Raw genomic sequence first — 133,183 nt, forward strand, 5'->3', positions numbered from 1 at the left:
CGAACCCGTGTCCCCTGCATCGGCAGGCGGACTCTCAACCACTGCGCCACCAGGGAAGCCCTGAGAGAGGGATTTTTAAGAATGGGAAGATATCAACATGTTTGTGTGCTGTTGTAAACAATCCGTGTGGGAGAAAATAAGATGATGCAGGAAAGAGAGGGGAGAATCGCTGGCGAGATGCCCTTGAGTAGGGAAGGGGGTTGGGGATGTAGAGCAGGAAGAGAGGGTTGGCCTCAGGATCACAGACAATTCATCTGCGACAGGAGGGAAAGCACAGTGTGTGTACGGGCACCGATGCACATGGTGGGTCGATGTGGCAGTGGGAATTGTGGAAGTTCTCTCCTGGTTGCTACATTTTTTTTTTTTTTCCAGAGAATTGGAAAGCAAAATCATGAGCCAAGAGTGAGGATGGGGGAGGAGGAGGTATCAGAGGTTTGAAGAGAGAAGAGCATGAATTAACCATCTAGGAGAGAGGAAGAGCAGACGGACCAGGGAAATGTAGGATTACGAGGTGGCAATCCTGGTTTCTGGTCATGGATCTAAGATGAGAGCAGCCACATGGGTATGTTCTTCTCCAGCCACGCTGAGCTACACTCGTGCAGGCACAGAGTGAGTGGAGAGTCAGATTTAACCAAGGCAGAGGTTTTGCTGGGTGAATGCTATGAAGGGAGGGTGAGGCAAGAGAGTTGGGGATATAAGTAAGTGAATGCTAAGCTGCTTTAAGAAGCTAAGCGGAGATACGGAGGATATTAATGATAGTGAACGGATGGTAGGATCAGTGCATCATAGGTCTCCGTGGATTGGGAGGGTACTGAAGGGAGTGAGCTGGAAATCAAGGAAGTGGTGGCTGGGATGCTTGAAATGGATGAGAGAGGTAGTGGGGTTTGGGCAGTGACACGGTCTAGAGCATGACTGTGGGGAAGCTGAGGTAGGGTGGAGGACAAGATATTGGCTGAAAAAGTGGTCAAGGAACCTAGAGGCGGGGGTACTGGGAGGCTCCCCTGTGGATCTGGAAATCACGAAGTAGTTTATAACATGAGTAATGTTGGCAAAGGTAACAGTGAGTCAGGGGCTAAAATCTTTAAGGAATGAGAGGCGATGGGGAGTTCCCTGGCAGTCCGGTTATTAGGACTCCACGCTCTCACTGCCAAGGGCCCGGGTTCAACCCCAGGTTGGGGAACTAGGATCCCCCAAGCCCGTGCAGCATGGCCAAAAAGAAAAAAGAAAAAAAAAAAGAATAAGAGGAGAGTGATAAGGGGTGGCTTTCTCTTGGTAACTGCAGCAAGGAGAAGCAGGCTGTGGTCGAGTCTAATGACAACTCTTAAAAGGTGGTGAGTATAGGGCTTCCCTGGTGGTGAGGGAGAGGCCACAACAGTGAGAGGCCCGCGTACCGCAAAAAAAAAAAAAATGGTGGTGAGTATAGAGAGGAAGGAAGATGTTTGACAGAGGAGCAAGGAGGCCAACTTTGGAGGTGGACTCAGGGCCATCGCACAATGAGAGTGGAGGCGAAAACAGCAGAGGAAGCAGTGACTGTAGGTTTCAGTTAGAATAAGAAAGTGAAGAAAATGTTCAAGGTTTGAGGATAGAGAGGAATTTGCTGATGAAGTACTAGGGTTCTGAGGACAGAGTGGAGAGGTTTGGGGTACTGGGCTGTCAGAACTGTATGGGGGTGACAGCCTGGTGATGATGCTTATTTGCCTGCATCCCTGGGAATCCTGGGCTTGTATTAACCACCTTAGCTGAGGTGATGGGATGGGTCTTGTTGGTTTTGAAGGCTGAGAATATATGTGCTGGGAGGAAAGATAGTTCGGTAAAGGCAGGTCTCGCCAGGACATCTTGGAGCTTTTTCTCCTCTCAGTTGCAAGTGTATACAGTGACTACTTAGGAGAAAAGTAAACAAAAATGCATCAAAGCCCTCATAATAGTTGTATCAGGCTGGTGGAATTATGGACGATTTTTCCTTTCTTTTTCACTATTTTCCCCTTGAAGCCCATACAAAGATCTCACCACTGAACTCCGTGTAAAAATTCTACTACTTCTTGCTTGTAACTTAAATAAAACATCTAGTACTCTTTTACAGGGTTCAACTAATTTTATCTAGAGTCACAGAGGAAAAAGCATGCATTAAAAACAACGATGACTAAGACAGGAATAAAGACACAGACCTACTAGAGAATGGACTTGAGGACACGGGGAGGGGGAAGGGTAAGCTGTGACAAAGTGAGAGAGAGGCATGGACATATATACACTACCAAACGTAAGGTAGACAGATAGTGGGAAGCAGCCGCATAGCACAGGGAGATCAGCTCCGTGCTTTGTGACCACCTAGATGGGTGGTATAGGGAGGGTGGGAGGGAGGGAGACGCAAGAGGGAAGAGATATGGGAACATATATATATATGTATAACTGATTCACTTTGTTATAAAGCAGAAACTAACGCACCATTGTAAAGCAATTATACTCCAATAAAGATGTTAAAAAAAAAACAACGATGACCACAAGTAATACCCCTGCTGATGATATTTCCCTGGGTGTTTTTTTTTTGTTTTTTTTTTGCGGTACGCGGGCCTCTCACTGTTGTGGCCTCTCCCGTTGCAGAGCACAGGCTCCGGACGCGCAGGCTCAGCGGCCATGGCTCACGGGCCCAGCCGCTCCGCGGCATGTGGGATCTTCCCGGACCGGGGCACGAACCCGTGTCCCCTGCATCGGCAGGCGGACTCTCAACCACTGCGCCACCAGGGAAGCCCATTCCCTGGGTGTTCTTAATGTGTTTTCACAGGATATCCCAGATAAAGCAAATGCCTTTCTGTCCTTGAATATGGCTAAGTACGATGCATGCTGCCCCAGACTGGGTTACATTTTGTTGGCCAGATCCAAACTCTCAGGTTCTTCCAGGAAGTGTGTTTCTAAAAATTTTGAAAGCCTGCATAGAGAGTTCTTTTGTGCCCAGATGGACAGATTTGTAACTATTAACAACTAAAGGGTTCTTTATGGCTTTGCTAACTCATCTGAAGGCCCTCGGGCTGTTAGAGGTGAAATTATTCTAAATTTTCAGTTTGGCTATCAGGTCTCTTACTTTTTATTAGATGAAGAGTGCAGTTATTCCCTTAACCATCATCCATCCTTTTCCCCAGCAGGACTTTTTTTGTAATTAAACCTCCTGGTCCTGCAAACCAAGATTATTGCACAAACGTGTGTAGAAACTCGCCAGCCCATGATCTACTTAACATACTAAACACCATAGAATAGTTTTACCATTAACTATCATATCCTGCTTTAAAGAAAGTATATTAATTTTCCTCTTGGTTATAGGTAGAACACTATCTTATCTAAAGAGAGGTACACTGAAATTGAACCTAAGTTTGGGGAATACCCTTAATCACAGTGTATTACTAGAATGAATGAATAAATATTTGATTAGTATTTCAAAGACTCTCTTAACCTCCAAGCATTTCAAGGGATTGACCTGGATCTTGAGTATGAAATCCTGCGGAAAAAGTAAGAACTTCTTGAAACTAGCAACAGAGAAAACTGAACTGTATTCTTGAATGTGTCTAACAGTAAATCCCTCTGTCAACTTGGGCAGTTGGCTTAACCTGTCTGGTCCTCAGTTTTATCATGAAAAATGACAGGATTTGACTAAAAGTATAAAATTATGTGGAGTATGAAGGGATCATAGGGATTTGATAATTTGCTTCAAAAGAAAGTAGGGGTTCTAATTTCCAGTTCACTTCTTTTCCATTATACTGTGCTGAGCTGTAAGCCACTTCCAAATCAAAAAGTTGGTTGATTCCAACTTTAAAAGTAGTTTCAAAATTGTGGCGACTTTGAAAGCAGATTTGTACATGTCCGTCTCCACCACCGTTCATACCTCATGCCTACTGAGCCATCTCTGAGGAGTTTTGGATCAAAACTCCTACATCATAGTGATGGTTGCACAACTCTGTGAACGTACTAAAAACCATTGAATTGTGTACTTTAAATGGGGGAATTGTATAGCATGAGGATTATGTCTCAATAAAGCTAGGTCAGAATTCTTTTGTTTGCAGGTAATTGGAACCAACTCAAACCAACTTAAAAAAAGGGGGAGTTAATAGCCCATGGCATTGAAAAGTCCCCCACTAGATGTCCAGGCATGACTAGGTTCTGGTCTCAAACAATAACATTAAACCCCAGATGCCTGCTCTCTCAGCTCTCCTCTGTGGGAGCTTCAGTCTCAGGAAGACTTTCTCCACAGGTGGCCCCTGGCAGTTCTCAGCTTATATTTTCACCAATTTAGCAACTTAGCAGAAGTATCTCCAGCAAAAGTCCTCGGACTGAATGTCATTGGCTTGGTTTGGGTCACATGACCAGCCAATAATAGCATCTAATAATAATAACACTTACTATGAACCAACTCTATTCTTACAACATCCCATTTTATAGATGAAGAAATCAAGGCACAGAGAGGTTATATAACTTGCCCAGGATCACACAGTAGTGAGTATAGGAGCTGGATTTGAAACTCAGGCAGTCTGCCCCTAGAGTTTGTGGTCTTATTGGTCTTAAGTACTATGCTGCCCCCAGTCATTGGAGTCAAGGGAAAGGAGTGAATGCTCTGATTGGTTGGTCCTGGAGCAGATCTAGCATTTGCAACTGCATTCTCTCCTGATGTCCTCTGTTCCCGATCTCTGGGGATTGATTTTATATATATATATACATATATATGTGTATATATATATATATATACACATATATATGTATATATATATGTATGTATATGTGTCAGATGGTTGTATATCAGATGTTCCTGAAGTTTAGGTTTGTGAGCACTCTGCTTCAGAGACTGCAGCCGTCTCTTCATCATGTTCTCTGTAATCACCATCACCACCACCCTGACTGTAGCCATTTGGAAGGGAAGCCACAGAGTTTGTCAGTCATAGTAAACTCAGGCCTCCTTGTCCCAGAATCAGAAGAACCATGTTAAGATCTTGGCCTGTCTTAAAATAATACACCAGTCTACAACCTTGGGAAGGAACAATAGAGAAACTGTTCAGTGTTTCATCAGCAACAAGAAGTTAAGGGAGACTTTAAAAATTACTCACAGAATAAGTCATAGCCAATAGACACACCCACTTATTTATTTATTTTTGGCTGCGTTGGGTCTTCATTGCTGCATGTGGGCTTTCTCTAGTTGCAGTGCGTGGGCTTCTTATTGCGGTGGCTTCTCTTGTTGCGGAGCACGGGCTCTAGGTGCGTGGGCTCAGTAGTTGTGGCTCGTGGGCGCTAGAGCACAGGCTTAATAGTTGTGGCGCACCGGCTTTGTTGCTCCGCGGCATGTGGGATCTTCCTGGACCAGGGATCGAACCCATGTCCCCTGCATTGGCAAGAGGATTATTAACCACTGTGCCACCAGGGAAGCCCCAACATTCGTTTTTTTAAAAATGTAGATCGTTAGAAAATTAAAAGAAGTTTTTCCATCTTTTTCTGATGCAGGAAATAAACCTACCCATGTTAAGTATTTCTAAGGTGTCAGTTACTTCGCACCACTGTTATTGGAATCACCTGGGATGCTCTTTATTAAATCATAATCGTTTGTGGTGGGCCTGGGAATATGCATTTGTTAAACACCCTAAGTGATTCTTATGGCCTCTGAAGTTTGAGAATCATCATTGTAAGTAGCTGGGGAAAAGTGGCTAGGCTCATTAAAAGTAGGACCTTAGGGGGCTGAAGTTGAACCAAAGGCAACATCCATATGAGGCATCTTCCCTTGGGTAGAGAAAGGGGGGGCTGCTGACAGTCTCAGATTTCAAGCAGCTTTAATTGTTAGATGGTCCTGCTACAGTTTATCTCTCCTCATTCTTTATGTTCAGAGGTGTGGGTGTCTATATTCACTGTTAGCTCTGTAGAGCAGAAAAAAATAACACTAACCAGTAAACTTCAGTGAGGAATTTTTCAGATGAAAAAAGTGTTCCTGTGAGCTATGAACCATGACTTCCAACAGTAGCCATTTAATATTAATAATATAATTGCTAAATAATAAGAGCTAACGTTTCCTGACTGTACAGTGCTGGGTGCTTTATAGGCATTATCCCCTTCTGTCCGCCAGTCACCTTATGGATGAACAGGTGCTGATGTTACCTCCATTATCAGACAGGGAGACCCAGGCACAAATGTTAAGTCGCAGAAGTGGGGCAGAGTTGGGACTGACGGGGTTCAGGACACGCTACCCCAAAATGTGGCACTTGGCATATTGAATATTTTTAGCTGAAGGAATTTGACAAAACAGCACAAGCAGGAGGGTCACCCTGACCTTTCCTCTGTCTTCTCCCCTGACACAGGTCATAAAACCCTCGGGGGAGAGGTGTCTTCCCTACACCCGGAGGAAAGAGCATCCTTATCTCCAAAGACAAAGGGACCTCGGAGAGAACCTGAACAAACAGGATTTGCCAGGTTTCCCCCAGTTTATTGCAGTTACCTCACACTCCTTAACCTATCATATTCCTCCACCACTGTACAATCTCCATCAAACCTGGCTTAAGCATACTCAGGCTTAATTGTTTTGTGGGGTCTTCATTTCCATATGAAGGCTCTCATGTCATGTAAAACTTATGTTAAGTAAACGTGTATGCTTTTCTCCTGTCAGTTTACTTTTCAGGCCCAGCCAGGGACCCTAAGAGGGTCAAGGAAGACTTTTTCCTTCTCCACAGAACATTCAGACCAAGTTCACTTAACATGAAAACCCATCTGCTGTTTGAGCCATATCGGCTTGTGCTCTCAACAAGAATTTATTTTTCTCCACGAGACTGAAAACAAAGAATATGAAGAAACATTGACTGCAACACACATACATTTATAATAAACTTACCTGAAAAGAAAGACCCTCCTAGGACTCGCCATTCTAAGAGTTCTTATATGTCTCAGATACCTGGTCACTAAAATTAGGAAACAGTGGTACCCATGTCCTGTGGGCCCCTTTGAGCTGCTTGAAAGTTTCAAGGGTCATATTTCTCCTCCTTCCCTGGGTCTTGGATTCTTGACTTTGGATGACCAGTTATAATTTCTCCTCTTGACTTGTCCTAAAGCCTTTATGCTGGATGCAGCCGAGAGAGATCATATGCCTGGGAAAATCAGGCACAGTGATCTATCTAGAGATGTATAAAACCACACCAAATTACTTTTGCTCAAATTCAGGCACCCACTTTGAGCCAGGCCCTGAGTTAATATAATGGGATATCCAAAGCTATATGACCTCAGAAATTCATAGAGCAGGTGGGACACGTGCACAAATCATTACGATACAAGGCAAGATGCAGTAGAACATGTGAGCTCTGGAGTCAAACCGGCCCCAGTCCAGTGCCCCCACTGCCCTTTTAAAGTACCTAACCTTTCTCTGCCTCAGTTTTCTCATCCACAAAAGGGAACAATAATAATAACGGTGTGTCCTCATGGAGGTCATTGTGAGGATTAAAGGAAATAAAATGTATGAAGTGCGTTGCATGATTCCTGTCCCATAGTGTGTACTCAGTAAGTAATCTTATTACCAGCTTTACTTACTGATGTAGACAAAATGTTATTTGGGGTGAGAGGAAGAAGTTATTGCTTCTAATAACTGAGGAAGACTTCTTTTGGGAGGAGCATTCGATCTGGGCCCAGAGGGTGGGGTTTCTGTGAGAGAGGAGGGGTTATCCCATCAGCAGGAATGCAAAGCATGGAGATGGGTCAGGTTAGCACAGGTAGGGAATGGTGAGCGATGCAGGATGGCTGAGGCACGGAGGGTGGGCCAGCTGCAGAAAGGGAGGAGGGAAAGTCTGGTCAGAGGTAGTTTGTGGAAGTTCACCAATGGTGATCATGTGACCGAGCAAAGGGCTTGTGTGCCCGCAGCGCAGAAAGCCAAACTGACAGCGGGAGTTTGCAGCAAACTAAGGACTTCTTGCAGAGCGCCAAGCAGGGGAGTGGGAGACAAGCCTCAGATACACTCCAACTTGGTCTTTGAGTTAGGGGTCATTTTAAGGAGAAGAACAAAGAACCTGGTCATCATCGTCTTCTGACATTTCTTTTTTTTTTTTTTTGCGGTACGCGGGCCTCTCACTGTTGTGAGAAGCCCCTTGTGACATTTCTTGATGGTGCTTTCGGAAGTCAGTATGTCTCTGGTTTACCATTCTCTGTCCGGGTGGTGCATGGCTTGGGGGTCTGTGAGCTCTTCTTGCCCTAGAGAAACAACCTGAGTTTGTACGTTAAAGATGACATCTAGGGCTTCCCTGGTGGCGCAGTGGTTGGGAGTCCGCCTGCCGATGCAGGGGACACGGGTTCGTGCCCCGGTCCGGGAAGATCCCACATACCGCGGAGCGGCTGGGCCCGTGAGCCATGGCCGTTGGGCCTGTGTGTCCGGAGCCTGTGCTCCGCAACGGGAGAGGCCACAACAGTGAGAGGCCTACATACCACAAACAAACAAACAAACAAACAAAAAAAAAGACATCTAAAATAGCAATTTTAGTACATTAACAGTGTTATTGACAACAGCAATCTTAGTCATCTGACTGGTTGATTAGTGTTCAGTTAGCACAGAATTGAGGTCAGAGGGGACAAGAATGGGAATACAGTTTTGGAGAGAGTGATTTATCATCAACTTGGTAAGGGAACTCAGTTTTAGGGGGATTTGGTTTCAGTTATATTTATTTCCTAGTCCACCTTCAGTCTCGGGTGCCAAACACCCAGTAAAGCAGAATTGCACTGCCTTCTTCTTCCTTTTCCTCTCCCACCCCACCCCTCCCCCTTCCAAGCCTCCTCCTCCTCCTCTCCTTCCTCCTCCTTCTCCCTTTTTTTCCATTGAAAATACTCCAGATCCTAGTCAGGGCCGATTTGGAGGCAAGGAGAATTCCCTGGCAGCCTTAGAAGGCAACTCTTTTAGAAGTCACGAGTGCATCACCGAAGTTCTCCTCTCCCCAGCCCCACCTTGGCTGCTGCTAGCTACAGCCGCAGGAGCCCAGATGGTGCAATTTGAGTGTTACTGTCGTTGGGCAGCAGAGGACCCCAGGCCCTGGGGGTCAGGGGAAGGAAGGAGAACCAATCTTGTTTTGCAGAGAGAGAGGAGGATGCCGGGAAGAATTGTGTGGAAAGGGTGACTTAGCTGGTATCTGCTTGAATATGGGATTGATTCACTCCTACTCAGAGGTTCTTGGAGCCCAGAATGTTACATAAGTGAAACGCCTGATGCATTTGGTCCCTGTAACACTTAATCCACTATCTCCGCCCCGTTGAACGTTTTCAATATTTGTAACATACAGTGATAGCTAAAGGGCAGGACTTGAAGTTTTACATTTTAAAAATTAAAAGTAAAGCCCTAACCGTTCTCTTCTTTGTCCCTCTAATTGGAGATGGCCATGTCCATGTCTCCGTAAGAAATGAATGCATTCGGGGAGTTGGTACAGGGCTGGAGTCATGTGTGATCTTGCCCTAAGTAAGGCCTCAATTTGGAAGTGTTTAGGAGAGAGGCTGGAAGCTTGTTCGGTCTATAATTAGACTGGCTGTACTGGTTTTTCTTTGGTTAGTAAATGCACAAGCATTTAGACGTGCCAGGATTTGGGTACAGAATTGTTACATTGTCAGATTCAGAGCAAACTGAAAGTAAGTGTGTCCCAGTCAGCATTTTCAGAGAGCAGACAGCGCTTCAAGCTTAGGCCTGGTTTACCCGGATTCACAGTCAGTCAGCTTCCACAACACCAGTTGTACGGATGAAAGGTAAATATGCAGGTCTAAATAAATGACCTTGTGGAATTGTTCAGAAATCGCTGATTTTTTTTTTTCTTTTTTGCGGTACGCGGGCCTCTCACTGTCGCGGCCTCTCCCGTCGCGGAGCACAGGCTCCGGACGCGCAGGCTCAGTGGCCATGGCTCACGGGCCCAGCTGCTCCGCGGCATGTGGGATCTTCCCGGCCCGGGGCACGAACCCGTGTCCCCTGCATCGGCAGGCGGACTCCCAACCACTGCGCCACCAGGGAAGCCCCTCGCTGAATTTTTTTTTTGTTCCCTTCAGTCAGTTGGTGAATGTTTGTACACATATCCAAACAGGTTGCTTCCAGGCTGCATACATTATAGTAAGCATCATTTAATGCTTACTTACCTTCAATCACAGGAAATACTGGCAATACCTTGCATTTGTATAAAGCCCTTTTACTGGCTCCACCTCATCTGATTCTGCCCAGAGCCAAGAGAGCCATAATAAACATTGTCCTGACACTGAAGTTGGGCAGATTGCACAAGGTGACAAAGTTCAACAGTGGCTAGCCCAGAAGGACCAGCCAGCTGGGTTTTCTGCCTCGAGGTCCAGTGTGTGGGCCTCTCCTGCGCGTTGTCACAGAATAGTATGGCTCCATTGATTTTTCTAAAGCCCTGATTTTTCAGCTTCCCAAGAGAACTGGAGCAGGTCTTTTTGTTTCTTTTTTATGTTGACCCAGTTACACATCTTTTCTATAGATTTCTCCATCCTGTAGGATGTGGCAAACAATTTTTGTGCATAGCCAAGGATTTTTAAAAACCCACTTTGTAAGCAAAAATTTGAATTTCTTTGGAGCAGGAAACAGGGAAAACAAATACCTTATCTATGTTGATTGCTCCCACAGAGTTGCTAAGCAAAACTCTAAAAGGGGTTGTGTTTTAGAAATTCAAATTATCTTGTTGTCACCTAAAATAAAACCCACCTTGATTCTAAATTAGTGTAGCTACCGTGGAAAACAGTATGGAGGTTTTGCAAAACACTAAAAATAGAACTCCCATATACCCACTCCTGGGTACATCTCTGGAAAAAAAACAAAACACTAATTCAAAAAGATACATGCACCCAATGTTCATAGCAGCATTATTTACAATAGCCAAGATATGGAAACAACCTAAATATCCATCAACAGACAAATGGATAAAGAAAAGTGGTATATATATATAGATAGATAGATATCTCTACACACACACACACACACACACACACACACACACAGTGGAATACTACTCAGCCATAAAAAAGAATGAAATTTTCCCATTTGCAGCAACATGGAAGGACTTGGAGGGTGTTACGCTCTGTGAAATAAATCAGAGAAGGACAAATGCCGTACGATACCACTATATGTGGAATCTAAAAAATACAACAAACTAGTGAATGTAACAAAACAGAAGCAGACTCTCAGATACAGAGAACAAACTAGTGGTTACAAGTGGGGAGATGGAAGGGAGGAGGGGCAAGATAGGGGTGGGTGAGTAAGAAGTACAAAGTCTTCTGTACAAAATAAGCTACAAGGGGCTTCCCTGGTGGCGCAGTGGTTGAGAGTCCGCCTGCCGATGCAGGGGACACGGGTTCATGCCCCGGTCCGGGAAGATCCCACATGCCGCGGAGCAGCTGGGCCCGTGAGCCATGGCCGCTGAGCCTGCGTGTCCAGAGCCTGTGCTCCGCAACGGGAGAGGCCGCAACAGTGAGAGGCCTGCGTACCACAAAAAAAAATAAATAAATAAAATTAAATTAAATAAGCTACAAGGATATATTGTACAGCACAGGGAATATAGCCATTATTTTATAATTATAAATGGAGTATAATCTTTTAAATTGTGAATCACTATATTGTACACCTGTAACTTACATAATATTGTATATTAACTATACTTCAATTAAAAAAAGAACAGAAAAAAACCCACCTTCCCTTTAACTGTAGCCCTAGCTCTCTCTCCATCCTCTCCTTCACAGGCCAACTTTGGGGAGACCTGGCTGCTTCCCTGTCCTCATTTCCTCCTCTCCCTCTCACCTCTCACTCTTCTCCACTCTGGACACTGCCAGGTTTTTCTTAAGCTCACCAGTGGTCTCCATGTGAGTCAATTCAGTGGGCAGTTTTTAGGACACAATTTAATTCCTCTCTCAGCAGGATTTAGTATACATAGTGACCTTGGGAAATTTACTTAACTTCCTCATAGGATTGTAGCGGGGTCTAAAGGAGATAGTTCACGAGAAGTAGTGAGCACAGTGTCTGCTACAGCGATAAGCAATAATAAATGTTAACCATTGCTTTTAGCAGCACACTCTTCCTTGGTTTCAGTGACACTGTTTTCTTGTTTTCCTCTTACCTTCAATCCCTTCTACTTTTCTATGGTATCATGAAATGTTGGAATTTATTCCACAGATAATTTAGCAAGTGCACATCTCTTGCCAGGAAATTTTCTTGGCTCGAGGAATCCAGCGGTGAATAAAATTAAGTTGCTGGCTTCATGGAGTTACCTTTGGAGCTGGGAAATTATAAAAATTAATATATACTATACCAGATGGTGATTGACATATAGTAAATATAAATATAGTATATAGCATATACTACTATGTTATATAATACTATATTAGATATAATGAACTATATGTCAAGTGGTTATATATCAGATATTGGTAAGTTTTAGAAAGCAGGGAAAGGGGAATGGATGAATGCTTCAATTTAGGATAGGCTGCTCAGGGAAGTCCTCACTGGTTGGCTTATATTTAACTAGAGATCTCAGGAAGTGGGAAGTAATACACGTAGAATATCTAGAAGACCATTCAGGCAAAGGGAACAGCAAGTGCAAAGGCCCTGAGGTGGGGAGTACTTGGTAAGTTTGAGGATCAGCAAGAAATCAGTGAGGCTGGAGCAGAGTGAGCCCAGCAGGAGAGGGGTAGACATGGAGATGAAGTCAGAGAAGCACCCTGGGGTGAAGAGAGGGGCAGGGCAGATCATGACGCATTTTTCAGGCATTGTAAGGACTTTGCTTTACTTCGAGTGAACTTAGAGGCCATTGGAGGGTTTTGAGCAAAAGAATGACTTTAGTTTTAAAATAATCACCCTGGATTCTGTTTGGAGAATAGACTATTGGGGGCAAGGGTGGAGGCAGGGAGCTGGTTAGGAGGCTATTGGGATAGTCCAGCATCTCTCTGGGTCTGTTGCAGACCCTTCCCCTCTCATCTTGCTCTCTCTTCTAGACCACACTTGGCTTCAAAGAGCATCGAAGTGCCTACAACTCCCACGCTCAACTCTCTTGTTCCTCCCTCTCTTCTGACCTCCAGTCTTACTTATCCATCTGTTTACTTCCATCTGCACTCGATGGCCACTCAGTGTGTCCAAATGTACCCACGCTCCTCCACGTCCCCTCTGGCTCCTCTGGGGTCGCAGCTGTCACCCAACCAATTGCTCAGGAGCCCTCCTCCGACCCTTTAGAACACCATATCTGGGGAATCAGCAAGTCCTATTCTTTTTACTCCACAGGATTTCTCAGCTGAATTCTCCACGCTATTCCAAGCCTAGTAGAGAGCAGTAGCCTCCTAGCTGGTAACTGAATCTAGTCAGCCCCTCCAGCTACCACTGGCTTGTTAAATGATATTTTCCACAAAAATGTAGAACTCTATGAGAAGCAGTAGAATTTTTTTTTTTCTGTAAAGATGTGCCTTTCTCACAGTGGAACAGCCTTTTCAGTTAGTAAAGGGGACACAATAACATCTGAAACGTTTGCTTTTGGATTATGTTTCTGGCTTGGAGAGCTACCCAAGGACAGTAGGTATCCCACTAACATTTGCATGACTAGAATGCTACTTCTCAGAATAAAGAATGCTGTTCTTTATTATCATACCTGGGCAAACCCCAGATATGAATTGTAATATTTTCCCTTGACCACAGGAAGCTTATTAACATCTGGTTTTGAATAATAGTTTTGTACCTACATCCTGCTACTCAGAGGACCCTGCTACATAATTACAGATTTTTTTAATTAAAAAAAGGAGGTGGAGTGGGTGTGGTACATGCGCGTGTTCTCTTCTTTATTTAGTTTTATCAGAAGAAAGAAACTAGATTCTCTACTTCCACCCCAACTGTAGCAGGAGTGACCTAAAATGACCACAAACAACAATAACAATCAGATCATATGACTTCTCTGCTTAGAATGGATCAGTGGTTTCTAATTGCCCTGGCAATCAGTTCTAGATTCCCTCCTCTGGCCCACCAGGCTCTGTATGATCTGGTACTTGCCTTCTCTCCAGCTTTATCCCTTACTTTTTCCAGCTGCGATAGATTTACCTCCATTTCTCACATATACACCACTCTCCCCTCAGCTGTCTTTCTCTATTCCTTGTGCACCCCCTTGAAAGCTGGTCTTTCTTTAAGCTTCGACTTCAATGTCTCTTTATCAGGGAATCCGTCACAGCTCTGTTTCTCGCCTGGAGCCCACAGCGTACTGCACCTGCTTGCTTAGTGTCTTTCTGCCCCATCAGTGCTTTGCTCCTCTCGTCCAGGTGCTGCTGGTCTCATTCTGTTGCTGTCTCCCTACAGCCAGGCCAAAGCCTGACACACAGTGGGCCCGCAAGAAATATCAGCTGGCTGGTTTGCTTGGCATGTCAGGGTGTTGCATAAAACAAAGTGTTTTCCAAGTGAGGACTGCAATGGCTACTCTCATTAATTTGGTGATTCATTTTATTCACGGGAGAAAGGTGCCGTAGTTGTTTCAAGTGTACCTCTTAAAAAAACGGAAACAGATTTTCCAAGGGGGATGGTGAACTAAGAGAGCAGGAAAGCTGGGATAATCCTGTGGCCGTTTATCCGCCTTGTTTGGGGCTTCATTTCACTTGGTTCTGTTTCATAAACTGTAATGACTTTCTATGCCTAATCCAGTAAAATAAGATTCCTCACACTCTCGATTTGAATTGATAAATGGAATATTTATAAATGGAATATTTCCTGCCATATCAATAAACAAAGGATTTCATAGTCACCAAAGATTGCAGCCCTCCAACATGAGCTGGTGAGCTCTGAGGAAACTCAGGGCTGAAAAGAATACCTGCCATCTAGCAGCCATCAGACTGCAGTCACTCCGGGTGGTGAGCCCTGAGGAAACTCAGGATGCGTCAGGATACTGGCTCCGGATAGCTGCGGTGCATATCAAAGGAAGGATTTCAGTGAGCCCAGACTCCTGCATCTTCCCATACATAGAAAGGCGCTAAATTCCTTAACTTGAGATATCTGGTTTTCTTTGATTAACAGTAATCCTTTGACATTCCCGACTACCTGTCCTTTGTTGCAAAACTCCTATATATCCGGGCTTCTCCCTTCCCCTCCTGGGAGCAGTCTCTCAGAGTTATCTGAAACGCTGTCTCCTGGGTCCGCGTTTTGCCCCAAATAAAACTTAACTCGCAACTCTCGTGTTGTGCATTTTTTTAAGTCAACTGAATGAATATGCATAATGTGCTCTCCCTGAGTGGGAGGTCTAGGGACGTCTGGGAGGGTGAAGATAGAAAGTATCCTCACAAACCCCCAAATCCAAAATTGTTACTTTTGGAGTGGGAAGGGGGGAGGGGCAGTTTAGGGGTAGGGAAATAAGAGGTACAAACTATTATGTATGAAATAAGCTACAAGGGTATATTGTACAACACAGGGAATATAGCCAATATTGTACAATAACATAAATGGAATATAACCTTTAACAGTTGTGAATCACTCTATTGTATACCTGTAACTTATATAATATCCTACATCAACTATACTTTCATTGAAAAAACAAGTTACTTTTCCCTCCCCCTGCCCAGGTTGCTATCAGAAGCTGCAGATAACATTCTGTGGAGTTCGTTGCTATGGTACCAGTATGTTTTATAATTTGTATAGTAATGTCCATGAAATAAGGGATGCTTTTCCCATTTCCATTGGTGTAGGAGGCGCTCAAATCCTGCCTGGATTTTTGGAAAAGTTTTTTCCATTTTGAAAAGAGTTAACCCAAGCTTAAAGACTTCAGCTTCCTTTTTAAAAACGTTGGCCCTTTTCTTCAGGAAATGTGTGTTTCTACCGGGATGCAAATGGGATTTCAAATACTGAAGGAAGTAGATTTGATTTACTGAATATACTCTTGGCAACTGAGAGAAGGCTATCTGAGATTTAAAAAGAATAATTACCAGGTTTGTCAGTGTACCACTTTGGGTTACAAAACTGCACAAGGTTACAAGGGTATCGTGCCTGGAACTTACTGATTCTTTTCTTTTTAAAAATACCACCTAATTATGGACGTGGTGACATAAAAACAAAAGCAATCATTCCCTTCCCAATTTCCATTCTAGTGAGGCTGACCCAAGGGCAGACTTAGATTTTCAAAGTGTTCTGAAAGAAAATTGAGTATTTTAAGGAAAAACAGCTTTAACCTTAGGCTGTAACTTCATGCATTAAATGTGAGCAGAAGGACACAAAAAGTCTGCTAATGAATATTACTCGCCATCTGTTGAAAAATAATATTACGCCACGGGGCTCCTACAGTAGTAAAAGTACATGCTCTTTGAGTCGTTTTTTTATTACAGTAATAGGTAATGGGTCACACTTTTACCTAATTACTCATGCAATTCAGATTTACCAAATGGAGATTTAAGGATGACCTTTGTGCTCACAGCACTTTGAGTCAACAGGTGTGAAGCATCAGGTCTCATTAGCCCTGGGGTCCAACAGTGTTGAGTTGTAGGTATGTAGTTACCAGCTATTTTAAATAAATATAAGTTATTTATTCTGTCTGCCAAATAAAACTATTTCCAATTAACAGGACCACAGAAATTGAGCACCAGTACTCAGTTTGATGAAACATTTCCCAACAAAACTATAAGTTCTGTGAAATAAATACAAAGTTCTAAGAAGCTTTCACATTTAAATATGCTTGGTATATTTTAAATGTACATTCTGCCTTCCTTGGCTTGGTTCCAGGTGCCAGGTAGTCTTGAGTTTGCATCAGTTACTAGCTAATTCTTGTACCTTTTTGTGTCTCTCACCATGAACATCAGGTGATGGGTATGTAAGATGTACTCAGTAAATTTCCCATTCAGGTAAGACATGCTGAAGTGTCTGCATTGCACTTCTTTCGAATAATTCAAGTAATACTTCAAAAGATTATGGAATTTTTCATCACTGACTAATTAAGGTCAGACAGCCAGGATTTCACTTGATTTATACCTAGAGATTTTTTGTTTTTATTTTTGTCTTTTTGGCTGCGTTGGGTCTTCGTTGCTGTGTGCGGGCTTTCTCTAGTTGTGACGAGCGGGGCTACTCTTCTTCGTTGCGGTGCGTGGGCTTCTCATTGTGGTGGCTTCTCTTGTTGCAGAGCACAGGCTCTAGGCACGCGGGCTTCAGTTGTTGTCGCACGCAGGCTCAGTAATTTTGGCTCGCAGGCTTTAGAGCGGAGGCTCAGTTGTTGTGGCGTATGGGCTTAGTGGCTCCGCGGCATGTGGGATCTTCCCGGATGAGGTTTCGAACCCGTGTCCGCTGCATTGGCAGGCGGATTCTTTTTTTTTTTTGCGGTACGCGGGCCTCTCACTGTTGTGGCCTCTCCCGTTGCGGAGCACAGGCTCCAGATGCGCAGGCTCAGCGGCCATGGCTCACGGGCCCAGCCACTCTGCGGCACGTGGGATCTTCCCGGACCAGGACACGAACCCATGTCCCCTTCATCAGCAGGCGGACTCTTAACCACTGCGCCACCAGGGAAGCCCAGCAGGCGGATTCTTAACCACTACACTACCAGGGAAGTCCTATACCTAGAGATGTATTAATTCGTACTTTCTTAAGTAAATGTCAATTATGCTGCCAAAACAGAAACCAGTAACAATCCAGAGATTGAATAGTAGGAAATAAACCCAAGGTTTTGAGAAGCTCTTGAATCTAATTTTATATAATGCCATTATAAGTATCAGTTTTGAACTAAATATAACTTGGTCTGTTTATTTTCTTTGAAAGTGTAGGGAAATGGGGAAGCTTTGGTGTATGGTATCAGACAGACTTGGGTTTAAATCAGTCATTTCACGTGACAGTGGGCGTCTCTCAGTCTCAAGCCCCGTGTCCCAGGACTGTGACAAGGATGCTGTGAGGTATGGGTGTAAAAGTGTGTGGACATGGACCTGACCAGTGCCCACAGTAACTGCAGTCTCTCTTCTCTCTCTTCTCCCACTTCTTCCTCCAGCCCCCTCACTGATTTAGCGAGTCATTTTACACATCTGTGCCTCAGTTTCCTCATCAAAAAAAAAAAAAAGGCTAGACCATACACTCTTGAAGATTCTGAAAAGTTCTACAATTCTAGGCTTTAAAAGTATAAATACTTAAAAAAAGGGTTCCTACCTGGAAAAAAATATTGGTACCGTACTGAGAATTATGACTGATCTATAAATGAAAGAATCTACAGACCATGAACTGTATTTACGCTAAAAGTAAATTCTTCTGAGAGCAAGTTAATTGGAAAATCCAGAAAGCATCAATAATTTCTTGCATTCACCTTAAAAGAGCAATGAAATTCCATATTCTGCAGTCTTGAAATGAGTAAAATGGAACGATATAAATATTTATTGGAATGAGAGTGGAGCAAGAAAAGATCTGCTTTGTCTACTGGTGGGTGGTAACACATCTATGGATCATTGTTTGCACTAAGTATTTAATAATCCCATCTGTTGAAAATGTATATTCGGAGGTACTTTGAAATTGCTATAAGCTACCTAGAAATTGGCAAGGAAGTACTCCTGGAGAGATTCCAAACTCTGCAGCAGACCAAGAAGTCCAATATAAATCAATATGTAATTATAAAATCCCATCTTTGGCCACAGCTCTTTAAATATATATAGTTAGGCATGGTATAGACTTTCAACACCAGAATCTGGGACTGTGGAGTCCTTTGCTAACCTCAGATTCAATTCTGTTTATTTGACCTGAAAAACCCACTCCTCATTTGACCCAGCAATGGCAGAACTTCCTCCTGCCCCACCCCCCAGCGGTTGCTATGGCATCATCCCCTCTGATACCTCCATGCTCTCCTTATCTCCCAGGTCCTTTTAAGTAGATCACATCTCATTTCAAAAGTGAATTCCTGAGTTTTATAACAACTTTATATTTCTTTTTCCTTCCCGTTACCTCTTTTTCACACCTGAAATTCACTTGGTCCATCCTGCCCTAGCTTTTCATTCAGAGAAGCGCCATTACTGTACGTTCTTACCTCTCAATAGTGAATTTTATTTTTCTTACTGTACTTCTTTCTTTAAAAATCTCAATTCACCGGTTTCCCTTTTCTCCCATCTCTTCTGTTTCTCACCTCACACTCTTGCTTTCTGCCTATATATCACTAGGCCCTACACATATGTCTTACAGAGAGGGATGGCATATTGAGAATTGGACTGGCTCAGAAGGAGAAAAGGCTGGATATTTTGCAGGAGCTGTTAAAGGCATTTAATGGGCTGTTACCTCTTTCGTTATCTCTTTGGATGAAATCCTTTATGTAACTCTGTCTCTATGTGAAGTAGGAGTTTAAGAGAGTACCTAATGAGAATGAGCAGTTTTCTACAAAAGAAATCAGGGTTTTATTTCCCAGGCTGTGGAGTTTCTCTGTGGGTTTAGAAATCCCTTCTCTTTCACTTCCCAGCTGCTGTTCCTCCTGGTCTCACAGCACAGCTGCTTACATATATTTACCAAATTAATCATACCATAAGTGGTGTTTGGGGCTGCATTGTTTCCCCCTAAAATTCACGTGTTGAAGCCCTAACCTTTTGTGCTTCAGGATGTGACTGTGTTGGGGAATTCCCTGGTGGTCCAGTGGTTAGGACTCCGCGCTCTCACTGCCAAAGGTCTGAGTTCGATCCCTGGTCAGGGAACTAAAATCCCACAAGCTGCGCAGCCAAAAAAAAAAAAAAAAAAAGAATGTGACTGTGTTGGAATATAGGGTCTTCAATGAGGTGATTAAGTTGAGGCCATTAAGTTGGGCCCTATTCCAATCTGGCTGGTGTCCTTCTAAGAAGAGGAAGTTTGAACACACTGAGACACCAGGGGTGCAAGTGCACAGGGGAATGACCATGGGGAAAGGCAAAGCAGCAAAGGGGCTGCCATCTGGAGGCCAAGGAGATTGGCCGCAGAGGAAACCAGCCCTGTTGGTCCCTTGATCTTGGGCTTCCAGCCTCCAGAACTGGGAGAAAATAAGTTTCTATTATTGAAGCCACTCTATTATTGAAGGTATTGTGTCATGACAGCCCCACAAACTACTATAAATGGTTATAGCATTACCACATCTGTGTTAGGAGGTCGCTGCAGGATCAAACAGGAGAATCCAAGATATGAGATCTAGAAAACAGGGTGAAACAACTCTCAAGCAGGAAATAAACTCACTGGAGAGGTGATCTGGAACATATGTGATACTGATATGTAACGTGTTTGGAAGATTCTTTTTCTTTCCAAGCCCAGTTTTGGGGTTTTGGCCTCCCTGGAAGTCAGGGAAGAAATTCCACGCCAGACTCAGAACTACAGAAGTGTAAGCAAACCTAGCAGCATCCAGAGAGTGCTGCCTCCACACTGATGCTCTGAATGTCTGCTGCGTGGAGTTACTCTAAGAGTAACCAGCTTAGATCTGGGTGAGAGTGAGGGTCACACTGAGCTTGCCTCAGTGAACCAACCCAGATGGGGGTGAGTCAAGAGGTGCTGTTCAATAGCATGGCACACTGTCACTGTACAGCTGGATTTTGCTTCCAGCTTTATGGAGTTAGCTTCAAAGAAGTCTTTAGAAGTACTTTATACAGTACCTGAGTCCCTCCATGGATTTACTGGCCTCCACCTCAGTTCTGCAGTTTTGACTTTCATAAAGCCACAGGGACTGCTGGCTTGATTCAGTATATTAAAGAAGAAAAAAATGTGTTTTACATACCCTGTTTTGTGGGCATCTTTAAAATAAGTCCTTAAAAAAACCTTCATTTTTGTTCCTTTTTATTTCCAATGGGTAGGAACAGTGTATTAATATAATTCATATGTTGCCTAGTCCACTTGGAATTGTCAGTGAATCATCATAGAAAATATGACATAATTTTCAGAGATGAATTGCACCTGAATTTTTTATTTTGGTGCTAGATAGGGATCTACTGCTGTTTTACTTTTCTCCATGTGAACTGCCAATATTTTCCTTTCCCTATTGATTTATAATGCTGCCTCTGCCATGGATTATGCTTCCAAATATGCTTGGGTCTCTATTTTTGAGCTCTCTCTCTGTTGGTCTTTTTCCTGGTCATGGTAACTGAATATTACTGCTTATAAAATGAATTGATACCTAGAAAGGAGAATTCACCCTGTGTGTCCCCACTCACCATATTTTTTCCCCAAAGTTAGATGTTTTCTTCCACTGAATTTTAAAGTAACCTTGTCAAGTTTAGGAAAAACCCTTTTTGATCAGGTTCTGTTTCATTTATCAATTGATTTAGGGGAAATTGACATCTAATTGATACTGCATCTTTCCCTCCATGAGCATGGAATACCTTAATATTAGTTTTAGGCTTTCTTTTATAGAAGAATGATTTTTTTTAAAACCCACTCGTGTATACTATATTCAAGTTCCCAAACGTTTATGAAAGGATTTCCATTGTAAGAACCATATTGGGTACTGATGGGGATTTTTATAATGAGCAAGTTAGCCCTCCTATTTCAAAAAGATCACAGTCTAGTAGAGAGGGGTGTGGTGGACATATAGACAATTTATTTAATACAAATTAGATTGTCAGAAATTCCCTGGCGGTCCAGTGGTTAAGGCTCCATGCTTTCACTGCCGAGGGCCCAGGTTCAATCCCTGGTCCAGGAACTAAGATCCCACAAGCCACATGGTGTGCCGCCCCACCCCCCAAAAAAAGGAGGCTGTCATAAATACTATAGTAAAATTATACATAACATATTAGCAGGGAAGGAAGATTAATTTTGACCTAAGAGATCATTTGGGGGGAAAGAGCTATGCATAATAAAAGTATTAGTATGTTTATTATTTGTCTCATATTTTCTGTAATGAGATATAGAGAATACATGTCAGCCTCTATGTTTTCATATTTTGGCAACTAAATAAAAGTGGCCTTTGTTGTTTATGTTGGCATGTAGTCAGTATAAAAAGTATTAATGAATATTTTGCATTTTGGGGGTCCTAAGTTTTCAAAATGTAATTTAATTAAAGTTAAATAAAATTAAAAATTCATTTCCTCAGTCCCAGTAGGCACATTTCAAGTGCTCACTGGCCACATGTGGCTAGTGTCTGCTGTATTAGACAGTCATTTGTTATACAATTAATCTTTATCTAAATAAGGGAAAATATTTAAAGCACAGTAATTTAAATAGGTGTTTCTGGGCTGGAATTTTATGAATAATATACATTCTAATTGATAACCTGTATTCTAATGGGTTTTATCTAAAACATTCTGCTATTTTTGGATTGAAGAAAATGCAATTCTGTTTGTAAAAGGATCAGATGGAGCTAATCAATAATGGGAAAAGCCTCATCTCAGTAGGGCTTTGTCTAGAGAATAGTTTTGCAATTAGGAGTGTCAGGAGGCTACAGTGAAATTTATGGATTTTCTCCTTCTTTGGGTGGAGCAGAAATTCTAAATCAACCTTTATAAGCTTCTTGGTCTCTTCTCATGTTTTCTTTGTTTGTTTTTCCTCTTATTACCTTCAAGAGTCCCTTTCTGCAGTTGAAAGGATTATTGTTTTTAACTCCAAATGACCAAACCCTGAAAAACCGACATGTTGCATTTTTGGTAACTTCTGATAGTTCCTATATATATGTGTGTTAAGAGCATGCTCATGCTTGTAAGCGGGGGTGCCTGCCTGCTGGGTACCCTGCATGATGTTATTATATATTAGATATTTTAAATCTTATGCCTGGGGTAGCAGTTTCTTCCTTTAGTGAAAGACATTCCTTCAATGGAATGTCAGAAATATTAACTAGAAGTACATCAGCCCCAGCTGATCTGGCAAGGAACAATGAGAAATAATAGAACTATAGGATACCTTTCAAAACTGTCAGCTAGGATGGTGAGTACTTCAAAATACTGGTAGGAAATTTAACCTTCATTCCACAGTGATATGAGAATTGAGTTCTCATTTTGTGAAACTTGAAATGCAAAACTGGAAATCTAGAAGTGCTTGGAAATGATTAAAAAAAAAAAAAGAGGAAGATTTACAGGAGCCTTCAGATAAAGTCCTAATGATGTAATTTTGAATCTCAAAAGCCCTGTTCATTTTCTTTCATCAAGGAAAGAACAGGAAACATGAAGAATATAGAAATCATCTTCATGGGGCTCTTAGGAATGCTGCTGTTCATTAAACTGTTTGGGAGAAGCAGGAAAAGGTCAAGCAGGAGGTGGGGGCAGGTCAAGTTCATATGAGCTAAGTGTTAAGTGAGGGGCCATGCAACAGTGGAGTTTCCAGATGCTCTGAGGTTCTTCCCTGTTCCTAGTCTCAGTGATGCCAGCATAAGCCTTTGGTTAAGAGACAGTTATTGTTTAATGGGTGCAATTATCCCCATTCTACAGGTGAGGAAACTGAGGCCTATAAAGATTAAATTGTTCAAGGACATATACCTAGTAAGTGAGCTTTGGCATCAAATGGGCCTGGAATTTGGACTCCACTTTTGCCATTTACTAGCTGAGTACCCTTGGTCAAATAACTTAATGTATTCAGAGACCCTATTGCTACTCAGTAAAATGAAAAAAATAATAGCACCTACTATCACAGAGGTGGGGGTTTGGCATAACTCAGAGTTGATGTACTTAAAGTTCCGGTGCAGATGGAGTAGGCTAAATAAATAACTGTTGTCTTTTGCTGACTTGGTACAGAGTACGAGAGAGATGCTGCAGGAAGACACAAAAGAAATGGAGGACGATTTTTTTCTTACTCTTCAGTAGCAAAATATTTGGGGGCTTCTGCTGACCATTTTGCTCTGAACATTTGAGGGGTGGAGTGCGGGTAGTGGGTCAGGGAGTGTTAGCATTTGTGATACTTTATACCAGGCATTTTGTTAGGCTCTGGGTCAGTCAGTATTAGGTTCGGCTGCATATAACAGAAAAACCTAACATTGTAAAATGAGTTAAGACAATGGGAAATAGGCTCTAGTTAGCATGTTCATGCATTTGATTTTCAGAAACAGATGACTGACATTAACTGGAAAATAAATACAATTTCCAAATACAAGTACCACAGTTTATTTATCCATTTGTTGATGACAGCTGGGTTGTTTCCCCATGGGGACTCTTACCACCATGAACATCCTTGTCTTGTGTGTCCTGGTTGACTTGTGTCCTCTAGGACAGTGGTCCCCTACCTTTTGGGCACCAGGGACCGGTTTTGTGGAAGACTATTTTTCCCCCAAACGGGGGTGGGGGTGGGTGAGCAGGGATGGTTTAGGCCGCAATGCGAGTGATGGGAGGGACGGTTCAGGTCTTCGGACCGGGGGTTGGGGACCTCTGCTCTAGGATATATACCGAGGAGTGGAGAGTTTGGGTGATAGGGTAGGCATGGCTTCAGCTTTATGAGATGATGCCCGATCGTGCTTCAGAGCGGTTGTACCTGTTTATGTTCCCACCTCCAGTGTGTGAGAGTTCCTGCTGCTTCAGATCTTTGCCAGCACTAAATACTATAATACTTCATAATTTCTGTCATTCTGGTAGGGTTATCCTGATTTTTTTGGTATAGCATTATTAAGTAAACATTTCCCCATGTGATTACACATTCTTCCTAAGTATAATTTGCAATAGGTATACTGTATTTTTGTATGACTATCATAATTTACATAATTAATCCTTTATTTTTATTTATTTATTTATTTATTTATTTATTTATTTTTCCGGTACGCGGGCCTCTCACTGTTGTGGCCTCTCCCGTTGCGGAGCACAGGCTCCGGACACGCAGGCCCAGAGGCCATGGCTCACGGGCCCAGCCGCTCCGCGGCACGTGGGATCCTCCCGTACCGGGGCACGAACTCGTGTCCCCTGCATCGGCAGGCAGACTCTCAACCACTGCGCCACCAGGGACGCCCCAAATCCTTTATTTTTTATAAACAATAAACAACTGTTTCATAAACAATCCTTTAGATTGCTTCAAACTTTTCAGAATGATAAAACACTGTGATGGGCAATCTTCATCTGTAAAACATTTCCTGTATTGTATCATTTTTTTAGGATAGAGTCCTAGAAGTGGAATTATTTAGTCAAAGTGTACAAGCAAAAAGAAACTGTTTTAAGTGGGCGTAGGTGCCTTGAGGACAAAGGGAATCAAAGATTAGTGTAAAGGGAAGAAGTTTGCCTTTCTTGGTCCAGAGCTTAGCCAGAGGCTCCTAGTTTCTTCTTAGTTCTGTTACTGAAATTTGTGAAGGTGAGGTGTGACATTGGAATGCACCCTCTTCCTTAATAGGACACTTTCCAGGAAAACAGCCATCTTTGAAGTCTTACTGATAAGGAGAAAAATATATCACGTGAAGACAGATTTTAGGTTTTATTTTGTTTTCTGTAGGCATGTATTGAGCTGTTATTTGGAAATGCTTTACATATATTATCTGTTAATCCTCAACAACGATGAGGTGGATTTTCTTATTATTCTCAGCTTACGAATGAGAGGACCAAAGATTTATAGCTAAGTAGGTAGCAACATCAAGATTTGAATCCAGGCAATGTGTCTCCAGTGTACCGTAGTGTCTCCCTGCAACAGTATAAGAGCATTTCTACTTAATGTTTATGTGACTAATAGAAGCAATAGATACTGTCAGAATTTAGAGAAGGGATGGATGAGTGTGGACCGGAGTGCACGAGGAAGGCTTCAGCAAGCAGCATCTTCCCTTTTGGTTGGACTGTGTGTGACTTGGAGTGTTTTTTAGACATCACATCAGATTTCTCTGGCAGTATCATCTCTCAGCATCCTTATCTTGCAAAGTGAATTGATAAAATGAAAGTGAATTCACAGACACTGTGTTCCTTCTGAAGTGTAGCTATAGCTCATCCTTCAGGCTCGGTACGTGTCTGATGAGAAAGAAGTCTCCTTGGCTGGTCATGCATAGGGTGGAATCAGCTAGAGGTCTCCAGAACACTGCTTCCTCTGTGGTGGAGGACAGTAGGAACCTTCAGCATCACAACTCCAGTTAAAGACTTAACCGAACGGGACACTCTGTGCCGAGTACAAAGTAAGGCATTTTCCTCTATGTTTGTTTTCTGTCGTTGTTGTGACTTCTGGGAAACGCAGGAGTAGGCAGCCAAGAGTCATACACAATGATCACACAGTGCAACCCTTTCCTAGTAAATGGTAGGGTCAAGAGGTTAGAAATAACATAGCACTCGTGTTATCATCTGTGTGTTACGTGATGTAATACAAAGACTCAAGCCAATATGGGAACCCCACTGCAGAACAAGGAATTTCTGGAATTCTCTATTCAATGTAGAGAATGCAAATTTTTGCATTTTACTAACAATGTACATTTTTACTAAACAACTCAGTATGTAATGAGTCTTTTTGAACGTGAACCAAATCTATGAACTTTGATATACTCTTCCAACCAAATCAGGACTTGTCAGTCATTTATTCAACAAAAACCTTATAGAATGACAGCTCTGTGCCAGGTGTGATGCTCAGCACTGGCCGGCCCAGGATAAAGGACTCTGCCCTTGGCCTCAAAGTCTTCACGGTTGACTAGAGCTTTCAGACACAGTATCGCTGCAGCCAGGTGCTGATATTGGTGGTCGCATAATGAGCACCACCCACAGTCTTGCCCTTGCCCCTCGATTTCTACAGCTGGTCCCCTCTTCTGGTGCAGCGAGGGGTCAGAACCTGAAAGAACTCTGCTCTGTGGACCATTTCTCCAGAGAAAAAATTCCCTGTACCACCCACTCCGACTTGCTGTGTTTTCCCCCCCTCCCCAAACCCAAAGATTTTCCTGTGAAAATTATCCCAATTGCACCTACATTTAAAACTAAATTTTTAGTTAAATTTTAATTTCAATTTAAAATTTTTTTTAATTTTTAATTGTACAGCCACATGCAGTTGTGGGAATAATACAGAGAGATCCCATGTATCTTTTACCTAGTTTCCCCAAAGGTAACATCTTGCAAAACTAGTAGTACAGATAACATGTTAACATTGACACAATTCACAGTCTTATTCAGATTTTTTCAGAGTTGCTTGTATAGTTGATCATTGAACAACACGGGTTTGAACTGCATGGGTCCACTTATATGCAGATTTTTTTCAATGAACACATTCAGTACTACACAACCTGCAGTTGGTTGAATCCGAGGATGTGGAACTGCAGATACTAGGGGCTGACTATAGGACTTGAGCATCTCTGGATTTTGGTATCTGCAGCGGGTCCTGGAAGCAATGCCCTGTGGATACGGAGGAGTGAGTGAGTGAGTGAGTGAGTGAGTGTGTGTGTGTGTGTGTGTGTGTGTGTGTGTGTGTGTGTGTGTGTGTGTGTGTGTTTAGTTCCCTGCAGTTTTATCATATGGGTGAGTACTGTCCACCACTGCACTCAAGATACAGAAGACTTCCATCACCACAGGATCCCTGGTGGCGTTGCCCTTTTACCACCATATCCACCTCCTCCTGCAACCCCCTCCCTCCAGGCCCAGTTCCTAATCCTTGGCAATCACCAATCTCGTCTCCATTTCTATCATTTTGTCATTTCAAGAATGCTACATGAATGAAATCACATGGTATATAACCTTTGGAGCATAGCTTTTCTCACACAGCATAATTCCCTCAGCACTCACCCAAGTTGTTGTATATCAGTAGTGTGTACCTTTTTATGGCTGAGTAGTATTCCATAGCATGGACGTCCAACAGTTTGTTGAACTGTTCACCTGCTGAAGGCCATCTGGGCCATTTCTAGTTTTTGGCTTTTATGAATAAAGCTACTATGAACATTTTTGTGCAGGTTTTTATGTGAATATAAGTTTCCTTTTCTCTGGGACAAATGCCCACGAGTACAATTGCTGAGTCAAATGGTATTTGCGTGTTTAGTTTTATAAGAAAATGCCAAAGTATTTTCCAAAGAGGCTGTACCATTTTGCAATGCTGCCAGAACTGTATGAATTATCTAGTTTCTCCATATCCTTGCCAGCGTTTAGTGCTATCACTATTTTTTATTTTAACCATTCTGATAGGTTCTGACAAGTATGTAGTGATGTCTCATTGAGGTTTTAATTTGCATTTCCGTAATGGTTAATGACATTGAACATCTTTTCATGTGTTACTTGCCATCTGTTATCTTCTTTGATGAAATGTGTCTTCATGTCTTTTGCCCATTTTTCAGTTGGATTGTTTATTTTTTTACTACTGAGTTTTGAGAGTTCTTTATATATTCTGGATACTAATTGAACTAATTTGTTGGATTGTGGTTTTGCAAATATTTCTCCCCATCTGTATCTTGTCTTTTCATCCTCTTAACAAGGTCTTCACAAAGTAAAAGTTTTTCATTTTGATGAGATAAAATACATTTTTGTACTTCTTGTTTTTTTCTTTTTGCAGTATGCGGGCCTCTCACTGTTGTGGCCTCTCCCGTTGCGGAGCCCAGACTCCGGACGTGCAGGTCCAGAGGCCATGGCTCGTGGGCCCAGCCGCTCCACGGCATGTGGGATCTTCCCAGACCAGGGCATGAACCCGTGTCCCCTGCATTGGCAGGCGGACTCTCAACCACTGCGCCACCAGGGAAGCCCATTTTTGTACTTCTTAATGTAGTTTCATGTCTACAGGGAAGATAAACGTTAGAGACCAGTTTCCTGAACACTTGAAGTCTCCCTGTAGAATCCTCTTTAAGATTCATTGCTCTTGAGAAATCAATTGCATGGAATTGTTGCATTTGCTAAAAGAGGAATTTTAGGAGGCAAGTTCACTAGCCTGCAGAGTTTGAGTCTTTCTGCTTTCCTGTTTTCATCAAAATCTTGCCAAGTGGAAGTTTTGAGCTTCTGTGCCAGATGATTGCTAATGCTAAATAAATAACAGTGATTGTTTTCTTACAGTCATATAGAACATGTTATCTTAAAATTAAATATAAACATCAGGAGTGCTCATTTCCAGTTGGCTGTAAATCAGGCAGTTAAAATTAGAAATTCATATTCACCTCAGCCCTGGAAGCTTCTGACCTGCAGTATAAACAAATTATATATATATATGTATATATATATAATTTATATATATGTATATATCAGTATGCGTTCACCTTAAGCTAGCTGAATAAATTTTTAATTAATTAATTAATTAACTTTTGGCTGTGTTGGGTCTTTGTTGCTGTGCACAGGCTTTCTCTAGTTGCTGCGAGCAGGGGCTACTCTTTGTTACGGTGCCCGACCTTCTCATTGCAGTGGCTTTTCTTGTTGAGGAGCGTGGGCTCTAGGCGTGTGAGCTTCAGTAGTTGTGGCACGCAGGCTCAGCACTTGTTGCACACGGGCTTAGTTGCTCCGCGGCATGTGGGATCTTCCCAGACCCGGGCTTGAACCCGTGTCCTCTGTGTTGGCAGGCGGATTCTTAACCACTACGCCACCAGGGAAGTCCCTGAATAAATGTTTAAAATCTGATTTATTCTTCTCTTTCCACGCTCTGTCCTTAAATCCTTCGGAAAAAAAAAAAAGCTTGCTGTATTTTTTGTCCTATAAATTTTCCCTGCAGAAGGAACACTTTTCCTATATTATTAAATAAAAATGGAATATGAAAGGAAATACACTATCCTTTACTTTATAAGAGGCTTACATTTTCATCTTTAAAGTCAGACATTCCTTTATGTTTATTTCCTTCTCCCTGCTATAATGATATGAAGCCTAACCTACCTAAGGAGCTGACTTTCACCAGGAGACCACTTTCTTCCTTTGCCCTACCACTGTACCAAGGATGTAACTATCTTTGCATCTTTGCATCTCTAGCAACTTTCTTTTGGCAGTCTGTCTCCCTGTCTAAATGGGATGGCCTTTCAGGGTCGGACCATGTCTTATTTGTTTTTATATCCCCAGCACCAAGAACAGAGCCCATCACATCAAAGGTGCTCAATAAGTAATTTCAGAGTTCACAAACTTCAGTAACCAGTCAGTATCTGAAAAATGGCAACATTCATGGTTCAGCAAATTTTCATCCTAACATATTGTTTGCTCCAACCCCTTGAGGGCAAAAGCTATCTTTTGCTTACATCTTACTCGTTTCTTAAAACCCTATTGCTTGGAAAATAACTCAGCATTTCGTAAATGTCGTATCTATCCATTCACTCAGCAAGTATGTACTGAATACATGATACTATGTTAGGAACCAGGAATATACACACTTACCTAGAACGTATCGTCTTTTCCTTCAGGTAACCTACAGCCTAGTTGGGGGGAGGGCACATATAAATTACCACATAAAATATTTAAACAGCATGATAAGATATTATAACTTTTGTGTTAAAATGAGAGGTACAGGGGCCTTCCTGGTGGTGCAGTGGTTGAGAGTCCGTCTGCCGATGCAGGGGACACGGGTTCGTGCCCCAGTCCGGGAAGATCCCACATGCCGCGGAGTGGTTGGGCCCGTGAGCCATGGCCGCTGAGCCTGCGCGTCGGAGCCTGTGCTCCGCAACGGGAGGGAGAGAGGTACAGACTATAATTAGCTAAAGAGTCTGCAGGAGGTCGTCTGGCATGGACTGGCCAAGGAAGGCTCTCTACCTAGTGGCCTGAGAAAACCCTCTGTCCCCACTAGAATTTTCTGCTCACTCTCCCTCCATTCATGCTTTCCACGGTTCCTGCTTTCTCTTGAAATGCCACCCTTTTCATTGTTTTCTTTCTACCCAGACCCAGCATTGAATGTTGTGTTAGGATTTTAAAACTGGTTTAAGTAAAAAGAGGAATGCCTTGCCTCATATAACCAGAAAGGGGGACCTAGCCACATCTGATGTGGTGGATGGTCTGCCACGATGGCAGCCAACAATTCTCCCATCCCTGTATGTGCACACTACTCCCTACTTCTTCCATCAAGAGGTGGATACTGTTTCTCTTCCCCTTGAGTCTGGGCTGGACTTTTGACTCATTTTGACCAATAGCATGTGACAGAAGTGGTATTCTGGCAGCTCTAGGCTAGGCCTTAAAAAGGTTTGGCACCTTTTATTTTTAATCTCTCAGAAACCAGTCACCATGCAACGAAGTCCAACTACCCTGGTAGGGAGGGGGGAGCCCTGGAAGAAGAGAGACTATAAAATATAAAATACTTTGTTTAAATGTATAAACATATACAAATAGAGACAGAGGCCTGGCCAGCCCCATGCATTCCAGCCACCCCCATTCCTATAGGTGCTGACATACGAGGGAAGCCATCTTGGATACTCCAGCCCCAGACAGTGTTAGAAGAGCAGAGAAAAGCCATCCCCCTTGGAGGCTTGCTCAAAATGCAGAACCATGAGCAAATGAATGGTAGTTCTTGTAAGTCAATATGTTTTAGGGTGATTTGTCATGCAGCAATAGATAGTGGAAAAAGCTGGATCTAGTGCTCTCACAATTCAGTAATAAGTCTTTCTCCTTCCATGGCTCTGTTTTTCTCTTGGAGGAGGCTGTCTTTGTATGTCTACAACATACAGCAGGGACGCCCACCATAGCATCAGGCTTGTAGTCTACCAGCTTAACCATGCCTACTGGAAGGGCACAGTTCTTTCCCAGTAGTTACAGCAAAAAGTCTCAGGGGAAACTCTGATTGGCTCTGACTGGGTCACATGTCTATTTCTGCACAACTTACAGTGACTCTGATTGGCCAAGGCTGAATCACATGCCTCTTCTTGGAGCCAGGGGTGGTGCATGGTCAGCCTCACCTAAACCGCTTGGACTGAGGGTGGGGGTGGGATGGGTCCCAAAAGAAAAATCCGGGCAGTATTTTGAGAATAATGGGCTAGATGCTAGGCAGACAAAAACAACAAATATGTACTATAAGAGTCAAGTATAATCCTACCTCTTTTTTTTTTTTAACATCTTTACGGGAATATAATTGCTTTACAATGTTGTGTTAGCTTCTGCTGTATAGCAAAGTGAATCAGCTATACGTTTACATATATCCCCATATCCACTCCCTCTTGCGTCTCCCTCCCATCCTCCCTATCTCACCCCTCTAGGTGGTCACAAAGCACTGAGCTGATCTCCCTGTGCTATGTGGCTGCTTCGCACTAGCTATCTATTTTACATTTGGTAGTGTATATATGTCCATGCCACTCTCTCACTTTGTCCCAGCTTACCCTTCCCCCTCCCCACGTCCTCAAGTCCATTCTCTACATCTGTGTCTTTATTCCTGTCCTGCCCGTAGGTTCTTCAGAACCATTTTCTTTTTTTAGATTCCATATATATGTGTTAGCATACGGTATTTGTTTTTCTCTTTCTGACTTACTTCACTCTGTATGACAGGCTCTAGGTCCATCCACCTCACTACAAATAACTCAATTTCGTTTCTTTCTATGGCTGAGTAATATTCCATTGTATATATGTGCCACATCTCCTTTATCCATTCATCTGTTCATGGACACTTAGGTTGCTTCCATGTCCAGGCTATTGTAAATAGTGCTGCAATGGGCATTGTGGTACATGACTCTTTTTGAATTATGGTTTTCTCAGGGTATATGCCCAGTAGTGGGATTGCTGGGTCATATGGTAGTTCTACTTTTAGTTTTTTAAGGAATCTCCATACTGTTTTCCATAGTGGCTGTATCAATTTACATTCCCACCAACAGTGCAGGAGGGTTCCCTTTTCTCCACACCCTCTCCAGCATTTATTGTTTGTAGATTTTTTGATGATGGCCATTCTGACTGGTGTGAGGTGATATCTCATTGTAGTTTTGATTTGCATTTCTCTAATGATTAGTGATGTTGAGCATCCTTTCATGTGTTTGTTGGCAATCTGTATATCTTCTTTGGAGAAATGTCTATTTAGGTCTTCTGCCCATTTTTGGATTGGCTTGTTTGTTTTTTTGATATTGAGCTGCATGAGCTGCTTGTATATTTTGGAGATTAATCCTTTGTCAGTTGCTTCATTTGCAAATATTTTCTCCCATTCTGAGGGTCGTCTTTTCGTCTTGCTTATGGTGTCCTTTGCTGTGCAAAAGCTTTTAAGTTTCACTAGGTCCCATTTGTTTATTTTTATTTCCATTTCTCTAGGAGGTGGGTCAGAAAGGATCTTGCTGTGATTTATATCATAGAGTGTTCTGACAAAGTGTTTTCCTCTAAGAGTTTTATAGTGTCTGGTCTTACATTTAGGTCTTTAATCCACTGTGAGTTTATTTTTGTGTATGGTGTCAGGGAGTGTTCTAATTTCATTCTTTTACATGTAGCTGTTCAGTTTTCCCAGCACCACTTATTGGAGAGGCTGCCTTTTCTCCATTGTATATTCTTGCCTCCTTTATCAAAGATAATGTGACCATATGTGCATGGGTTTATCTCTGGGCTTTCTATCCCATTGATGTATATTTCTGTTTCTTTGCCAGTACCATACTGTCTTGATTACTGTAGCTTTGTAGTATAGTCTGAAGTCTGGGAGCCTGATTCCTCCAGCTCCGTTTTTCTTTCTCAAGATTGCTTTGGCTATTCCAGGTCTTTGTGTTTCCATACAAAGTGTGAACCTTTTTGTTCTAGTTCTCTGAAAAATGCCATTGGTAGTTTGATAGGGATTTCAGTGAATCTGAAGATTGCTTGGGGTAGTATAGTCATTTTCACAGTATTGCTTCTTCCAATCCAAGAACATGGTGTATCTCTCCACCTGTTTGTATCATCTTTAATTTCTTTCATCAGTGTCTTATAGTTTTCTGCATACAGGTCTTTTGTCTCCTTAGGTAGGTTTATTCCTAGGTATTTAATCTTTTTGTTGCAATGGTAAATGGGAGTGTTTCCTTCATTCCTCTTTCAGAATGAAAGATATTTCTGTGCATTAATTTTGTATCCTGCAACTTTACCAAATTCATTGATTAGTTCTAGTAGTTTTCTGGTGGCATCTTTAGGATTCTATATGTATAGAATCATGTCATCTGCAAACAGTGACAGTTTTACTTCTTCTTTTCCAGTTTGGATTCCTTTTATTTCTTTTTCTTCTCTGATTGCTGTGGCTAAAACTTCCAAAACTATTTTGAAGAATAGTGGTGAGAGTGGGCACCCTTGTCTTGTTCCTGATCTTAGAGGAAATGCTTTCAGTTTTTCACCATTGAGAACAATGTTGGCTGTGGGTTTGTCATATATGGCCTTTATTATGTTGAGGGAGTTTCCCTCTGTGCCTACTTTCTGGAGGGTTTTTATAAATGGGTGTTGAATTTTGTCAAAAGCTTTTTCTGCATCTATTGAGATTATCATATGGTTTTTATCCTTCAATTTGTGAATATGGTGCATCACATTGATTGATTTATGTATATTGAAGAATCCTTGCATTACTGGGATAAATCCCGCTTGATCATGGTGTATGATCCTTTTTTTTTTTTTTTTTGCGGTATGCAGGCCTCTCACTGTTGTGGCCTCTCCCGTTGTGGAGCACAGGCTCTGGACGCGCAGGCTCAGCGGCCATGGCTCACGAGCCCAGCCGCTCTGCGACATGTGGGATCTTCCCGGACCGGGGCACGTACCCGTGTCCCCTGCATCGGCAGGCGGACTCTCAACCACTGCACCACCAGGGAAGCCCCCTGTATGATCCTTTTAATGTGCTGTTGGATTCTGTTTGCCAGTATTTTGTTGAGGATTTTTGCATCTATGTTCATCAGTGATATTAGCCTGTAGTTTTCTTTTTTTGTGACATCTTTCTCTGGTTTTGGTATCAGGGTGATGGTGGCCTCGTAGAATGAGTTTGGGAGTGTTCCCCCCTGTGCTACATTTTGGAAGAGTTTGAGAAGGATAGGTGTTAGCTCTTCTCTAAATGTTTGATAGAATTCGCCTGTGAAGCCATCTGGTCCTGGCCTTTTGTTTGTTAGAAGATTTTAAATCACAGTTTCAATTTCATTGCTTGTGATTGTTATGTTTATATTTTCTATTTCTTCCTTGTTCAGTCTCAGAAGGTTGTGCTTTTCTAAGAATTTGTCCATTTCTTCCAGGTTTTCCATTTTATTGGTATATGGTTGCTTGTAGTAATCTCTCATGATCTTTTGTATTTCTGCAGTGTCAGTTGTTACTTCTCCTTTTTCATTTCTAATTCTATTGATTTGAGTCTTCTCCCTTTTTTTCTTGATGAGTCTGGCGAATGGTTTATTGACTTTGTTTATCTTCTCAAAGAACCAGCTTTTAGTTTTATTGATCTTTGCTATTGTTTCCTTCATTTTCATTTCTGATCTTTATGATGATTTCTTTCCTTCTGCTAACTTTGGGTTTTTTTTGGTTCTTCTTTCCTAATTGCTTTATGTGTAAGGTTAGGTTGTTTATTTGAGATATTTCTTGTTTCTTGAGGTAGGATTGTATTGCTCTAAACTTCCCTCTTAGAACTGCTTTTGCTGCCTCCCATAGGTTTTGTGTTGTCGTGTTTTCATTGTCATTTGTTTCTAGGTATTCTTTTATTTCCTCTTTGATTTATTCAGTGATCTCTTCGTTATTTAGTAGTGTATTATTTAGCCTCCATGTGTTTGTAATTTTTACGGTTTTTTTTCCTGTAATTGATGTCTAGTCTCATAGTGTTTTGGTCGGAAAAGATACTTGATACGATTTCAATTTTCTTAAATTTACCAAGGCTTGATTTGTGACCCAAGATATGATCTGTCCTGGAGAATGTTCTGTGAGCAGTTGAGAAGAAAGTGTATTCTGTTGTTTTTGGATGGAATGTTCTATAAATATCAGTTAAGTCCATCTTGTTCAATGTGTCATTTAAAGCTTGTGTTTCTGTATTTATTTTCATTTTGGATGATCTGTCCATTGGTGAAAGTGGGGTGTTAAAGTCTCCTACTATGATTGTGTTACTGTCGATTTCCCCTTTTATGGTTGTTAGCATTTGCCTTGTGTATTGAGGTGCTTCTATGTTGGGTGCATAAATATTTACAATTGTTTTATCTTCTTCTTGGATTGATCCCTTCATCATCCAAGATCATCCATCATCCCTTCATCATTATGTAGTGTCCTTCTTTGTCTCTTGTAATAGTCTTTATTTTAAAGTCTATTTTGTCTGAAATGAGAATTGCTCCTGCAGCTTTCTTTTGATTTCCATTTGCATGGAATATCTTTTTCCATCCCCTTACTTTCAATCTGTATGTGTCCCTAGGTCTGAAGTGGGTCTCTTGTAGATAGCATATATATGGGTCTTGTTTTTGAATCCATTCAGCCAGTCTGTGTCTTTTGGTTGGAGCATTTAATACATTTACATTTAAGGTAATTATCGATATGTATGTTCCTATTACCATTTTCTTAATTGTTTTGGGTTTGTTTTTGTAAGTCGTTTCCTTCTCTTGTGTTTCATGCCTAGAGAAGTTCCTTTAGCATTTGTAGTAAAGCTGGTTTGGTGGTACTCAATTCTCTTAGCTTTTGCTTGTCTGTAAACATCTTAATTTCTCCATCGAATCTGAATGAGATCCTTGCTGGGTAGAGTAATCTTGGTTTTAGGTTTTTCCCTTTCAGCACTTTAAATATGTCCTGCCACTCCCTTATGGCTTGCAGAGTTTCTGCTGAAAGATTAGCTGTTAACCTTATGGGGATTCCCTTGTATGTTATTTGTTGCTTTTTCCTTGCTACTTTTAAGATTTTTTTTTTGTATTTAATTTTTGATAGTTTGATTTTATGTGTCTCAGCGTGTTTCTCCTTGGATTTATCCTGTATGGGATTCTCTTTGCTTCCTGGACTTGATTGACTCTCTCCTTTCCCATTTTAAGGAAGTTTTCAACTATGATCTCTCTTTTTTTTTTTTTTTTTTTTTTGCGGTACGCGGACCTCTCACCATTGTGGCCTCTCCCGTTGCGCAGCACAGGCTCCGGACGCGCAGGCCCAGCGGCCATGGCTCACGGGCCTAGCCACTCCGCAGCATGTGGGATCTTCCCGGACCGGGGCATGAACCCGTGTCCCCTGCATCGGCAGGCGGACTCTCAACCACTGCGCCACCAGGGAAGCCCTCAACTATGATCTCTTAAAATATTTTTTCAGCCCCTTTCTTTTTCTCTTCTTCTTCTGGGACCCCTATAATTCGAATGCTGGTGCGTTTAATGTTGCTCCAGAAGTCTCTGAGACCGTCCTCAATTCTTTTCATTCTTTTTTCTTCGTTCTGTTCTGCAGTAGTTATTTCCACTCTTATCTTCCAGATCACTTATCTGTTCTTCTGCCTCAGTTATTCTGCTACTGATTCTTTCTAGAGAATTTTTAATTTCATTTATTGTGTTGTTCATCATTCTTTGTTTGGTCTATAGTTCTAGGTCCTTGTTAAACATTTCTTGTATCTTCTCCATTCTATTTCCAAGATTTTGGAATCATCTTTACTAACATTACTCTGAATTCTTTTTCAGGTAGACTGCCTATTTCCTCTTCATTTGTTTGGTCTGGCGGATTTTTACCTTGCTCCTTCATCTGCTGCGTATTTCTCTGTCTTCTCATTTTGCTTAACTTACTGTGTTTGGGGTCTCCTTTTTGCAGGCTGCAGGTTCATAGTTCCCATTGTTTTTGGTGTCTGCCCCCAGCGGGTAAGGTTGGTTCAGTGGGTTGTGTAGGCTTCCTGGTAGAGGAGACTGGTGCCTGTGTTCTGGTGGATGAGGCTGGATCTTGTCTTTCTGGTGGGCAGGACTGCATCCGGTGGTGTGTTTTGGGGTGTCTGTGACCTTATTATGATTTTAGGCAGGCTCTCTGCTAATGGGTGGGGTTGTTTTCCTGTCTTGTTAGTTGTTTGGCATGGGGTGTCCAGCACTGGAGCTTGCTGGTTGTTGAGTGGAGCTGGTCTTAACGTTGAGACGGAGATCTCTGACCGATTGATATTATGTGGGGCCAGGAGGTCTCTGGTGGTCCAGTGTCCTGAACTCGGCTCTCCCACCTCAGAGGCTCAGGCCTGACACCTGGCCGGAGCCCCAAGACCTTGTCAGCCACACAGCCAGGTATGTGGGGAGTTTCTTGGCTTTTGGGAAGTCTGAGGTCTTCTGCCAGCATTCAGTAGGTGTTCTGTAGGAGTTGTTCCACCTGTAGATGTATTTTTGATGTATTTATGGGGAGGAGGGTGATCTCTACATCTTACTCCTCCACCATCTTGAAGGTCGTCTCTGAGCCTCAGGGCCCTGGGCCGCCTGTGGCCCGTTCCCGGCTCCCGCCCACCCAGCCCTGTGCTGCTGGCAGCATTGCAGCCACTGAAGCCCGGGCACCTGGACAGATGCCTGCCAAGCCTGGCCTCTCCGGGTCTGAGGTTGTCTGCAAGCTGGTCTCCAGGCCCCCGGCCATCCTCAGCCCACTTCCCACCGTGGTGGCTGCAGCCAAGATCCCAGAAACGCCATACCTCTTTTATGAAGCCTTTTCTCATCATTCCAAACTTTAAACTATTACAGCTCAAAAGGTCTTTTCCAATTCTTTCATGCTTAGCATGTGCTGCCTTATTGTGCCACTTACACTTTGGAAGTAAATTCTTATTTCACACCCTAGATTTTGTACTTTTGTCTTCCTTATTGTTCTGACTGCATTCGCCACTTTAAAAATTGTGATTTTTAAAAAAATTACTTTTTTCAGAGAGGCTTTTGGAGGTTATTATCAGAGGCACAGACAATTTCTTACACTGAGGAAGAATTTAAGTGTTCTGTCTGTCTCTGTCTCTCTGTCTCTCTGTCTCTCTGTCTCTCTATGGGTCTGACAAAATCCTGGGCATTGCCTCCAAAAGAAGGTGCATGGTCTGGTTTCCCCATGGGTCCTAATTCCAAATAGGAGGGCCAAATGGTGATCAGCACTGGTTGTTTTCTTTCTTTTCTGGGGAGCTTGCTCTTGTGCTATTTAATTTGGGCTTTTAAAAACATTATTTTGTATGAGTGCCCAGTAGAGCAGCTTTTGGGCAACTAGCTTATAAAATAGATCTAAATGATCTAAAAAAGAACGTCCTCTGTTAATTAAAATTGAACTGAGCCTAATAAAATTTTAATTCATCCTTTTTATGGAGGGTCAGCATTTCCAGAATGGAGTTCTTCTGAGCAATACCAAGACAGTAATAGAAATGGGAAGTAGATGACTGTTGTCACAGCAACCAGTGCCCAACCTTGATTTGTCAGGGACCTTGCTTAGGTCTGCCCTCTCTAAAGTTACACACAGACACAGGGACACACACACACTTGAGCAATATAATTTCTATAGTCCTAAGTATCTGGAATAAATGAGGTATCAGGCAGATGGGGGAGGGGAACCCAGAGATAGACTCTTATAGATCTCAGAATGGATCTTTATAAGATTAAATTGACATAAAGACTTAATAATAACAGACTGTCTTGCCTTTGTATCAAAATTTATACCTGTAAAAGTGCTATTACATTTGTGTATTTGAGATGATACCACCGCTGGTGACTTAAATCCAGGATTAAGAATACCATCATTGCATGTGTCCTTTGAGTCTTTGCTGTCTTTAAAATTTTAAATTATTATGAAATATTGTGTATGTGTGTAGGAATGAATACATAGCCAGTATACCAATAGTCTTTCATTAGGGAATTCCCTAGTGGTCCAGTGGTTAAGACTCCACACTTCCAATGCAGGGGGCCCGGGTTCTATCCCTGGTCGGGGAACTAAGATCCCATGTGCTGCGCAGTGTGGCCGAAAAATAAAAAATAAATAAATAAAATAAAATAATATTCCACAAAATGGCCATTCATTAAATATGGCATTATTTATAATCTTGTATTTCTCTCCTACTGTATCCTTCTTTTTTTTTTTTTTTTTTTGCGGTACGCGGGCCTCACTGTTGTGGCCTCTCCCGCTGCGGAGCACAGGCTCTGGACGCGCAGGCTCAGCGGCCACGGCTCACGGGCCCAGCCGCTCCGCGGCATGTGGGATCTTCCCGGACCGGGGTACGAACCCGTGTTCCCTGCATCGGCAGGCAGACTCTCAACCAGTGCGCCACCAGGGAAGCCCCTGTATCCTTCTTTATCCCCCCACCAGAGGTAAATACTGTCCTGAAATTTGTGTATATGATGCTCTTATGTTTCTTAATAGTTTATATATCTTTGGTCTCCTAAAAAATGTCATTTATTCTTCATATTTTAACTTTATCTGAATAGAATCTCACAACAGGTAATTTTATGTGGCTTGCTTTTTTTGTTTCTCAGTATTGTTGGTGAAATTCATCCATATTGATTTTCTTAGCTCAAGTTTTGCTTGTGGCTTATCTTTTCACTTTATTATTATTTCTTTTCATAAGCAGAAGTTTTAAAACTGTAATGTTGTTGAATCCTTATGGTTTATGCTTTTTTGTGAACTGCTTTTTATGCCTTGAGATCATAATGATATTCTTCCATTTTCCTCTGGCAGTTTTTTTTTTTTTTTTTTTTTTCTTTCTGCGGTATGCGGGCCTCTCACTCTTGTGGCCTCTCCCGTTGCGGAGCACAGGCTCCGGATGCGCAGGCCCAGCGGCCATAGCTCACGGGCCCAGCCGCTCCGCGGCATATGGGATCCTCCCAGACCGGGGCACGAACCCGTATCCCCTGCATCGGCAGGCGGACTCTCAACCACTGCGCCACCAGGGAGGCCCTGGCAGTTTTAAAAATTGTGTTTTCTCCTTTAGGTCTTTAATCTATCTGGCATTGATTTTTGTCTACGCCTTGAGGTAGGGATCAATTTTTCTTTTTTCCCCAAGTGAAAAGGCAGAGCACGTCACTCCATTCCTTTGCTTAAAAATTTCCAGGCGGGGGGCTTCCCTGGTGGCGCAGTGGTTGAGAGTCCGCCTGCCGATGCAGAGGACATGGGTTCGTGCCCTGGTCCGGGAGGATCCCACATGCCGCAGAGCGGTTGGGCCCGTGAGCCATGGCCGCTGGGCCTGTGCGTCCGGGACCTGTGCTCCGCAACGGGAGAGGCCACAACAGTGAGAGGCCTGCATACCGCAAAAAAAAAAAAAAAAAAAAAAAAAAAAAAAAAATTTCCAGGGGGCTTCCCTGGTGGCGCAGTGGTTGAGAGTCCACCTGCCGATACAGGGGACACGGGTTTGTGCCCCGGTCCGGGAAGATCCCACATGCCATGGAGCGGCTGGGCCCGTGAGCCATGGCCGCTGGGCCTGTGCATCCAGAGCCTGTGCTCCGCAAGGGGAGAGGCCACAATGGTGAGAGGACCGCATAACAACAACAACAACAACAACAAAATTTCCAAATCTTCCCATTTTCCTCAGAGTTCTTAAAATGGCCTAAATGGCCCTATGTGATCTAGTCCTTTGAAATGTCTCTGATTTCATCTACTGTTGTTCCAGAGAACACTAGCCTCCTTGCTCTTTCTTGAACACTCCCAAATGTTCCTGCTTCAGGGCCTTTGTACTTGCTGTTCCTTCTTTCTGCAGTGTTCAGATATCTACATGGCTGGCTGTCTTTTTCCCAAGTCTCTGCTCAGATGTCACCTTATCATGGAGGCCTTCCCTGGCCACCCTAGCTAAAATCACACACACGCACTCACATTTCATATCTCTCTTCTCTGCTTTGGAGTAACTTACCTGAAACACTCCCTGGGCCTGGTGCAGTTGTATCATATACAGTGGGGGGGGGGTGGGGGGAGTATTTTAAAGTGTTGATTTAATTTTTTGAACGTTTTAGAACTGTATGGGCTTTTCTATTTCTTCTTAAGTTAGTTTTAATAAGTTTATCCTTTTTATTTAAAAATATATTTTTTATTTTCTTTTTGAACGGTTAATATATGCACACAGTTCAATCATTCAAATTTAAAAAACATACACAGAGAGAAATAAATCCCCAGCCCTCCTTTTAGCTACCTAGTTCCTCTCTCCTTCCATCAGTGTCTTGTCTATTTCCCTAGTTTTATGTTAATCCTCCCAGAAATATACTATGCATGTTTAAGCATAAACATATATTGTTTTTATATAAATGGTGGAATACCACATATATTATTCTGCACATTGCTTTTTTCACTTAACTGTATATGTTAGAGATATTTCTATAGCTATACATAGAGAGCTGCCATTCTATTGCAGGTACCTAACACTCCACTGGATGCCTGTATCATAATTTATTGATACTTAGTCTCCTCCTGAAGGACATTGAGATTGTTCTCAATTTTTGCAGTGGCCTTCTAACCAGTGTCCCTTACCCATCTTTAATCAGTGCTTCACACAGCTATCAGATATTTCCTCTTCTTAAATTTCCATCCTGATATTGTCATGTCCCCATTCAGAAACCTCCAGCAGCTGCCCAATACCCAAGAATAGGGCTGAACTTCTTAGCCTTGAAAGTAGAGCCCTGCACCACATGGTGTCCACCTACTTTTTCCATCATGTCTTTCTGTTCCTGAAGAGACTCCCTGAACTGATGACTTGAGGTTTTCCAAATGTACCCTTGTTTTTATGCTCAGTATTTTTCTTCTGCCTGCACTTCCCTCCCTGCTCAACCCATTGAAGGGAGGAGCACATCCCTCCTTCCTTCTAGGCTGGTCACATGCACTGCACTTTCCATATTTCAACTCAGTCTCCCACTAGTACACACTTCATAACCAGACCAGGTGTTCTGAATGTCTCTTCTAGATGCCATCTTTCTTGTGGGCAGGGACTCTTCCCTGGAAATAGGGAATACTAAAATGAAAAGATATGTCTTGACTTCTAAGTAGCTTCCATCATAAAGGTGAGCCAGACATGCAAAATTAAAATACACACCACCACAGATCGTAGTTTAGGGGGAAGTGTATTCTTTGCTCAGTGGAATCAGAAGAAGAAAAATATGAGCTTAAAAAAACCCCAAAAAACAAAAAAAAACCCAACTCTGGTCCCTACTCCAGGGCCTGGCACATAGAAGATGTCCCGTAAGTGCATTTTGAATAAGAGTAACACGAAAGGAAGCATTTAAGGCAAGCCTCACAACATCTTGCCAAAAATCCATCTTTTATCATAAACATACAGATTAAGTCAACAAATAGTGGAGATGTCGTTCATCTCTTGAGGAAAAAGGGCAGTGTGGGAGGGGGTGGAATCAAGTTTCAGCAAGGGAGGGAGGCAAACAGCAGCACCTGGAGAGTGGTCTCGTGCGGGCGGGGCGCGCAGGGGGAGGGGCGGAGAGGGGAAGGGGGAGGAGACTCTCGCGTTCCTGCCCCGCCCTCTCCCCCACCCCAAGGCGGTGGCGGCGGCGGCGGCGGCGCAGGGCGGCCGCGAGGGTGTCGGTAGCATCTGCGGCAGCCCGCGCCGCCCCCTGGCCGAGGCTCCCCCACGGCGAGCCCGAGCCCGAGCACGGCAGGCAGCTCGCGGCGCGGCGGCACGGGGCCCCGGGAAAGTTCCCAGCGCGAGCGCCGAGATGCCGGGCAGCGACACGGCGCTCACCGTGGACCGGACCTACTCCGACCCGGGCCGGCACCACCGCTGCAAGAGCCGGGTGAGATGCGGGCGCGGAGTGGCGGTGGGGGCGCCCGGCCGAGGGGCGAGGCCGGGTGGGCTTGGGCTCCCGCGGGAACGACGTCGCCCTGCGCGTTTCTCCGCCTCCCTCCCTCCCTCTCTTCCCGGCGGCCCCGAGTCCGGGCTTCCCCGCTCAGTTCGAGCTGACGAGGTTGGGAAGTGGGGAGTGGGAGCCCGGCCCGCGGTTCCGAGACCCCAGGTCCCCCTCCCGGGCGGGGGCGGCGCAAAGCACCGCTCGCCGTCTTTCTCAGCTCGTCGGTCCCGGCGCGCCCGGGTCTCCCCGACGGCCGGCGTTCCGCCCTCTCTGCCAGGGAGCGCCCGCCGCGCGGTGCGGGACGTGAGGGGATCCCGCCATCCGCGGCACCGTGTTGGCGTAGGACGGCCTCCTTCCCTCTTTGTAAGCTCCGGTGCTGCCGCCGCGTCTCCGCAGCCGTCGGGGATTTCGGGCTCGGGGCTGGTGGCCGGAGCCCGCGCGCTGCGCGCGGCCGGAGCGCGGAGGGGCGGCGGACCAGCTTCCCGGTTTCCCGCGGCCGCTCCTCCCGGCTCTGCCCCAGTGAAAAGTCATTCTGCGCGCTGCCTCTTAAGAGTTTTTAGCCGGGCGGAGCCGGCGCCCTCTCCATTGTTTGCAGGGTAATTTGCTGTTGCTGATTTTGGCTGTGGGCGAAAATAGCTTTTCAGAGTATGCAGCGGAGACGAGCCCTACAGTGCTTGAACGTAGAGGGAGGCCTCAGCCTGAGCGCTGGTCCCTCGGGGATACCTTTACTCTCCTGAGGTGTTTAATCGTCCAGGCTCAACACTTCGCTCTCCCCTTGGCTGATTGAAGTGCCATTTAGAACAGCAGCTCCTCCACCCTGGCATTTGTTCGGGCGGGGGATACCTGGAGGTGTTCTTTGCTCTAACCGCTCACTTGTCCGATCTCAGCCTTTGAGTGCCAGCCTCCCTGCATCAAGTTCACGGAGGTAGGGTCGTGCTCGCACCGGTTAATCAATTTAACAGAATGATTTAATTTTTTTCGGATTAAATATATTTAGTGGAATAATACTTACCTCCTGCATCCAGTTCGCTCTCCCCTCCCCCCAAATAGTTCTCTTAATTTTTTGCACTTTCTTTAAAAGTTGCATAACAGTTTGTCATGAAAATAACTAGAAACTCCATTTGGAAGAAAACATTGATAAAAGATCTTTGGTTACCTACAGTTAGAAGTTTTTGGAGGAATAGCTGCTGGTGAATACAGTGTTAAATGCGAAGAAAGGTGAAGATCTTTTTCTAGTGCGTTTGTAATTGGAAGGGGTGGCCCATAATGTTGTAGCTGACAGAAGAAATTTCAGATTTGAAAAAAATGTGGAAGCTGGGTTTCTCTTGTCACAACTGTGATGATCTTCGCGTAAACAACAGGATTAGTAATCTTTGAGGGATGGATGGCTCACTGAGCCCATTTAAGCAGTTTGGCAAAACTCACGGAACTTTCCAAAACTCACTCTTTTTACTACTGAGATGGAAAATGGCAAAGCAGATGTGTAAGTCAGCTGAAGACTTTATCTCTCCTGTATCTGCCATTGTTCCATTTCCACACGCATTTTTTCTATTAAAGGACCGCAACCTTATGTGAAGGGTGTTTCTTATTTTGTTTAAAATTCTACTGACAGGGCTTCCCTGGTGGCGCAGTGGTTGAGAGTCCGCCTGCCGATGCAGGGGACACAGGTTCGTGCCCCGGTCTGGGAAGATCCCACATGCCGCGGAGCGGCTGGGCCCGTGAGCCATGGCCGCTGAGCCTGCATGTCCGGAGCCTGTGCTCTGCAACGGGAGAGGCCACATCAGTGAGAGGCCCGCGGGGGGAAAAAAAAAAAATTCTACTGACAGTAGACAACTACATTGTTTTGTTAGCATGGAGATACCTGGTTTTTATATAGACCACGTATTAAAACTGAGTTAGACTTTATATGTACTGATTATTCTAAATTAGCTTATTGGGCGAATGAAATCTGGTGAGGACTGGAAGAAATTGGATCAAAGAAGGCTAGAGCTTCAGTGGACAGTGATCACAAGTTCTACAGCACTGGTGATGCTGAGATCACAAGTTCTACAGCACTGATGATGCTGAGATGCTGAGTTTAAACATGCTGATGTTTAAACTTCTTGACTGTCTGCTTTTAGGGTTTTTGTTGAGACAGTGGGGAATAGAAAGAATGAGTGGCATTTTTGAAAACTCCTAAAAGCCTTTCTCAAGTGGGGCTGATGTAATTTTGATCTGTCCTGAAGGCAGCAATAAGTCTGCTGTAAGGAAGGAAAGGCAGCAGTCATTTTCCTGTGCAGAAGGTAGCCCGTTAGATGATTCTAATTCCTGTTTTGTGGAACTCACTTAGACGTAGCTATAAAGAGGTATTTTCTTTACGCTCAGAATGTATATAATGCCGAGGGAAAACATCAAGTGGCACTAAGGTTTGATTTCTTGATGTCACCTTCTCGACTTAGCAATAAACCATCTAGTACAGGATTTAAAAATAACTTTTTTGTGGACTCATTTGGTAAATGAGCTCCCCTAAAAAACACTATAATGAGAACTGGCGGTGCATGTGAAGAGCTGATTAACTTTCAGAGATATGCAGATTCCTCCCAGGCAGGGGCTAAGACTATGAGATCAAGTTCTTGGTTACCGAATGGTCATTTTTTGAGTTCAAAATCGATACTTTGTTGAGAAAACAGGGAACATACACATCTCTCTTGCTGAGCTTGTTTAAGCCTTTGAGACTGGAATAACAATGAGGCAGTGTACTATTTTAACAGTGTACAAGTCTATTTTTACAGCCAGGTGGATTAACCTAAATTTTTCCCCCCTCAGTGAAAATTTAATGTAACTGATGAATTCTGTGATTGTCTCTAAGCTGACAAGTCAGGATCATTCACAGTTTTAAACTTCATCTGGGTAAAACTCAGAAATGGTACATGTTAAAACTCAATGCACATATTATCCCTCTGCTTTAAAATAAAGAGCATCTGTAATTAGAATCCTGCTTTTTTTAATGCCCTAGATAAAGCCTGTTATCTTTTTATTTATTTATATTTTTAAAATATTTATTTATTTATTTGGCTGCGCTGGGTCTTAGTTGCCGCACACGGGATCTTTAGTTGCGGCATGCGAACTCTTTGTTGCGGCATGTGGGATCTAGTTCCCTGACCAGGGATCAAACCCAGGCCCCCTGCATTGGGAGCATGGAGTCTTAGCCACTGGACTACCAGGGAAGTCCCCTATGATCTTTTTAAGAATATAGGCAGTCTGCTTTCTAGACAGCAACTGGTTTTTATTAATCAATTATGTCTGAATCACATTTTTGCTAGTCCTCATTTTAAATGTCCTCAAGTACCATCTTCAGCCACTTGGGTGTAGTGGTGAACAGCTGTGGCTCTGGGAGCAGAAGGCTTGGATCGTATTCTGGCTCTTCACACTTCCCAGCCGGGTGACTGCTGGGGCAGGGTCTCACCTTTCTGAGCCTCCAGTTCCCCATCTATAAAAGGTGATAATAATCCCTATTTTTGGGGAGTGAGTGATTATGAGTCTTCAATAAGAGAATTTGTAAAAACAATGGTTGTGTATACTCAAGTATTAGCTGTTTTTCTCCACATATGTAAGGTGGATAATTTTTTTTCTTGCTCTGTTGATACCACTAATCAGAACTGCTAGCTGTCCTGAGTGCCTGCCTTCCCCCCATCTCTAGTCTGTCAGCCATGCCACTGGATCTTTGACATTTCTCTGGAATCGATTCCTTCCATGTTCCCCAGTCATCCCACCTTAGTTTAGCCACTTAAGACCTCAGGAAGAGAAAACTGGTACGTTAGCTTCCTCTTTGGTCTCTGATGTCATCAGCTTCTACTCCATCTAGCCTGCAAGGACCAGACTGTTCTGTCTACAGAACCACTTTCATTCGGCTAGCCCGCAGAAAACAGGTTCTGTGCTGGTAGTGCTGCTTCCTAACCATGTCACCTTGGACCTTATAGTCATCCTAAGTCTTAGTTTCCTCTTCCACACCATAGAGGTGTTGTGAGTAATAAATGAGTAATGTCTAAAAATGTCAGGTCCACAGTGGGAACTCAATAGATAGTGGCCAGTTTTTGTTATTACTATATAAGACGTATTCATAAGCTTGGAAATGGAAAGACTCTAATTTTGTGAATAATATAGAGACTTTTCTGGCACTTTTAGCATTTGGTACCTCCCTCCATTGCACATTCCTCATCAATTGATTGTTTACATGTTTATAAACTATAGACACTGGCACTTTGAGAGCAAGAAGTTTCATTCAGCAAATATTTGTGAGCACCTTCTCTGTGCTAGCTGCAGGCATCAGGAATATAAGGGTGAATGAAACAGGCTGGCCCCTCTGGAAACTTAATATCTGGTGAGTGTATCTTATTTATACTTGTGGCCCTAGGAAATACCCTTCTCTTTTACAGGAGGAAGTGATGATAGTAAGTAGTCTCTAGCATCTGAAGTAAAACCTGTGTTGGGCATGGTTGCTACCTGTAGTACATCTTTATACATTCTGAGGTTTGGAAATTGATCCAGAATCGCACGATGAGTAATGGCCAGAGGCAGTGAGGAAGAAGAGGATGTCAGATCCCTTCTCACCATGGAAATGGCTGGGCAGTGGTGTAGTAAGTTGATGATCGCATGCTTACTCCCTGGGCAGGAACCAGAGTGAGTGGAAACTGACTTCTGTTGTAGGTGACACTGACCTGGTGAAGTGGTAAACTGAGTAAGTGGTGTGTGAGTACACTTTTAATCAGTGACTTGTTTTATTCTAAAGAGTTAATTAAAGGGACGGTGAATAGATGAACGTCCAGGTCAGAATTTTCTCAAGTGCGACACGAATGATTGATGCGGTGCATGTGTTGTGAGCGATGCTTTGCTGCACTCTCACCGGGTCTCCCTTTAGATCGGCGCGTGCTGCGGTCCACCAGCGTGCTTGCTTGTCACGTCCACTGTAGAACACCAAAACAGCTGCTACCAAGTTGGGTCGCAGGACTTCTTTGCTTCAGATCCACCACCTGGGTTTCCAGGGCTGCTCTTAAGGTCAGAAATCAGCCTCATCTTTCTAGGTGGATATTGCCCAAGTCTTAACTTAGGAGAGGCTGTAGCTTTCAGCCCTGCTGTTTCTTAACTGTGTTTTCATGTTTTCAGCAGAGAGGGGGGTGGTGAGAGAGAAGAGAACCACGAATCACTGTACTGTGAATCAGAATGAGGACTTTACATTCCTCAGCAAAGGGACTTCATAGTTGTGCATGATCTGTGCATAATCCAGCTGCTTCCACTGACTTGGGGGAGGGAGATGCTCCTTGAAGGAGAACGTAGTGTGTGTGTTGATTATTCCTCTGTAAGAAGGCAAAAAGTACGTAAATGAAAAGAAGAATGCAGCAATGGTGATAATAGCCAACGTGTACCAATTCCTTACTATACACCAGGCATGATATTAAGCACTTCAAATGCACTACCTCCTTAATCCTCACAATATCCTATTTATAGTTCCATTTTACGGATGAGGAAGTTAAGGCCCAGATGGGTTAAGTAATTTGTCCAAGGCCCTGTGGCTATTAGGACATGGTGGAACCAGGGCTTGATGAACCCAGATCTAATAACAGAGCTGGCATTTTAACCACTTCCCAATCTTGTGCTTTTGAGCTGAGTATTGGAGAGCAGCTCCGTCTTATTTTATTTTATTTTTTTGTCTGCGTTGGGTCTTCATTGCTGCATGCGGGCTTTCTCTAGTTGCGGCGAGCTGGGGCTACTCTTCTCACTGCGGTGGCTTCCCTTGTTGCGGAGCATGGGCTCTAGGCGCGCGGGCTTCAGTAGTTGCAGCACGTGGGCTCAGCAGTTGGGGCACACGTGCCCTAGAGCGTAGGCTTAGTCGTTGTGGCACACAGGCTCAGTTGCTCCGCAGCATGTGGGATCTTCCTGGACCAGGGATCAGACCCATGTCCCCTGCATTGGCAGGTGGGCTCCTAACCACTGTGCTACCAGGGAAGTACGAGCAGTTCAGTCCTATTAAACTTGCTGAGTGCTTGGGGATGGATTGCTCAACTTCCACAGGGTGCCCAGCCAAAATTGTGCGCTCGGGATTCTTAGGACACAGCACTTTGCCAGTGCTTTGCAGATAGTTGTACGTTCCCAGTAAGCATTTGGAGAATGCATGATTTATGAACTTTTTATAATGCCTAAGATGTAAGAATTTTGAGAGTAGTTGGGGACATCTTCAAGGCTGTTAAATAAGCTTATGATTTAAAGACATTGTCAAGGAATCTTCTGCCTGGTCTTTGGTCTCTGGAGGATGAGCAGTTGAAGTACACAACGAGGGTCGTTTCTCCTTGTGACAATTGAGTCATGTTCTGGCCTCACAGGATCTCCCCGTAGGACTTGAACTTCACTGAGCTGAAGGCATGCGCTTTTCATACTTAAGGCAGGGGGTTGGGAAGTTAGACTCAAAGGTTTCACCATGTTAGAACTGAAGGAGAATTCAGACATTAACTCCAGACCATTCCACTTGCAGAAGTAGGAAAGTGACATCCAGCCAGACTGTAACCAGTGAAATTACGTAACTAATACAGACTGATTAGGACTAACCATTATACCAGCTTCTCTCTTAGAAGAGAATTTCTTTAAAGAAAACTGCTTCACACATTTTTAAATACCAAGTTAATTGCTAAGTTACGTGTGATAAACATCTCAAAATTGAACTCGGGTGAAATGGGAATTTCTAACTATTTTCAGTAGAGAATTAATTGATGAACAGATTTAAAATTTTGTGTTTTTAGGTGAAAAAGGCTGAATTTGAATGAGGTAGTGTTGGGCCATTATCCTTCTGAATTTATTTCCGGATTTTTGGTGGGGCTGGAGTGAAGAGGAGGGGTGACACTTCATATCTCAAACACTTAGCTGCCCTGGGTCTGCCGCCACGGTTTAAACATCATCTTTTCTGAGGTCACTTTTATTGTCATTTTTTTTTTTTTCAAAATAAAGTTTTGAGAAGTGAGTTCATCTTTGTCTGACCTTCTACCTGTTGGGTAAGGGTACTGGGAAAAAACATATACCGTATGCAGAAGTCTTGGAATATATCATAGACGGACTTCACTTAGAATTCATCCCCAGTCTTCTGTCACCTGTGAAGCTCTCCGTTCCTGTGAGTCCCTTTTGAGAGCATCTTCCAGCACCAAGTGGCTTTGGTATATATAATTTCCATATAACAGAGCCTGTAAACACAAACCGAAAACATCATCTGGTTCGTAGCCGAAGAAGTAGTCATGTGCTGTAACCCCGAGGGAAGACAGGGATGGGGTCCTTCGGCCTTTTGAGAGATGGCACGTCCAGTGCCCATCCCCAGGGACATGCCTCCCTGAGTGAAAGTGTGTGTGGTTCCTGTCTTACATGCTGCCTTGAGAGCCCAACCCAGGTGCGGCTTTACCCCGGAGTACCCAGCTGTTCCACAGGCACCTCGAAGTCCGTGTGTCAGACTTAACTCGTTCTCTCAAATCTCCCCCAATTCCTGATGAATGCTTTTCCCACACAGCCAGCCCGCAAACTGGATGCATGGGAAGCCCCCTCAATCAGCCCCCCTCGTCCACCACATCCAGTGGTTTACTTCTTCAATTTTTTCAACCACCTTTTCCTTTTTATCCCCAACCTCACTTATGCAGTTTACTTCTAGATTTGAGGGCTGCAGCAAAGGGTGCAGAGTCTGGACTTTGGAGCCAAGCTGGAATGTCAGCTTCTCCACCTACCAGCTGTGTGAATGACCGCGAGAAGTGGCATTGGGAAACCCATCACAGCGTTTGTTGTTCTGACATTGAGTCATTCTTTGTCTGTCGCAGAGTTCCCCAAACTTCACTCATTCCCACGCCTCCTACAAACAGCTTCGGGCCACCTGTACCCTTATTTGCTTAATATTTCTAAATCAATTCACTCCTTAAAATTTTATCTTTAAAGTATCCATGTGACTACTCTAGCTGCGTACTGTCTGGGCCTCTGAGGCCTGCAGCACCAGATGAAAAAGATGAGCAAATGTGGGAGCTTTGTCAGGGAGCTGTTAGTGCAGAACAAGACTTTCTCCTGGACTGAAGCAGCTGTGTTGGGTTGAGGACTGTTTTCAAGGGACTGACTCACTTCCGGTGATTCTGTGTTTAACGCTTTCATTTTTGTCCTCCTAAAATGATTCAGAATCATTGAGGAAAACACTGGTGTTAATGTATCATCTCCCTTCCTTTATGAAACAGTTCTTTTAGACCATTTGCCTAGAAAATGCTTAGAAATATATATTTTTTCTTCTCATGGATTGTGAAAATTTGAATAATTGAGTGTTTTGGGATGAACAAAAATGCACCCTGTTGAGTTGAAGGCAGTCTTGTCTGGGTAGGGATACTTGGGAGAAGTTGGGAAAACAAGAGTTGTGTTCCAGGCTGTGTTTCTAGCCTTCCCGTGACCTGCGAGAAACCAAGGCGAGGGAAGGCCTGAGGCTAAAGAATGGATCATCCGGAAGATACGGTTTCTTTGGGAACTTCAGGCAAGGACAGAAAGTGGGTGGAGAAGAAGTATAAGCTCTGTGTGTTTCTGAAGTAAAGTTGAATCTAATTAAGCTGTATCTGTAGGCTTGTTGTAATGTAAGGAAACTAAATGATGCCTTCTTGAGCTGCATCCTTTCTCAGAAAATTTGATGTAAGCACTTGTCCAAAAATAAAGTCTGCCCTTAGTGAAAGCTATGCTTCAACACCTCGGTATATTTACTCATGTGTGTGCAAGTGTGTGTTGGGACCGAAAGTCCCTCTTTTTCTGTCTTTGTAAAGATGTTGTCATAATCCAGAAGGCTTGGAACTCGGCTTCAGTGGTGTACTATTTTAATCTCACTAATTGGAACAGGTGGCCTGGATTTGAGAGTGAATCACTAGTTGGCATAGATTTTAATTTATCTGAACATATGAGGCCCATTCAGTAAGAGCTGTTCAGGCTGTGCATTGGCATCAGGCAAAGTGCTCGAAAGCTTCAACCATTAAAAGCACAGGAGACAGAGAGGAGGGCTGAAGAAATGTAGTTGAATAGTTTGCTGCTTTAACTCCATTCTTTTTTTTTTTTTTTTTTTTTTTTTTGCGGTACGTGGGCCTCTGTTGTAGCCTCTCCCGTCGCGGAGCACAGGCTCTGGATGCGCAGGCCCAGCAGCCACGGCTCATGGGCCCAGCAGCCCCGCGACACGTGGGATCTCCCCGGACTGGGGCACGAACCCGTGTCCCCTGCACCGGCAGGCGGACCCTCAACCACTGCGCCACCAGGGAAGCCCTCCATTCTTAAATATTGGGTGAAGAGCTATAAAGGAACGTGGTTAAGGAAAGCTTGTCTAGATGCTTGAGACGTCTACTTGTAAACATTTCTCCAAGTGAGGAAAATGTCTTATGTACATCCTTTGAATTCACCCCACAAGATGGCATGTTTCAAGAGGACTTCATGCTGTCCTCCTGGCTCTGTAGGTCTTAGCACATTGACAGGCGTGAGGTGAAGGGGTGTGCCTGGGCGACTCAGCTTACCGCAAGTGCTCAAGTTGAGGTACCTTAAGACACCTCTCATGAAATCATGCATGGTCTCCTGATCATGAGCTTCTCTAGCTGGACCACTGCTTTATTTTTAGAGTAACTGTATGCTTTGCATAGTGTCTTGTCAATATCTTGCTTTAAATCCTTCAGACAGAATCCCAGCTTCTTACCCTGACACCAGAGCCTCTTCATCTAACCTCTGTCTTTCACCCTCTCTCTGCCCTTGAGCTCTGGTCTCCTTTCTTTGTGGGCTCCCATGCCTCCCCTTTCTGCCTGTGGGCACTTGCTTCATCCTCTCACATGGGGATGGTTATGTTCTTTATCCAGACATGGAGCCTGGTACATAGTTGGGGCTTGTAAATACTGACCAAATGAGTGGATGTGGGTATGCTCTACAGGACTTCAGAAGCTGGAAAGTGTATTCTACTCTTGGTCCATATCAATGCAGATTAATCGACCTTGTTATAATTGCTGTACAGGATTCCACTATATGGGTATTCCATAATTTATTTAACCATTTCCTTATTAAAGGATCCTTGTATTACTTCCAGTCTTTGATTATTATAGGCACCTCATTGACTGCCCTTGGGCATGCTTCTTTTCCCACGTGTGAAGAATATGTTAATAGGCTAAATTCTTAAACGTGGGATTATTCGTCAAAGGGTGTGTGCATTTTAAATCATGATATTGTGAAATTGAACACCGCCCCTGTGCAGCAGAGAGCTAAACTGATACAGTTTATGTTACGGTCAGTGTATGAACATGCCTCAGCTCACTCTTTCCTACACACAGGGTATTGTCAAGTTTGTTGATCTTCACCAGTCTGGTAGGTGAAAACTGGTACCTCATTTTAATTTATATTTTTCCTGATACGAACGAGGTTGATTGTATTTTTAAATTTTTATTTTGAAATAATTACAGACCCACAGGAAGTTGCAAAAAAATAGTACAGAAATGTCCGTGTACCAACCCTCTACCCAACCCGGATTCTCCCAAGGGTTACATCTTACGTAATTATAGTACAATGTGTTAATATTTTCACACACTTAAAAAACATTTGTCTTTATTGTGAACTACCTGTTTATATATTCTGGCCATTTATCTATTGGGTTATTCATCTCTTAGTTTGATTTGTAGAAGTTTCTTACTTATTAAATAGGTTGTTTGCACCTACATTTTTTCCAGTTTGTCATTTCTGACTTAATTTTCTACTGTTGCATAAAAAATTACTACAAATCTAGCAACTTAAAACAACACCCATTTATCATCTCACGGTTTCCATGGGCCAAGAATCCAGACCCAGCTTACCTGCATCCTCTGCTCAGTTTCATCAGCCTAAAGTCAAGGTGTCAGCCAGGCCCACAGTCTTGTCTGAGGCTTGGAATACTTTTCCAAGCTCACTGGTTGTTTACCCAGTTAAGTTCCTTGCAGCTGTAGGACTGAGGCCCTCAGCCCCCAGAGGCTGCCTACTATTCCCTGCCATGTGGCCCTCTGCACAACATGGTAGGCTGTTTCTTCAAGGCCAGTAGGAGAGCGTCTCTGTTGCACTACCTCTAGACAAGGGCTCTTTTAGAGGGCTCACCTGATAGGCCAGGCCCACTCATTATTCCATCTTTTGATGAACTAAAGTCAACTGTCAACCGATTAGGAACCTTAATTAAATCTGCAAAATTCTTTCACCCTTGCCATATAATGTAACCTAATTATGGGAGTAAAATCCCGTCATGGTCACACGTCTTGCTCATATACAAGGAGAGGTTATCTGACAGGGTGTATACACCAGTGGGTAGGAATCTTGGGGGCTCTCTTAGAATTCTGCCTTCCACACTGATTGAATGACATGTTGTATGTGTATAGAGCTAGCATATGCCAAACACCAAATAAATATTAACCAGACTTTGCCATGAAGAAACGTAAAAATTTTAGGGCTTACAGGTTTGTGTCATTCTTAGAATGGTCTTCCAGATTTTAAGAGCCTTTAAAAAACCAAAACACCATGTTTTTTAAATACGTTTTATGATTTTTGTTTTTATGTATTTTAATCTTGATCCAGTTAGAATTTGATTCCCTTTAAGACGTCTACACGTAAATGACATAGTTATCCCTGCACCATTTTTTGCATAGTTACTTCTCTTTAAAAATACACTGCTGTCCATATGTAGAGTTTCATTTTTATACATTTCTTTCTCCTGTTTTAAAAGTATTGAATCAAAGGTTATGATTTTGGTTCATTTATTCTGGGTTGATATCCCCCCTCCCTCCTACACCCCCATCCAGGATTTGAAATGAGCATTTTGAGAACTGTAGCTCATGCATTTAGAAACTCCCAACAGGCATGATTCCAGTATCACCTACCGTCAGGAAAGACCAAACGGTGAAGGAGAAGAGATGGTGGAGTTTGTCATTTAAAACAAATGTGCTTTCAAGTCTTTTGAAGTAGATGTCACCTCTCAACAAGTTCTGCATATTCTTCTTTTTTTTTTTTTTTTTTTTTTTTTTTTTGGCGGTACGCGGGCCTCTCACTGTTGTGGCCTCTCCCATTGCGGAGCACAGGCTCCGGACGCACAGGCTCAGCGGCCATGGCTCACGGGCCCAGCCGCTCTGCGGCATGTGGGATCTTCCCGGACCGGGGCACGAACCCACGTACCCTGCATCGGCAGGCGGACTCTCAACCACTGCGCCACCAGGGAAGCCCTCTGCATATTCTTTACGGTATAAAGAGTATGTATTGTTGTTCCCTAAACCCTCCGTGCTGCCTTAATCCTTGTGGTCCACCATCCTAGCTCTGGAGATGAAACAGCAGGAGTGACTTTCAGCAGACTGCTTTCAAGCTTGTGGTCCTCTCTCACTTAGTAAGCATATGTAGCACACTCTTATGCTGTCCTCGGTACTAGGAATTTAAGTTGGTTTATGACTCATGTTAAAATAAATAAAACAAGATTTCATGTTTGTAGGTAATAAGCTGTTGCTTTGTTTGGCTTAATTATCCTTATTTGTAGGTTACTCCTGTGGCTTGCTAAATATCAGTAGATGTTTAGGGCTTGTTCTGTGCACCTAAGTTAATTATCGAGAGGTTCACATGGCTTATAATCCCTGTGTCTGACACAGAGGGAGGTTGAAACTGTTGGTTGTGCCCCGAAATGAACACTTAACGTTTCATAAGCTGACCCAAGAGCATATTATTGGTGGAATGAGTGTGCTTTTATTACGTGTATTTTCATTTTGGAAAGGCACTGTGCTTGTCAGAACCTCCTGACCTAAGCAAATTATCAAGTAATATTCGTTGTATAAAGCCAGCTAAAATTTACCTCATGTGCTGAGCAGTTTAGAGGTACTCACTGAATTGACATCTGTTGCCTATGTGGGCACCAGAATTAAAGTGAGAATCTTCTTTCATTCAGGCGGCTCATTTATGTCCTGTTACAACCTGGGGAGCCATGAGGGCTCTTATTTACACCAAATCATTTTCTGTTTCTAATATCCCGAAGTGTTCCTACTGTTTGGGTAGGTGGGAATGTTAAGTTCTGTCTAGAAATTTGACTAGCACTCTGGCCATTTAAAAATGGTCTAATAGCAAGAAAGTTTTTTAAGTACTCAGGGCTCAAATTAAGCTCTTATTTTTAAAAAATATTTATTTGTTTACTTGGTTGCGCTGGGTCTTAGTTGCGGCAGGCGGGCTCCTTAGCTGTGGGTCACCAGCTCCTTAGTTGTGGCATGTATGTGGGTTCTAGTTCCCTGACCAGGGATTGAACCCGGGCCCCCTGCATTGGGAACGCAGAGTCTTAACCACTGCGCCACCAGAGAAGTCCCTAAGCTCTTATTTTTGAAGAAAGAGTTAAAAGGAGAGCTCTTCAGCCTTGTGCTGTTTAAGGATGGTTTTGTGAACTGAGCCCACCATTCCAACAGACATATTTTGAAACTTTTCTTTGGGCAAATAGATGAATGAAATAATCTTGTATTTATGTGGCTTCCTTTAAATTAACGTTGACGCCTTCTCAGCCTTCATTTTTGAAATAATTTGTTGCAAATTTGGGGTGATTTTCATGGTAACAGATTTGCTAAATAAGAATAATACATATACTGTTGAAAGACAGATACTAAATCTGTATACAAAGGTTTTTTTATGTTTTCTGATACTTTGGACATTTCAGAAATCACAATTACTTTGTTAGTAAATAATTCTTTAAAATAATTGCTCCTTTGTTTATTTGTACAGTAGCCTAAAATGAGCCTGGATGTTTTTCTAGGGCGGCTAGCTTATTAAACTCTCAGTGGATTTTAATTTTCTTAAGTTTATGCTTGCTTTGCTTGTTAAATTTAATTTAAGGTTGAAGTTAATGTCCCGTGGAAGTAAATGCAGTGACATCAGATTCCAAAATTATAAGGTAATGGAATGGCCCATCAGGAACAGCAACTTACACCATATTTTAAAAGTAAACCAGATTCACAGAGGGAAGAATGTTCTCAGCATGAGGAAAACCTGTATCAAATCATTAACCAAAGTTCTGGTTAAATAGTAGACAACTTTATTTTTAATTACTAAATGCTTCAGATATGGAGAAGACATTTTTTAAAGTGTGGTACTCATAGACCTACCTCCTAGATGTAACAGATGTTAACATTTTGCCATGTTTACACCAGATTTCTGTCACTTGTTTTTAAGAGATAAATGGTCCCAGATACAATATCTGGATGTCTTCTCCCTTCCTATTTCCTCAGAGGTCTCCGTAACCTGAATTTGTTATGTTTCATTCCTTTGTATGTTTTTATACATTGGGAGAATCCGTAAGCAATGTACAGTTTGTATTTTGGATTAAATATTTATATAAATGGAATCTCTTTTGTAACTGGTTATTTTTTCCAACATGGTGTTTTTACATTTATTCAACTTCATTTCCATTTTTTACTGCTGTACATTATTTCAGTATATGAGTAAACCAGAGTCTGTTGATAGCCATTCTCCTAATGATGGACAGGCAGGTTGATTCTGAGAAGGTCTGTACACTTGTGGGAGGGTTTCTCTAGGAAAGATACTTAGAAGTGACGTTCCTGGGGCAGAGGAAAAAGAATATCTTCAACCTTACCATCTATTCTTAAGTAGCTTTGTCAAGTAACTGTACTTACAGGAGTGATTTCTTAAAGTCATATTTTAATATTTGTCATAGAAAATTGTCATAATGATGTTAGATTTTATGTAGATGTTGAATAGTATTTGTTTAAAGTTTGTATGCATTTTAATTTTTTCTGAAAGCAGATATAAAGTTATTTTGAGTTTGCTAGTAGGCAGTTTTTTGGACCACGTCAAGAACTTAAGCATCTATACTCTCGTTAATGTCTATCAAAGCTCTTATTTTAGAATTAAAGCCATCAGTTTATAGAAGTATATTCATTGACATGTCAAGAGGTCATGCTTTTATGTTGATTGAAAAAGTTTTCAAAATATGTGCACAGAAGATACCATTTTTGTTTGTAAAGTGGCACATACAAGTAGAACATGAATAAAGCTAGCAGAAGTGAGTAGTTCTGCTGGCAGTGTGACAAGGGCTTACGTGGGTTACGATAATTTTTACAACAGTACCAAAAAGTAGGTACAGTTATCCTCATTTTATGGATGAAGAACTGAGGCTCAAACAGGGGTAAATAACTCAAGCATGATCATACCGGTAAGAAATGGAAAGGCTGGAACTTGAACCCAGATTGGTCTGCATTCATGAGCCTTTGCCTCTAACCATTAGGCAGAACTGCAACAACCACTGAAAGGATAGCGACATAGAAACCCAAATATAGACACTGGTTACCTCTGGGTAAGTAGAGCATTGGGTGCTTTATTTTTCTTCCACTGGCTTTTTGGTATTTTCATAGTTTTTCTAAAACAAACATTGTTTTGCAGTTAAATTTAGCTAAATGATGAGCAGCCTTTGTCCTGAAAAGGAGAAGATAAATCACAGTAATGCTATAACTTTCTCATTTACTCTTTGTTTGCCCCGGGTCTGGGGAAGGGTCAGTGGTCAAGACTTGTGACCCCAGTGACAGAAACCAGTAGCAGCGCTGCACTGTAGGTCCCAAGCCGCACACCCTAGAGCATGGATCTAGAATTCCCTGGCTTTCTTCTTAGGCAGGGATGATTTGAAGCAGGCTGTGTTCTAACTCAAGATCTCCGTAGAAAATATAAGGAGAGGCTGCCTTATTCCAGTGCCCCCTTCATTGTCCTAAGTGCTTCACTGGGTGCTCAGCGCTGGGCTGGGCCCTAAGACCGGTCAGACGTGAGCACTGCCCTGGAGGTGCTCAGGCTCAGGAGGACAGTCTTGCACACAGAAAATGGCAGTGCTCCAGGGAGCCCTGACCTCACATGGGCCCTTCTGGAAAGAATTGACCCAGGGTCCACCCTGAGAGGCTCTAGATGGGAAGGAGTAGGTGTCCGCCGTTAAGGCTTCCTGGCCCACCTCCCTTCATGCTCACACTCTCCTGCATGAGCGTCTCCTGATGTTTGTAGGACGTGGTTGGGAGAGAAGGACAGGTGGTACCCATTTCTGAGGTTTTGGTTCACCTCTGATTAGCCTCTCGATGATGTGCTTTGTGTATGAGTATATGTGTGTGTGTGTATCGTTACATCCTCGTGCAAAGGAAATACTAAACCCTGGGCATCACAGATAGGTCCTTTGATTTGACTCAGATGTAAGAAGGATGCTGCCAAAAAGGGAGGAACAGAGATGTCCGTTGTCATGGCAACCAGCAGGTTTTTTTTTTTTTTTTTTTTTTTTTTTTTTTTTTTATAGTGGAACACTGCCTTTGTAACCCAAACCAGACACCCTTAGTTCCTAACTACAGAAAACAGACTGATGCAAACTCCAGAAATCAGAGTACCATCTCTCAGTGGGGTTTTGTTTGCTTTTTGGAAACTGTCTTGCAGTGGTTTGGGTTCCTTTGTAGAATTTCACTTATGAAAGGCACCCTTTAAGCGCCTTAGAATTTTGTGAAGTCAGTACTTAGGGCCTTCCCATTATTATTACGCATCACCCTCATTTCCACCCCCACCTCACCCCAGTTTAATCTACGTGGCCAGGATTTTTACTGATACGAGGGATTAGCCTGAGTTGCATTTGGAGTTTGGGAGACGTTATACACTCTGTGGCACGAGCTTCTCCCTGGTGAAAAGTGTACACTCTCCCTCCCCTTGAATGCGTTTGCTGTTTGACCTTGTGCGATCTTTTTGTGCTTGGGTCTTCACCATCCATCCCCCTCTAGATTCAGCAGACACCAAGATGCTGAGAGCATCTCACTCCTGCAGTCAGTCTGTAGGCAGGTTGAGAGTCCACCCTTTGCTGTCTGAGAACTCCTGGAGGATTGAACCGTTATGGTTTTCTTTCGGTAGCTTTGGTGAGGTTTCCTAAACCTGGGGTACAAAAGGCCAGTGTAAGAAGAGAGCCCTTCTGCAAACAGGTGGAGCTTAACTTGGGAGAATAAGGACCTCCTTGAGTGGCTAGGCAGAGTTTTTTTGTTTTCTTAGCACTTTGGGAGAAGGCAGAAACATAGGCTACCCTTTACTTCCCCTAACTTCTTGGTCTGAGGTGTCCCCTTCACCCAGGACCACACCTTGAGATCGAGAGCCCTGATGGGCTTCCTTGGGTAGTAGCATCCGGGTGGGTAGTGTCTGCGTCTCCTCAGCACGTGCTAGGGAAGAGGACTCACTCGGGCACCTTTGCATGGCACTGATTTAAGAATGAGCTCCCTGTAGCCCCTGGGCTGGCTTCTTCCGCCCCACCTCCACCAAGTTGGCAGCATCTCATGTGGGAGATGTCGGGCCACTGTCCACGCATAAGCAGTACAGGTACGGGTCATGCCTGCAACGATTCTGCTTTCAGCCTAATTCAACACATATGGGTTGAGTACCTTGCTCTGTGCCTGGCATCCCAGAGAATAGAAGAAATTTCCCTACTCTCACCAAGCTTATATTCAGGTAGGATGAGGCAGACAGCCCAGACCTATAGGTAAATTACACGGTATGTTAAGTGGTGATAAATACAATGTTGAGAAACAAAGCATGGAAGAGGGGGCTGGGGAGGCCCAAGGTGTGTGTGTTGGGGGTGTGTGTGGGTGGGATAGAGGAAAGCAGTTTCAAGTAGGAGGCTCAAGGTCAGCTCTACTCAGAGATGCCGCTGAGGATGGGCCTGAGGAAGAAAGCTGTTGAGCTGTGCAGGGGATGAGCTCTCCAGGGAGAGAGAACAGCAAATGCAGACTCCCTGCGACAAGCGTGTGCCTGTTGCTTTTTTCTTTCTTTCTTTTTTTTTTTTTGTGGTACGCGGGCCTCTCACTGCTGTGGCCTCTCCCGTTGCGGAGCACAGGCTCCGGACGCGCAGGCTCAGCGGCCATGGCTCACAGGCCCAGCCGCTCCGCGGCATGTGGGATCCTCCCGGACCGGGGCATGAACCCGTGTCCCCTGCATTGGCAGGCGGACTCTCAACCACTGCGCCACCAGGGAAGCCCCCCTGTTGCGTTTGAGGCACATCAAAGAGGCCATGTGGCCGGACAGGGCAAGCAAGGAGTTGAGGAATCATTAGGACGTGAGGTCCAAGAGGCAGGGGTACGCCAGTTCACGGGGCAGTTCATGTTTAACAAGGATCACCTGGGCTGCTAGATTCAGAACCGGCCATTTTCAAGCCCTGCTTTGGTGTATTAGAGCTCAGTGTCAGGGCTCTGGGGACCACGGGCCTGGTTTTTAAATCCCGGTTCTGCCACTTACAAACTGTGTGGACTCATCTTGGGCAGTTTGCCCGACCCATTTGAGCATCAGTTTCCTCATGTGAAAAAATAAGTGTAATTCTTCTCTTATAAAGATGTTGAAGGCTTCTGTAAGTTCCTGAACTGAAGGGGTCTTCCCTGACTCCCCTTCTCAGCTCATCCCCAGCCTGGGTGCTCCCTGACCAGACTGGTACCCAAGTCTGTTGTGAGCCTTCTTCGTGTTCTTCTCACGTGTGGTTCGCTTGTCTCTCTCCCCCTGGAAAGCGGGCAGGGATTGTATCTCCAGGGCTTCACACATAATGCACAGTATGTGTTTGGATGGATAGAGAAATAGAAGGATGCAAGGAAGGAAAGAAAGAATGAATTAAGATTTCATGCATAGGTATTAGTGTAATATTTGAGTTCACACGTTCCAACAGGCCGTAGGACTTTTTCTGTTCAGAGGTCAGTGTTTGAGGACGTCAAATGGTTAAGGCTTTGGCTACGTTTCTTATTTAAATAGGTCTCATTAGGGAAGACAAGTAATGTACTCTTATTTCCATATTTTAAAATTTAAGGGACTTCCCTGATGGCGCAGTGGTTAAGAATCCGCCTGCCAGTGCAGGGGACACGGGTTCGAGCCCTGGTCTGGGATCCCACATGCTGCGGAGCAACTAAGCCTGTGTGCCACAACTACTGAGCCTGCGGTCTAGAGCCCGTGAGCCACAACTACTGAAACCCACGTGCCTAGAGCCCGTGCTCCACATCAGAAGCCACCACAATGAGAAGCCCGCACACCACAACAAAGAGTAGCCCCCGCTCGCGGCAACTAGAGAAAGCCTGTGCACAGCAGCGAAGACCCAGTGCAGCCAAAAATAAATAAATAAGTTTATTTAAAAAAAAAAATTCTCTCCACTTGTGTAGAGAAATGCTTATTCGAACATCCTAACTGGTGTTTTTACTTAGGTGTTCTCTAAGAAGAAATGTTTTGTTAACAGCTTTCATCAAGAGTCTAAGGAAGGTTTCCTCCAACGTTTTATTGTGAAAAATTTCAAACAAATACGTACAAAATACAAAGGTAGTACTTGCTTCAGCAGCACATACACTAAAAAATAGGGATGATACAGAGAAAAAAGTACAAAGGTCATAACAATTTGTATTAACATTAACTTAATACACAGATGATCTAAATCACTCAACAATGTTGGTATAGTAGTGACTTCAGGGCAGGTTTTTTGTTGTTTTTGTTGTTTGAGTTTGGATGCCTCTATTACCTGTATCATTTTCCATGATACGGAAAGGCTTAATCCGTAACCTCTGTGAGAAAAATTCTGTGTGACACCTTTGTTCACTGTGAGATCGTTTGACTTTCATCTGGGACTTCTGCATCATTTATACGTAAAGTCAGTGTTGAATAGGTTGAATTCTGTGCCCTCAAAGAGATGTGTTGAAGTCTGTGATAATTGTGATTTACAATAAGAAATATATATATTTGGTCTTCATCCCCATTTCTGTCACAAAGCTCCTAAAACCTTAGGGATTTCCTAAGTGATAAGAGTGATAAAGGTGAAATGGGTGTCTTTTGTTAATTCATATAACAAACCTCTTTCAACCACACCTGAGTTTATGTTAACTTTGGAAAGCCCCTAAAGATGGGGGCAGGTTGCCAGGGGAACTTTTAAGTCCCACTGTGGGGAGGGGAGAAGGGCTGGAGGTTGCATTAATCACTTATGGCCAGTGATTCAATCTGTCATGACTTTGTAATGAAGTCTCCATAGAGACCCAAAAGGATGGGGTTCAGAGGGTCCCTGGGTTGGTGACCACGCAGAGGTTCTGGCAGAGTGGTGCCCAGAGAGCATGGAATATCCTTGCCATTTCCACATGCGTTGCCCAGTACATCTCTTCCGTCTGGCTGTTCTGAGTTACATCCTTTTATGATAAACTGGTGATCCATTAAGTCAATGTTTTCTTGAGTTCCGTGAGCCTCTCGAGCAAATTAATCAACCCGAAAAGAGGGCTGTGGGAACCTCCAGTTTAGAGCTAGTCATTCAGAAGCACGGGTAACAGTGTGGACTTGAGCCTGGTGTCTGAAGGAGGGGGAGGAGACAGTTCGGGGGACTGAGCCCTTAAGCTGTGGGATCTGATGCCACCTCCGGGTAGATAGTGTCAGAAGGAGTTGATTTGTAGGACGCCCTGCTGATGGAGAAGAACTGTTTGGTGTGGGAACCTTCCCCCCACCCCCAGCTGCAACACTAGGTGACCAGCACTGTGGCAGTCCTGCGTTTCCTGTATAACGTCCTAGCCCCCGGCCCCTCAGAACATGACCTTCCTTGGAAATAGGGTCTTTACAGAGACAATGATGTGTCAACTGAAGAAAAATGCACAACCTAAAAGTTGAGAATTATGTTTTATTTAGTGGACTTTCTGAGGACTCAAGCCCAGGAGGCAGCCTCCCAGATAGCCCTGAGGGACTGCTGGGAGCCAGGAGGTATAGGAGTTTTTGCAACAGAAACCCGAGAGTTGGAACATCAAGGGATCATAGTTAAAACCAGACATGTCAAGTTAATGAATTTAGCACTTTACTCTTTTGGGGAAGATGGAAGAGGCTGGGCTGATTGAAATCATTCCTTTGATATGCACCTTAACTATCTGGGGCCAGTATCCTGTTTTTCTCCATCCTGCATCCCCTCAGGGTGCAAAGTTGGGGGAGGCTGCTGTGGTTGATGGCTCACTGGCCCCTAGGTGGCCCCCACCCTTTGTTTACCAATGTGGCAGTTGACATTCTTCGTCCACACGTTAAAAGGAAGTCAGTTGTTAGGGTGGGCCTTAATCCACCATGACTGGTGTTCTTTGAAATGGGGGAATTTGGAGACAGACATGCACAGAGGAAAGATGATGTGAAGACAGAGGGTTAGTGGAGGAAACTACAAGTCAAGGAATGTCTGAGAAGCTGGGAGAGAGACATGCAATGGCTCCTTCCCCAGGACCTGCAGAAGGAGCATGGCCTTGCTGACGCCTTGATTTCAGGCCTCCATAACCGTGAGACAATACATATCTGTTGTTTTAAGCCACCCAGTTTGGGGTACTTTGTTACGGCAGCCCTAGAAAACCAATACAGTTAGCCGACACGTTTCCTATTCACCCACGACAACTAAAGAAGTACTAATACCTGGCCCCAGCGTGAGTAGAAATACAAAAAGCCTTGAAACCCCAGGATTTCGAGGTACTTGGTTAGCAGATGGTTATCTCTGTGATCCTCCAAATTATATAAATATTTTTTACCATCTAAATAAGCACATTCTTGTAAATTGTCTGTAGCAAACTCGTGGAACCCCAAGAATACGTCCGTGGACCCAGTTTGGAAAACTCAGGTGTAGGAATAAGAGAAGCAGCTCAGACTTTGGTTCTGAGTTCAAATCTCATCTCTGCTACTGTGCAGCTGTGCAACCCTGATCACCTTGCATAATCTACCTGAGTCTGTTCTTGAACCTTGCACATGGCACATGTTCAGGAATCAGCTGGGGCATGCAGCCTGGGTGAAGGGAAGAACCCAGAGAGGGAACCTGAAGAGAGTCGGCGAGAGTGGGATGGATCTTGGCCTGGCAGACAGACGGGGTCTGATTCCCTTGTTTGAACACTACCTGAGAGGTTTCATCCAAGTGGTTTTTCCCCTCAAAAAGTCAGATTCTTTTGCTCATGGGGCAGCAGAAGAGAACATTGGGTTCAGGCATGAGCCTTGTTTCCTTAAAAAGGTACAGAGACTCCCGAGACAAAGTAACTTGTCCAGGGTCAGGTGGTCTTGTCAGTTGGGTTATTTTTTATTTAATAGGACAATCAAAAACCAAAAAGGAGTTGTGTTGGTTTTTCCTTTTTAAAAAAAATAACAGTTTTATTGAGATATAATTCATATACCATTACAATTGACCCATTTTAAAGTGTACAAGTGAATGATTTTTGTATACTCACAGAGTTGTGCAATCACCACCACAATCAATTTTAGAACATTTTCATCACCCCAGAAAGAAACTCCATATCCGTTAGCAGTCATTCTCCATTTCCTCCCTCCCCAAACTCCCCAAGCCAAGGCAACCACTAATTTACTTTTTGTCTCTATGGATTTGCCTGTTTTGGACATTTTTTGTAAATGGAATCAGATATAATGCGGTCTTTGTGTCTGGCTTCTTTCAATCAGGATAATGTCAAGGTTCTTCTATGGTGTAGCATGTGTCAGTTCTTCATATCTTTTTATTGCCAAATAATATTTCATCGCATGGATGTATCACATTTTATTTATCCAGTTGATGGACATTTGGGTTGTTCCCATTTTTTGGCTGTTATGATTAATGCTGCTATACACATGTGTACAAGTTTTTGTGTAGGCATATATTTTCATTCCTCTTGGGAACATACCTAAGAGTAGAATTGCTGGGTTATATGCTAATTCTGTATTTAACCTTTTGAGGAACTGCTGGACTGTTTTCCACAGCAGATGCACCATTTTTTGTTCCTGCCAGCAGTTTATGAGGGTTCTGGTTTCTCCCTATCTCTGCTAACACTTGTTATTGTATATTTTTTGATTGTGGTCGTCCTGGTGGTTGCGAAGTGGTATCTCATTATGGTTTTGTGTTGGTTTTTGAAATTTCTTTTAATGAAAGTAGTTGTATTCATTATATGAGGAGACAGATAAAATACCTGTAGCTGAAAGGCTGCTATGATTAATAATATAACTGAAATTAACTTCCATGCTTTACCACATTCCTTCTTACTGGTCATTTCTCGAAGCTGTGTATCCAAAACCAGGGTTGGATAGAATAATTGTTGAGTTTTCATGGCTTGGCTTTTACTTTGTTGCTGAAATTGCACAAGGACAAGTACCTAGAGCTTCCTGGTCCTCCCCGTGCCACAGAGTCCAGGGTTGGAAGGCCTTGTCAGCAGCCAGCCTGTTGAGGGATGTAGTAGGTGTCTGGCCCATGTCAACTTAGGTAAGTGACCAGGGAGGGCATTTGCTCATGATTCTCCCAAGGGTTAGCTGCTGCTGTGCAAATGTGGTGGTTATTATAAGTGGGGACAAGCCAGAACTGGCCCCTTTCTCCAGTAAAGAGAGACTCTATGCCCTCTTTACAGACAAGCTTTATAGGCTGCAGATTTTATTGTAAAGAACAAGGAACGTAACAAAATACAAAACACCTGTGAGGCCAGAAATAAATGTTGGGTGAACAAATGATTGGCTTTGGGCTCCAGACAACATTCTAATATGGCAGCTTGGAGCAAGCTGTTGAAGCTCTCTGAGCCTTGGTCCCTTAGTTGCAAAACAGAGACAGGGAAGTGCCTCTGTTGCTGGGTTCTTGGGATGACCTAGAAGTGCACAGCTCATGGTAGGCACTCAACAAATGTTAATTCTCTTTCCTTAAGTAGCTCTGCTATTAGTCTCAGGTATTTTTTTCCTACGGGTTTCGTCCAGCTCCAGATACAACAGAACACAGGGTTGGTTGTACTGTTTAGCTTATCTCTTCTTTACAGAGAAATCATGAGCTCTTGGCAAAAATTAAGTATTGGTGGAAATGAATATTGCAATTTGGTAGCTGCTGATTGACACATGTTTGCTAAACAGCTACTCAAATTTCAGGAAGCTTGCCTGGAAGGGAAAAAAAAGGAAGAAATCCTAAGAATATTTTCATCCTCTTTGCCAGGTACTTATTTATAAAACCATCTTCTTGGGAATGGCCCAGCTGACAAATTTTTATGAAACATTGTTTAGCTTTGGCTCAGGAGTTCAAGTTAACCTGCCTGAAATAAAAGGGTTGGGTCCTTTTTGGAGCTCTTTGCCTTAGAAATTTTTTTTTTTTTTTTTTTAAAGAAAGGGCTGTTCTTTTGGTCACTAGATCTTTTTTTAGACCTTTGGGGAAGTCATAGTTACAGGCTCCATGTCTGATTGGGTTCCATGGCAACAAAAGGTTGTGACTTTATTAGGGGAGAATGGAGCATGCCAGGAAAGATAAAAATCAGAGTATGGAAAATGTCTGACCAGATGAATGTGTTTTTTGGATCCTGTGCCCTGGAACAGAAAGGTTTCCCAAACTGGCATCAGTCTCCATTACAAATTTGAATCTCACTGGGTTATCATTAGGTCAGAGGGGTCAGTGCTTATTTCCAAGAGATCTGTCTGCATCTTTGCTTTTTATTCACTCATTCATCCTTGTTTTTTTTTTTTTTTTAATCAAAACAGCAATGTTGTAAGAACCTAACCGGACATAATTCTGACTTCAAAGGTAGAAAAGAAATTTAGCACATTCTTTGTGGAACTGATTACAGCTGTAAATTGTGAGACCGTGTGGGAGTACCAATTAGAGGCAATTATAACTTGATTGAACCCTCCCTGAATTAAAGCTTGCTGTGTGCTTTCCAAGCTGGGGGTTTAGTTTCCCATCAGTGTTTCTTGTTGATGGGTTTAGAGATACTGGTTTCAGGGCAAGGTTGTGGAATCTCTGTAGGAGCTGTCTTCTTCTCTCTCCCAACAGCAAGGTGCAGGCTGTTGCTATAAATGAAAGTGTGATTATTAGACTTCTTTTGCTAAAGTTTCTAATATTTGACCAAGAAGTAGTAAGATCGGAGGACTTTGAATCTTCCTCACCTGGTTATTAATGTGTGGGACTGTATTTCCTTTTCTATCAGATGTGCTGTTTTATGTGTCCCCTCATCCGGATACTGAAAGTGAAAGAACCCCAAGCGGCAGGTAGCTAGATGTTGGACAGCCTTATAGCAATAGTTATTCTATAAGAGGCAAGAAATAGCTCACTAGGTTTCGGGTGTCCCAGCTATGATTAATCAGCTGGTAAGTCCTTGGGAAACTTACTTAACAACTTGAGCCTTGACTTCCTTATCTTAAAATGAGTTTGACCTGAATTGGTGATTCCCAGAATTCCCTGTTTATGAGAACAACCTGGGTCACTGGTTTAACATCTAGAACCTCTATTAGAGATTCTGATTCACTAGGTCTAGCTAGGGTGGGGCAAGGATAGCAGGGGCCCTAGGTGATCTTACAGTCGGATGTTCAGGAAATACCAGACGAGCTCGGTAGATGTCAGACTTTATTTGGACATGAGAATGGGGTGGGGGTGGCAGGGAGAAAGGAGGATGTGTGATCAGGTGATCACAGCCACGATCTGAGAAACAGCAGTCTACACTACGCGAGGTCCCTTCCAGCCCCAAAGGTGGCTTTTCTACATGTCCCCCTGCCCCGTACCCCACCTCAGATAAGCCAGAAGCTTTGATGGGAGGGCCTGGTGGGTTCTGCTTACAGCCAGTGCTGGTTCCAAACTCCATATCAGTGTTCAAAAAAAATTGTTTTAAAATCGTGGAACGATGCAATAGTGAACACCTTTGTTTATAGAATTTTCTACTCTATAGTGTGTAGTTTCGTTAGGATAAGACACAGTGTTTGCTAAGCATGGTTACTTTTGGTGTGCGTGAGGTAGGACCAGCAATGTAGAAATTACCTGGAGAGCTGGTTAAAAAATATAGGAATTGGACTCCCAGACCCAAAGATTCAGTAAATCCTATATGGAGCTTGAGCATTAGTCTTTTTTTTTTTTTAAGTTGAAGGGTTTTTTTCTTTTTCTTTCCAAGGTTTTGACAAAAGTTGTGGGCTCCTCCCAATCTCACCCCAATTTCCAGAGTAAAACTAAGTTTAAGTGTCAGCACACATGTTTAGCACAAGGGTGATGGTTAAATTGAGCCACTTAGATTATGGAAGAGTCTATAACACATACAGCAGGTACTTTAGAGAAAAGAAGCCTGGTCTTCTGAGAGGCTGAGACAAGGGTTCCTAAAGTGTAATGATGAGATCATTACCTGCTGGAGCAAACACATTTTAATGTATATCCGCTCTATAGAGTTTCTATTTGTTCCTCATTCTGTTTCCTTTTTAACGAAGATTGAGTGACACTGTTAAATGAAGTGTCTTGTAGATCATCCATGTAAGCCCAAATTATGAAGGTTCACTTTGTTTTCCTGTTAACTAGCTACATTTAAAAAGTGCAAGTGCATAGGAAAAAAATCCCATAGTACTAAAGGGCACATGGTAGAAAATGCAGTCTCTTTCCAACTTCTCATCCTTATCCCCAGAGATAAGTGCTGTTAAATTTCTTATGCATCTTTACAGAAATGTTCTCTCAAACAGTGTTCTCACAAAACCTATATATATCATTTATTTAACCAGTCTCCTACTGATAATACAATTTAAGTTCCTTCTAGAGTGCTTTTTGTCCATGTTTGTTTTGCCTTGTAATACTGTACTGAGTATTTTTGTACATCTTTTTTTCTGTAACCGTATATGGATAAATTTCTAAAAGCAAAATTGTTGGGTTAAAGGGCATGTGTCTTTTAAATAGGGATAGATGGGAACAAGATGTCCTTCCAAAGGGTTGTACCAGTTTACCGGGGAAATCTTTTATTTTCAAAAGGCTTTCCTGCCCCAGCTGGTTCTGATGTAGCAGATAAGCAGCTAACTCTCCTTGTTTACTCAAAACCTGTGTCACCAGGGCCTCTGGTTGAAGGAATTAAATGAGATATTTCTTGAGAAAGAGAATAATTAAAAAGATATCTCAGGTTTTCAGAGGGAGAAGAGAATAGAGAATGGCTTGGCAAAGCAAGTAATTAACCCTCAATTTTGCCAGGAGAGGGCTTTGGATCACACGAGGTCACAGAACCTGAACTGGGTTGGGAAGCAAGTCAGGCAGCCCTGCAGCAGAATGTGATAATGAGAAAATCGTGCTCTAGATTACGGTAAACCGTTTCCTGGATCTGACCTGCTCCTTTAGTAGACGCCGTAGGGCAGTTTTGGGTGAAGCATTGTGATGAGAAGCTCTTCATATTAAACACCTCTATTGTGAGTCATGGTGTAGTAGTTAGGTGTGTGTAATGTGTGTTTCAAAGTAATGTTTAAATGGAAAGAATTACATCTCAGTAGTCTGTCAGCCATATGTGTGTGCATCTCCTTAATGCAGGTCGGGAACCAGGTGGCATGGGGACTGTGCTGGTTTAGTGGCAGTTGCCGTACAGCCTGGCTCTGTCGCTCTGCCTTCATTTTGCCTCCTGGTGACAGTAAGATAGGAGAGGATCTTATAGACACACAGAAAATTAGTTGAGTCTATTCAAGTCTGGGAAGTTCAAGTCCATTCAAGGCAGGGAAGAATTGGGGGGTATCTCGGAGGGGGTCTGTATGTCAGTGAGGAGTCAGAATCTTAGATATTGGCTAAAGAGGGATGGCCGGCTGTATTGTGTGAGTTTAAAGGGAGCCATCCAGAGTCCAGACAATCTTAAGAGCAGCAAGAACCTCGGGTTAGGGCTGGGCATGTTGGGGAGAGGGATACATGTTCTTCCTCAGCGCGTAGGGACCCAAGTGCCCTCTAAAATTGGTCATGCTTGAGCCGTACCACCTGTGGCCGAGTTGAAGGCAGCTGGGAATTAAACAAGTCCCGAAGACCATCGCTGTGAATTGGATCATTATCTATCTTGAATCAGAATAATTAAACGAGCCGAACAACTAGAGAGCTTTGAGACAATCGTAAAACAAATTTATATTGGAAACCTGTGTGAAGTTTTTGGAGATATTTATGACTAGACACAGAACATGAAGTAGGTATGCTAAACTAGGCTGTCGATGAAAGAATGAGAATATATAAAGCTACCAGGGAAGGATCAGGAAGCAAGGAAGAGGTGATCGTGAATGTGTTTCAGCCAAGTAAGTTGGAGATGAAATAAAATACCCAGTGACCAAGATGTTTTCAGACTAGGGAGGCAGCCAGAAAAATGGGGTAAGACAGGGCTTCCCTGGTGGCGCAGTGGTTAAGAATCCGCTTGCCAATGCAGGGGACATGGGTTCGAGCCCTGGTCCAGGAAGATCCCACATGCCGGGGAGCAACTAAGCCCATGCGCCACAACTACTGAGCCTGTGCTCTAGAGCCCGCGAGCCACAACTACTGAAGCCCTTGTGCCACAACTACTGAAGTCCGCGCGCCTAGAGCCTGTGCTCTGCAACAAGAGAAGCCACCACAATGAGAAGCCTGCGCCCTGCAACAAAGAGTAGCCCCCTCTCACTGCAACTAGAGAAAACCCACGTGCAGCAGCAAAGACCCAATGCAGCCAAAAGTTAAATAAATGAATAAATAAAATTTTTAAAAAATGGGTAAGACAAATTAGAGCCTAAATTTGAAGGCAAAACCAGGAGAAAAATGAACAGGCTTGGCTATGTGGAGTTGAATTCTGTATGCCTTAGTGGTCAGTATGATTTTTAAATCTTATTGTAGTTCTTTTTTTTGTTAATATTTATTTAGGCTGCTCTGGGTCTTAGTTGCGGTATGCAGGATCTTCATTGCGGCCCGTGGGATCCTTAGTTGCGGCATGTGGGGTCTTTTTTTTTCCTTTTTTTTTTTTTTAGTTGCGGCATGCATGCGGGACCTAGTTCCCCGACCAGGGATCAAACCCGGGTCCCCTGCATTGGGAGCACAGTCTTACCCACTGGACCACCAGGGAAGTCCTTTATTGTAGTGTTTTTTTTGTTTTTTTGTTTTTTTTTAATTTGGCTGTTTCAGGTCTTAGGTGTGGCACATGGGATCTTTGTTGCGGCACACGGGCTCTTCGTTGTGGTGCACAGGCTTCTCTCTAGTTGTGGCACACGGGCTCAGTAGTTGCGGCGTGCAGGCTTAGTTGCCCTGCGGCATGTGGGATCTTAGTTCCCCAACCAGAGATCGAACCTGAGTCCCCTGCATTGGAAGGCAGATTCTTAACCACTGGACCAGCAGGGAAGTCCCCCTTATTGTAGTTTTTAAATGTCCATTTAAGAGTTATAAATAGAAAAAGCAAAATGAGCCTAACAAAGAAAGTATAAATTTCTTATATACAGAATATACTGTTGATTTAAAATTTGGTTTAAGGCAAGATCCATTTGCTAGAATTCATTATTTAAAATTTAATTTAAGACCTTTACTTGAACTGAGCCAGAGGATAGAGGCTGTGTAAATACTAACGTCAGTAGACACTCTTCCTCTTAAATATTACGGTATAGTTTTACGCAAAGAGTAAAGTTCTGTTACTTTGACGGGACTTTATTAGACCGACAAAATTTTCTTTCTTTTGCGAACCCCCATTGCCCTTTTCTCCCCCCATCACACCCCCAACCCAGAATTAAATCAGTACCGTATAAACCATATAACCATTTTGAAATCTTTGCATTAGTTATTTAATGTCAAGGGCAAGAAACCCTAGTCTCCTAGACTCATTCTGGCCTGAGTTTTTCATTTGACTCATGGCAGTTCAAATATTTGAGAATCTCTTCATGCAAGGAAGGTCAAAAGGGGTTCAAAGGCGAGTGACTGACAGCAAGGCAACTTGTAATCTGTTGCAGAGGTTAGTACTCCAATTACTATAATAAAAAGCAGTATATGATCACGAAAGGGCAAGAGAAAAATAGTTAATATTTGTGTCTGGCCTGACATAAGGTTCTTTACTGATCTTATTACATTCCAGGAGGAATTTCCTCATATGAGACTACAGTCTCAAAAAGGTTAATTTACTTGCCGGAGGTCATACAGCTGCTGAGTGGCAGCCTGGGGATCTGATCAGGTCTGCCTGACACGAAAGTCCAAGTACTTCCTCTCGGTGAGCTGCCCCAAGGCACTGTCACTGTTGGGCTCCAATTCTCTTTCTTAAGCCCCTGTCTCTCTGAGTGCCCCTCTGGACACCTGGGCTTAAATGTCCCACAGGAGCCTCGAATTCATTATGTCTGATGCTGAATCCTCCGCTACCCCAAATCTCTTCCTCCTCCGCCTCTCCTCAGTTGCCTGCCTTGTGCTTCACCTTTTGGCCACCAGAAGGGATGAAACAAGTGGGGTTTCCCGTGACTCTGCCGTTCGCCCCCCATCCGATTGGTATCACATCCTTTTCCTGCTGCCTCCTTCGCCTCCCTCAGACGCTGTTATCTCCTTTCCCAGGACCCCCCTGCATCTAGCCATCACCAGCTTCGCCTTAGATTACTACAGCAGGCTCCAGTCCGCTCCACTGAGATGCATTTGCTCTCCTGCTTTTTCAGAAGGACTTGTCTGAAACAGGGATCTGATTATCCTAATCCCTTTAGCAGCTGCCACCTGTCCTATCAGATGAAATCTAAACACCTTGGCGTGATGTAACTGGAGCCTCAAAATCTCATCCCTGTCTGCCGACCCAGTTCTTCTCCTGCCTTCTTTGCCATGCCCAGTACCCTTCACATCTTCACCTGCCGTCTGGCCGAATGAATCAGAGCGCGCTACCTGAAGTACCTTCTCACTGACAAGTCCCTTCCTGCCTCGCACCAGCCTTGTTTCCTCTCCTGCCCTCCTCCCCCTCCTCCTCTGCGCCCCCCACCTTGGCTACCCCTCCCAAGTGCTGCCTTCTGGCACCGTGTACACCTCCTACGGCACTCATCAGCGACTGTCATTGTTTCCCTTGCCACTAGCCGGGGGGTGGGGTGCCCCTTTGCAACTCCAGCACGCCTCGCTGCGTCTGATGCTCGAAGGCACCAGCGAGCATGTGTCTCACGAATGAAGCAACAGAGGAAAGAGTCTCCTGACCCCACTCACTGCCCTTCCCTACGCGCTTGCACCACTTACCGCTCGCCCTGCCTTCATCCGTGTTGGGGTTTCCTGTGCTCGGTTCACTGCTTTGCATTGGCTCTGCCCAACTGGAGTCTGTTGAATTGAGCCTGTTTCCTAGTCGGTAAATCAGGAGTGCCAGGCTGGACATCCTCTAAGGTCCTCTCCCACCCCCAGAGTTGTGTGATAACAGGACTTTGTTCTAGTCTGCCTCTCTCCAAATATACAGCATGCATATCTTTTCTTCTGGCAGTACCAAGAGCCTGCTTGTCAGCAGTGGGTTGAATACAGTGTATTATTGCAGGCAGTAGCATTGGTTACAGTGCAGGGCGTGGAGTTTCTCGGAGACAGACACGGGAATACCCAGAGATATGTGAGCAGTATCTCCAAAGTTCAGGGTGAGTCATGGTAGGAGCTGTTTGACTATCCAGCCTGCCTGCCTTACAGGCTCAGATGCCTCTCAGACAGGGTGGGGAGTGAGCTTGTTTGCTGATCCCAGTCTGCTCCCTGATTTGTGGTGCGGCGTTTGGTAAGTCTCCTCCCCGCTCTGCGGTTTCAACCAGGCTGTGTAAATATGTATCGTAGAGCTGTGTAGTAATTCGTATCCTATGAGATGCTTGAAAGAGATACAAGTTATTTGGGGGCTTTTAATAGTTGTCTTTATGTTTGGCCGAGTCCTTCCGTAATCTCTCACTGGATTTCTAGATACTTCAACTGCTGAAACTCCTAATGAGCCACGAAAATCCTTATCGGTTGGTCCTTTAAATATGTAAATTCAGTGAGTGTGATTTAAGAGGTGAGCAAATATCTGACTGAGTAGGAGCGTGCTGGCTCCTGGCTGGAAAAGAGCCAGTTCTCCTCTTACTTCCCTGTCATTTTGAAAGTGATCCTGGGTCTGACCAGACTGAGCTGGAGTCTAACTTTGTACTTTAACATCCGGTCTGTTGACAAGCGGACATCCCTCCTTGAAACTTCAGGCTCCACAGAACTGACTGCGAGACAGCTTGTGGTGTGGTGGCTGTGGTTGGGAGAGCGAGCAGCGGAGGGGAAGCGTCGGAATCTGAAGAATCAGGGCTCCCCCGCCGGCTGTCCTCAGCCACCCCGTGGTGGTGGATGCAGTGCCCCCTGTGGGGCAGGGAAGGTTCCATATCACCTGAACTCTGCTTATAAGAGCTGCTTGAGCTCATGGGAAATCCGTATTTAATTTGTGATTGTGTGTGTACATCTGTGTCAGGGAAGACTTTGGGATATTGCTGCAAAATAGTCTTTCATTTCCTGGACGTTAAAATATTTTGAACACTTTTATTAATTCAGGTCATTTTTCCCCCAGTTAGTTCTGTATCAAATGTTTACCTGGAATGTCACAAAGGTGGGCTTGTTGTTGATAATGATCCCCAACCTTTGGAAACAAAAACAGCTTGGAGGGGGGGCGATGAGGGGTATGGAGAGTTTGGAGGAGTTTGCTGCTTATTGTGTGATCCTTTGAATCTTGGAGATTAAATTTCTGTTGTTACAAAAAAATTGGAGGGCTAGTTGAAAAAATAATTGGAGGGCTAGTTGTTCTGACAGCAGAGCATCTTAACAGCCTCATATAGCATTGTGAGCGCAGTGATTGACAGAGATTGATGTGCACGGTTTCAGTTGGAATGAAAGGGAGAAATTACCACCCAAACTGCTAGAGCACAGCTTGTGAAACAACTATAGCTGCCGTCTGTGCAAGGCTAGGAATGGGTCTCTTCTTGCCAGCCGCCGGTTGAAGGGCTCCTCTGGAGAAGCCCTTGCAGCGCTGGCCAGCCGCTCCCCGCAGGCTCTTCCTCCTCTCTGTTCCCCTCTTCCAGCCACTGAAGAGCTCAGTCGGTTACCTAAAGTACAAACATGGGTTGTTTGCAGGCTGCCTGGCGGTTACTTTGTAGCCTGGGGGGAATTTGGGGCTCTCTCCTGACTACATCCTTCACATTCCAGGGTGTGAGCCACTGAGGATAATGACCCAGGGAGACTTAAGTCAGGACCTATTGCAGGAGGTGGCCTGAGGGCCTTTGAATCCAGGTCACAATTTAAGTAGGGCCTCAAATTTAGATTTTAACATTATTACCCAAAGAGTTAAGTATAGACCCAGAGATAAAAGCAATGGGATTAAAAGAGGATGTTATTTATCATATAACTTAAACGTACACACACACACACACGCGCACACACACGCACACACACTCAGTTTATTTTACTGTGTAATTTATTCCATTGTTTTTATTTTTAAATGTCTGTAAATTGTAAAATATTATATATAGAAGATATTCCATTTTAAAAAGTAACATGAAACACCCCTGCACCTAAAACCCAGGGCAGGAGATCAGACTTGACCCTCTGACCGTTCCCCTGATTCATGTCCTAAAACCCAGGGCAGGAGATCAGACTTGACCCTCTGACCGTTCCCCTGATTCATGTCCTAAAACCCAGGGCAGGAGATCAGACTTGACCCTCTGACCGTTTCCCTGATTCATGTCCTAAAACCCAGGGCAGGAGATCAGACTTGACCCTCTGACCGTTTCCCTGATTCATGTCCTAAAACCCAGGGCAGGAGATCAGACTTGACCCTCTGACCATTTCCCTGATTCATGTCCCGCTATCACAAGCCTCCTCACCCAGGAGGTGATGCTGTCCCCAGGTTTGTGTTAACCGTCCCCTTGCTTTTTCTCTATCGTTTACTACCTGTGTGTTTATACCTAAACAAGAGTTTGCCTGCATTTGAACTTTATAAAGTGGAGTTCATACTGCATGTATTCTTCTTTGACTTGCTGCTTTTAAAATTTATCCACTTTAAGTCTTGAAGCTATGGTTCATTTCGTTCCACTGTACAAATGCACACAAGGTACGTGTATCCATTCTATTGCCTGTAGACCTTTGGGTTATTTTGGGTGGTCGTTACTGTTGTTGTTTTCTGTTGTGGACATTGCTGCTATGAATTTTTTTTTTTTTTTTTTTTTTTTTTGCGGTACGCGGGCCTCTCACTGTTGTGGCCTCTCCCGTTGCGGAGCACAGGCTCCGGACGCTCAGGCTCAGCGGCCATGGCTCACGGCTCACAGGCCCAGCCGCTCCGCGGCACGTGGGATCCTCCCAGACTGGGGCACGAACCCGTGTCCCCTGCATCGGCAGCCCGAGCTAATGAAATTTTGTAGGTATTTGCTTTGATATTGCAGACTCAAACTCAAAGTGGGTTTAAAAAAAATATATGACATGGGCTTCCCTGGTGGCGCAGTGGTTGAGAGTCTGCCTGCCGATGCAGGGGACACGGGTTTGTGCCCCGGTCCAGGAAGATCCCACGTGCTGCGGAGCGGCTGGGCCCGTGAGCCATGGCCGCTGAGCCTGTGCGTCCGGAGCCTGTGCTCCGCAACGGGAGAGGCCACAACAGTGAGAGGCCCGCGTACCGCAAAAAAATTAATAAATCAATAAAAAATAAAAATAAAAAAATATGAACATACAAGGTGGGAAAAAACCAAACTATACCAAAAACAGAATATAAAACAAAAAGTATCTCTGGTCCCAGATTCCCAATCCTATTCCCCAGAGGTAATTATCATCCACAATTCCTAAGACACCCTTCTAGAAATTTCTCTACAAATAGAGTACACTTGTATCACATTTATATAAACCTCACCACTGCCCCTCTTTTAAAGCACAAATGAGTGTGTACTATACATATATATAGCTCTGTATTTTTCTTGCTTAACAATTTAGTTTGGACAGCTTCCCGTAGTAGCCAGTTGAGATCCACCTCTATTTTAGCATCTGCACTGTTTTCCCTTGTAATAGTTTTTTAAGTGGCTCTCCATTAATGGATGTCTAAGCTGATTCCAGAATTGGAAACGAATGGTGGTGGTAGTGGTGATGGTGGTGATGAAGGCAGACTGTCCTGTTAGAAGAAGCAAAGAAGAATAGGAGAAGGAGGCAAAGACATAAATATTTTCATCTTTATTTCTGTTCTTTAAATCTCTCAAAAAATTTTTTTAACCTGTTTTAATGTGTTTGGAGAACCGTATGGAAGTTGAAGAGGACAAGTTTTTTTTTCTGCTTGCCTTTCCTTCCTTGTGGTGGTCATAGTGCTGGAAGAGATTGTGATATTTAAGGAGATGAGGGAAAGGAATGTGTTTACAATTTGTTGGCTAAAGAGCTGGGAGATTCCAGTTCTCTTCTCTCCTACTTCTAGTGCAAACAGCACCCTGTTGTAACAGGAGTGTTTCTTATAAGCTGATTAGCAAACCTTTCTTAAGGTAATTAATCTCTTTGGACCGTGGAGGACTTTCATTATACACAACTTATCATTGCATTAATATTTCTCTAAAGGTGTTGGTTGCCTATCCAAACACCATTTTCCTTGCCTTTCTGCCTGGCTGGCAGAGCCAGTACAGTAGAGGCTGAAAATGTTAGATTCTGCTTCCACAGCCTCCCTTGCAGCTAGCGCATGGATGTATGACTCAGGCCCGGCCAGAGGGACCTTGGAGAAATCTGAGGAGTTTCTGGAAAATATTTTCCTTCCTAACAAAATATGAAAGACGAGCAGTATTCTCATATATAGCCAGAAATTGTCTACATGTGTTTCTTAAAGCTGCAGTAGCTCCCTTGCCTCCATGAGAGAACTTGCAAATACCCTGAAGATAGTATAATGAAGCATTAGAAAGAGCTTGGATCTTTGATAACATTTTTTAAAATTTTTACTTATTTTAATTTATTTATTTTTAGTTGCGTTGGGTCTTCATTGCTGCACACAGGCTTTCTCTAGTTGCTGCGCGAGGGCTTTCTCTAGTTGCAGCGAGCGGGGGCTACTCTTTGTTGCGGTGCGTGGGCTTCTCATTGTGGTGCCTTCTCTTGTTGTGGAGCACGGACTCTAGGCGCACGGGCTTCAGTAGTTGTGGCCCACAGGCTCAGTAGTTGTGGCTCTCGGGCTGTAGAGTGCAGGCTCAGTAGTCGTGGTGCACAAGCTTAGTTGCTCCACAGCATGTGGGATCTTCCCGGTTCAGGGCTCCAACCCGTATCCCCTGCATAGGCAGGCGGATTCTCAACCACTGTGCCACCATGGAAGCCCCCTGATAACATTTTTAAGCCACCAAATTAGCCCTGTCCGCTGATCTCCTTAGTTTGTGACATCATAAGTGCCCTTATTATTGAACGTCTTTTATCCAGTTAATGAAATTACCCTACCTGATGTGGAATTTTATCCATAGGAAATGCTATCAAAGTAGAGAACTCAGTTATAAGACAGGTGAGTGCCTACTGTGTTCAAGAGGCAATGTGAGGCTGTGGGACTGCAAACAAGGGGGGAAAAGAATAAGGCAACTAATCATATGAGGCAGTAATGAACTTAGTGCAACCAGAGGGACTCAGACAGTAAGAGCAGCAGGGGCTCTGAGTAAGCACTGTTTACTAGATTGGAGGTGATAAGAAACACCTCTGTGTGGAAGAGGTTAAATTGAGTCAGACTCTGAAGGAACCCCAAGGTTTTGGTAAGTAGAGAGTTGGGGATGGTATTCCAGGAAGCCTGAAGTTTTAGAAAGAACATAGGCTATGGAATCAGACCTGAGCTTGAGCTTAGGCTCATCACTCACTAGTTAGTGAACTTGTCAAAGTCTTTGATTTCTTTGATACTCATCATGATAGACTAAACATAACTTGTAGGTTTGGGGTGGGGATTAGAGACAAAATATATCAAACATCTGTCATGCTGACAGGCACATGTCAGGCACCAGGTGGATGGTGGAGGTGGAAGGTGTGGCTGGACTGCATGTTGGGGGGTGCGCATGAACAAAGGTAAGGTGAGTTAGTAGAAGTGATCTGGGCATGTTGTTCTTGATCTGGTCAGAGATCACTGGATCAGGTCATTTGGTCTAGGTAAGGAGGTGTGTGTACAAAATCTGGAGAGAGACGGGATTGGGTCAAGACATGGAAGACCTTGACTTTTCAACTAATGGAATTTGGACCTCATCCTGTAGACAACTGTGGTGACCATTGACTGGGGGGGGTGCAGCCTGGAGACAGTGAGATGAGTTAAGAGATGGTTACAGGAGTCCAGATGTGCAGTATAGAAGACCTGAACCGAGCAGGTATCAGATGTTGGAAAGAAAGGAAGGGTTAGGTGTCAGAACCTCAAAAAAGAAAGAGAACTTGGTGATGTGTGAGGCAAGGGGGAGGAAAGACTTAACAGTGAGCCTCAAAAACCTGAATGCCTGTCAGTTGTTCAGTGTGAACTTCAGAACTGACTTGGAACACTTTAAGATAATCATATCCTAGGTTGGGGCAAGAACATTTGGCAAGATTTATTGAAATTTTCGATGAAAGATGCTCTATTAGTGGTAAATAAATGATAATGCCCAACTCTGCTTGTCATTTAATTCTTGCCTAATTATGTTTGTCACGTTCCCACTGTTTATATATAAAATTTGGTTTCTTTGAAGGATGTGATACTTAATAAAATAAACATACCCTTGCCTCTGATTAGATATGATTGAGCACTTTGAGTCAGCCCTGTAATATGAAGTATACGTTCAGTAATTGTTGACTGCGTGTTAACCTAGTATGAAAAGCAGTTGAGCAAAATTTTCTCTGACACAGGGATTATGGTCCTTACAGATAAATTTACAGTGGCCTTATTAATAAAACATCAGCCAAATGAACATCTAAAATAATGAATGACATCACAGGCATCATCAAGTATAGAAATCAAAGAAGTTTCAGTTCATCAAACTCAGGGTAACGTCTTGGGCTGAATGAGGTTTCGTAGTGTTCTCAGTTGGTGGATCTTGAACAGATGGTTCTCTAATATTTTGGAATGCTGAATAAGGTAGATGGACTGAGTCAAATTAATAAAGTGTACCACACTGGAATATTAGTGTGTAGTTAGCAGCCCTTGGAGTCTTATCAGTTCATCAGCTTTCCCAGTGTAAGGCAAAAGAAAACCCTACCATTCATATATCTTAGGGAAGTAGGCACTCTTCCATTTGGGCACAAAGTTAATGTTTTCCAATGGTAATTCTGCACAAGACAGTTCTGTAATAAGCTCAGAGCAGGTGTCCTGTCTGAGAGTTTTTGCAGTCTCGTCGGGAAGTTAGGGCACTAAGCCAGGTACAGGCCCATGATTTGGTTACAGTTCCCAGTAAAGAGCAAAAAAAAGCATCTGTCATTGAAGCTTTCCCAAACTACCTTCTATCCTTCCCAGGCTTTTTTTTTTCCCCTTTTACAAATCTAATTTGGATTTTTAAATATTTTTCCTGCAGGATTTGAGTCATAATAGATATACAGTGTAGATTAGGTGTACTGTGGTGCTTTCCTAAAGTCAGAAGAATCTTGAGTTGTTTTCTGTAACTGTGGCTTACAGTGAGGAGAATATGATTTGCAACATGCATATGTTGAAGGATTTCTTTTTTCAATCTGTAAATAAAAGACAAAAAGAAGTGTATCCTTCGTCAGACCCTTCTGATAAAAAGCACCAGGCGCTGTGATAATTAGTTTAGCATTTCAGATGAGTAGAGATGGAATAAATCATCAATCATGCATTTCTGAGACAAAATGTCTGATTTTCCATCATGTGATGGATACTGTTACTTCAGGTGAGAATTCAGCTGTCCTTAACTTCACATGATTTTTTTAATAGTAGATCTGGTTACCTGATCCCTGCATCCCAGACAGAGACCCACTTAGTGTTGCTGTGCAGTGCAGTATGAGTGTACAGGCACATAATGATGAAGTCTTCCAAATTCATTAATAAATCCTGGGCTTCCCTGGTGGCGCAGTGGTTGAGAGTCCGCCTGCCGATGCAGGGGACACGGGTTCGTGCCCCGGTCCGGGAAGACCCCACATGCCGCGGAGCAGCTGGGCCCGTGAGCCATGGCCGCTGAGCCTGCGCGTCCGGAGCCTGTGCTCCGCAACGGGAGAGGCCACAACAGTGACAGGCCCGCGTACTGCAAAAAAACAAAACAAAACAAAACAAAACAAAACAAAAACCCAGTGGGTCTGTCTTGAAATAAAACAATAGTACAGTAAAAAATAAATAAATAAATAAATAAATAAATAAATCCTTATGTGACTATGCACAGTACATGAACCAAGTCTGAAATCCCTATATGTACAGTATAGTCATGGTTCTGTGTTTTTTTTTTTTTTTTTTTTTTGCATTACACGGGCCTCTCACTGTTGTGGCCTCTCCCGTTGCGGAGCACAGGCTCTGGACGCGCAGGCTCAGCGGCCATGGCTCACGGGCCCAGCCGCTCCGCGGCATGTGGGATCTTCCCAGACCGGGGCACGAACCCGTGTCCCCTGCATCGGCAGGCAGACTCTCAACCACTGCGCCACCAGGGAAGCCCCATGGTTCTGTGTTTTTAAAAAATTAATAAGGGGCTTCCCTGGTGGCGCAGTGGTTGAGAGTCCGCCTGCCGATGCAGGGGACACAGGTTCGTGCCCCGGTCTGGGAGGATCCCACGTGCCGCAGAGCGGCTGGGCCCGTGAGCCATGGCCGCTGAGCCTGCGCGTCCGGAGCCTGTGCCCCACAATGGGAGAGGCCACAACAGTGAGAGGCCCACGTACCACAAAAAAAAAAAAAAAAAAAAAAATTAATAAGAATCTAAGCAGTGTCTATATTTAAGGGGGGTTATGGGTGATTTTCCCCCTACTCATTTTGCTATTTCAACTTCTCTATTTCTCAATATTTTATTTTTAGGATTAAAAAAATTTCCCCTTGCCTGCATGATAAAGTGTCAAGTCTAGCATGGTTTATATAGAGGCTGCCACAGGCTGTCTGTATTCTTCAGAGTTTCATGCCTCCTCCCTTTAGAAATACTTGCCCTGTACCTCTTTTTTGCCCTAGCCCTCGATCAAACCCTGACTTAGGATGACCCATTTAGCTCCAAGTTCTAGACACCCGAAGAAACTTTTCATTCCCTAATTATTCTACTGTTTGCCTCTGTGGATACACCGTGTTCCTTGCTAGGCTCTCTTGGCTGATTTTTGAGCCTCCTCTTCTAAGGCCACGTCAAATATCATCTTCTTAGAAGGTGTCTCACTGAAGCCTTACTTATTTCCACTTCTTTGTTTCCTGTAGTCCATATTACATTTTTCTACAGTTGTATAGTTCTGTATGTCTCCCAGCCCAAGAACTCCTAGGCTAGAGTTTAGCATATTCATCTTTCTGACTCCAGTGCTTTTAGCATACTGCCTGGCTCACAAAAAAATGCCCAGAAAAACATTTTTTAAGTGTCAGTTCTGTATCTTAGGGGGCCTGGCTTGGAACCTAAATTAATCAGTTCCTTTAACTGTCATAAAAACAATTTGGTCTAAGTCAGTGAGTAAGCCTTAGTTGTACTTTGTGTGCTTTTAGTTAAATTCAGCCTCTTTGAGAAACATTGGCTTTCTAAATAACTATTATGTAACGAACCAGGTCATTTTCAATCTGCATCAACATGGTATTTAGGATTTTGCTGACTTTTGCAGAATGTAAGATTAAATATTTTTGTGTCTAAATCTGATGTATTTAGTTACACCATAGATATTAGTGCCTTGCTAGTATACCATACAGATTTCTACTCTTTTTCTGTATTTTGTACATTTGCTCTTCTATATTCTGGTACTGAAAACAAATATTTATTAGAGGGTATCATGAAAATTTCCGAAACTTTGACAAAGTGCAATATGAATTGACACACCATTGAAATTGAAGTTCTTTTCCTGCTAGAATTGAACAAGTCTGTATGTTAATCAACATGCATTTATTGAGTACTTATATGTTATAGGTACTGCAAAGATAAAATAGTAGTTTCGACAGCTCCTGAATTTTCAATGATTTTTTTGTATTTTATTTACTTAATTTTTTAAACTATTTTGTGGAATAACTTGTAGTAACATGCATACATCTTAAATGTACAGTTGGATGATTTTTACCTGTGTTGCACCATGTAACTGTCCCCTGTGTCAGTGTTGTCCGCACCCAGCACTCCCTTGTGCCACCTTCTGGCAGATCATTCTCCCTTCCCCTGCTTCCCCACAGTGTAACCAGTTCTGACCTCCCTATCCTTGGAATCATAGAGCATGTCCTTTTGGGTATGTAGTTTCTTTCATTAAGAATGACATTATTGAGATTCACTTATGTTGTGTGTTAATAATTGTTCCTTCTTTATACTTGCTGCATATTATTTTTAACTGCTTTTTGCTTCATTTTCATTTTGGTGAATAAGATTCATTATATGGAAGTGTAAATATTCAATGTGTTTTAATTGGTCTGTGCTGAGGGCTGCCAGCTTTACAGACCTAGTAGCGATAGAACTGTCGAGAAGAAGAGCTGCAAAGGCTTAGAGGTTGCAGAGTTCAGCCACTTCATTTTCTCCAATGAGGGACCTAAGACTGGAGGGTTAACTAGACCCCAGGTCCTGCATGGATCTAGACCAGGTTTCTTCCTGAGGTCAAGATGCTGTGTCACAATTCAGACTCGGTCATATGGATGATCCCAGTTAACAGGAAAGCAGTCTTGGGAAGCTAGTAATTTAGAAATCAGTAATCAGCAAGACTTAATACTTTGGCCCATAAATGGTAAGAATTTCAATTATCTGGAAATTTCTTTCATTCATCTATAATATTGCACTTCCCTCTTTGTGTCAATTAGATTGAGGTGTTACTGACTCTGTTTGTGGAACGTATTCTTTTATTAGAACCAGTGCTTAAAGGAGAAGGAAGGGGAACATTTTAACCAGTGTGCATGTTTATTATGATGTTTTCAGTTTCGATGCATTGTCTTGAACTTTTGCCATTCCCAGATGTTGTTCTTTTAAAGCCTCAATGAAAACCACAAAGATTATTTTTAGGATGAGAGGTCTTAGGGTAAATTCTGATTCTGTGATCTCTGTAAGTAAAAAAGTAGTCCTTAATCTTAAACCTTTCTGCTAAGGTAGTAGTGATTCATAGAAAGTTCCATAGAAAGGCTTTTAAAGAAGAGATTAGTGGACTCATAGCAATGGAAGATTAAATCCCTTACTGTAACATTCTTCAGAATGTTAGAGCCTCCTTAAGTATAACCAGTAAACATAGAAACAAGTGGCTTATCTTTTTTCTTAATTATAGAGCACTGGTTTTCAAACAGAATTGAAACCCATTAGTTGGTTATGAAATAGATTTAATGAATAGCAACTATCATTTTATATTTTTAGATGGAAAGGCAGAAGGAAGAGTACAGCAAATACCCATCTGTGTTACCCAGATTCAACAAACATTTTCACATTTGCTTTGTGTCTGCGTGTATGTATGTTACATACAGACATCAGGGCATATCTTTTCTGATACGTATCTAAAAATAAGGACTTTTCCTATATAATAAAATTAACATGCCTAACAAAATTAATTGTAATTTCCTAATACGTAGTTGTCTAAAAAATGAGCTAACCAACCGTGTTTTTTTAAAATACTGTTGCATGTATAAAGATAAGTGTTTCATAAAACTTGTGTTTCAGTTATGTATGTGTGTATACATGTGCACATATGTATGTATGTAGTGGTACATATGTATTTCTTACTATGGGTCTCATTCAGAATTGGGAATATACTTCTTTATAGCATAGGAATGTTGGTTATAATAAGTATTTGCTACCCAGTGATACTGCTGGTTCTGTGCTGAGTATTGTGTGGTGTCTAAAAAATGAATACTTCTAGTAATCTAAAAATCCAACAAGGAAGATAAAACAAGTAGGGACCCACTCAACAGTATAAATAAGAGCCAAAATGGATCAGGAAGGATAGGAAGTGACATGGGCCTCAAGGAAGAGATTTTGAAGGAATGGTAGGATTTGGATAAGAGAGAGGGCTTGGAAATGTTGTGTCCAAAGGGAATGATGTAACTACTGAGGTTAAAAAAAAAAGTACAGAAATGTATTGTGTTCTACAGTGCTGGGATCTGTCTGGTGGAGGTTGTAAGAAAGGAGGAAGACACTGGAGAACTGGAATGGGAAAAATTACTCAGATTAAATACCAACAGGAGGAAGAACCCAATTCCTTTATTAAAAAGAAGAATTGTACATCTTGAGCATTTTGTAACATGATGTAAGTGGAAGTTTAGAAGATGAGCGTAACGATTCGCTATGGACTAGATAGAAGTAAAATGTTGAAAGCAGGGTGCTTCCCTGGTGGCGCCGTGGTTGAGAGTCTGCCTGCCGATGCAGGGGACACGGGTTCGTGCCCTGGTCCGGGAAGATCCCACATGCCGCGGAGCGGCTGGGCCCGTGAGCCATGGCCGCTGAGCCTGCGCGTCCAGAGCCTGTGCTCCGCAACGGGAAAGGCCACAACAGAGAGAGGCCCGCGTACCACAAAAAAAAGAAAACAAACAAAAAAAATGTTGAAAGCAATGAAACCCGGTTAAACCATTGCCCTTTGTATATGTGAGGTAGGGAGTTGGGGGCCGGATTCAGGTAGATGGACCCGGAAATAGCAAGGAAGTGTCAATCTAGAGAGAAATTGCTAGACAAAGAAATAACAGAATTTGGTGGCAGCTTGAATAAGGGATGAAGGAGAGAAAACTTGGTAAAATTAGAGAATGAAGCCATTGATAGATAAGGTCATGGGGTTAACTATAGCCTGATTGAAAAAAAACTCACACTTTATAAAGACAAGCTTCCATGACATAATACTCTCAAGAAATAATTTAGGAGACTTTTTAGAGAAAGTAGCAAGTTATGATCATTAGATAAGCTTTTCTAATACAATTTCCCCTTGTTTTGCTTAAAGACTTAGAGATAGGAAATGTTAGACATCTGTCTTTTGGGTCTTAATTTAGAGTTCTGGTTTTACTGAAAATAGCCACATAGAAGACTAATGACACGTATTTAAAAATTAAGACCAGATATTGAGATTTAAAATTTTAGTCATTAGAGGTACTGTACCTTTTTAAAAGTTAGATTAAATCACTCGAATACTAGGTCGTCTGCTTTTCGGTTGGTGGGCTTTTTTTTTTTTTTTCTGGTATGCGGGCCTCTCACTGTTGTGGCCTCTCCCGTTGCGGAGCACAGGCTCCGGACGCACAGGCTCAGCGGCCATGGCTCACAGGCCCAGCCACTCCGTGGCATGTGGGATCCTCCCGGACCGGGGCACGAACCCGTGTCCCCTGCATCGGCAGGCAGACTCTCAACCACTGCGCCACCAGGGAAGCCCCGATGGGCATTTTTAAGAAGTATTAGCTTTGCTGTTCAGGTTCATCGAAACGATCCTTAGGGCACTTCCTGGCGTGAGTTTGAGATCCTGCTCGTCTTTTCTCCTCCCTCTCTGCGGCAAGATGCAGATGCACACACAGGCAGATTCCATGCGGTGGCAGTGCTCAACTTCTACTGGAAGAGCTTAATCATGACAACAGCAGCACCACTGTTCTTGGCTCTGGACTTTTCTGAAGTTCCCACCTATTGGGGGTATGTTGTGTTTCATAAACGATAGCTTATACTTACAGCTCTTATTCTGTACAAGGCCCTGTTCCAACTTCATAAATATTAATTGATTTCATCCTCACAGTCACCCTGTGAAGTTGACACCTGCCCCCACTTCACAGATGAGGAAACTGAGTCATAGAGTAAGTAACTACTTGCCCAAGGTGATACAATTAACATGGCAGAGCTGGGATTTGAACCTGCATAGCCTGGCTCTGAATCTGTGCTTTTAAACCACTAACTTAGGCTACCACTGTGCCACAGTTAAGCTCTGTTTAGGACACACTTCTTTGGAGTCAGGGCTTTTCCTGTGAATCTGAGCTGGCTAGTTGTTGCAAGTATTGTGAGTGGCCCTAGAAGGCTGTTGCCTCTGTTTGGAAATACAGTCAACCTAAATACAGGCTTGGATTCTAAGAAGGGTCATGGTATAGTGTTTATCTTAAAAATCACAATCCACAATTCAATTCATTTCTTGCAGTTTCCTTCCTCCCAGATTACAAAACAATAAGTTCCTAGAGGACTATTGTCTCTCCGAAACATGACTCTTTGGTGCTTGTGAACTGCTGTAGCTGTGGGAGAAGGAAGCCTCCTCTTATCTGCATCTTGGTAGCAGAGCCTGTAATGATTACAGTATCCACTACTTGGTAGCAGAGCCTGTAATGATTACAGTATCCACTAGAGCTTTAGCCAGAAGAGGGAGTTGATGTGTAAGCTGGCATGTTCCCCTGGCATTGAGAATCATTTTTAAAATGGTTAAAACAGAAGCAACCTACATTTTTTATTACACAAGATATCTTGGGATTTAAGCTAGTGTTTCGTTTTACTTATTAAATGTCAAATTTGGAATATCTCCAGTAATTGCCTTGTAGCACCAAGAACTGTCCAAAGCCGTCTGTTAGTATTCTCCCTTCTGGTTTCTCTACCATGCATACTTTTTACTTTGTAATATTTAACGGTAGCACAGTGATTTAAGTAAAGGAAATTTTAGGCGTTGTAAGGGTTATGGAAAACATGTTCGTGTCTAGGAAAGGGTCTGGTATATGCAGTAGGCTCTCAGTAGAGGTTGGAAATATTATGAAAGCCCAGCCCTTGGAGCCAGGTGGAATCACAGCTCTTCTACATGCTAGCTTTATGACTTCAGATAAGTCCCTTACTTTTTCCATCTGGAAATGAGAATAATTGTTGTAATCTCAGATTCTTAAAAGGAAAAATAAAAAAGTATGTGAAGCATTTCGAAAATTATATGATACTTAATAAGTCCTTAGTAACTAGTAGCTTCTCTTTTCAAAATAAATTTGAACTATCTTGCCAAGATCCTGTCCTCTTTTGGACCATTCTTCTTGAGGCCTGCTTTTGGCCTTAAACAAGTCATTGCCTTCTTAGACTTTAGAGGATAAAAGGGCTCCTTTATTTTTGTGTTCCTGTTCTATACAATTGTGAGTTCCTAAGGCACAAGGAGCTATAATCGTCCTTGGTATCACTGGGGCATTGGTTCCAGGACCCGCCTTGAATACCAAAATCCTTGGATGCTCAAGTCCTGTAGTCGGCCCCAGCTTCCACAGATTCAGCCACAGATTGTGTAGTGCCGTGGTATTGATTGAAAAAAAATCTGTGTGTAAGTGGACCTGTGCATTTCAAACCCATGTTGTTCAAGGATCATCTTTACCCTTGACAATCTTGCTGGTGTATTGGGTAAATTATTTTTTAAAGTTTTTCATTTAATGCAATACAAGACTGCTTCCTTATATGCTACCACAAATAATGGATTGAGTTCAGACATGGATGTGTTAGAAGGAGCAACAGTTAGGATGGTAACCGCAGCGGAAATGTCACTTAGGAAGGGAGTACACCTGCATGTTCCGTACATTGTGGGTCTTAGTATCTGTCGTTTGGTAATTGGTTGCCTGTATTCTGCTTGGAGCAGCTAAGAGCCGTGAGACACATTAGTCTCCTGAATATTTGATCTCTTGCGTGAATCAAAGCCATTAATTAACAGTCCAAAGTCCAGTCTGTCTTGAAAGCAGTCCAGCACCACCTCAGCTGTAGGTTCTTCTTGATCTCGTTGCAAGCCGCTGAGAGGATGTTAAACATGTGGGACAACTGGCTGCCCCAGTTGGCTCTGTCAACCATTGATTCACGCAACAGATAACAAGGTCCTATTGAGGAAGGAATGTGAGGCAGGACACAGGTGGCTTAGGAGACATTCCTCCCCTCCAGGCTTCAAGACAGTGGGGGAACAAACGTTACACAAATGCTTACCAGACCTAGAGAAGAATTACTGGAAAAGGGGAACATGCAGATTTGGGGGAGAGTATAAAGGAAGCTGGGCATGGGAACGGGGGAGGCTTTGTGGAAGAGACAGTGTTTGGGTTGGTCCTCGGAAGGTACCTGGGGATGGAGGTATGGAAGGCCAGGGTGAGGTACTTAACACGGAGATTTAGGAGAGTGCATGAAGCATTCAGGGGTTTATTGGACTAATGGAATGCAGTGAAAGTTAAAAGCTTTAGAGCTTGGTACAAATCTTGGTTCTGTGTCTTATTAGCTGTAACCATGACTTATTTGATGGCCCTCCAAATCTATAAAGCAAAGCTAATGGCACCTACTTCATGGAGCTGCGGGGATTAAAGGAGAGCGTGTATCTAGCTGGATCCTTACTCTGGTGCTGGTGCGTAGATGTGCTCACAGTAGCTTTATGGATGAGTCTGCTGGGGGTAGGACAGGACCCTGATCAAGAGCATTTTAAATTCTTCACTAAGGATTTCACACTTTAGGGAACTTAAAAGATTTTTGAGAAGGAACAGGACATGGTCTGTTTTATCTTTGAAAAAGATAATTTTGTGCTCGCTTCGGCAACACATACACGAAAATTGGAACAATACAGAGAAGATTAGCATGGCCCCTGCGCAAGGATGACACGCAAATTCATGAAGCGTTCCGTATTTTAAAAAAATAAAAAATAAAAAGATAATTTTATTCAGTCCAGAGAAGTCAGAGTTGTTATACTGATTGTCTCATTTGAAGGTCCAGCATGGCTTCAAAGTAAGGTTGTTTTTCCATACTAATAAATATCAAAATGTTGATTGAATGCATTTTTCATGGACATTAAAGTTTTTTCTTTAAATGTAATGCTGTTTATAATTTTGGTAGAACTAAAAGCAGCTTTTTATTTCCAATTGCTATTTGGTGAAAATGCTGCTGGCTTACATTAGAAAAAATAAAATTGCTCAAGGGAAATAACTTCAGTATTGCAAAAGGGAAAGAAATTAATATAGATCAGTTTTCCTTTGCTCCCTCAAAACTTAACTGTGTTATTTCTAAGCCCTGTGTGATGTCTCGTAGTGTTCTGATCCATTTAAAACAGAATTCTATACTACACATCATCCAGTACATATGCCCCTACCCTGGTATTTGTTATAGTACCAAAAACAAATTAAACCCCTGGCCTGCAGGGAATAGTTCAATTATGAGGCTTAAGTTTGCTTAGGGAATGTGCTTTAGGGCCTGAGTACCAAATGCTATTTTCTGGCTCAGTCTTTTTTTTTTTTTTTTTGCGGTACGCGGGCCTCTCACTGTTGTGGCCTCTCCCGTTGTGGAGCACAGGCTCCGGACGCGCAGGCTCAGAGGCCATGGCTCACAGGCCCAGCCGCTCCGCGGCATGTGGGATCTTCCTGGACCGGGGCACGAACCCGTGTCCCCTGCATCGGCAGGCGGACTCTCAACCACTGCGCCACCAGGGAAGCCCTGGCTCAGTCTTAATATAGCATCTTTTCAAAGGACATGGACCAAGTTGTGACCCTACTTTCTCTGGGTGCCCTGGGAAAGGAGGATGGAAGGAGCTGTGCCAACTTATAAGCTTGGTGTGTTTGACTACATTCCCCCAATTACATTTGGGAGTGAGTCTAGTTTCATCTCCAGGCAGCCTGACATACCTAGCATCTTTAGATTGAAGTTCACCTAGCTCTTTCCAATGAGAATCAGGTTATGATAGGCACATGGAAAATATAGGTGGAGTAGCAATAATACCCAAAAGTTCTAAAAAAGGAAGGAAAAGCAAATAGGCTCATTGCCAAGTCTAACAGTTACTCAGTTTGGTTCTGAAGTTCCTAGTATCCACAGCAAAAAGTGAAACATGATTATTGATATCTGATAGACACCCCTATCATATTTACTATTATATCCACTTTATGTTTTGATCCAAGAAGCTATACTTTAGTAGACAAATTGCCTTCCCTTTTATGTAGGGCATCTATAATGAACAGAGCATAGATTGAAATGAAAAGTTACTCGGGTATGTATTCAGGCTGCTTCTTTTAAAAGCAGGCATTAGGCCAAGTGAGATCTCCAAGGATTCTTCCACCTCTGAAAGTAACTTCCGTTGCAGGTGACTGTGACTCATAGGAAGTTATCCGTCATTGTGTATCTAAGAGGGCGATACGTGTCCTTCAAACACCTTGTTCAGTTTGGAGATGCCAAAAGACAGCAGGACAGGGCTGGGATTTGTAGTTATTGCTCAGAAGCTTAGCTTAAGCACATGTCCCTGCCAAGAACACTCACCCTCCATGTTTTCGGGGGTAGGGGAGGTGGTGAATAAATGCTGTAGGAAAAGGAAAAGATTAGGCCTCGTCCCTGCGGGGAGGCAGGCCTTCTGCCCGCAGGCTTCCTTTCCAGCCATTCTGCTCCGCCCACTGGATCAGGGCCTTGGGAACCATTTCTTCCCCCTTAGAGCTGCCTCTGCTCCCTCAGTTCCTGGGGGTGCTTCTCCTGGAGCACAACGTCCCACTTCTCCCTTAGCCCTCAGAGCAAGTGCTCAGGTCCCTTTCCCGGGAAGGTTTTGCTGACAGATACTGCTAGGAACGGACAGGGAATAACCATGGTGGGCACGGATCCCAGAACCCCTCCGAAGTTGTTAGGTTAGTGCCCAGGGGTTCTCACTCACCCCTTCCCTAGGTTCTGAGTATAGGAACTAAAAGCCTCAATGACGCTTATTCTAGTTTAGTCCTAAGTTTGGAGCTTCCTGTTTCCCCTTCTTTAGAACTCACCATCCCGCGTCTCCCCGCAAGAAGGAACTGTGACCCCTTCCATCAGGAAAGCACAGGCTCCCGCCCCGGACGCACAGGCTCAGCGGCCGTGGCTCACGGTCCCAGCCGCTCCGCGGCATGTGGGATCCTCCTGGACCGGGGCACAAACCCGTGTCCCCTTCATTGGCAGGCGGACTCTCAACCACTGCGCCACCAGGGAAGCCCAGGAAGGCAGAGTTCTTGGTAGAGGTGAGGGGCCGGCATTAGGGGTTCACTTCCCGTCCCTAAACTTGCCTGTTTTCGAGGTACATGGGGTTCCCAGAGAGTCCTTCCTCTTCTCAGCAGCACCCTTTTCTCATGTCTCCTCACAGCCTCCACCGCTCCCTCCCTCGGGGACGTGGCTGTCCTTTAGCTGCAGGTGGTTCTCAGTGTAGATTGGTTTTCATTACCATACCCTTCCCCTTCTGCTCTTCAAGGCACAATCTTTTTTAATCTGGCCTCCCCCCTCCTTTAATTTAATTCTTGTATAGATTATAAAGTACACAGTAGATCTTTACCAGGTAAGGGATTAATTTGCGTTAATTGAAAGCCCTTTTGAAGAAATAGGTATTTTTCCTAGTGTATGTAACTCAAAGTAGGTTACCTACCACTGTTGCCTGGTAGAGGCTAAATGAGAAGATAATTATTTCTAATTACAGTATCAAGTGTTTGTAAGTGCTTGAAGATATTTGAAGAATTTGTTTTTGAGAACCCTGAACACTTTGCCTAATCTCTCTTACACTGTTAATTAGCAGTATCTGTGGATAAAGGATTGGGCTTTCAAAAGTACATGTATTCCAGCCCTGGTTCCAAAGGATCCTTGATTCCAGGTTTACTTTACCTGCAGTCAAGAAAGAGAACTTTTGATGCTACAGATTTTCTTTTTCAATGATACCAAGATGAAGAGGTGGGGAGAAATAAAACCTTTATGGTAAAACTAGTGACTCAATTCCTGTTCCGTACACCGTGAACAGAATGTGCCATTGTCAGAAATGAACTACGAAAGGAAGTGTTCTTTGTCTAAACAAATTAGAACAAACATTGTACTAAGACACTTTACTAATAACATATCCTTTTGGATACCACATGAGGGTCTTTCGGATTTTTCATTTTGAGCATGTAGTGTGGAGAAGTAGCTTTCTTCTCAAATACAGGTCTTGAATATTCTGTATAGGTATCCACATGAATGGAGTAATTTTGTCTTGATAAGGATGCTTATTGAGCCTTCAGAGTTATCTTTCCAGTACAGATTGGCTCAGTTAGCAAGAAAACCAAATGTTTGATGCTAGGGTCCCGTGAATGAGTTGGCTTCCCTGGGTTCCATATTCACTGAGTAGCTAGACATTTTGCAAGTATGTATCAGGTGACCACAGTGTAGCAAGAGGGAAGATGGCTTGGTAGCATCATGTATATTACCAGTAAGAAAGTGATATAGGGACTTCCCTGGTGGCACAATGGTTAAGAATCCACCTGCCAGTGCAGGGGACATGAGTTCGAGCCCTGGTCCGGGAAGATCCCACATGCCGTGAAGCAACTAAGCCCGTGTGCCACAACTACTGAGCCCGTGCGCCTAGAGCCCGTGCACCGCAACAAAGAGTAGCCCCCGCTCGCCGCCATTAGAGAGAGCCCGCGCTCAGCAACGAAGACCCAACGCAGCCCAAAATAATAAATACATTTAAAAAAGAAAAAGAAAGGGATATAAAGCTCCCATTCTTCTGATAGAACATGCAAAGGTCCCCCCTTCAGGGCCATGCTGAGCAGTGCCTGGTTTCCTCAGCTCTGTCACCCCGCCTAGGGAAGGGTGTCTTCCCTTCTCTCCAGGCAAGTCCATGGCTTATCTGCTGAGCGCCTGTTCCTGTGTATGTCTAGATATCAACTCTTCACTTGTGAGGCCCCAGCATCTTCTTTATAGGCCCCTTATCTTACTTGTTTTTCTGGGTTTTACCATTTTTCTCCTTCCTTCTCTTTCTGATTGTAAATGTGTGGGCATGATTCTGATAAAAGCAATAGCCTTTTTATCCTCATCAAATTATTTTGCCTCAGTCACTGTTTGCCTTTTAGAGCATGGATGAAGAGGAGTGGACTTTACAGGCCGTGCCAAACCCAAGAGGAGTGTGGCTCCAGGTGGCAACACCAGGGCCATGGTAGGAAGTCATGTGGATGAAGATTTCAAGCTCAGCCTGAGGGTTGGGTCTGGACCGAACCCAGAGTGCCCACAGAAGTCCGGGTGACCATGTGAGGGACACTGCAGAATGGGTTCTCACGCGGTTGGTGGCTTGTACAGATCTCCCAGAGTCTTGCATATTTCATATAAACTGAGTGGAGCCCCAGCTAAGCTGTTTATTTTCTGTGGATTTCAAGAAACATACATATATATATATATATATATATTTTTTTTTTTGCGGTGCGTGGGCCTCTCACTGTTGTGGCCTCTCCTGTTGCAGAGCACAGGCTCCGGATGCACAGGCTCAGTGGCCATGGCTCACGGGCCCAGCCGCTCCGCGGCATGTGGGATCTTCCCGGACCGGGGCACGAACCCGTGTCCCCTGCATCGGCAGGCGGACTCTCAACCACTGCGCCACCAGGGAAGCCCAAGAAACATACATATTCTTTAAGAGCCTTGCTTTTCTCATAAAATAGGGCTGGTGTGAAGAATATGTGAATACATAAAAAATATTTAGCATAATGCCTGACTCACAGTAAAAGTACTCAGTCAGTATTGTCAGGGAAGCATGCTCTGGAGACAGACGGCCTGGATTTCAGTCCTATCTCTGATGTTTACTAGGCAATTTACTTAGCTTCTCTGCATCTAGTTTTCTCATTTGTAAAATAGTAATAATAGTAGAACCTGTCTCAGATTTTTTAACCAATAGGATATAGCACGTGTCACTAACAGGATATTTTTCCTGCCGGGCATGTGGTAGGATTGAAGTTAGGTAGGGCCAGTGCAGTGAGTTCAGGAAGCCCAGGAGTCCCTTCTGGGGAAATCTTTAGGAACCAGTGGGCGATTCACCAAGTTCCCTGCTCCTGCCGTGGCCACCAGCAGCATTCCTGATGGTAGGGGCTCCATCACAGCCTGGGTCCCTCAGCCTACTAGCAGCAGGCTTGTTAGCATGAGCGGAGGGATGAGCCTTTCCCTTTTTTTAAGCCCCTGGGATTTTGACGTCGATTGTTACCCGAGCAAAGCCTAGCACATTCTGACTGGCACACCAGAGGAACAGCCTTGATGCTACACCTAAAGTTAGTTTTCAGCTGAAATGAGTAAGAGTACAGAATGTCAGCTGTGTTGGCTCGGACACTTAGGCCACAAAAACCTGCAGAAGCCTTTGGATCCTGAACCTGTAGCTCCTTTGTGGGCCTGTCTGTAACACCGCTCTCGTGTGTGCTCTGAAATACCTGTTGCCTGGGCAGTGACCGCCGGTTTGAAGGACCTGACCCTTTCCTTACATGACCGAGCTCAAGCAGCTTTTCTTTAGGCAAAAGTTTATCATATCTGGCCTTGGGACTAAGCAGGTGGTTGTTATCTGGCCTCGGGACTAAGCAGCTGGTTGTTATCTGTCCCCTGGTTTTGATCTCTCGGCCCCTGCACCTTCTGGCCACTCTGTGACCCCAGAGCCCCAGGCTCTCCTGCCTCAGTCCACGCCCTCCCGGTGTCCACAGGAACCTGCATTCCCCCTTCCAGTTCTCTTGGTTTGGGTGATGTGCCTCTGCTTGGCTATGCTGCCTTTTTAGTTCATGTCTCTCTGGAGCTTTAGGGGGCACACATGAAATGTCATAGGGTACAGCCCTCTCTTGAAGCTTGAACCATGTGTTTGAGCAGCACTGGTAATGACCGATATGTGCCTGGCATCCCAGTGAGGAAGGTGAGCTCCCGGGGGTAATGGTGCTGGAGGCTTGGGTTGGAGCAGAGATGATTCATTGTCAGGTTTTGACGTCTGTCCAGGGCTTAAAGGTTTTCCTTGCCTTTGTTCCAGAACATTGAGATGACAGTGGAAATGTTTCTGCTGCCAGAAGGAAAACAGCATTAGGAATGGCTTTTCACTAGAATACTGGTGGTCTGCTTTTCACGTAAGGTAATAATAGACAGGTAATTCAGAGAGAACTGAAGGAGGTTAGCAGTCATTTTTAAAGACAGCGTCTTTTCTGCCAAAACGGTAATTCAACTTCCTTTTTTTATTTTATTTTATTATTTTTAAAATTTTTTGGCCGTGCTGTAAAGCATCTTACTTCCCCGACCAGGGATGGAACCCGCTCCCCCTGCAGTGGAAGCGCGGAGTCTTAACCACTGGACCACCAGGGAAGTCCAGCTTCCTTATTTTTTAAAAATTGGAAAATACAACAGCATAATAAAAAGAATGACTCCTTACAATCCCACAGTGCAAAGATAGCCATTGTTAACAATTTGGAGCTTGTTTTTCTTTTAGTTTTTTTCATACAAGTACATTTTTTAAATGAAATCGGGATGATAAACAATAGCAAACCTTTACTGAAACCATTTTCTGTGCCAGGAAGTCTTTAAGTACTTCATGTGCATTATCTCATTTATTTCTCACAACTCTTCAAAGAATCATTATCACCATTTTACAGAAGAAGAAACTGAAGCACAGAGAGGCTAAGTCATTTTTCCAAGGCCACACAACTCGTAAGAGTGGTGCCAAGATGGAAACCAAAGCAGTCTGTCTCCTGAGCCCAGGGTTTTGACTATCCTGTGTGTGACACTGTCTTACAGTCAAGATAGTTTGGAGTCCACTTCATGGCATTTTGCAGTGTTAGCTCTTGAGTTATCTGGTTCTATCTCCTCATTCTATAGATTAGGAAATCAGAGACCACACAGGTGATTAGATATACCCGAGGACATATAGCTGGTAAATGTCAGTGCCAAAACTGGAGCATGTGTCCCACGATCCACCTGCTGATTGACTCTGGGCGATCTCTGGACCTTTGTCCTCCTCCCTGGGCCCCAGCCCTGAAGCAGCTGCGTTGTACTGGTGACCTCTGTGCCGAGTCCAGATGAAATGGAGGACGGAGGACGCCCACAGCTTTCTTCCAGCATATACCTGAAATCCCAGTTTGAGTTCAGGGAAATGGATGGGCATCTAGTGATACATGTTAGCTTGCTCTTAATTATCCTGCAGAGCTAGGGCTGCAAAATGCTGAAGCGTGCAGCCCAGCCATAGTTCCAGCTTTCCCCCCCATCAGACATTTCTAACTGAGATCTGCCAACCAGCAGTAAGATTGATTGATTGATTGAGCTTTAAACACTGTTGCTTTCCTCCACCTGGACTCTCGGGGACATGCCAGGCATTGTTGTAGCTTGAAAGTAAGCCAGAAGTCAGCCAGCCATCCGTGCGTAAACATTCCTGCGTACACGGCTGGCCCAGCCCAGCATCTGTGAGAGAACTGGGCCCTTGCCCTGAGATGCCGGGGCTGGGTGGCCAGCTGCCATGGGCTTGAGAATTAAAGGAAGAGGAACAGGTGATGCGGCGATGCCTTCTTGCTGTGTTTGGTAAGGTAAGATTTAACAGCCTCTGTATCTTCAGAGGTTTGGTGAACTTCTTAATAGGGACTATCAAGCAGGTGGTTTTTTTTTTTTTTTCAACAACCTAATCTGATCTTATCAGAGTCCAGGAGGGCAGGAGCCCTCCTTCTTATGACTCTTTTGCTCTCACAATGTGGAGCAAAAGAAAGACAAGAGGAACACATGATACATTAATCAAAACTAGTGTATTCTGTTAGAAGTCAGGTTCGTGGTTACCTCTGGAGATGGGGGTGATGTTATTATGACTGAAGGGGACACAAGGGGAGCTTCTGTTCTTTTTTTTTTTAAACTGGTCCTGGTTACACTAGTTTCACAGTTTGTGAAGATTTGAGTTTTATTCTTTTTAGATGTGCTCTTTTCTGCATGTAAATGAAACTTCAGTTAAAGTTTAAGTCTTTATTTTTATTTGTGTATCAAGTTGCTCATGGATACTCAAGAAAATCTGTTTAGTTGAATCGGGTTGAAATGATGTAGAACTTTCTACCTAGGTATTAAGAAAATATCTTTACCTGGAATGGTGGCGTCTATCTGGACTGAACTGCTGTGGTCATTTTTTTATTCTCTTCAAATGTATCTTAAATGATTTCAGTGTAGATTCTCCTGGAATGAAGAATGATGTTGCTTTAATTCAGCAGACATTTCACTGACAGCCTCCTGTGAATAAGGGACAGTGCTGGCTCTACTAGCTGGGTGCAGGTGTGACACCGCCTCTCCCCTGAAGGAGCATGTGAGCAACAAAAGGAGGGATAAAGTGCCCCAAGAGCACCATGGGGGAATCACAGGAAGGACAGGCGGCTTTCTGGCGGGACTAGGAAAAGATTCATGGAAAAAGTAGCACTTGAAATGGATCGTAAAGAGTATGTTGGATTTTGGGACCTTCCAGTGCAGGGGACGTGGGTTGGATCCCTGGTCGGGGAACTAAGATCCCACATGCCTTGGGGCAGCTAAGCCCGCGTGCCACAACTAAGACCCGATGCAGCCATAAATAAATAAATAGATAGATAGATAGATAGATAGATAGTATGTTGGAGTTTGATAAACAGAAGTGGACGGCTGGCTGGCATTGTGAATATCATGCATATGAACTGTAGGTTGTGTGGCTCACTAAGATGACTGGCATCCATCAGGTGCAAGGTGAGGCCTGAAAGGTAAGCTGCAGACTTAACAGTGACCAGGTTGTATTACATAATTGGGGAGGCACTAGGCCAAAGAGATTTTCTGAGACGTAGAGTAGCACAATCAGATTGGATATCTTCAGTGAAATGGAATTCCCAGCCTCGTGGTTGGACCGTTCCCGTTAATTACCCTGTCTGCCCAAAACAAACATTTCCTGGGCTTAGTGCATCCTTTGTTACTGTGATTTGAGCCCATTCCTGTTTGGGTCCACTGGTGAGCCATAGCTGCTTGGCTTCCATGAACTTCCTGTGGTCATCTCTCCAGGACCTGAAGATGATTATTATGTACCTTCTTTAGTCTCTACACCTGTCCTTCCCCCTTGACCAGGTGAAGTCACAATTCCTTTATTCCTTTTTCTAGTCTTATAGTGATTTGGCATTTATTTCCTTCCAGCCTTTCCTATGTGATGCTCTTCTGCCAATTAAAGCAACCAGGGTCTCTTACGGCAAAGCTGTGTGTGGGAAGAGAGGGGTCGAGAAATAACGCTAACAAACTTTTGTAAGTTGTGAAAGAGGCCTGACCCACCGACCTGGGATTGTGTCCCACTGTACCATTGGGCTCCCCCCTTCCGGAAAAAGCCCTGGGTAGCCTTTTTCATATGGCAGAATGTTAATGCTCATTGTTGGAAATGGTCCACATTTGAGCCTGAGTCACTTTGGCAGTATGAGGTCTGTTATTATCTTAGCGATTTTTTTTTTTTACTATGTCAGCCTCTTCTCTCCTTAAAAAAAGCTAACTTGAGCTGAATATTGTCCTGTCTCCCATTGTTTCTGTCAAGACTGTATATCAAGGCATTTTGCTAATCAAAGGGTTGTTAACTTGAAAAATAAGATGCTTCAGTTTAGATCTTAAGTATTTTTGTTTAGAGATTGTGTTCAGACTCTATAAAGACCTGTTTTTAGTCCTCTGGGGACAAGAGTGGTAGAGTGTCCTGAGGTGGAAAACGGACCAGCGTTAGGGTGACTTGGATTCAAATCCTAGCTCTTTAAGTCTCCGTTTCTACATGTTATATGGATGTAACACATTCTTTGCCTGCCATGGTGGTGAGGCTCAGACAAGGCAAACCCTGGGGACATTCAGTGCCTGGCACACAGACCACATTTGCCTTTCCCATTCATTCATTCATTCATTCATTTATTAATTATTGTCAGCAATACCTCATTCAACAATACCTCATGGAAATACTTCCAAGTTTCCTAGTATGGTTCTTTTTTTTTTTTTTGAATTTTTGAATTTTATTTTATTTATTTTTTTTATACAGCAGGTTCTTACTAGTCATCAATTTTATACACATCAGTGTATACAAGTCAATCCCAATTGCCCAATTCATCACACCACCACCCCCACTCCCCCACCGCATTCCCCGCTTGGTGTCCATACGTTTGTTCTCTGCATCTGTGTCTCAATTTCTGCCCTGCAAACCAGTTCATCTGTACCATTTTTCTAGGTTCCACATACATGCGTTAATATACGATATTCGTGTTTCTCTTTCTGACTTACTTCACTCTGTGTGACAGTCTCTAGATCCATCCACACCTCAACAAATGACCCAATTTCGTTCCTTTTTATGGCTGAGTAATATTCCATTGTACATATGTACCACATCTTCTTTATCCATTCGTCTGTCGATGGACATTTAGGTTGCTTCCATGACCTGGCTATTGTAAATAGTGCTGCAGTGAACATTGGGGTTCATACCTTTCCCTTTTAGAGCACAATCTAGCCACCCCCTTTGCCAGGGTGCTCAATGTTGCTTTGCAATTCCTTTTTTCCAGGTGGCCCTTGAGTGAGAAAGCTATTTCACATGGTCTTAATATTGTCACTGTTGTTGTTGTTGTTGTTTTTAACATCTTTATTGGAGTATAATTGCTTTACATGGTGTGTTAGTTTCTGCTGTACAACAAAGTGAATCAGCTATACGTATACATATATCCCCATATCCCCTCCCTCTTGCATCTCCCTCCCACCCTCCCTATCTCATCCATCTAGGTGGTCACAAAGCACCGAGCTGATCTCCCTGTGCTATGCGGCTGCTTCCCACTAGCTATCGGTTTTACATTTGGTAGTGTGTATATGTCCATGCCACTCTCTCACTTCGTCCCGGCTTACCCTTCCCCCTCCCCATTGTTGTTTTTAATCACTTTGGTTGTGGTTTGGGTTATTTGTTTCCATATCTGAATACTGTTGTTTTATTACTCAATTATTAAAATTAATCTTGCTCCATATTATTCCATCACATCTGTTTAATCATTCCATTAAGAAAGTAATTTCTGGGCTTCCCTGGTGGCGCAGTGGTTGAGAGTCCGCCTGCCGATGCAGGGGACGCGGGTTCATGCCCCGGTCCGGGAAGATCCCACATGCCGCAGAGCGGCTGGGCCCGTGAGCCATGGCCGCTGGGCCTGCGCGTCCGGAGCCTGTGCTCCGCAACGGGAGAGGCCACAACAGTGAGAGGGCCAGCGTACCGCAAAAAAAAAAAAAAAAAAAAAAGAAAGTAATTTCTTGTGTTGACGAATGTACCTACTGGGACTTTGATTACTTGCTTCCTTCCTTCCTTCCCTCTCTCCCTTCCTTCCTTTTTTTTTTTTTTTTTTTTTTCTTCCATTTTTCTGTTAAATGATTGAGTACCAAATTGGGTTCATTTCCCACAATGGTGAAGTTCACTGTGAATGGGGCATGGCAGGCATCCCAGTCACCTGGGCACTTTGGGAAACCAGAACATACTTGATAACCTCACCTCATTATGTATTTTCTACCCTGGCAACCAAGAGTTACTATCTAATCAGGCAGAAAGTCAGATACCCTGGCAGAGGTGAATCTCATCGTTCGTATACATGGGTGCAGGAGGAGTTGGGTTGTTCTGCATTCAACTTGAGAGGGTAGTAGGGAGTTTTATCTTTTGGATCCTTGCAGTTTGAAAATCTGGGGCGTAAAATATGTCTGTTGTGTGTGCACAGATTCCATCACAGCGACTGTCTCTTCGACTTCCAGTCTTAAAGTGCTTCTTCCCTGTCTTCTCCAGGTAGGACGCCATGACATGAATACCCTAAGCCTTCCCCTGAACATCCGCCGAGGCGGGTCGGACACCAACCTCAACTTTGATGTACCAGATGGCATCCTGGACTTCCACAAGGTCAAACTCAGCGCGGACAGCCTGAAGCAGAAAATTCTAAAGGTCACAGAGCAGATAAGAATCGAGCAAACGTCCCGCGATGGGCATGTCGCAGAGTATCTGAAACTAGTCAGCAGCGCGGACAAGCAGCAGGCTGGCCGCATCAAGCAGGTCTTTGAGAAGAAGAATCAGAAGTCGGCTCAGTCCATTGCCCAGCTGCAGAAGAAGTTAGATCAGTACCGCAGAAAGCTCCGGGAGCTCGAGCAGAATGGGGCCCCCAGGAGCTCAAAGGACATTGCCAAGGACAACCTGAAGGACATCCAGTCCCCTCTGAAGGATGCGCAGGCCAAGGCTCGCACCGTTCCCCACGGCCTGGAGAGCAGTAAGTCGGGCCTGCCGGGGCTGTCCCTCACCCCACCCATCTTCGTCTTCAGCAAGTCCAGAGAGTTCGCCAACTTGATCCGGAATAAGTTTGGCAGTGCCGACAACATCGCTCACCTAAGAAACTCCTTGGAGGATTTCCGGCCCGAGGCCAGCGCCAGGGCCTACGGGGGCAGCGCCACCATCGTGAACAAGCCCAAGTACGGCAGCGACGACGAGTGCTCGAGCGGCACGTCGGGCTCTGCCGATAGCAACGGGAACCAGTCGTTCGGGGCCGGGGGCACTGGCGCGCTGGACAGCCAGGGCAAGCTCACGGCCATCCTGGAGGAGCTCAGGGAGATCAAGGACACCCAGGCGCAGCTGGCCGAGGACATCGAGGCGCTGAAGGTGCAGTTCAAGAGGGAGTATGGCTTCATCTCTCAGACCCTGCAAGAGGAGACGTACAGGTATTTCATGCTCTTCTCTTCACATTCTTTCAGGAGCACGAGTTACTACCTGTAGAGAGATTGCTCGAAGGTGATATACTAGTGGTTGTATTTTCTGTAAGTATGAATATAGGTCAAAAGGCATTTAGGGATCGATAGTTCTTTCCACACCTTGTGATTCTAAGTTTTGAAATTTGTGACTTGAAGCCTGACAGCTTAGAGAAAGACCTTATACATGTGGGTCTGTTAAAATATCACTGTACAGTCGATGACTCGTGCATATTGAGCTCCTGATTCAGTAGGCTGCTGTTATGAGGTCTCAGTACACTAATTCGTAGATCTGTGTTTGATTTCCCTCCATAATAACTGTCAAGTAAAAAATGAATTCATTGTCCAGCTAGGTAGCTTTTATTCGGTACATAAATCTTGAAGTCTTTATGTAGTGTATTTTTTTATGATATTGTATTTTGCTCAGTAAACTTTTAACCCTAAATGAAGAGCTTTCAAAAGGAATCTTAAGATTATAAGTATAATCAATAATAAATTCAAATCTTGTGGATTATATTAGCTAATTTTTAAAGTCCGGTGTTGTGTAGGCTGGCTTTTAGGTGCCTCTAGCTTAAAAAGTGTGTATGCCCAAGTATGAGGTGATTTTCCACCATTTTCCCAAGTTTTTTTGTCAAATAAACGTTAACTTCTAAAAATGTAGATTAAAAAGTGAATGCCTATTACATGTGGTAAGAGTTAAAATTTAAATTTAGTTTACACGTTTCTTATGTGATATATGATTTTATATATGTGTTAATTTAGAGATGTGGCTTTTTTCGGTTGTCATATTTTATGAAATGATTTTTTAAAAGCTTTCCACCTACATCTTTGACTTTGGATTCTTTGTCACATAAGAACTGTTTCTGCCTCACAGTTTTTCCAGATAATACTGACTTTAATTCCTTTCAGATAGTTTGGGATACAGCACCCTTTGGATCCCTTTATTTCAAGACACAAATATCCATTAGGACAGCTTTGGCTCTCATTTGTTATATAACATGTTTGTGATCTCCATGATTTGGTCACTCACTATATTACTTTAAGAGATCTTTATGTTTTCTTTTTAGTTTTTATTTAACATTGGAGTATAGTTGACTGATAATGTTGTGTTAGTTTCAGGTGTACAGCAAAGTGATTCGGTTATACATATATCTATTCTTTTTCAGCTTCTTTTCCCATATAGGTTATTAAGAGTATTGAGTAGAGTTCCCTGTGCCATATAGTAGATCCTTGTTGATTATCTATTTTATATATAGTAGTGTGTAGACATTAATCCCAAACTCCTAATTTATCCCTCCCTGCCACCTTTCCCCTTTAGTAATCATCAGTTTGTTTTCTAAGTCTGAGTCTGTTTCTGTTTTATAAATAAGTTCATTTGTATCATTTTTTTAGAGTCCACATATAAGTGATATCATATGATATTTGTCTTTCTCTGTCTGACTTATTACTTCATTTAGTATGATAATCTCTAGGTCCATCCATGTTGCTGCAAATGTCATTATTTCATACTTTTTTATGGCTGAGTAATATTCCTTTGTATATATGTACCCTGTCTTCTTTATCCATTCATCTGTCAAGAGATTTTTAAAAGGCTTGCTTACAAAACACCAACATTGGGCACCTGTGAAGTCCTACCTGAGAAAAATCATTAAATCTATATTAAAGTGTTTTTTAAAATGATTCTATCAGGCGACTATATAAGCATCTAAAACTGGCGTTGATCGAAGTCATCCAGGCTAATGCACCTTCCCCAAATAGTGCTTCCTATTTCCAAAGAAATATTACACGGTTTCAAATACAAAACAAAATTCCCCTTCTCTGAGGGGATTGGGGGGTGGGAATGGGAATCTTTGTGCTTCTGTTACTTTAGATTTGGACTTTCGGAAGTGCCACCTGATAAGCCATCTTTAATTTGCAACAAGCATGATTTTTTAATTGACACTTAAGTCCTAAGAGCTGACACATGTATTCGGAATCACTGTGTGCACTGGGAAATAAGGGAATTGGCTCCAGCATAGAAATTGGTCATTTCGTTACAGCCTCTCTGGCGCATGAGAGCTGTGGCGGTGAACCAGTAGGCACTGTGGGGTCAGAAGAGGGAAAAGCACCAGGATGCCAGTGGGTCCTTGCCTTTAGCAGGCTGACTGACAGCCCTGTCTCCTGACCACCCCTGGTGAATGTGCCAGTGATAAGGCCTGTCCTGTTGTCCCCACAGCCAGACAAGGTGTTGGTCTGACATGGGTGGGAAAGCCAGGTTTGGTTTGCATGAACCCTCAGCAGTGCAGACAGAGTTAAGACCGCAGAGGCCAGTCCTTTCTGGAGCTAGAGTTCAGCGTTTTCCAAAAGCATGTTCCCCACAGCTTGACTTACGTTTTTGGAAGCACAGTCTGCCTGGGGATGAGAACAAGCCAAGGGGAACTGGTGACAGTGAGACACAAAGAATGTCATTTTCTAATTGCTGTCAGAACACCTCTGAAATGTCACGTTCAGAATCACCTCCTCTCTTTGGAAAGGTACGAGCGACTGGAAGACCAGCTGCATGACCTCACGGACCTGCATCAGCACGAGACGGCCAACCTGAAGCAGGAGCTGGCCAGCATCGAGGAGAAGGTGGCTTACCAGGCCTACGAGCGGTCACGGGACATCCAGGTGCCTTTCCTCTCCCCACCAGAGCTCACGTGGGCTCTTCCCAGCCTTTCATTCGTTTAACAAACTAAGTGCATTACCCCCAAGCCCGAAAGGATTTCTGACACGTGGAGCAAACATTTATTCTTCACCATATTAACCCCATTAGCTCATGTTATAGACATTAAGCTATATTCTGTTTACTTTCTGCCTAAATTAGTTAGCAGATGTTTATTATCTACCCCAAGCCTATCACCAATACTCTACTCTCCCCACCATCACCACAGTTTTTACAAATTTTAAAACATTGGATAAATCTTGCCTTCGACATGCTTGCCTAGGTGGAGGATCAGAAGTAACGCAACTGCCGATTGGCTCAAGACAATGTGAACAAGGGCCAAATCACGTGACGCAGACTCTGAAAGCCTCAGAAATTTAGGCGTGCAGTGCCCAGCAAGCTGTGAACAAGTGGGGCGGGGGTCCACTTAGTGGTCAGACACTGGACTTCAGTCCCAGCCATTTACCAGCTTTGTGGTCCTGAGCAAACCTTAAGTCTATTTGCTCATCTCTAAAATAATAGCTTTCATATTTGTGGGGATTTCAAGCAGTTGAGTGCATACCGTGTTCCAAGCACTATCAAAGCACTTTACGTGTCTAATTTCCCCATCTATTCCTCACAACCACCCTCTGAGGTAGTGTTTGTTATTCTCTTAATTTCTCAGATGTGGAGACCAAGGCACAGAGAGGTTAAGTGACTTGACCAAGGTCTTGCAGATAATCCTTGAGTAATGAATGTGAATAAATGTCCTAGAGAAGGTGGGACTTGAAGAGGTGGGTGGGATCCTGATGGATGGAGGGAAGGGGTAACTGGATCAGTATAAACAAAGGCATGCTCCACTATTAATGTGATACAACGCTGTAGTGAAGCAACCCTAGGCTTCTTGAGCTCCTTTTTTTAGGGGTACTAGAGGGTCTCTTTTCCCCCCAGTTTTTATTCTGATATCATTGACATATACTTGTATTAGTTTAAGATGTACAATATAATATTTGATATGTGTACATATTGCAAAATTATCACCACAGTAAGTTTAGTTAACATTCATCACCTCACATCGTTACAAATTTGTTCCCTTATGATGAGAACTTTTAAGGCTTACTCCCTTAGCAAGTTTCAAATATACAATACAGTATTGTTAACTATAGTGACCAAGCTGTACAGTACATTCCCCAGGACTTATTCACCTTATCGCTGGAAGTTTGTGCCTTTTGACCCCTTTTGTCCATTTTACCTCCCTTCCCCTTTTAGATTCTGCCAGATAAGTGAGATCATACAGTAGTTGTTTGTCTCTGTCTGACTCATTTCACTTAGCAAAATACCCTTTAGGTCCATCCATGTTGCTGCAAATGGAACTATTCCTTTCTTTCTCACGGCTGCATAGTATGCCTGTGTGTGTCTGTGTGTGTGTGTATGTGTACCTCATTTTCTTTATTCGTCCATCAGTGGACACTTGGGTTGTTTCCATGTCTTGGCTATTGTCAATAATGCTGTAATAAATATGAGGGTGTGGATTTCTCTTCTAGGTACTGATTTCATTTCCTTCAGGTATATACACAGAAGTGGGATTGCTGTGTCATACTGTAGTTCTATTTTTAATTTTTTGAGGAACCTCTATAAGTGTTTTCCATAATGGCTGCAGTGATTTACATTCCCATTGATCACCTTTTTAAAGAAAAAAACAAAAAAGTATACTGTCCCAGTCATGCTCAGCTTCAGTTTTACAAATTTTCTTTGTAGGCAGTGCTTATTTTCTCCAGCCCCACTTTACAAGGGGCTGAAACATAAGGAGAGATTTCTCCCACAATGTGTGAGCCAGAGTTTTAGCTGCCCACGTTTTGTTCCACACCGTGTCTAGGGCTGAGCCTGTGCTAATCCCAGGCGTCTACTTGGACAATTCTGGGAGCCACAGCATCAGACTTGTTTGCCTCTGAGGACCCTGGTGCAGAAGACACTTGTGGGATTTCTGCCCCTGCTCTGGGCTGGGAGACTTAACTTCACTGCTGACTGCTTTAAAAAATGGGAACCCATTTAAATGTGAAGTGTTGCCAGGTGAACAGTGCAGTCTGTTTTATTAGAGCATTCTGTTTTAGAATATGTCTGGGATGCCACTAGCTGGTGTCTAAATATATGGTTTTCTTATTTAGGGGATTGTTTGGGTTTATATTATTATTCCTTTTTTTAAAGAAACATACTTTAGAGATGGAGGGGTACGATAAAGGGAGGGACTTCACAAAGAGAGCTTAAAAATTTAGAAGAGTTCATTTCAGCATTTTCTAGTTTCACCTTGTAGCTCAGAAGTGCAAAGAGGATGTCTGTGTGAGTGACTGGAGGGTCTTTCTTGTTAGGATAGTTAGAATCCTGGCTCCGCCTCTTACCATAAACCTGCACACCTCAGTGCTGTGCCTCAGTTTCCTCATCTATAAAATGGACATATTAATGAGCTCTACCTCAAAGGGCTGTCAGGAGGATTACATGGGATGAGACATGTAAAGTACTTAAATCTTTACCTGACACATAATAAGTGGACAAAAATAAATACTGGCTAATTTTTGTATTTATTATGTATGAGTAGCCATATTTCTTGGGGCTTTTGGCAATTGGACCTGCTCAGCTTCCTCTTTCTTTCTTTTTTTTTTTTTTCCTCTTTATTTCTTGTTATACAAGATGATGGAGTAGTATAGATGAGGGTGACTGTTGCCTATAGGGATGCAAGGGTTTTGGTGTTGTTTTAAAACGCAAATGAGTTTTTTAACCCTGAATTCTCAATTAGAAGAGTTTAAAGATAATCCTGTCCTCTGTCCTTATCCCCAATAAGTTAAATACTGGGCCCGAGGAAGTACTAAAGATTGTGGGGCTGAATATCTCTTAGTGGGTGCTGTAACCAAAATTCCTTACGAATTCACTGCTTAATTTTCTTGGATTTTCCTTTTGGTAAAAAATTTGACAGACGTTCTAAGGCAGTTCTAGGATCAGTCTATTTGTATATGTAATTCATCTACCCAATCATAGATGGATGAATTTGCCTAAAATGTTGATCTTTTATCCTGTTCTATCACCTTTTCCATGCCATGCCTAAAAGAGGGGACACCATGGGCCTAAGTATTTGAAAAGAATGCATGATATTGGGGGCACTTGCCTGTCATTGTAGAAAGCCAGAACTTTTTAGAATGTGAGATCTGAAGAAGTTGTACCTTTTTTGTTGGTAGCCTGTGTAATGGAAGTTCCTATAGTAACAGAGAACCCTTGGCCCATAGAGCATGTTCAGCAGAAGGAAAGTAAATCAGTTTTGGAGCCATTATGCTTGTTTAAAACCTGAAAACATTAATGGATTTTAATTGAGCAAACATATATTGGTAAATGAGTTAGAAAATAGGCTCGTGAACTAAAAGGAGCTCCTTGTACCACCTCTACTTCGATCCTTTTCTCCCGAGGGGTGTAAGGTTTTTCTCTCTCAAGACTCATATCCCATTACTGGCATCCAGTCTGGAGCATTCAGCCAGCACGTACCTCCTGCTGCAGATAACAGCGCGGTGCAGGTGTGGTCCCTTGGTTAGGGATGAGGGCCAGAGGGAGACTTGACATAGTCTGGTGGGTCCAGGAAGGCATCCCTCAGGATGTGACCATCAATGTGGGGCCTGAAAGATGGAGGGGAATGGTGTGTGGGGAGGCAAACCTTTCGGGCACAGCACACTGCGTGTGCAAAGGCCCTGAGCATGGTCCTTTTCAGAACTTCAGAAAGCCGGTATGGCCAGAACACAGTGAGGGGGGAGGGAGGGGGAGGAGGCTTACCAGGTAAGCAGGGCAGGAGACAGTGGCTGGACCTGGACCACATTAAAGATTTAAAAGGTTCTACAAGAAGGAGTGACATCCGATATGCGTCTTTCAAAGATCACTTGGGCTGCTGTGTGGAAAGTGGATTCATGAGGCTGAAGACCAAGAGGGTGTGCAGAGAAACAAGTGGAAAGTTACTGCAGGTGGAGACCCTGATGACTGAGGTGGGGGGTTACTGTGGGGGGAGAGAGAAATGGACCGGTTAAGATAAATACCAGATGCTGCATCGGAGGGGCTGGATGCTGGATTAGATGAGAGGGGTGTCAAGGCATGCCTCTCAACGTTTCTCACATGACAACTTGGTGCATCAGATGCTGTTTTCTGAGAAGAGGAATTGGAAGGGAAACAGTTGATGGCAGGAGCGGGGAAGATGCAGACATGAATCCACAACTGGCCATGGTGCATTTGAGGTGCTTTTAAGAAGCTCAAAATGGAGATGTCCAGGACGCATGTAGACACATGAGTCAGTCTCGAGAGACAGCTGGGCTGGAGATGCTTGGAGTCGTCCGTGTCTAGGAATCAAAGCCTTGGCAAGGATGAGATCTGGGGAGAAGGCGTAGCTTCAGATAGTGCCCTGGTAACGCAGCGTTTGAAGAGCAGCCATGAGAGCCCCACAGTCAGCCGGGCCCCATCCCTCCCTCCGTCCTCCACTGGTCTGTAACAGGTGCACATGGACTGGGCAGTGGAATAAGGACTAGCAGTTGGTGGGACTTCCCTGGCGGTCCAGAGGTTAGGACTCTGCGCTTCCAGTGCAGGGAGCCCCGGTTCGATCCCTGGTCAGGGAACTACGATCCCGCATGCTGTGTGGCACAGCCAAAAAGAAAAAAACAAAAGGACTAGCAGTTGGAGGTGTCACCTACCCTGTGACTGGAGTTAGTCACCCGTCACAAAACGGAATCCCACCCCTCTTCTGGTTTGTCCCTGATGGTTCCACCAGATGCCAGTATTTTATGCACTTTATTTTAAATATAGGTGGAGTCAAAAATACCTAACCGTAATTCCTCATTCATGATATTTCATGGTTGTAGATACATGCGCGTTCTGTCTGTGAATGACAGGATAAAGTGAGCCTTGGGATTCTTGTCTTGCTTCTCTGTCTGTCATCACCGTCATCATCGTTATCATCGTCAGTCCGAAGCTGCACAGGCAGCAGCGTCCTGGGCTGGGTGGCCCTCGCGCACGTCCCAGCTCACGCTCGCGTGTTGCTGGTGATCTCAACAGCATTTGATCCTCGCTCTCCCTCTCGCCCACAGGAAGCCTTGGAGTCCTGCCAGACTCGCATTTCTAAGTTGGAGCTCCACCAGCAGGAGCAGCAGGCCCTGCAGACAGACACCGTGAACGCCAAGGTCCTCCTGGGGAAATGCATCAACGTGGTCCTGGCCTTCATGACTGTCATCTTGGTGTGTGTGTCCACCATCGCCAAGTTCATCTCGCCCATGATGAAGAGCCGCTTCCACATTCTCGGCACCTTCTTCGCTGTGACTCTCCTGGCAATATTCTGTAAAAACTGGGACCATATTCTGTGTGCCATAGAAAGGATAATAATACCAAGATGAAGCCGCTGGTTCCTGTCCTCATATTCTTTCAAGTTTTTATGTTGGAGAAAACTCTCTGCATACTACCGAATTTTAAAATGAACGTTTGTACCGACAGAAGATTACAAGGGCTGCGGCTGTGTGTTGTAAATAACTACGGTTCTCTTCTCTCGGTAGCACTTGCCAGCTGGGTCCCTGTACGTCGTTACCATGAACCTGTTTCCATGCTCTCACCACATTGCTCACTGCCTTAATCAGACCAGGTTTCCTGCCCACCTGCCCAGTCCAGCATGGTCAGCCTCTGGTTGTTGAGCACTTGGTGTAATTAGTGACCCAGAAGGGATTTTAAATCTCTCTCTCTTAAGTCTCTGTCAAAATTGAGCTGCACTCTTGCTGGCAGTTGTGTTTTCCCCGAGTCCTATAAGCAGCGAGGATGTGGCATGACTTGGGGAGGGGAAGAAGCATAGGCGTTGCCCACGTGAGCACGTGTGGCCCGTGGAAGCACAGTAAATCCCGTGTAATCCGTCCCACTGTTCACTGATGACCATAGGCCCCATGTGTGCCCAGTGTCCACAGTGGTCAACTGTTCGTGACTCTCTATCACATGGAAATCTTATAACACACTTGTTGATCCATCAAAAGTCTAACTTGAGTGTTCGGTTTCTCTTAAAATGGTAAGACATGAAGATTTATGAATGGGCCTTACCTTCTTATACCCAGGGAGCCGCACTCCTGATTTCACATTCACTGGCTGTCTTAGGCACCACCTTCAAGGCATGTAGAGATGCTTCCAAATACCTCTTCAAACTGTGGCTTTAACATTAAATTGATGTCTGATAAGCACTACACTGGAGGTTTGTGTTTTGGCACATACATTGTGATAACGCCCCTCTGCGGATGTGATTCAGTTTCTGTGATTCACTTTATTCAGTCTGTGAGGGATAGCAAAGCTTACTCAGTAAATGAAAAAGGATGCTCATGTTGCAGTGTTTTTGTTTCTCTTCTAGAAGGACAACAGAATCGTAGCTTATAAAGCTAAAGTGCCCTGAGGTAGGTACGCTGGAAAAGGGGAAGAAAATATGACGTGTGATCTAACTGGGTGGCAGCTAGATGAGTGGGTGCAGGTCACCTGGATGAAGATTGAGAGAGGGTCCTCGTCAGACCTTGAAAGACCAGCAAGAATAAAATAAATTAGATCCAGTGTCTGAGCCAAGGTTGCCATCTCTCTCTTAGGATAAGTTCTGAGGTAGTACATGGAGTGGCCACGCTTCCACTCCATGGAAAGTCAGCATCTTTGGTCTGTTTGGGGGATGCCATCACTATCTTGAGCCCAGATAATATTTTCCTTTAAATCTGTTTCTCTGCGTATATAACAAAAAGGAAGTCCTAGAAGAATTTAATGGAAACTGTTGTTCATCTCCTTCTCACACCAGCTGTTTTGTTATCTGAAGGCATAAAGAAGCATGTTAGTGTACATTTTCTTCCAGAAAACATCAAATCGCCTGGATTTAAATTTTAAGTGTAATATTTTACAAATAGCTGCTCTTAGGGAAATCTCCTGAAAAAAATGTGACATAAGCCATGGTTTGAGGGAATGGAATAGTCAGGCGTTTGGTACAAGTCCTGTGTGGGTGAGGCTCATACAACTTAAGCTTGCTTTTTTTCCCTAAGTTTACAATTCAGTGGTTTTAGTCAGTTCACACTTAGGCAACTATCATTACTATCTAATTCCTGACTTGAGCTTTTTAAAACAATAAACATCATTTCACAAAATCTTTGGCTTAAAGTATCTTGCATTCAGGGAAGAGTCACAGTCCCACCCCATCTCATGGCTGTGTCCCCTTTCACTGCCAGGCTCTCCCCTGGTCTCCCAAGTTGGCTGTAAATACACTGTGGTCCATCAAGTCCAGGGCACGGAAACAGGTTGCAGATCCAGGGACGGGAGAGAGGAACAATGTTGTGCTTCTTCTTGCTTTTCCGTTTTCATGGCCAGCATTCCCTGTTGTCTGTGGGCTTCAGTCTCCATGTGGGCTGAGGGCCGGGTGTAACTTAGGCCCTTGAATCAAGATGGCTCCTGGATGGGCTCCTCTTGATTTCTGGGAACATTTCTGAGGCACTTTGGAGATGCCAGGGGGTAGGGTGGGTGTAGATGCCGCTGGTAGTTTCAAGAGAAAGAGTGAGGCCCTTCCTTCCAGGTAGGCATGGGCCGCCTTCTCACGCCCCAACACTCTGCTCCGTCGCTCAGCCAGACCTGTGATCAGTGTATCTCCTCCCCGGGGAGAAAGGTGGAGAAGAAAACAGAAAGCAACACAATTCACCCCCTCCAGGTTGGAGCTATTAACAGAAGCTGCTTGAAGCTGACTCTTCTGAAATACTGTAGGGTCTAAATCATCCCACCTGATCATGAATTTTTTTTTAAAGAATCCATATTTCTGGTGATTCTCATTAGATTTCAGAAACCTTGTTTTCACTTGGATATGCTCAACCTACACAGTGTATTTATTTTAGAGTCTCACTGAAAGTTCATGAAGCTTTTTAATAAGATGATATCCTCCAAGGAGACTTTCACTCTCCGCAGTTTATTATTTTCTTCTTAAAGAATAAACTTTCCCACTGTTGCTGCTTTTCACTCTAAGGAGATTAAATAAAATGTTACAAATATACAATGAAAATAGTGCTCTAGCTATGACATACCCTGGAGTTGGGTATTCAATATACATTTAACGAATGCTCTTCCCCACCTTTCGCTGGCAGTCAGCATCATGTGCATACCTAGAGATGAAAGCCAGCGGCGGGGTGGGTAAGCGCCAGCTCCCTCAGCGAACTTAACTGAGTGCTTGAAGATGCTGGACATTGGGTTCTAGCACTGGATCGTTTGGTGCATGTTATTTTCATGATAACCAGCATAATGATAGTTTGCTGAGGATAAAACAAAAACCTAAGAATACTCTCTTGTGGGTTTTGAATTGGTTATTCCAGCTTATACTTTGAGTATGATTGAGTCGGAACAAAACATCCCCCCCACTCCTTCCCCCCACCAAAAAAATTTAAACCCATAACGTAGCAGTAAATAAAAATATTCCATTGCTCATTCTTTTTTTAAATAGATCTTTATTGGAGTATAATTACTTCACAATACTGTGTTAGTTTCTGTTGCACAACAAAGTGAATCAGCCATATGCATACACATGTCCCCATATCCCCTCCCTCTTGCATCTCCCTCCCACCCTCCCTATCCCACCCCTCTAGGTCATCGCAAAGCACCGAGCCCATCTCCCTGTGCTACGTGGCTGCTTCCCACCAGCCAACTATTTTACACTCGGTCGTGTATGTATGTCGATGCTACTCTCACTTTGTCCCAGCTTACCCTTCCCCCACCATGTCCTCAAGTCCGTTCTCTATGTCTACCTCTTTATTCCTGCCCTGAAACTAGGTTCATCAGTACCATGGTGTTTTTTTTAGATTGCCTATATATGGGTTAGCATACGGTATTTGTTTTTCTCTTTCTGACTTACTTCACTCTGTGTGATAGACTCTAGGTCCATCCACCTCACTACAGATAACTCAGTTTCGTTTCTTTTGATGGCTGAGTAATATTCCATTGTATATATGTGCCACATCTTCTTTATCCATTCATCTGTGGATGGACGCTTAGGTTGCTTCCATGACCTGGCTATTGTAAATAGTTCTGCAATGAACATTGTGGTACATGTCTCTTTTTGAATTATGGTTTTCTCAGGGTATATGCCCAGTAGTGGGATTGCTGGGTCACATGGTAGTTCTATTTTTAGTTTTTTAAGGAAGCTCCATACTGTTTTCCATAGTGGCTGTATCAATTTACATTCCCACCAACAGTGCAAGAGGGTTCCCTTTTTCACCACACCCTTTCCAGCATTTACTGTTTCTAGATTTTTTGATAATGGCCATTCTGACTGGCATGAGGTGATACCTCAGTGTAGTTGTGATTTGCATTTATTTAATTATTAGGGATGTTGAGCATCTTTTCGTGTGCCTCTTGGCCATCTGTATGTATTACATGGTGAAATGTCTATTTAGCTCTTCTGCCCATTTTTTAACTGGATTGTTTGTTTTTTTGATATTGAGCTCCATGAGCTGTTTGTATATTCTGGAGATTAATCCTTTGTCTGTTGTTTCATTTGCAAATATTTTCTCCCATTCTGAGGGTTGTCTTTTTGTCTTATTTATGGTTTCCTTTGCTGTGCAAAAGCTTTTAAGTCCCATTTGTTTATTTTTGTTTTTATTTCCATTACTCTAGGAGGTGGGTCAAAAAAGATCTTGCTGTGGTTTATGTCAAAGAGTGTTTTTCCTTTGTTTTCCTCTAAGGGTTTGATAGTGTCTGGTCTTACATTTAAGTCTTTAATTCATTTGGAGTGTATTTTTGTGTATGGTATTAGGGAGTGTTCTAATTTCATTCTTTGACATGTAGCTGTCCAGTTTTCCCAGCACCACGTATTGAAGAGGCTGTCTTCTCTCCATTGTATTTTCTTGCCTCCTTTGTCGTAAATTAGGTGCCCATCTATGCATGGGTTTATCTCTGGGCATTCTGTCCTGTACCATTGATCTATATTTCTGTTTTTGTGCCAGTACCATTACTGTCTTGATTACTGTGGCTTTGTGGCATAGTTTGAAGTCTGGGAGCCTGATTCCTCCAACTCTGTTTTTCTTTCTCAAGATTGCTTTGGCTATTCAGGGTCTTTTGTGTTTCCATATGAATTGTAAAATTATTTGTTCTAATTCTGTGAAGAATGCCACTGGTAGTTTGATAGGGATTGCATTGAATCTGTAGATTGCTTTGGGTAGTATAGTTATTTTCACAGTATTGATTCTTCCCATCCAAGAACATGGTATATTTCTCCATCTGTTTATGTCATCTTTTATTTCTTTCATCAGTGTTTTATAGTTTTCTGAGGACAAGTCTTTCACCTCCTTAGGCAGGTTTATTCCTAGGTATTTTATTCTTTTTGTTGCAATGGCAAATGGGATTGTTTCCTTAATTTCTCTTTCTGATTTTTCATTGTTGGTGTATAGGAATGCCAGAGATTTCTGTGCATTAATTTTGTATCCTGCAGCCTTACCAAATTCATTGATTAGTTCTAGTAGTTTCTGGTGGCATCTTTAGGATTTTCTATGTATAGTATCATGTCATCGGCAAACAGTGACAGTTTTACTTCTTTTCCAATTTGTATTCCTTTTATTTCTTTTTCTTTTCTGATTGCTGTGGCTAGGACTTCCAAAACTATGTTGAATAAGAGTGGCGAGAGTGGACATCGTTGTCTTGTTCCTGATCTTAGTGGAAATGCTTTCAGTTTTTCATCATTGAGTATGATGCTTGCTGTGGATTTGTCATATATGGCCTTTATTATGTTGAGATAGGCTCCCTCTGTGCCCATATTCTGGAGAGTTTTTATCATAAATGGATGTTGAATTTTGTAAAAAGCTTTTTCTGCATGTATTCAGATGATCATATGGTTTTTATTCCTTAATTTGTTAAAGTGGTGTATCACATTGATTGTTTTATGTATATTGAAGAATCCTTGCATCCCTGGGATAAATCCCACTTGATCATGGTGTATGATCCTTTTAATGTGCTGTTGGATTCTGTTTGCTAGTCTTTTGTTCTGGATTTTTGCATCTGTATTCATCAGTGATATTGGTCTATAATCTTTTTTTGTGATATCTTTTTCTGGCTTTGGTATCAGGGTGAAGGTGGCTTCATAGAATGAATATGGGAGTGTTTCTCCCTCTGCAATTTTTTGGAAGCGTTTGAGAAGGATCGCTGTTAGCTCTTCTCTAAATGTTTGATAAATTCACCTGTGAAGCCATCTAGTCCTGGACTTTTGTCTGTTGGAAGATTTTTAGTTATGGTTTCAATTTCATTACTTGCGATAAGTCTGTCTGTATTTTCTAATTCTTCCTGGTTCAGTCTGGGAAAATTGTATCCTTCCAAGAATTTGTCCATTTCTTCCAGGTTGTCCATTTTATTGGCATATAGTTGTTTGTAGTAGTCTCTTATAATCCTTGGTATTTCTGCAGTGTCAGCTGTGATTTCTCCTTTTGCATTTCTAATTTTATTGATTTGTGTCCTCTCCTTTTTTTTTCTTGATGAGTTTGGCTAAGGGTTTATCAATTTTGTTTATCTTCTCAAAGAACCAGCTTTTAGTTTTATTGATCTTTGCTATTGTTCTCTTCGTTTCTATTTCATTTATTTCTGCTCTGATCTTATGATTTCTTTCCTTCTACTCACTTCGGGTTTTCTTTGTTCTTCTTTCTCTAGTTGTTTTAAGTGTAGGGCTGGATTGTTTATTTGAGACTTTTCTTGTTTCTTGAGGTGAGATTGAATTGCTATAAACTTCCCTCTTAGAACTACTTCTGCTGCGTCCCATAGGTTTTGGGTTGTCATGTTTTTGCTGTCATTTGTTTCTATGTGTTTTTAAATTTCTTCTTTGATTTCTTCAGTGAACTCTTGGTTATTTTGTAGTGCACTGTTTAGCCTCCATGTGTTTGTGTTTTTTACAGTTTTTTTTTCCTGTAATTGATTTCCAATCTCATAGCATTGTGGTCAGAAAAGATGCTTGATACGATTTCAATTTTCTTAAATTTTCCGATGCTTGATTTGTGACCCAAGATGTGATCTATCCTGGAGAATGTTCCATGTGCACTTGAGAAGAAAGTGTATTCTGCCACTTTTAGGTGGAATGTTCTATAAATATCAGATCTATCTGGTCTATTGTGTCATTTAAAGCTTGTATTTCCTTATTTATTTTCTGTTTGGATGATCTGTCCATGGTTGTAAGTGGGGTGTTCAAGTTCCCTACTATTACTGTGTTACTGTAGATTTCTCCTTTCATGGTTGTTAGCATTTGCCTTATGGATTGAGGTGCTCCTATGATGGGTGCATAAGCACTTATAATTGTTATATCTTCTTCTTGGATTGATCCTTTGATCATTAGGTAGTGTCTCTCCTTATCTCTTGTAACAGTCTTTATTTTAAAGTCTATTTTATCTGATATGAGTATTGCTACCCCAGCTCTGTTTTGATTTCCATTTGCATGGAATATCTTTTTCCATCCCTTCACTTTCAGTCTGTGTGTGTCCCTAGGTCTGAAATGGGTCTCTTGTAGACAGCATATATATGGGTCTTATTTTTGTATCCATTCAACCAGTCTGTGTCTTTTGGTTGGGGCATTTAATCCATTTACTTTCAAGGTTATTATTGATATATATGTTCCTATTACCACTTTCTTAACTGTTTTGGGTTTGTTTTTGTGGGTTTTTTTCCTCTCTTGTGTTTCCTGCTTAGAGAAGTTTCTTTAGCATTTTTTGTAAAGCTGGTTTGGTGGTGCTGAATTTGCTTAGCTTTTGCTTGTCTGAAAAGCTTTTGACTTCTCCGTCAAATCTGAATGAGATCCTTGCTGGGTAGAGTAATCTTGGTTGTAGGTTTTTCTCTTTCATCACTTTAAGTATATCCTGCTACTCCCTTCTGACCTGCAGAGTTTCCACTGAAACATCAGTTGATAACCTTATGGGGATTCCTTTGTATGTTATTTTTTGTTTTTCCCTTGCTGCTTTTCATATTTTTTTCTTAGAATTTAATTTTTGTTAGTTTGATTAATATGCATCTTGGTGTGTTTTTCCTAGGGTTTATCCTGTATGGGACTCTCTGTGCTTCCTGGACTTGGGTGACTATTTCCTTTCCCATGTTAGGGAAATTTTCAACCTAATCTTTTCAAATATTTTCTCAGACCCTTTCTTTTTCTCTCCTTCTGGGACCCCTATAATTCGAATGTTGGTGTGTTTAGTGTTGTCCCAGAAGTCTCTGAGTTTGTCTTCAATTCTTTTCATTCTTTTTTCTTTATTCTGCGCCTCGGCAGTTATTTCCACCATTTTGTCTTCCAGCTCACTTATTCCTTCTTCTGCCTCAGTTATGCTGTTATTGATTCCTTCCAGTGAATTTTTCATTTCAGTTATTGTGTTGTTCATCTCTGTTCTTTAGTTCTTCTAGATCTTTGTTAAACATTTCTTGTATTTTCTTAATCCGTGCCTCCATTCTGTTTCCAAGATTCTGGATCAGCTTTACTATCATTACTCTGAATTCTTTTTCATGTAGATTGCCTACTTTATTCTGTTTCCAAGATTCTGGATCAGCTTTACTATCATTACTCTGAATTCTTTTTCATGCAGATTGCCTACTTCCTCTTCATTTATTTGGTGTTGTAGGTTTTACCTTGCTCCTTCATCTGTGATATATTTTTTTGCCATCTCATTTTTTTTTTTTTTTTATATGAGTGGGATTGTGTTCCTATCTTCCTGGTTGTTTTGCCTGAGGCTTCCAACACTGGCGTTTATAGGCCATTGGGTAGACCTGGGTCTTGGTGCTGAGATGAGTAACTCTGTGAGACCTCACTCCGACGAATACTCCCTGGCATGTGAGGTTCTCTGTTAGTCCAGTGGTTTGGACTTGGAGCTCCTACCACATGAGCTTCGGCCCAACCCCTGGCTCATGAAACAAGATCCTGTAAGCCATGTGGGGCGGCCAAAAAAAAAACTAAACTAAAAGAACAATAACAAAGCAAAAAATAAAATTATACTAGGGAGCTAACAGATATGTTAGAATATAAAAATAAAAATATAGGTGAATCAACAACTGGAAGGTACATCTGTACCACAATAGTAAAAAAGAGGAGGAGGGAAAAGAAAAAAACAAAGGGGCGGGGCGGGGGAAGGCCTTGGCTGTGGAGGGCGGGGCCTAAGCAAGGGCGAGGTTTGGGCAGTGTGCGGGGCCACTGCTCAGGACCCACAGGGCTGGAAAAGGCCCTGGGGGCCGTGGCAGGGTGGGGCTTAGGCTCAAGGAACAGAAGGGGCCCAGACGTGCCCCCCACCCCTGGGCTCAGAGGGCAGGGGACCTCATCTGGGAGCCCAGCAGGCTTCCTGGGCTAGAGTGGGTGGGGCAAATGCCCTACTCTCCTCTCCTGCTCCTCTGCTCTGGGAGGGCCCTTCCTGCTTGCCTCTCCTGATATCCACAGCCTCAGGGGTGCTGATCCTGTCTGGCCTCCACTTCTCCTCCCCCCTCAGTCCCCCTGCATCCTACAGCTTCACTCTGGGATTCCTCCCATCTCCTTGGGCGTCTGAGTCTTCCACCAGCGGCTGGCAGTTGCCTTAGTTGTGGGGAGATGCTAATTCCGTGTCTTCCCACACCGCCATCTCGACCCCGCCTCTCTGTGTTGCTGATTTTAGACAGTGAAAGTAGCATTTGTTATTTAAATATATTCAGTATCTGTACATACAGCTGTTTTATTCTTTTTTTTTAAGTTATTTATTTATTTATTTTTGGCTGCGTTGAGTCTTTGTTGCTGCACACGGACTTTCTCTAGTTGCGTAGAGCAGAGGCTACTCTTTGTTGTGGTGCGCGGGCTTCTCATTGCGGTGGCTTCTCTTGTTGCCGAGCATAAGCTCTAGGCATGTGGGCTTCAGTAGTTGTGGCGCATGGGCTCAGTAATTGTGGCTCATGGGCTCTAGAGCACAGGCTCAGTAGTTGTGGCTCACGAGCTTAGCTGCTCTGTGGCATGTGGGATCTTCCTGGACCAGGGCTTGAACCCGTATCCCCTGCGTTGGCAGGCGGATTCTTAACCACTGTGCCACCAAGGAAGTCCTGTTTTATTCTTTCTAATAGCTACATTTTATTATGTAAAGAAATTATTGTAAATCTTTCACCCACTTACAGTAAAAGCATAGAAATTCCTGTTCAAAAGAAAAAAAGAAAAGAAAGTAACATTCGTCCCAAGTTTACAGCATGTATAGTTAGTTGTTCTGCTTATATGGTTGCTGTGATCTATTGATAAATTGAAATCTTCTGAAACTCCTCCCATTTCCATTGCAGCCCATAATGCTATTATTATCCTTCTCTGTCAATTAGCATCCATGTGATTTTAGCCCTTCTCCTGCTTGGTCACTGTTGTATCCATTTCATTATTTCCCCACTATGTATGTTTCTCACCCTGTCATTTTTCTAGTGTATCAGGTTTAATTATGGGTTCAATAATAGTGAGAGGATCTAGCTTCCCTCGGGCACCTACTCACTTAGGTCCTTTTTCTTTGTTTCTTAAATACCAAATTATTTTGCCTCAAATGGAACATTTTTGCATTGAATCCAAATATAGTTGTATTGGTTTGGGAAAACATTTAGATATACTTACTAATATGAACATGCATGATTAAAGAACCTATTATGCATATTTCTATAATTTTGAGAAACCGGAGGTAGGATGAAATGGCATTATTTAAAATTCAAGACTTTATCTGGAGAGAGGTGTATAAGTTTAGCACACGTGCTAAGGAAAGAGTTGTTCTAAAAAGATAAATCACTGAAAAGAATGAAATAGGCCTATTTTTATTAAAAGTAGTTAAGAAGCTTTTTTAAAAAGAAAAGTACATTTAACAGGAGTGATAACCCAGAGGGTATAAAAGCAGATCTATAATTTTCTAAAGTCAATACAATTCTCTGTTTATAAGAAGCTGGAAAGTAAGTACCTTTATTGTTTTAGGAATGATTTATGTGTTGCAACTTTATTTAAAACATGTCGGCTGTATTTGTCCTTAGAGAAATGTTTCAACAAAACGTGCTCGCTATTTAAGATGTGTTTAGGCAGTAGTTAGCGGCTCCGAGCGTAGAAGCTGGAAATGTTCATTTTGAGGTCTGTTGTAGCATTTCTGTTTTGTGGGATATCATACAGTTTCATGTCAGCCTAAAATTGTAAATTCCCTGTAGATCTTCACCACATTCAAAGCAGGTGCCATTATTTTTTTAAATAAACACTTGATGTTGGCTTTGATGTTAAACCAAGAGCTAGAGGCTTCCCTGGTGGCGCAGTGGTTGGGAGTCTGCCTGCCAATGCAGGGGACATGCGTTCAAGCCCTGGTCCAGGGAGATCTTCCATGCTGCGAAGCAGCTAAGCCCGTGCACCACAACTACTGAGCCTACACTCTGGAGCCTGTGAACCACAACTACTGGGCCCGCATGCCACAACTACTGAAGCCCATGCGCCTAGAGCCTGTGCTTCGCAACAAGAGAAGCCACCGCAATGAGAAGCCCGCGCACCAAAACGAAGAGCAGTGCCCACCCCCCACAACTAGAGAAAAGCCCATGTGCAACAATGAAGACCCAACGCAGCCAAAAAATAAAAACAAAACAGATAAATAAATTTATAAAAAAAATAATAAAGAGCTGGATTTCTTAAATTTTCACATTTGTCAGAACCCATCTCAGTAGCAGATCTGTTTGTGTGTCTGTATAATCATTTTTTAAAATAGGCTATTTTAGGGCAGTTTTAGGCACAAAAAACTTCATTGGAAGGTACAGAGATTTCCATGCACCCCCTGTCCCCACACATGCACAGCCTCCCCTGCTGTCAACATCCCCCAACGGGGTACAATGTAAGGGGAACCTACACGGATACGTCATCATCACCCAAAGTCCCTAGTTTACCTTAGGGTTCACTCTTGTATATTCTGTGGCTTTGGACAAGTGTGTAATGACATGTATCCACTATTAATTACAGTGTCATACAGGATAGTGCCCGTGTCCTAAAAATCCTCCGCCTATTCACCCTTCCCTCTCCCCACCCACCCCCAATCAACGTTTAAACTAATGTCAAGTCTACCCTGTGGAAGGTTGTCCATGTGCCCATTCCTTGAGCCTGGTGGGAGGGAGAAGGATGGTTTGTCACAGTACCTGGAATTCTAGGAGGTGTGCTCTGGTGTTGTGGGAAGAGGTGTGGTAGGATGCTGAGGGCAAGCGAGACAGACAAGAAGGAGGGCACCACCAGGACAGGTGTGGGCACAGGAGTGAGCAGACCCTCTGAAGAAGCAGCCTGTTTAGTGGCATCTCTTTTGTATGGTGGTGGTGCTGACGAAGCACTTTATTTTCCTAGTGCGGTAGCTTATCTGAGCCAGTCCTATGCCATAAGCATCGTTATCCCTGGTATATGGGTGGAATTGAAGCTCAGACACTTTTCCCAAGGTCACAGCTAGTGAAGGAGGGACCCGAGTTCTCTTTGCCTTTGCCTTCTCCTGTCTTTTTACCTACTTCCACTCAGCTCGATGTCCTGAGCAGTTTCTCCTCTGGTCATCCAGCACTCATGCCCCCTGTACTAACAAAATAACTAGAATGTTTAGGTGATGGAGACATTCGTAAATATGTCAGCTCATTCCCTGCCCTGGTTATTTGCATATTTGAATCTTTGGAAATCTTATGGGACCCTGTTGTGATTTTGCACACCCATTGTTATTTGATGTCTGAAGATGTACATACAGAAAATAGAACTGATTATATTAAATGTGTGACCAGTCCGGCATATTCCCAAGTGTCGCTTTAGGGAAAGCACCAAGTCTGTATTTCCTTAAAAAGAGAGATGGAAAAAAAGTTTGATGAGTTAGATTATAGCTAATAATGAAAGATACTGCCACACAATAAAGCAGTGCTTTCCAATTTTGAATCATACATGGACCCCAATAGAAAAAATTATCGTGGACACCTGAGAACATCCATAGTCACAATTTAACCAAGTAACTTCAAACCTTCATAGCAGTTCATAATGGTAGCTTTTGTTAATTTACAATCGTAAGATTGCAGATTATCTGCAGCCCTGCATACAGAGTTACTTTGTGATAGGTATGACCATGAGATGTAGGAGTTTATAGGACACAGAAGGACCATGGCAATGCCAAAGAGCACCTTCTGGGCTTTCATCGTTGTGGAATGACAGCTAACATTTTTTGAGCATTTACTGTGTACTATGCTATGTGCCAAATGCTTTGCATTCGCTATCAAACATAATTGTTCCAACACCCAGTAAGACAGACACTATTGTCCCTGCTTAACAGATGAGGGAACTGAGGTTCAGAGTGACTAAAAAACTAGCAGCATCATGAAGTGGGTAATTGTGTTTGTTCAGCCCCAAGCTTGTGTGACTCTGGAGCCTACACTGGTTGCCACTCCCCTGGGCTGTCGTGGAAGGACTGAGTGATTGCCTTCCAGTTACTCGGTAGCTCCCAGCTCCTGCAAGGCAGATGACTCTCCTGGAGCCCCAAAAGGGGTCACTTAGCCCCAGGACTGGAACAGTCAGTACCGCAGTTGCTGATTCCCGCAGTTGCAAATTGTGCGTTTACACCTTTGCTCTTTGGACATACTATGGTGAGGATGGTTACCTGAAGCCAATGTCCTAGATCTTTGAAAACACATGGGCTGACAGATTTGTGGTTGAACAGAATGGAAAGCTATTAACTAAAGAAACTTCTACACCCTCCCTGGCTTCCTGAGCTTCTTGGGCTGTATAACTGGCAATTGGTTTGGCTGGGTATTTATCAGCTTTTTTGCTTAGCTCTGAGACGGTGAGGTCCCTGGTGGCTTCTGCCCTGTGCTCCGTATCATCTGCTACCAACCATCTGTGATGGCTACTTTCAAATTCCTCTCCTTGCTAAGCCAGCCACAAGTTCTCCCCTGCCAGGCCTTTAACTTGACTAAAGCAGTTAACAGGAGCGAGTATCAGCCATGTGTTGGTGGTGGTTACACTACTCTGGGCCAGGTATGGGAATTGGATTTTTTTTCTTCTGTTCTGCTTAAAAATAGCTACCAAGTAGTAGAAAAGAAGCAAAGTCATGCCTCGGTCTCTACTAATAGTTAAGGGACTCCATTTACCAAAGAAACTCTCAGAGGCCTGGATTCTCCTCTGATCTCAGACGGTCCACATTACAAACAGTGGTGCTCTCCAAGCTGGGTGTTTCCTTCCCAGAGTGGTGTTTTTTTTCTTTTGTTTTGTTTTTTTGCAGTACGCGGGCCTCTCACTGTTGTGGCCTCTCCCGTTGCGGAGCACAGGCTCCGGACGCGCAGGCTCAGCGACCATGGCTCATGGGCCCAGCGGCAAGTGGGATCTTCCCGGACCGGGGCACAAACCCGTGTCCCCTGCATCGGCAGGCGGACTCTCAACCACTGCGCCACCAGGGAAGCCCCCCAGAGTGGTTTTGATTGCTCTTCCATCATCACACTTCCCTGTGGTTTGAAGCCCAGGTCCTCTTAGCTGCAGGGAACAGAGAACTATAAGACAGACCCCCAACATTCGGGCCATAGGCAGGACATAAACACCCGCAGTGGCTCAAGCCAGCAGGAACTCAAACAGAGGCCTGGATTCACAGAGAGATGGCCTTCCCCAGACACGGGAGTCAGAATTTTTCCCAGGTGATTTCCTGCTATGCATAGTGTTTCCAAGAAGCAGTCACCTAAGAGTCGATGAAAACCGTATGTAGGGTCGGAAGGGAGGAGGCCCATTCATCATTCAACAAGCACGTCTCCTCAAAGGAGAAGCTGGGAAGGACCCAAGGAGGCTGAAGGCTGGCGGCTGGCTCTCCTGGCTAGTGGAGAGTGGGAAGCAGCGTGTCGCTGGTCCTTGAGAAGGAAGGATCCCGACCGGTCAGCCCAGTGGGTCTCCTGGTGTCCAGTTCCCAGAGTGGGCTCACGGTCTCCCTGAGAGCACTGGACTCCGCCCAAGCTCCGGGTGTGCCTCTGGCTCCCTCAGTCACAGACCTGTCCTACTGGGGATGGACTGAGCCATGCAACTGGTCAGAGCATTTCAGCTCCTTGAATGGAAATCAGCACATTTGCTGCCTCTTGTCAGCATGTCTTGTCCGAGTTGGGTTAGCATGAATCATGTTCACAGGAGCGGTCACCTAATAAACTAATCAAGCAGATTCTGAATGACTGCGTGATGTGTGGGCAGGCCAGCCGGAAACTCGGGGGGCTTTCTTCTTACCCGCAATCTGATGAACCCGGGGAAAATGTTTAACCTCTCTGAACTTCCCTCTCCTAACCTGGAACATGCCTAGGGTGGTAAGGTTTAGATAAAGTGCTTGGAACAGGGTCTTCAGTCATTTAATGTATTTATTGAGCACTTACCATGTGTCAGGCAGTGTTCTAGGCACAGGGATATGAAACAACGCCCCTCTCCTCGCGGGGGTTACATTCTAGTGAGAGGAGACGATGACAAACAAAAATAGAATATTTGGCAACAATAAGGGCCGTGCTCTGAGCATTTAACCTAAAATTAAAACTTACCTTGATACTCTTAGAGAGGAAATGAACTTTTTTAAAAAAAAACTTTATTTATTTATTTATTTATTTATGGCTGTGTTGGGTCTTCGTTGCTCCCGTGGGCTTTCTCTAGTTGCACGGAGTGGGGGCTACTCTTTGTTGGGGTGTGTGGGCTTCTCACTGCGGTGGCTTCTCTTGTTGCAGAGCGCAGGCTCTAGGCGCGCGGGCTTAAGTAGTTGCGGCACTTGGGCTCAGTAGTTGTGGCTCACGGGCTCTAGAGCGCAGGCTCAGTAGTTGTGGTGCATGGGCTTAGTTGCTCCGCAGCATGTGGGATCTTCCTGGACCAGGGCTCGAACCCGTGTCCCCTGAACTGGCAGGCGGATTCTTAACCACTGCGCCACCAGGGAAGCCCGGAAATGAACTTTTGAGTGCTTTTTTCCCAGCTCAGTTTCACAGACAGCCATGTGGACTTGACTGAGGAGAGCCCTCCAAAGTGGAAAGATTTCTAGGTCAGTGAAACTCAGCACACCAGCAGGAGTGCTGGGAATATCTGGGGTGGTTCCATTTGGAAGGAGGATGAGATACTCTTAGTATTCCTGCTCTTTTTTTTTTTTCTTTTTGGCTTGAAATGAATAACATGCAAATGAGCACCTGGACGTGAGTCAGCGGTGAGTAACCCCTCTGCGGGATGTTGAGCCCTGAGCAGACACACAGCTCCCCGCTTCCTCCTCCGGACCCCTAGGAGCTCCTCACTGGCAGCCTCTGTGCCCTGACCCCAGGCCCTTGCCCATGCCACCCTTCCCCGGGCACAAGCCTGGGACGGGCCAGCTGCTCCCTGCACCTGCGCCCAGGGGTTCAGCTGATGAACCCGCATCCCCGGAAGCCTGGGGCGTCCTCACCACCTGGGGCCTCAGTGTGCCTACCTGCAGGCGGTGCCAAGTAGCACTGGCTACTCCCTTCCCTGGTAGCTCTCCCTGCACAGAGCACTGGGACCCCTACTCATTGCGCCTAAACTCGCTCAGCGGTTCCCTCCTCTTCCCGTTCTTTGCTCTCCTCTGTCCCCATGCCCCTGCATTGGTCCAAGATGACCCTCCTACCTGTGCCCACTTTCTCCCCGCCCCGCCCCTCCTGAGAGCTTGCTCCTCGGTCATCAAGTCTGGTGCCATCCATGCCTGTTTTTCCATGGATTCATTTCAGCCTACACAACTGTCCACACTGCTGCTATCCTGAACCCACTTTTTTGGATCCTGCCTTTCCTCAGCTCACCACTCCTTCTTTTCCCCTCACCATGTTTCTTTCTTTTTTTCTTTTTAAATTAATTAATTTATTTATTTTTGGCTGCGTTGGGCCTTCGTTGCTGCATGTGGGCTTTTCTCTAGTTGCGGTGAGCGGGGGCTACACTTTGTTGCGGTGCGCGGGCTTCTTATTGCGGTGGCTTGTTGCAGAGCGAGCACGGGCTCTAGACGCGTGGGCTTCAGTAGTTGCAGCACTTGGGCTCAGTAGTTGTGGCTCGTGGGTTCTAGAGCACAGGCTCAGTTGTTGTGGCACACGGGCTTAGTTGCTCTGTGGCATGTGGGATCTTCCCGGACCAGGGCTCGAACGCGTGTCCCCTGCATTGGCAGGTGGATTCTTAACCACTGTGCCAACAGGGAAGTCCCCTCACCATGTTTCTTACAGTGTCCACTCCGCTCTCCTCGGACTCCTTAATCCACTAAAAACTAGTACCAGCCCCCAAACTTACAGAACACTTCTCTCCAGTGACCGGTTTGCTTATCTGGTGCATCCTTTGCAGCCTGTATCTTTACTTAATTCCTACATCGTTTGCCACTGTGATGCTCACACTGGGCCGAAACGTTCTGCTCTCATGGGTGTTTCCTTGCTGCCACTCTTCTGCTTCTCCGACCACATCCTGACCATTCGCTAGACTTCTTTGGCTGCATTATCTACATTTCACCTGTTTTGTTCAGACTCCCCGTGACTCAGCCATCATCTCTATGACTAATAACTGCCAGCTCCATGTAGTGAGTACCTGCCTGTTTTTTTTAGCCACAGACCCCTATTTCCAATGACTCACCCTTCATCTCTACAGAGATATCCTTAGCGCACCTCAGATTACAAAACCAAGCTCGGTGTTTTGCCCTTGCATCACACCTGCTCTTTCTGTACTTCCCAATTTCATAAAGATACCACTACCATCCACTCACCCACCCAAAGCAGAAACCTCAGAGCCCTCCTCCTCTTCCTCACCAGGACCACCAAGTCGTATCAATTCCACCTTCTCAATAAACCTGCACATTGTTCACCTCACTCTATCCCACTTGCTACTACCGTGGTTCAGGGCACCATTATTTCTCCCAGGACAGTTGTAACAGGCTCCTCAGTGGTTCCCCTGGTTTGGTTTTGACCACCCCCCCAACCCATGTGACTGCCAGTGTGATCTTTCTAAAATGCAAATCAGATCACCCTGTTCCACTGTTTAAACCCTTCAGGGGTTCCCACTGCCCACAGGATCAAGGCTGAATTTCTGAGCAAAGCGCATGAGGTCCTTGATGTACTGGAGCCAACCCAACTTCCCAGCCTCCTGCCCCAGCTCCACACATCCGGCCCTGAACCCACTTTGCTATTTCATACTCTCAAGGCAATGCCCGAGTGCTTTCTTCTGCCTGTGATCACATTTCTTCTCCTTCCTTTCCTCGTGACCCTCTCACATGTCTGCTTTGTGAAGACCTCCTGTGCTTCCCTTTCCCACTCTGTATTCTGTAAAGGAATGCCCTGTTATAATCCCTTTATCCTAGTGATCAGGGAGGGTTTGGTTTATGTCTGTCCCAGTAGTAGACAGTGAGTTCCTTATAGCCCGAGCCATTTCTCCTCATCTGGTTCTTCCACTGGACCTCACTGAGTGCCACGCACGTGGGTGATAATCAATAGATTCAATGAACAAAGAGGCCAAATAATGTAACAGTGGAGCTGCCTTCCTTCCCCACTAGATTGTGAGCACTTGGTGGGCTGCACCTCTTTCTTCTGTATCTGCGGTTCCTGGACAATTGGTGTTTAATACATATTACTGAGTATGGAATCAGGGTTACTCACACTTTCTACCAGAAACCCCTCCCAATGCAAAAGGATGAGGATATCTTACGGGAACAATGCCGCTTTTGGAAGGCTTCCCTTCAGCGTGACTTTCCCTGGTCCGGCCGTCACCTCACCCTGCCATTCTCCCAGTATCAGAAGGAAGACTGGGGCCATAAAGCGGGTCTCATAAAACTTCACTGGGGTCTGAAGTCCACATGGCTGAAAATAGAGCACACCTCTGAGCCCAGCCCTACTGGCGTTTGGTACTGGTGACTTTTATCAAAATGGTGACCACATTTCTGGAATCTAAACAAGGAAACATGAACTTTTAACTGATAAAGAAAAGCAGTTCCTGTTCACCAAGCATGTCATTTACCCAGCACAGGGCCTGGAGGTTTTATGGATTATGTCACCTCTTCCCCACCACAGCCCTCTTCTCATCTTACACGTGGAGGAACTGAGGCACAGACTTGGCGGGGCTGGAATGCAGAGCCTCCTCTGTCTGACTCCAAATCATCAGGCCATGATGGGTGCCACCATCAGGGGCATGAGACTGTCTGGGATATGCCCTGGGGATCCTGAAATAGAAGAATATCTGGGATTTCAATGATTTCTCAGGCCAGGAATTATGAATTTCTGATTTCTGAGTTTTCTAGGACGTTTGGAAGCTATTATCTCAGAATAGGGGGGCTAGATGTTCTAGGGAGGGCCCCAGCTTCCAGCTGTAGTCAGGCGGCCCCCAGAGGCTGGCCCATCTCTCCAGAACCTCTTTGGATCTCCAGGGGCTGCAGCACCCGCTTCGGCACGAGGAGGTCTAGGTCTGCTTGTAGGTCCCAATGCTCTGTATTTGTATATGTATATGCTCTATTAGTACACAAATAAAATAAATATGTAGTATATAACCACACCTATTCTATACTTAGGGATATTTAATTCATATATGTAAATAGAATTTATTGGGTTTTTAAAATTTTTTTAATGATCACAAACTTAGAGAAAAGTTGGATGTTTAGTACAAAGAATTTTATTTTTCCTGAACCACTTGGGAGTAAATTTCCAACCTGAAGTCCTATCACCTACAAACACTTTATTGTGTGATTCCTAATAATAAGGACATTCTCCTACATAACCACAGTACAACCATCCAAATCAGGAAATTAAATAGATGTGTTACTGACATCCCATCCTCAGACCCCATTCAGGTTTCACCAGTTGTCCCAATAATGTCTTTTGCAGCCGGAGGATCTGGTTCAGAAGTATGAACTGCATTTAGTTATCTTTTTTGTCTCCTTCTATCTGAAACAGTTCCTCCATCTTTCCCTGACTTTCATGATCTTGGAGCATTTGAAGTTTACAGTTATTTGTATAATGTCCCCCCAAGCTGGTGTTTCCTTATGATTAGATTCAGCTTATCCATCTCTAGCAGGAATATCACAGAAGTGACGCCGTGTTCTCACTGCATCCTGTCAGATGGGCTGCAGTTTTGCTGTGTCTCATTACCGATGCTTTTGCTTTGAACAGTTGAGTAAGGTGATGTCACCGTAAGGACATCTTTTCCCCTTGGTAATTAATAAGTATCTTGTGGGAAGGTACTTCATACCTCCTGTTCCTCAGCAAACTTGCAATTTATTCATTAATTTACTTCTATCAGTATGGGATCATGGCTTTCTGTTTTATCCAAAGGGTTATAATCCATGATGATGATTATTCATTTTAATGACATGTTGTCCCCTGAGTGACCAGTGGGAAGTCATTCAAGCTGTCTTTTGTGTCCTTTTGGCATGTCCTCATCATTCTTGAGCACCCTTTGTTTTTCGGCACAAGATGTTCCAGGTTCATCTTGTGCTTTCCCCACCCTAGACCTGGAACTGGCAGTTTTTTCAAGGAATCCGGATTCCTTCTAGTGGAAAACAGTATTTAAAAGCCAAGCTCTGGGTGCTAGCTCTGCTCTTTGCCATTGGAGTGTCACCACTCGCAGGCCCTCTCAGTGGACAGCAGTAGGGAATACACGCAGCGTTTGTGTATGGATATGTGCACATAATATGGAATGAGACATGTGTACCTGCGTATATACCTGCCATGGACGGAATGTGTGTGTCCCCCAAATTCATGTGTCACAGCCCTAACCTGAGGTGATGGTATTTGGAGATGGGGCCTTTGGGAGGTGATTAGGGTTGGATGAAGTCATTAGAGTGGTTTCCTCATGATGAGATCAGAGGCTTTGTAAGCAGAAGAGGAGCATGCACCGAGGAAAGGCCAGGTGAGCACACAGTGAAGAGGTGGCCACCTACAAGCCAGGAAGAGGGCCCTCACCAGGCATCAAATCTGTACCCTTGATCTTGGATTTCCTAGTTTCCAAGAACTGTGAAAAAAAACCCTATTGTTTAAGCCACTCAGTTTATGGTATTTTATTACGGCAGGCTGAGCTGACTAAGACAGCATCTATATTTGCTTATATATGTATATTCACATAGATATACATTTAGATCTCTGCTTATTTCTGTATCTACCTGTATGTTGAAGACCATGAGTTTACACCAACACTTCTGACCCCAGTCCAACCCCGTGAATGCATTCAAATTGTCTTCCTTTCTGTATTTGCACACCCTTCTCCAACAGTGAAACACTGCCTTCCATTGTCTCTAATATACCTACTCACTTGCCCAACCCCCATGGGTAGCTGACTCCCCATCTCTGCTGCCCACCCCTCCCAGACGTGGGTGGGTTTGGGGTGCTGGCACTCAATGCCAGGCTGCCTCTCCACTGGGTCTCTCTCCTCACCCTGCTGCAGTCTTAGGCACACTGACTACAGGTCACCCCAGTGCATGGATGCCCTCCCCACGCTGCTCTGGCTGTGACGCACGAGGAAGCCCTCCTCACCCTCCGGGGCTCTGATTGCCTCCGCCAGGCTACCCGCCCACCAGGTCCTGTCCCCCTGCTTGAGCTGCGCCACCGTGCTCTAGGCCATCCCCTCCCCGCCATGGAGCCCTGCCTTCTGTGCCCACTCATCACTCAGGGCTTTGGAACCAAACTGTTCAGGGAGGGAAAGGCAGGAAACAGGGAGAGGGAGGGCATTTTACTCTGTGTGTGTGTGTGTGTGTGTGTGTGTGTGTGTGTTTTCCTGGTTATTTTAGTAATACATGGTGATTTGGAAATACAGAATAAACAAAGAAAAAGATGTTTTAAATCTCCATTAAATCTTCCATCCAGAGAAAACTATTATTATCCTTTTTCCTCTAAAAGTGTCAAACAAACAAACAAAAAATAACAACAACACTATTTAGTTTCTTTAGTTGAAAAAAGAACACCTGCATATGGCTGGAAACTTCAGGAATCACACCCCCTGCCTCCTCCTCCATGCCCAGGGCCCTTCCCCAGAGGCAGCTGCTGATACCTATGTCTTGTGTATCCACCCAGCTATTTTCTATGCATACATAACATGTGTGTGTGTTATTTTTTTTCAACCATATTGGACTTTGACCTTTCTGACATATTTCCTGTTAGTCTTTTTCCTCTGCATATATATATAATTTAACAAAATATGAACATTTTCCTATGTTCGTATATTTGTATTCTTCCAAAGTATCATTTTTTAAAAATATTTATTTATTTGTTTGTTTATTTATTTATTTTTGGCTGCGTCGGGTCTTAGTTGCGGCACGCAGGA

At 43.6% G+C, this 133,183-nt stretch overlaps 1 protein-coding gene across 1 annotated transcript; it reads left to right on the plus strand.

Moving 5' to 3' along the window:
• Window positions 1–42,985: 42,985 nt before the first annotated feature.
• TMCC3 (transmembrane and coiled-coil domain family 3) lies at window positions 42,986–112,184 on the plus strand. Its single transcript, XM_081248721.1, has 4 exons — window positions 42,986–43,199; window positions 102,352–103,268; window positions 105,809–105,944; window positions 111,063–112,184. The coding sequence occupies exons 1-4, from the start codon at window positions 43,122–43,124 to the stop codon at window positions 111,363–111,365; spliced, it is 1,434 nt and encodes a 477-aa protein (XP_081104847.1). The 5' UTR covers window positions 42,986–43,121; the 3' UTR covers window positions 111,366–112,184.
• Window positions 112,185–133,183: the final 20,999 nt, after the last annotated feature.

Source organism: Mesoplodon bidens (genome assembly GCF_964165515.1).
Source record: "Mesoplodon bidens genome assembly, chromosome: 11".
In the NCBI taxonomy this organism is placed as follows: Eukaryota; Metazoa; Chordata; class Mammalia; order Artiodactyla; family Ziphiidae; genus Mesoplodon; species Mesoplodon bidens.

Bases quoted from the DNA above. Each gene is read 5' to 3' on its own strand.
- TMCC3 (XM_081248721.1), top strand. From the start codon at position 43,122: ATGCCGGGCAGCGACACGGCGCTCACCGTGGACCGGACCTACTCCGAC. The intron at 43,200-102,351 runs GTGAGATGCGGG...TGTCTTCTCCAG, and splicing joins ACCACCGCTGCAAGAGCCGG to GTAGGACGCCATGACATGAA. The intron at 103,269-105,808 runs GTATTTCATGCT...CTCTTTGGAAAG, and splicing joins CTGCAAGAGGAGACGTACAG to GTACGAGCGACTGGAAGACC.